This window comes from Megascapheus bottae, chromosome 1 (assembly GCF_031878675.1).
Source record: "Megascapheus bottae isolate mThoBot1 chromosome 1, mThoBot2.hap1, whole genome shotgun sequence".
NCBI classification, from domain to species: Eukaryota; Metazoa; Chordata; class Mammalia; order Rodentia; family Geomyidae; genus Megascapheus; species Megascapheus bottae.
Window position 1 is genome coordinate 3,921,550 of NC_143509.1, and position 118,702 is coordinate 4,040,251.

Genomic DNA, 118,702 nt, shown 5'->3' on the forward strand with positions numbered 1-118,702 from the left:
ATATTGAAACAAACTCCAAGATGTGGAAAGAAGAGACCCCTTTTTTTTAGTAATTTTTTTTCTTTTGGCCAGTGCTGGGGCTTGAACTCAGGGCCGAAGCATTGTCCTTGGGCTTTCTCAAGGCTAGAGCTCTACCACTTGAGCCACAGCACCACTTCCGCTCTTACTACGTATGTGGTACTGAGGAATCGAACCTGAGTCTTCGTGCATGCTAGGCAAGCACTATAGCACTAAGCCAAACTCCTGGCCCATATTTTAGTCATTTTTTGGATGGTTCTTCTTTACCTTATGTGTGGTATTCAAGTATGTATCTTCAGAAGGGTGTGCGGGGCGGGGAGGGTACAGAACTCAAGGGAAAAAAAAACATAAAGATGCAGCAGTGAGCTGGGTGCAGTGGCTCTCGCCTGTAATACTAGCTACTCAGGAGGCTGAGATGAGGATGAAGGTTCAAAGCCAGCTATGGCACAAAAGACCTGAGACTCTTTTTTTTTTTTTTTTTTTTTGCCAGTCCTGGGCTTGAGCTCAGGGCCTGAGCACTGTCCTTGGACTTTCTCAAGGCTAGAGCTCTACCACTTGAGCCTCAGCACCACTTCCAGCTTTTTTTTTCCTATATATGTGGTACCAAGGAATCGAACCTGGATCTTCATGCATGCTAGGCAAGCACTCTACCACTAGGCCAAACTCCCGGCCCCTGACCTGAGACTCTTATCTCCAATTGACCTCTAGAAAATGGGGAGTGGGGCTTGATTCAAGGGGTAGGATGGTAGCCTTGAGCTGAAGAGCTTAGGAACAGTGCCCAGGCCAAGTTCAAGCCCCATGATCTACCAAAAAAGAAAGAAAGAAAGAAAGAAAGAAAGAAAGAAAGAAAGAAAGAAAGAAAGAAAGAAAGAAAGAAAGAAAGAAAGAAAAGATGCAGCAGTAGAGCTTACTAGACACTGATGGAAGGGAACTACACAACTTATGAGTGGGGAGTGGAGGGAAAGTGGCCAAGACTTGGCCATGTTTCTGTACTGAGGATCACAAGGTCTATAGGGGGAGAGGGACTGGCAAGGAGCAATGTACTCATGGCCCGATTCTGGTGATGGTAATCCCTCTATAATAATAATAAAAAAATCCAGTTCCCAAGAAAGGAGGCAGAAGGCTGGAACTCATAGGGACACAGGGACATTTCTGCCTGGGGTTATCGCTGAACCACGATCCTCAGGTCTCAGCCTCCTGAGTAACTAGGATTATAAGCATGAGCCACTGACACCTGGCTCAGACCCATTCTTGATATAATCTATTGTTTCTTTTTTTTGCCAGTCCTGGGCTTGAGCTCAGGGCCTGAGCACTGTCCTTGGACTTTCTCAAGGCTAGAGCTCTGCCACTTGAGCCTCGGCACCACTTCTGGCTTTTTTCTATGTATGTGGTACCTAGGAATCGAACCCAGGTCTTCATGCATGCTAGGCAAGCACTTTAACCACTAGGCCAAACTCCCGATCTATCGTTTCTTGAAGCACAGACCTCAGGAGTTTATCACCTCTTAAAGGTTCTGGCTGTGATCCTAGCTACTTTGGGTCAGAGTTAGCCCAGGCCAAACAAACTTCACATGACCCAATCTCAACTAAGGGCTGGGCATGGAGGTACCGTAGGAGGATTATAGTCCAGGCTGTCTTGGATATAAAGCAAGACTCTACCTGGAATAACAAGCAAGGGAAAAAGGGCCAGGGGTGGCTCAAGTGGTGGAGCACCTGCATAACAAAGCTGGAGGGAGCCTGACTTCAATCCCCGGGACATGGTGGATGTTGCTTAGGGGTGGAAAGCTGGTCTCAATTTAGGATCCTCCAGTTTCAGCCGCCTGAATGCTGGAATTACAGGCATTCACCACCACACCTGGGTTCCTCTCAGTCTGTTGCTTTTCGGAGACCCAAAGCAACAGTCAAGAGCCCTCAACTGTGCCAGAGCAGACTGGTCTATTCCTCCCTGGCTGCTCCAGTCCACCTGAGCGCCCAGTAAGCAGCTATGTTCTGCCAGCAAAGCAGAAGCCAGCCTCCCCTCCCGAGACAACTCTCAACAAACATGACAACAGAGCACCACTTAAATCTTTATTAATGTCAATTTTTAAAAACAAGCATCCATGGCAATGGGAGAGGTGAGGTTGGGGGAGGCAGCAAGGATGGGGAGAAGTTCTTCTCTACTGGTAGTAAAGTTCCAGGTTCATTCCGTCATGGATTTCGTCTGGAATCAACTGTATTAAGGAACTTTCAAGAGTCTCCAGTCCCCACCCCTCAGCTACTCACAGTTGGATCCAGGGGGCCTGAGAATCCAACCCAGGGCAAGCAAAGCAATTCAGGAATGGGCTAATTCTTTTGAGTATGGACTCTGGGACTCAAGCTCAGTACAGAGCTTGCTTTCACTCATTGGCTGGTACTCTACAACACCTATTCTGGGCTGATTGGACATGGAGAAAATCCAAACTATTAGCCGGGTGTAGTGGGCCACGCTGGTAATCCTAGCCACTCAGGAGGCTGAGATCTGAGGATTGAGGTTCAAAGCAGCCTAGGCACTAAAGACCTGAGACTCTTATCTCCAATTAACCACTAGAAAACCTGAAGTGGCACAGTGGCTCAAGGGGTAGGGTGGTAGCCTTACGCTGAGGAGCTCAAGGACAACGCCCAGACCGGAGAGTTCAAGCCCCATGATGGGGATGGGGGTGTGAAGCCTTGGTGTCTGTCTCACCCCTATAATCCAATCCTAGATACTCTGGAGGCTGAGATCAGAGGACTGAGGTTTGAAAAGCCTGCCTGGGCAGAAATGTCTGTGTGACTCTTATCTCCAATTAACCAGCAAAAAGCCACAAATGGAAGCCCTGGTTCAAGTGGTAGAGCACCAGTCTTGAGAAAGCTAAATGACATCGCCCAAGAGTTCAAGCCCCAGGACTGACACACCCCCCAAAAATCAAGGCGATATATATACAATTTTTTTTTCCTGGTTGTGGGCCTTGAACTCGGGGGCCAGGCATTGTCCCTCCTGTATAACAGACATACACAAGTCTCAACTCCACCATGACTTGTCCTAAACCTCAGTAGTAAATACTCTGAGCTTGAAGTGTCAAAAGCTATTTCACCCTCCTTTCAGCAAAATGATCACTTGGCTCCCATTTTCTCAGTGCTCACCTGGTGCTGAGTTCTAATTTAATACTTTTAATTTCCTATAGGCTTCAGTGTACAACCAAGAGCATCTGGCTAAGCTGCTTTTGAAGAAGTCATGAGAAGGATACAATCCCCCAGAGACACATGGTCCTTGAAAATCGTGTACCTATGGGACAGAACATTCAGAGAGGGGCCTAGGGGAGGAGGAGGCAGGTGGCCCCTCCCCAGCCCCTCAGAGAGAGGATTACTGTTCCCCCCCAACCACCACCTTCAAGCCTGGTGACATCCAGGCCCACATTCACCACCCCCCCTCCCCCACAATCCTAGGCACTGTCCCTGAGCTTCTCTGTGCTCAAGGCTAGCACTCTACCACTTGAGTCACAGCGCCACTTCTGGATTTTTCTGTGTTGTGTGGTAGTGAGGAATTGAACCCAGGGCTTCATGTATGCTAGGAAGTCCTCTACTATGAAGCCACATTCCCAGTTCATGCACTCACCATTTTTTCAAGACAATCTTGTTCCAACGGGTGCCTGTTTGGGCAGCGATCAGCTTCTTAAGGTCCCCGATAGTGTCATCGGTGCTGGGCGCAGAGAAGTTAAGGCAAACAGAAGGACGACGTAGGAGGAAGATGACAAACTCGGGCTACATTTCTTACCCTGCGGTCAGGACTCGACGCGCCCTCCCTCCCGGCCTTCACCGAGACCACCCCCCAAAAATCCACCCCCAGCGCCAGCGGCATGTCGGTGGATACTTGCACTTTACACGGACTTTCTTCCCCAGGCGGTCGTTACAAACAACCTCGATCATCTTTGCGGGCAGGAGCTGTACGCAGGGCCTGGAGAAGACGTCGGAGTCAGACTTCCGGGGTGCGCCGGGTCTCCCCCCAGTCCTGAGGATCCCGTGAGGAGGGTCTTCCTTAATGCCACAACCCAGGTCCTGACGCCCCGAAATCCTACGTCCCAGGACCGAGCGGGCTCCGCCCCTGGTCCCCTGACAGTCAGGCCCCGGGGCTCTTAGCGTCCCCTGCAGCGACTCCCCGACCCTCGGCGGCTCGGTTCCCGCCGCTTCCCCCCTGTCCCCCCAACACTCCGGGCCTCTCCGAGTGACCTCTCACCTCGAACCTCCACGAGCCTTCTTCCGACGCCACAGCCTCCGCACTGGAAACGCTGAACTCTCGAGCCCGAGGAAATACTGGGAACCCGGAAGCGGAAGTGGCACCGGAAGTCCGCTCCCCTCGCGTCCGGGTCCTCCGCCCCCGGGCAGTTCTTCGAGGTTCCGGCCTGGAAGTGAGTTTGAGGGGGTCGCTCGCCTCCTCGGGGTCCTGAGGCGATCGGGGGTGGGGAGGGCTCGGCCAGTTCACGGCCAATGCCCGGCCTCGCTTGAGGCCCTTTTACTGTGGAATCCCCGGGTCCGGTTCCACGAAGCCTTTGGGGTTTTTTCCCCCCTTCTGTTTGGTGCCAGTCGTGGGGTTCGAACTCGGGGCCTGGGGCTCGAGCTCCGGGTCGGGGCGCTGACTATGAGCTTTTTTGCTCAGGACTGAGCAGTCTACCACCTGAGCCGCAGCGCCGAGGAAAGCTGGAAATTGCACCACTGCAAAAGCTTTTGCTTCTTGTACCTTCAGGAATTATTTTGTACCAAAATTCCAAGTTGTGGGCGCTGGTGGGACAGCCCCACTTCCTCCCTTTAAACAGACACCTCCTGCCGAAAGATAGGGTTGAAGATTTCAGAATTCTCCCCTAAATTGTCGGTGAGCCTAAACTGATTATTTCCGACAGAAATCTTTTTATATATATATATATTTTAAATACAGGATATTGTAGCCTGGGGGCAGGAAGATTCCTGGGACTGAGATTACAGACATGCCCCACTTTCCCTGGCTAGAACTAGGCCATGCTTCTCAGCTGTCCAAGCCACCACCTCCACCTAGGATGTGAAGTTGGTTCGGTGAAGAACATTTGAGGCTATCCCGTGGGAAAGTGTTGATTAGTGCCACAGTCTGACTGTGCCCCTCAAGGGTGTATGTATTGGAAACTTGGTCCTTAGGGTGGCCCATATTGGGAGGTAGTTTTAACGGGTGGGGCCCACTGCCGTGACTGGATCATTGGGGGTGCTGCTTCTCAGGGCTGAATACTAGACTAGAACAGTGGGTTGTTATAAAAGCCTAGCCTCTGGGCACTGGGGCTGATGCCTGTAACCTAGCTATTCAGGAGGTGGAGATCTGACCATAGGGGTTCAAAGCCAGTCTCTGCAGTAAAGTCCGGGAGGTTCTGATCTCCAATCAACCACCAGAAAACCGGAAATGGCGCTGTGTTCAAAGTGGTGGTGTGATAGCCGGCTCTGAATGCAGGCCTCATAACAACAACAACAACAAAAAAAAAAAAAAAAAAAGAGAGAGAGGAGGAGGAAGAAAAGCAAAGCATGGCTCCCTAGTTTCATGTGATTCCTTGCCCATGAACCCTTAACATTGATACCCACCTCTATGAGGTCATAGTTAGGCCATCTGGGTCCAAGTCCAATTTTTTAAGACTTTCAGCTTCCAAATCAGGGAGCTAAAACCTTAAAAACAAAAGCACCCAACCTTGTGTATTTTGTTCCAGCAATGGAATACAGACCTAGAACAAACTACAATCCTGTCTCAAGTGCTCACAACCTTAGGGGAGCTGGCCCAACAAGGCCTATAACCCATTGCTTTTAGAATTATGTATATTATGCTTCAAGACTCTGCATAGTCTCTCCCAGTGGTTTTTCAAGGAGAGGGAATCTGAATGGAAAAACTCATTGATTGGTCCAGGTGCTGGTAGCTCATGCCTGTAATCCTAGGGACTCAGGAGGCTGAGATATGAAAACACTCCTGCTCCCTGAAAACCCAGAGAAACCAAGATAAGACCTGATAGAAATAAAGCCCATGAAGCTGGGCATGGTGGCTCACACCAGTAATCCTAGCTACTCTGGAGGCTGAGATCTGAGGATCCAGGTTCAAAGCCAGCCCAGGCACAAAAGGACCCAAGACTTTTCTCCAATTAACCATTAGAAAATGGGAAGTGGGGCTTGGCTCTAGTGGTAACCTTGAGCTGAAGACCTCAGAGACAACATCCAGGCCCAGGGGTAGAGTGGTAGCCTTGAGGTGAAGAGCTCAAGGACAGTGCCCAGGCCCAGAGTTCAAGCCCCATGACCCACAAATAAAGAAAGAAAAAGAAAGAAAGAAAGAAAGAAAGAAAGAAAGAAAGAAAGAAAGAAAGAAAGAAAGCCCATGACAACCCTGTGGTTACCATCCCCCACAGGAGACAGTTGCTCCTTCCCCTTGGGGTGAGATGGATGGTGATCCAACCAGATGCCAGAGGAGCTGTGACTCCTTCGAGAGAAATATAAAAGGAATAGTCCAGGAGCCTACATTGGGCTACTGATTTTCCCCAGACCCTACTTCTCACTCCCTTGAAGTGAAAATCTATACTTTCCTGCTCCTTTTCCTTGCCAGGTAAGCAAGTGGACACAACATGGCATAAGGATACCCTCTTGGCTGGGAGTCCTTGTTAAGGATGTGTACCAAGGCCTTTCATAGCTAAGAGGCTTGTCTCAGTTTCCCTGGTGCCCCACTATCACTTTCAAATGAGCTTTGCCTCTGCTTCCACTTCTCTGGCCTCATAATTCTTTATTGGAGGGGGTGGGGGAAAGCTCTGCGGCTTCTAGACATTATCATAATACTGTTCTCTCTTTAGATTTTATGTATGTATGTATGTGTGGAGCTGGGATCAAACCCAGGCCTCCCTGGTGGCAGACTCAGGTTCAATCACTGAGCTACATCAGCAGTCCCTCTTTATTATGGAGTTGTTTTCTAAGCAAGCACTTTTTTTTTGGCCAGTCCTGGGCCTTGAACTCAGGACCTGAGCACTGTCCTTGGGCTTTCTCAAGGCTAGAACTCTGTCATTTGAGCCAAAGCACCATTTCTGGCTTTTTTCTATGTATGTGGTACGTACTGAGGAACTGAACCCAGGTCTTCGTGCATACTAGGCAAGTACTCTACTACTGCCAAACTCCCGGCCATTTTTTTCCCTTGTTTTTTCTTTTCTTTTCTTTTTTTTTTGCCAGTCTTGTGCTTGAGCTCAGGGCCTGAGCACTGTCCTTGGACTTTCTCAAGGCTAGAGCTCTACCACTTGAGCCACAGCACCACTTCCAGCTTTTTTTTTTTTTTCTATGTATGCGGTACCGAGGAATTGAACCCGGGTCTTTGTGCATGCTAGGCAAGCACTCTACCACTAGGCCAAACTCCCAGCCCCTGGTGTTGTTTTCTAAAAATCAAACATTTGAAAAAAAATGAAAAGCAGGGCTTGGAGTTTAGCCTAGTGGTAGAGTGCTTGCCTAGCATGCACGAGGACCCGGGTTCAATTCCTTGGTACCACTTACATAGAAAAAAAGCCAGAAGTGTTGCTGAGGCTCAAGTGGTAGAGTTCTAGCTTTGAGAAAGTCCAAGGACAGTGCTCAGGCCCTGAGTTCATGGCCCAGGACTGGCAAAAAAAAATGAAAAGCAAACATTCCTGGAAAAATGTTCAGAAGTCCTAGAAATGGGATTGTCGGGTAGAATAGGTACATCGATATTGAAAAACTGCCGTCAAGCAAATTCTATGGATTCTGCTCACCAAATCTTACCCTACACTGCTTGCAAGATTGTATTCCCACATACCAAGACTAATGTGAGAAAGCTTAAGTTGGTCTTTCCTAATTTGATAGAAAGCCAGTGTTTGGCCTGTTATTGATGTACGATACTAGCATACACCTTGTGTTCTTTTTGGTGGGTATCCTGGGGTTTGAGCCCAGGGCATCATGCTTGTTAGCAGACATCCTACCCTGAGTCACACCCCAGGTGTTGTCTACTAATTATTCCTATTATTATTATTATTATTATTATTATTTTGCCTTCCCTGGGGCTTGAACTCAGAGCCTGGGCACTGTCCCTGAACTGCTTTTTGCTCAAGGCTAGCACTCTACCATACAAGCCAGGGTGCTACTTCCAGCTTTTTCTGTTTACAGGGTAATAAGTATTGAACCCAGGGCTTCCTGCGTGCCAGGCAAGCACTCTACCCCTAAGCCACATTCCCAGCCTCTCTTCTTTTGCAGGGTAGCATATTGAGTTCTGTCTTGGTATACCTGGTCTGTGATCCTGCATACTGACAGCTTTCTGTAGTTGGTAAGGTGACAGCCTGTCATTTAGCTTCCCTCCATGGAATTGGATCCTCCATGGACTTTTCTGTCTAGAACTTTTCTGTCTAGAACTTTGAAACTCTCAATCTTAACTTCTCACATAGGTTGAGAGGACAGGTGCATGCGTCTGGAGCTGCATTCAGCTGTCTAGAACTTTTCTGCCTGGAACTTTGAAACTCTCAATCTTAACTTCTCACATAGGTTGAGAGGACAGGTGCATGCGTCTGGAGCTGCATTCAGCTGTGAACTGAGGGGAGAAGGGGCAAGAGAGTTTTTGCCTAGGCTGGTCTCAAACATTGATCCTCCTATTTATAAGGTTTTAATTTAGGAAGGCTGATGAAAAGAGAACACCACCCCACATTTAGGCAGGAGAGAAAACTTTATTTTCCTCAACTGCAGCTTTGCCTTGCTTGGTGGAGACTCATGGCCCAAGGCTGCCCAGAGTGGTATCTAGGTCAGGGGTGGGAGAAGGCGTGGCCAGGTGAGGGGAGGTGTGGCCACACAGGTGAGGCCATGACCTCAGAGCCTGGGGACTCTCCCTTGGTCTGCTAGGTGTGATGGGGGCCAGACCTCTAAGAAGACGACCTCCTGGTGTGCCAGTTACCTAGGTAACACAGGTACTGGGCAGGACACTTAACTGGAAGGGAAGGTGCCTTCCCAGAGGAACTTTAGACTATTATCAGCTTCCACAGTAGCTAGGATTGCAAAACCCAAGCCACCAAATTTTCTTGGTTAAAGCTTCAACATTGCCAATATCTGTAGGTGTTAAATATATATTTATTTCTATTATAATGTCTTTAGGATAGTGATTTAACCAAACTGATTCAGAATTAAGCCTCATATGCTTTTAGTCTGGTTATCCTCTACAAACAGAATGTACATATATATTTTATGGATATAGTATGTATGTACATATACGTAACTGCTTAGCTCCAATGCTGTGATTTAAAAAAAATTCTGGAAACAACCTAAATGCCTGTTGTGCTTTGAAACAGAATATTGCTCTATGTAGCCCGAGTTGGCTTCAAACTTGAAATCCTCGTGAGGACTAGTCCTCTTGAGTGTTGGGATTACAAGTGTGAGCCACCATACCTGGCTTTGAGTATGCTTTAACAAGTCTTAGAATTACTTTTTTGGAGGGCTGGTAGTGTGGCTTAGTGGTAGAGTGCTAGCCTTGAGCAAAAGAAGTTCAGTGACAGTGCCCAGGCTGAGTTCAAGCCCCAGGACTGGAAAAAATTACTAAAAAATTACTTTTTTCAGCCAGGCATGGTGGCTCACACCTGTATTCCTAGCTACTCAGGAGGCTGAGATCTGAGGATCACGGTTCAAACCCAACCCAGGCACAAAAGAACCTGATACTATTTTTTTTTTGCCTGTCCTAGGCTTGAGCTCAGGGCCTGAGCACTGTCCTTGGACTTTCTCAAGGCTAGAGTTCTACCACTTGAGCCTCAGCACCACTTCCAGCTTTTTTCTATGTGGTACCAAGGAATTGAACCTGGGTCTTTGCGTGCTAGAGACACTTGCACTAGGCCAAGGATCTGATATTCTTATCTCCAATTAACGTCTAGAAAAAGGGAACTGGGGCTTGGCTCAAGGGTAGGGTGGTAGCCTTGAGCTGAAGAGCTCAGGGAGTGCACCCAGGCTGAGTTCAAGCCACACACACACACACACACACACACACACACACACACACACACACACAAAATTACATTTTCCCCCCCTAGTAGTGGAGCTTGAACTGAGCATTGTAGCATTTTCCCCAGCTCTTTTTGCTCAAGTGGTCTCCAGGTTTGTTTGTTTGTTTGTTTTTGTCAGTTCTAGGGCTTGAACTCAGGGCCTGGGCACTGTTCTTGGACACTTTTTGATCAAGGCTAGCACTCTGCCACTTGGGCCACAGTGCCACTTCCAGTTTTCTAGTGGTTAATTGGAAATGAGTCTCACGGACTTCCGTGTCCAGGCTGGCTTTGAACCTCAATCCTCAGATCTCAGCCTCCTAAGTAGCTAGGATTAATTGGTCAATTGTGTCAATTTGTGGACAACACTTTGGCAGAACAAGACTGATGAAAAATGAGTTAAACTAAAACCACCTTTCCCAACAGTCAAATCTTAGACCTTCTCTACCTTGCTGAATCATCTCCCTTTCCCTTCCCCCTCCCCAAACATACCTTGAGGCTGTGATAGATAACCTATGAACTGTGGGCCTGAACTTTTGAAGACAAGATGCTGTAAAAACTCCTTTTTCTTGAAAGTCAAGATTCCATTTTTGTACAAAGAGTCCCTTCCTCTCTTCCCATCCTGTTCCTCCCCCTCCCAACTTTTGCCCTATCTGACTTCATCCTCCCAGAATAATAAATGAGACCATTTTTCTTCCAGCCCGGCTAAAAAACTATGGTTGCACAACACTTTTCTTCCCTCAGCTTGGTTACCCTTCCCAAGTTGAACCAAATAAAGTCTGTTGGCCTTTTGAGATAGCCTCTCTGCCCTTTTCTTTATTCATACTCCTGATACTTGAAATACTTCCTTAATATTTCCTTACATAGGCAAAATAAAAAATTCCAACTCTGGCATATAAATGTATCCTCATGCCTATACATAACTATATTGTGCCTGTACGAGGGCTTGAACTCAGGGCCTGGGCACTGGCATTGAGCTTTCTTTTTGGGGGCTATCAACTGAGCTACAGCTCCACTTCTAGCTTTTTTGGTGAATAATTGGAGATAAGAGTCTCCTAGACTTTCCTACCTTGTTTCCAACCATCATCCTCAGATTTCAGCCTCTTAAGTAGCTAGGATTACAGGCATAACTAAGTTATTTTGTCACTGGATTCAAGTGAGGGTTTATTAAGTTTCCTTCTAAAATTATAGAGACTGGATTCTTACTTCGGGTCCTTGATTTCTGACAGAATAATTATTTCTGGACAAGTCACATTGGTAAGAAAACTTGGCAGAGATTTATCAAAGCAAGCAAGCAGACTAGCAGACAACCAGAAAGGAAGGGGTATACTCTAAAAGTGTGGGTGGATGGGGAGTTTGGCTTAGTGGTAGACTGCTTACCTATCATTCATGAAGACCTTGTACCACATACATTAAAAAAAGCTGGAAATGGGCCGGGAGTTTGGCCTAGTGGTAGAGTGCTTGCCTAGCATGCATGAAGACCGAGTTCAATTCCTCGGTACCATATACATAGAAAAAAGCCGAAAGTGGTGCTGTGGCTCAAGTGGTAGAGCTCTAGCCTTGAGAAAAGTCCAAGGACAGGGTTCATGCCCTGAGCTCAAGCCCAGGACTGGCAAAAAAAAAAAAAAAAAAAAAAAAAGCTGGAAATGGTTCCGTGGCTCAAGTGGTAGAGCTATAACCTTGACAAAGCCCAAGGGACAGTGCTCAGGCCCTGAGCCTGGGACTGACAAAATAATAATAATAATAATAATAATAATAATAATAATAATAATAATAATAATAAGTGTGGGTGCTCTCCAGGAGAGGCAGAGACACACAGTTCCCTGGCAGGGCCGGGACGGGGCAGGGGGTGGGGGGGTGGGGACGCAAAATTATGCAGAGGTAGGTGTTTTGTCTTTGCTCAAACCACTTCAAGTATTACTTTCTGAGTTTCTGGATGTTTTGGACATTCTTTCCAGGTAAGAATATATCCTGCCATAAAACAGATCCTTATCCTTGAGATAAGGAAAGCCTCCCGTGGTTGCTTAAGTTGGGGTTGGAGGGGGGCATTTCTCAAGAAGGAATGTATCCTGTCGTCTCTCTTTGACGCAAAGATAGTGCTTCTGAGTTGCCTTCACCAGGCCTCATTTTCCTCACTTTATCCTGACTCACTTTCACTCTGCTACATCCTTTGCTACCGGCCACACCTGTCCCAAGTTCATTGTGTGGGGATTAAAAAAAAAAATTCCCTTGGAACCTCGACCTGTCTCAGTGCTGTCCCAGGGCCTCCACTCCATCCCGAAAACGCTTTCTAGGCGCCCTCCCGGGGTTCCTACAGTGGGAGGCATAAGCCAATCCCTCAAATTTCCCCGGAAAGTAGGACCACTTCCCCGCACGAGGCTCGGATCCAGACTCGCCCCCTGACCCGCTTTCCCAATTAGGTCCAAGGCTGAACCACGCCCCCCGACGCAGACCACGCCCCCGAGACGCCTCGCCTTCCAGGCTGGCCCTGTGCTTTCCCGCTCCTGACAGGCGGGGCCTCGCCCCGCCCACAAGCGGCGACCACGCCCCCCCTCGTTTATCCAAGGCCGCGCCCCCGGGCTCGCCGCATATCACCGGCCTGGCCTCTGGGCCTCGGCCCCTCACGGCCCCTCACGGCCCCACCGGCCAGGCGTGCTCTCGGTCTGTCACTGGCCCAGACTTCCGAGCCGGCCCCGGTCTTAGGCGGTGGGGGTCCCGGAAGCCCACCATTTCCTCAGGAAAAGTTCTAGGAAAGTGAGTTCTGTCAGTCGACTTTGGGAAGTCGCGGCCCGAACCCCTCCAGGCCGCTTCCCGCGCCGCTGCGACAGGAAGCGGAAGTGCGTGTCGGTCAGCGGAACCATGGCGTCTTTAGTGGACCTGCCGGATTTGGTGCTACTGGAGATCTTCTCTTACCTCCCGGTCCGGGACCGGATCCGCATCTCCAGGTGCCGCCCCGCTCCTCGGGGGGAAGAGCCGGGCAGGGGCGCACCCGGAGATGCCGACCGGGGGCCCTGGCGAGGCCGGGGTCGCGCTAACGGCCGGTCACCTCCCTCAGGGTCTGTCACCACTGGAAGCGGCTAGTAGACGACCGCTGGCTGTGGCGACACGTCGACCTGACGCTGTACACGGTACGCCGGGCCCGCGGGCGGGGCGGGGCCCGAGGGGCGGGGCTGAACCGGGGGCGGGGCCTGAGCTGCCCGCCGCCGCGTAGGGGTGGGGCGGCCTGGCTTTGCTCGGAGCCCATCCCTGCCCCCCCCACTTCTGTCTGGCCGGGATGTTGGGGGCTTTGGGGAGCGGGAGGATTTGTGCCCTAACTCGTACTTGGTACTTTAGCAAAATATTAGGTAGGGACTGCTCAAGGTTTCTGTTGCTTATTGTTGGCGGTGGTTAGTTGGTTTGGTTTTGCCGGTGTCACTTGAGGCACGCCTTCAGCCCGATATTTTGCTGGCCAATTGGACATGTAGTCTTATGGGTTTCTCTGCTCAAGCCGTCCTTGGATCTCGAACTTCTGGATCTCAACCTTCTGTGTTAGAATGACAGGCAGAGTGACATCAAGCCTGGCCAATACCAGTGCTTCCTTCCCCCCACCCCACCCCCCAGCTCAAGGCTACCGCCCTACCTCTTGAGCCACACAGCACCACTTCTGGTGGTTAACTGGAGATAAGAGTCTCTCTGACTTTAGTGCCTAGGCTGGCTTTGATCAGATCTCCGTCTCCTGAGTAGCTAGGATTACAGGCATGAGCCACCAGTGCCCGCCCCGGCTAATAGTTGTTTGTGTGTGTGTTGGTACTGGGTCAATGTGTCCTTGGGCACTGCACTTAGCATTTTCTCTCAAGGCTTGGCACTCTGCCACTTTACCCACAGCTACATTTCTGGCTTTTTGCTGGTAAATTGGAGAGAATAGTCTCACAGACTTTGTTGCCCAAGCTGGCTTTGAACTGTGATTTTCATTTCTCAGTCTCCTGAGTAGCTATGTTCCATTTGCCTTACCACTCTAGAAACCCAGTCTTACATTTATTTAGTCTTCCCTTGGTATGTGGGGGCGTTGATTCTAGAATCCCATCACTCCCCAAATCCCCAGATGCTGATGTCATCTATATAAAATGACATAATATCACACTGGACCTGTGTATATCACCAGTAGACTTTATTACCAAATGACTTAGATCATCTGATAGAATTCAAGCTGTGTGGAACTAGTTGTTTTTTTGTCATTTGATATTTTTAGGAAATGATGCCCTTCCAATTAAAAAAAAAGCAATGACTGTTTAATACAGATGTCTTTAAAAGAATTTTATTTTGGGGGTAATGTACAGTACAGATGTCTTTAAGTGGTTTGCCTCGCTGTTGATTGGTAAGAAGCCCCACAGTGGCCAAACTGAATCCACACTAGTTACCCCCAGGGACTTTGCAACATCTGCTTCTCATCTGGCTTGCATCTTAGTGCGTGCAACCTGAGGAGTTTCTCATCAAGCACTTTTACAGGAAAGGTTGATTTTTGCCAATTGGCTTTGTGCCTATTTTATACTTTGCTGGCCAGAGCCTCTACTCTGGGGAATAGAAGAGTCAGAAAAAGCTCAAGTTTGAAGCCAGCTTGCACTACACAGTGAGTCTGTCTCAAACAAATATGTGTTAGATTGGGGATGTAGCTCAATGGTAGGGTGTTCTCAGCATTTTTTTTTTTTTTGCCAGTCCTGGAGCTTGAACTCAGGTCCTGAGCACTGTCCTTGGGCTTTTTCAAGGCTAAAGCTCTACCACTTGAGCCACAGCACCACTTCTGGCTTTTTCTATGTATGTGGTACAGAGGAATCGAACCCAGGTCTTTTTGCATGTTAGGCAAGCACTCTACTACTAGGCCAAACTCCAGGCCCTGGGTTCAATCCCCAGCACAAACTATTGAATATTTATTTTTTGGTGCTGGTTCTGGGGCTTGAACTCAAGAGTCTGTGCACTGTCCCTGAGCTTATTTTAAGACTAGGACTCTACCACTTGAGCCACAGCTCTGCTCTCCTTGTAGGGTTTTTTTTTGGTAACTAATTGGAGATTAGACTGGAGTGTCACAGACTTTCTCACCCTGTCTGGGTCCAAACCATGATCCTCAAATCTCAGCTTCCTGAGTAGTGAGGAGCACTGGTACAGTCCACCAGCACCTGGCTGTGATTTTCTTTAAAAATAGATAAATATACGCACATAATAAATTAAAAAAAATATACACCTAATATGTTGGGGGCAGTTTTGGTCTGTACCAGTTTCTCGGAGAGGTGGCTACAAGGAAAGAGGTTTTGGATCCATGTGTGGTGCCACTAGCTGTGGAAGGATGGGGGTCTGAGGCCAGCCTGGGCTACACAAGCAGACTCTTGGTTCTAAAACCCAAAATGTAGGGGGCAGGGTTTCCAATCCCATGGCTGCCTTTGGTTTTGTTTGTGCCTAGCACCATGAGAAGCAGCTATGCACACACTAGGCCCCAGGTTCGAGTCTTTCCCACAGTCCTAGCCGTCACAATGTCAAACCATCGTCTTGCTCCCCTGCTGCAAGGAGGCCCAGAGGGACCCATGTGCCTGCCGCCAGTGGGCGGGGGAGGGGGAGTGGACTGCCGGGGACCCCCCCTTGCCTCTGATCCGTCACCCCCATCCCTGGCTCTTACAGATGCGGCCTAAAGTCATGTGGCACCTGCTTCGCCGATACATGGCGTCGCGGCTGCACTCGCTGCGGCTGGGCGGCTACCTCTTCTCGGGCTCCCAGGCCCCCCAGCTGTCCCCGGCCCTGTTGAGGGCCCTGGGCCAGAAGTGCCCCAACCTGCAGCGCCTGTGCCTGCACGTGGCTGACCTGAGCATGGTACCCATCACCAGCCTGCCCAGCACGCTGAGGACCCTGGAGCTGCACAGCTGCGAGATCTCCATGGCGTGGCTGCTGAAGGAGCAGGACCCCACGGTGCTGCCGCTGCTCGAGTGCATCGTGCTGGACCGCGTGCCCGCCTTCCGCGACGAGCACCTGCAGGGCCTCACCCGCTTCCGGGCGCTGAGATCGCTCGTTCTGGGCGGCACCTACCGCGTCACCGAGACCGGCCTGGACGCCAGCCTGCAGGAGCTCAGCTACCTGCAGCGGTTCGAGGTGCTAGGCTGCACCCTATCGGCCGACAGCACCCTGCTGGCCATCAGCCGTCACCTCCGTGACCTGCGCAAGCTCCGGCTGACCGTGGGGGGCCTCTCTGCCCCGGGCCTGGCCCAGCTGCAGGGCATGCCAGCCCTGGAGAGTCTGTGCCTTCAGGGCCCCCTCGTCACCCCGGAAATGCCTACCCCCGCTGAAATCGTCTCCTCCTGCCTGGCCATCCCCAAGCTCCGCGTGCTGGAGCTGCAGGGGCTGGGCTGGGAGGGGCTGGAGGCGGAGAAGATCCTGTGCCAGGGGCTGCCCCACTGCGTGGTCATCGTCAGGCCCTCCCCCAAGGAGTCCATGGATTGGTGGATGTGAGGGGATGCCTCTCCTGGGGCCCCAGCCGTGGTGCAGGGCCTGGCCAGGGCCTCCCAGAGGGCCAGCGCATGGGCGTGGCTATGGGCGGAGCTTCCCACAGCCTGCCCTCGTTGGGAGCTACCTCATCCAGTGCAGACTCTGCCCTGCAGTGCCTTTCCCGGGTCATCCTCAGGGTAGCGTCCTCAGGACCCAGTCCGGGTGGAGCTGGGGCCCTGGGCCCCGCCCTCCCCAGCCCAGAAGGATGGTCCCTACCTGAACTCGAACCTATGCAGACCCTTCTCTCCGCATGCGATGCATCGGATCTCAGCGCTCAAAGCCTGTCTTCGCATAGCCAAATGTTTCCAAAGGTTCTATTTTGTATTCTGCCTTTTCCGAGTGTTTTCCATGGTATATAATATTTTCTGTTAAAAAGCAATAAGCATTTTTAAAAAGTATTCGGTTTATTTTATTCCACAAATGTTTTTCAAAACCCATTATTTTTTAGGCATGCTACCGGAGCTGTAACGGAGGGGTCAGGGTCATAAGCAAGTCAGCACATAGGGTTAGTTCTAGAACTTGGAGACATTAAAAACCAGGGAACATGGGGGAGATGCTGCCACTTGGTAGAGGACAGAGATGAGAAAGCAGCCACTAGCTGTGGAGACAACTGAGGAAGAAGAGATGGAGGCTGGGATGTGGCTCAATGAAGAATGAATGCTTGCCTGGCATGTGGAAAAGGTGGGGGTGGGGAATGACCTTGGCACCTCTAAAAACAGGAGGCAGGTTGCAGTGGCAGGCCATGTCTGCAGGTGGTGGCTCGGTGCAGGGCTCCAGTAACAGCTCCTCTTCCTGCCCTTTGAGGTGGAATTCTTTGAAGATGCAGGTGTCAGCAAGCCCAGGGTTCTGGGCACCCACCCATGAGGGAAGGTGGATGAGGAGCAGGTGGTTTGGCCTCAGGTCTGTGGGAGCTGCTCAGAGCCAGAGCCAGGAGAGGGGCGCGGGGGAGGGGAGGAAGCACCGAGCAGGTTCTTCACAAAGACCCCAGATGTGGCCTTGCTTAGGGCTAACTGTCCAAATCAATGACGAGCCCTACCAACTTCAGGCCCGGACATCTGGGGACCAGGATAGAGCCAAAGTGGGGTGTGGAGAGTCAGAGATATGGGAGGGGCAGGTTAGGGAGAAAAATGAGGTATAGACTGTTACTTTGTTTGCCAGACATGGGGCTTGAACTCAGGGCTTGAGCACTGTCCTTGGGTTTTCTCAAGGCTAGTGGTCTGCCATTTGAGCCACAGCACCACTTCTGGCTTTCTTTTTTCTTTCTTTTTTTTTTTTTGTAGGTCATGGGGCTTGTACTCGACCTGGACGATGTGGTGTCCGTGAGCTCTTCAGCTCAAGGCTATAGCCCTAACCCTGGGCCTGGGTGTTGTCCCTGAGCTCTTCAGCTCAAGGCTACCACCATATCCTAGAGCCAAGCCCTACTTCCCGTTTTCTAGAGGTTAACTGGCGATAAGTATGTCAGGTCCTTTTGTGCCCAGGCTGATTTTGAACCTTGATCCTCTGATCTCAGCCTCCTGAGTAGCTAGGATTACAGGTGAGAGCCACTGCGCCGGCTTACTTCCAGCTTTTTCTATGTATGTGGCACTAAGGAATTGAACCCAGGTCTTTGTGCATGCAAGGCAAGGACTGTACCACAAGGCCACGATCCCGGCCCACAAAACATATTTAAGAAAAAATTTATTGTCAAGGTGATGTACAGAGGGGTTATAGTTACATATGTAACTATATTTTTTAAAGTTATTTTTTGCCAGTCCTGGGCTTGAGCTCAGGGCCTGGGTACTATCCTTGGACTTTCTCAAAGCTAGAGCTCTACCATTTGAGCCTCAGCACTACTTCCGGCTTTTTTCTATGCATATGGTATGGAGGAATCAAATCTGGGTCTTCGTGTGTGCTAGGCAAGCCCTCTACTACTAAGGACAAACTCCTGACACCAAAACATAATTTTTAAAGAGTTAAAAAATGTTTTTGTAACGCTGGGTGCCAGTGGCTCACACCTGTAATCCTAGCTACTCGAGTCTGAGTTCTGAGGATCTTGGTTCAAAGCCAGGAACAAAAGTCCCGTGAGACTTATCTCCAATTAACCACCAGAAAACTGGAAGTGGTGCTATCGCTCAAGTGGTGGAACGCTAGCCTTGACCTGAAGAATTCAGGAACAATGCCCAGGCTTAGAGTTCAGGGACAACACCCAGGCTCAGAGTTCAAGCCTCAGACTGGCCAATCCTCCCTCCCTCGCCAAAAAATATTTTTCTAGCTGGGCACAGTGACTCACACCTATGATCCTAGCTACTCAGGAGGCTGAGATCTAAGGATCATGGTTCTAAGCCAGTCTGGGCAGAAAAGTCTGAGAGACTCATCTCCAATTAACTACTCAGGAAAAGCCGTTAGTGGCGCTATGGCTCAAATGTGTTCTTGAGCACCAAGAGTGTCAGGGACAGTGCCCAGTCCCTGTGTTCAAGTCCTAGGACCAGCAAAAAAAAAAAAACCAAGAAAAAAAAAGTTTTCCTGACTTCAAAGTAATATATGTTTATAAAGAACTGCCTCAGCCTCAGGAGTGTCGAGATTCTAGATTCGTGAGCCAACCACCGGCCGGTTACTCTGTGGAGACACAGAGCCTAGCTAGTTAAAAGAATTCACTGATCGTGTCTGAGGAAATCAAGAGATTTCCAGGGTGGACCCAGCAGGGTCCCGGCCTCCAAACACTCCTGTCGGAACGCGTTCCCACCCGGGAGCCGGAAACGTCACAAAGACGCAGACCGCGCGTTGGCAAGGGGGCGGGGCGAGCTGTGGGGGCGGGGCCAGCTGACACGAGAAGCGCAGATGGGCGTGGCTGCGGCGGACCGGGCGGATGGATAACATCGGTGGGGCAGGGAGAGGCGATCTGAGGGGCGGGGCGACGACGGGGGGCGTGGCTTATGTGGGTGAGGCGGGTCATGGGCGTGGCACAAAGTAGAGGGGCGGGGCGAGAGGGCTCTAATCTTCCAGCCTCAGCTAAACTAGATCCAGCCAGACTGAGAAGTTCTAATACACATTCCTTCACTGGCCAGGCGGGGAAGTGAAGGCAGAGACCTCCCCCAGCCCAGTGAGGGACTGAGCCAGCAGGGTGTGGCCAGCAGGATGGACCACTGGATGCTTGGCTTTTTTTTTTTATAAAATTGTTCGGGTGGCAGTACTGGTGCTCGAATTCAGGGACTGGACGCTGGCCCTGAGCTTTTGTGCTCAAGTCTGCTGCTCTACCACTTGAGCCACAGCTTTACTTCAGGCTTTTGAGTGGTCAATTGGAGATTTTTTTGTTTTGCCATTCCTGGGCCTTGAACTCTAGCCCCACTGCACACCATGAGATCCCATTCAGAACCGGCCCTGTAGAGATGCTCCTCACACCCAAGATGTGTATGTAGCAGCTTTGCTTTCCTTTGCTGTGTGGGGTCTGCTGTGGCCTGGGCTTGCTCTTGGCTTCTCCTGGGATCTCTGTATAAGCTTATCCTTTATTATGGTTTAGTACTGAAGCAAAGTTGGATAAGGTTTGTGCTATCCTTGCAGTTCTAAAGGTTGGCAAAACTGCCATACCTCCTAGAAAATTTGCTCATGGCCAGACTGTAGGTATTGTTTATATTTCTCCTTACCCATAATAAAATATGTTCTTGCCTGGTGGTTGCTCACACAATCCTAGCTACTCAGAGGCTGAGATCTGAGGAGCACAGTTCAAAGCCAGTCCAGTCAGGAAAAGCCTATGAGACTCTTACAAGACTCTAACGAATCACGAAGAAAGCCAGATGTGAGGGTGAGGTTCAAATGACAGTGTCAGCCACGAGTAAAAAGCTCAGGGTCAGCGTCCAGGCCGAGTTCAAGTCCTAGAATCAGTGCGCGCACACACACACACACACACACACACACACACACACAGAAAAAAATGGTGGCCCATGACCAACCATGTTTCTAGCAGCCTTCCTGTCTCCACAGCATGTGGAGGATGGAATGCAGCTGGGGCTGATGCTTCATTCGTCTGTAGAGGGAGGGCAGAAGTGACAAGGGAACTCAGGACTCATGGTCCCGCCCCACACTGCTTCTGTTCTGGGAACCCCCAAACTCAGGAGTTAGGGTTCCAACTTTCCCTCTACACTCAGATCTACCCATCACTATTCACTCATCCCCTTCTTATGCCTCTTCCTGCTCCCCACCTTTACCTGAAAGGACCATGTGTGAATAAGTAACGTGGATGTTTCCCACAACACTGAAAGCTCTACTCTCAGCCCAACTTGGCTACTGCAGGAATGCGGTGTACAAAAGCACTGACGACCCAAGCAGAGACCCATGCACAGACTCTACCTAAGGTCCTTTCCACCATGTTGTCCCCTTCCCCCTTCCTTGCACTGATGTTGCTGTGGGAAGAAAGAAAGCCACATCACCCTCAGAATGGCCAGGACAGAAGGAAAAAGAATGTTCCCAATATACCAGCACCATTTAGGTGGGCTGATCTGGGGGGCCAGGTCTCACCTCCCACAGTTTTCATCATCTCTTGGCAGAATCAGCCAGAGGATTCATGCTCCGTGGAAAGGACTTCCCACCATTCCCACCATTCCTTACCTCCAGTTTTCTCCACTGAAAGCACAAGTGAAGATGGAAATATCCTGCAGAGCCACGCTCCAACCCTGTATTTACATCTCCCTCCATCACGAGGTCCCCCTGTATTTAATAACTTCCCAAGAAGCTGTGAGGGATTTCCTGTGTACACTCATGGGGAATGATGAGAATGTGGGTTCAATTCATGTTTTCAATTTCATCTAACATGACTGAGAGCCATCCCCTATTTATTATCTTTATTTCCCCTCCCTCCCCCCACCAGGCTTGAGCTTTACAGCTTCACATCTGGCTTGAGTGGTTTCTTGTTTGGAAAGAAAAGAATTTCACGGACTTTTCCAACCTGGACTGGCTTTGAACCTCCATCCTCCTATTTTAGCCTCTAGAGTAGCTGGGCTTACAGGTGTGAACCGCCAGTGCCTGGCTGGACATTCCTTCTCTTAATGGGATTTCTCTCCAGGGAAAATCCCAGGGTGATGTCTGAAGGTGAGAATTCCTAAACTGGGACTGTCAGCCTGCCTTCCATCCCCAGCTGCTGCCGCTCGTGTCAGTCAGTATGTAAGTGCTCAGTTAGTAGCTACCGGAGGTTTCTCCGCACCTCCAGCTGCAGGCTTCCCTCTGCTGTGGATCTTGCCGTGGTGGATGAGGTTGGAGGAGGAGCTGAAGGCCTTGCCACACTCCTTGCACTCGTAGGGCCGCTCGCCCGTGTGTGTCCGCACGTGTTCTGTCCGGCTGGAGGACGTGGTGAAGTGTTTCCCACAGTACTTGCACTTGTAGGGTTTCACTCCGGTGTGGATGCGGATGTGTTTGGTGAGGTAGGAGAAGTATTGAAAGCATTTCCCGCACACGTCACACGCGAACGGCTTCTGCACCAGGTGTGTCTTTACGTGGTCGTGCAGCAGGCTGGATCGGTCGTAGGACTTCCCGCACTCCTGGCAGGCGTAGGGCTTGTCCCCGGCGTGCGTGCTCTGGTGCTTCCGCAGGTAGGCGGCGTTGAGGAAGGCCTTCCCACACTGGGCGCAGAGGCAGGGCCGCTCGCGGCTGTGGGTGCGGGCGTGCCTGCGGAGGTAGGAGGAGGCGTGGAAGACCTTGCCGCACTCACCGCAGAGGTGGGGCCGCCGGGCGCTGTGCATCTTGCGCGCGTGGTTGTGCAGGTAGGCGGCGTGGAGGAAGGCCTTGCCGCACTGCGGGCAGCGGCAGGGCCGCTCGGCGCTGTGGACGCGCGCGTGCCTGCGCAGGGAGGCGCGGGCGTGGAAGGCCTTCCCGCAGTCGGCGCAGCGGTGGGGCCGCTCGCGGCTGTGGGTGCACCCCACGTGGTTGCGCAGGTAGGCGGAGGTGAGGAAGGCCCGGCCGCACTCGGGGCAGGCGTGGGGCCGCTCGGCGCTGTGCATGCGCGCGTGCTGGGCCAGGCGCGGGGCGGAGGCGAAGGCCTTGCCGCAGTGCGGGCAGCGGTGGGGCTTCTCGCCCGTGTGCGTGCGGAAGTGCTCGGCCAGGCGCGCGTGCGTGGTGAAGGCCTTCCCGCACGCCCGGCACGCATACGGCTTCCCGCCCGTGTGCGTGCGCAGGTGCCGGCCCAGGTTGGAGGAGCGCCCGAAGGCCTTGCCGCACCGCGGGCACGCGTAGGTTCAGAGGGCCTGCGCGGGGATCCGCGCCCCGGCCCCCGCCGCCGCCTCGCTCCGGGCAGGGTGAGCCTTCACGGGCGTCTTGAAGTACGAGTGCTCGCTGAGGATGTCTCCACACTGCGCGTGATGGCCTCCCGCCAGCCCACGAGGGAGGGGCCGCTGGGGATCACAGAACATTTCACACTTATCCGTGGGGGTCAGAAAGGAAGACAGAAACTGCAGGAGGAGGAGGAGGAGGGGAAGGAGGGGAGGGTTTGCCAGTTAAGATCGACAGGCCCACATTCCCTACCCTGGGCATTTCCTTTGAGTTGAATCGGGGAACACGTACACGAGAACCCCAGACCATCTTGTTCTAAGCATGGAACGATTCTTGTCTGTTTTCATGAGATTTTGGGTTTTGTTTTTTTTCCTTTTCTTTTCTGGTAGTACTGCGGTTTGAACTTAGGGCCTTGAATTTGTGGGGCAGGGGCTCTGCCACTGAGCCATGCCTGGAGCCCACCTTGAGGGGTGGAGGCATGAGAGACCAGCAGAGGAGAGTTGTTTCTGGTCTCCCATTCTATTTCTGCTGACTTCCTACAAGGCAAGTGGCAGTCTCTGCTGAGTGGGGCAAGTCAGGGTTTCCACTCATTAACCTGGGAATTCTCCAATGCTGATCCCCCCTCCCTGTTGATAATGAGTCATTTAGACGATTCTGAATTTTCACCTTTTTATGACATCTTCCTAACGGAATAATGCATTGCAAAAATAGCACCCCAATTCTGAGCCATCTGCTCTAATGTGTGTGTGTGCGCGTGCATGCTGGTCCTGGGGCTTGAATGCAGGGCCTTGGCACTGTCCCTGAGCTTTGGTGCTCAAGGCTAGTGCTTTACTGCTTGAGCCATTTCCAGCTTTTGCTGGTTCATTGTAGATATGTTTCATGGAAACATATGGCTTCAAACCATGATCCTCAGATCTCAGGCTCTTGAGTAGCTAGGAATACAGGCATGAGCCGCTGACACCTGGTCATCTGCTTTAATTTTAAAGCTGGAGTTCAGCTGTTTACAAATGGTTTGAAAAGTCCAACATTAACTTATCCTGTGGGTCTGTATACTGGGTGCAGGTACTAGAGTTTGAACTCAATGCCTCAAGGTTGCTCAGCTTGCTCACTCACGGCAGGTGCCTTACCATGTATGCCACACCTCCAACCCAGCTTTTTCCTGATTATTTCTGGAGATGGGTGTTTTGTGTACTTTTCCATCCAGGCTGACCTGGAACTCTTGGTTCTCCTATTGAAGCCTCCTGAGTGATGGAATGATAGGCACTTAGCAGCCAGACTGATTAAGTAATATGGAGAAAACTCAGAGTAGGCACTCTAACACCGAGCCTAGCTTACAGTCCCCTTGTGGGACTGCCTCAGGAACAGGTTTCATCGGAGATTTGGGACATCCCAGATTCACTGACATGAGAGTGTGTCTTGGACACAGTGCTCCCTGATGAGTGAATATTTCTTTCCTAAAATGGAACTGGAAATCTTAGCAACAACAATCTCTCGTTGCTCTTACAGTTTGTGTCCCACTGGCAGTGTGGCTCCTCAAAAAGTCCTCCTGAAATGTTGACTCTTTAGTGCTAAGCTGCACTTCCCAGTCTGCATATAAAACAGAAAAAAATTAATGTTTGGAGATAAATGGTCAATTGGTAAGACTTAAAAATGATAGAGCTCATTTGTCTAGGATTTCAAATTGCATCTGGTGGAAAGAAGGGAAAGAGTGGGGCAGGGTGGCTCACGCCTATAATCCTAATTACTTCAGGAGGCTGAGATCTGAGGAGCTTGGTTCAAAGCCAACCTGGGCACTAAAGAACATGAAACTTTATTTATTTTGCCAGTCCTGGGCTTGAGCTCAAGGCCTGAGCACTGTCCTTGGACTTTCTCAAGGCTAGAGTTCTACCACTTGAGCCTCAGCACCACCAGGTTTTTTCTATGTATGTGGTACTGAGGAATCAAACCCGGGTCTGTGTGCATGCTAGGCAAGCACTCTACCACTAGGCCAAACTCCTGGCCCAAAAATAGGAGACTCTTATCTCCAATTAATCACTAAAAAACCAGAAGTGGTGTGGTGGCTCAAGGCATAGGGTGGTAGCCTTGAGCTGAGGAGCTTAGGGACAGCACCCAGGCCAAGAGTTCAAGTCCCACGATGACAAAAAAGGGGGGGGGGAGAATGAATGCCTTTGACTTTTTGACTCTGTCAATTATTGGCTTAATGAATGGGACTCAAAAACTGTATTTGGTGGCTTGAACTCTGGGCTGGGTGTTGTCCCTGAGCTCTTCAGCTTAAGGTTGGCATCTACCACCTGAGCCACAGCACCACTTCCGCAGGCTAGTCTGGAACTTCGATCTTCAACCTCAGCTACCTCGGTAGCTGGGATTAGGGACATGAGCCACCAATACAGTTTATGACAAAAGAAAAAAAGAAAAGAAAAGAAAACAGAAGATTCCTCCCTTATATTTCTAACAGGTTTTTGTCACTCCTCGGGCTTGATCTCAGGGCCTGGCTATTTCTGAGCCTCTCTGTGTTCGAGGCTAGCACTCTATCCCTTGAGCCATAGCACCACTTCCAGCTTTTTCTGTGTATGCAGTACGGAGGAATTGAACCCAGGGTGTTAGTCAAGCACTCTACCACTAAGCCACAATCCCAGCCTAACGGTACTCTTTCCAAACACTCACCATTCTGCACAGGCCACAGATCTTCTAACCAGGAGATGAGACTGGGTTTGATGGGCTCACATCCTGTGTATGAGGAGATAAGCTTTCATGGGGAAGGTTGGAGCCAAAGCCATAAAACTTAAGGACAAATACAGGAGCTACGCTTTTTTTTTTTTTTTTTTTTTTTTTTGGTGTCTTTGCATGTGTGTGTTAGAACATGAGCTTGAACTCAGGGCCTGCATTCTTGTTTGGCATTTTCTGATTGTGGCAGGTACTCTACCACTTAGAAACCATTCCATCTTTTGCTGGTTCATTACAGATATAAGAGGTTCGTGGATTTTGCTGCTTAGGCTGGCTTCTAACTGTGCTCCTCAGATCTCAGACTCTGGGCCACAAGGATTACTGGTATGAACCATTGGTGCCTGGTGAGAAGCGATGCTTTTAATGAAGGCACAGGAATTCTTCACATAGGCTAAGCATTGCCTATCTAGTCTTTTTTATAATGAAATACTTATCAGTCCTAAAGTCCAAACATATTGAGGATGCACTAACAAGCCACTAAAAGAGAAGTTTTGTTTTGTTTTGTTTTTCCACTCAAAATTTGGAAGTGGCGCTGTGGCTCACAGTGGTAGAGCGCTAGCCTTGATTAAGAAAGAGCCCAGGGACAGCACCTAGGTCCTGAGTTCAAGTCCCACAGCCAATAAAATGAAACAAAAAGTCCAAGTTACAGTATTTTGATCAGCTTCCCTGTGTGTCATTCCTCACATATGAGGAATGACATGTGTGCAAATTTCCATGCTCTATATGCTACCTGCTCGGTCATCAACTGGCAGCTTTCTTGCCACCAAATCACCGATTGTCACACAACAGTGCCTGGGTTCAAGTAACCCTCACCCCAGTAGTGACCTTGGTGACCAGGATGCGGTAAGGAGAACTCCTAAAGCGCTTTGCTTAGGTGAAAGGTTCTAGACTCAGAGAGGAGAGGGGAAAAACAATCATCGGCCAGGCTTGCTAATATCAACTGTGGGAACTGTGGAGGAGGAAGAGGGATTTGTGCTGGAATAACCTAGGAAACTCTATGCACCGGGGTCACTCCAGGTCATGGGGGCACCCCCTGGGGGCGATGGGACAGATCTAGGGGTACTGAGTCAGAATGTATCTTCCCATTGTGTTCAGTGGTTCAGAGGTCCTGCAGTGCACCTGACACCAAGCCTTGCCTGCCCCAAGGAGGCCCTAGACAGGACGGAGTCTCACCGAGCAAGGCCAGGTTCCGGTAGGTCTCCAGCATCACCTCTCTGTACAGCTCTCTGTGAGCTCGATCCAGTAAGATCCATTCTTCCTGAGTGAAGCCCACAGCCACATCGCCAAAGCTCACCGAGTCCTGAACAGTTACACACATGCCAGCCTCAGGCACATGTAACAACAGAGCTGTCTCTACATTGCAAATGACTTCTTACTGTCAGGCCCAGGGATTGGGGCTCAGGGAGGACAGGGGCTCTGCACTCCATCCACACCCAGCTTCCTGTCCATCTGTTCCAGACATGGAGGCCTGGTGACCTTTTGTTGTTGTTATGTGTGGGGCTTGAACTCAGGGTCTGGGTACTGTCCCTAAGCTTCTTTGTGCTCAAGGCTAGTGCTTTACCCACTTGAGCCACAGTGCTCCTTCTGGCTTTTGAGTGGTTCATTGGAGATAAAGAGTCTCTGCCCGGGCTGGCTTTGAACCTTGATCTTCAGATCTCAGTCTCCTGGGTAGCTACGATTATAGGTGTGAGGTACCAACTGGACCAGAGCCCCTCTCCTGTTAATAAACTATACATTCCTGTACATGCACTAGATAAATAGAGAAAATAACAGTCAGGATGACATTGTTCATGATACATTTATTCATAAATTGCTTTGTTGAATGGTAACTCCTTTGTACAACTACTTAAAAAAATAGGGGCCAGGAGTTTGGCCTAGTGGTAGAGTGCTTGCCTAGCATGCACGAAGACCTGGGTTTGATTCCTTGGTACCACATACATAGAAAAAAAATTGGAAGTGGTGCTGAGGCTCAAGTGGTAGGGATCTAGCCTTGAGAAAGTCCAAGGACAGTGCTCAGGCCCTGAGCTCAAGCCCAGGACTGGCAAAAAAAAGAAGAAATGGACACTAGTATTTCCTAATCAGACAACACAGCAAAACAGCAAATAGGACTTGTGTTGCTGTAAGGCCTATGACTACTTCAGAATCACTGAGATCTGGCATAGTTTTCAGGCATCAGCCCACCACCAGGAGAGATGCTATTTCCTGGTACTGCTCTGGGAGCTCCGTCTTTGAGTGGGGGGCGGGGGGAGGTGTCTCTACTTGCTTTAGAAGCTCTGGAGTTGGAACTGGAGGCCTGACTCAAACATAGAGCACTAACTTGAATGAGAGAAAGCTCTGGAGCCCAGGCTATCTAGATGGTCAATGTTTTCTCAGAGGCCTTGTGGTGCTTTCTCTGCATACCTCATAACAATGTGTCAGGCAATCGGCCACCATCCTCTCCACCTTTACCTTTTCTTCAGGCCCCTAGAAAGACAACCACCTGGAAGAAAAGAGACAGGAGGCCTGAGAACCCATAGCCTACCATATTTTCTGCGCCTGCATGGCTAGAAACCATTGTTTCCTATGACACGTGTACACTGCCTATCCATGCCAGGGCAGTTGTGTCTCACTTAGAACCAGGCCAGGGGCAATGCTTCCACTAGGGAAAGTATACCAGCCTCACTTTATGGGTAAAGAAGTCTCTGGCCAGATGTAATGCTACACTGTATTCCACAGAGGTTAACATCATCAGCATACTATAGTACCTCTTTTCTTTTGCCAGTCCTGGGGCTTGAACTCTGGGCTTAGCTGCTATCGCTGAACTTTTTTTTTTTTCCTCAAGGCTGGCACTCTACTACTTGAACCACAGCTCACAGCTGGCTTTTGGTGGGTAATTGGAGATAAGAGCCAGCCTGGGCTGGCTTTCAACTGTGATCCTCAAATGTCAGCCTTCTGAGTAGCTAGGACTACAGGTGTGAGCCACCAGCGCCTGGCTCTTCTTTCTTATTTTTTGTGGTATTGAGGATTGAACTCTGTTCCCCCCCTACCTTGCTCCCTAGGCAGGCATGCTACTATTTGAGCTATACCTCCAGTGATAACACCTTTTTTTCAAAACACACATACCAGGAGTTGTCCTATACAAGGTCACATAGCAGATGGACCTGAAACATCCTTCTCATATGTAGTGAAGACTTGGTCTTCACAGGAGGGGACTCTGGAGAGGGGAGGGGGACTGGATCAAGAGGGCTTTGCCTTCCTGAGTGGCTCAATGCATGGATGGATTCATATACTAGGAGGTGGTAGAAATGTTTGGTGGGTCTCTTGGAGGAAGTAAGTCACTGGGGTGTGTCCTTGAAGGGTATAATTTCCCGACCCCTTACTTCTGCTCTCTTTCTCACCATGAGGTGAGCTTTGTCAGTCCATGAACTTCCATCATGTTAGACACAGAAGAAATAGAGCTGAGTGTTCAAGACCTAGCCCCTGAAACCCATATCTAAACTAACCCCTCCCTCACATCCTCTTCCTCTTTTGTGTACCAGATTGAGGCTTCAACTCAGAGCCACAGTTCTACCTCCGGCTTTTTTTTGGTGGCTAAATGGAGATAAGAGTCGCACAGATTTTCCTGAGAATTCCTGAAATAGTCACAAAAATATGTCTACAATGGGATACCAAACGATTCAGAATTCTACTCCTAGCTATGCAGATGACTGAGATCAGAAGATCAAGATTAGAAGCCAGCCTGGCAGGAAAGTCTGTGAGGCTCTTTATCTCCAATTAACCACCAAAAAGCTAGCAGTGGAGCTATGGCTCAGGTGGTAGAATGCTAACCTTGAGTGAGAAAGTTCAGGGACAACACCTAGGCCCAGAGTTCCATGTGTACACACACACACACACACACACACACACACACACACACGCACCTGTGATGGCCAAGGGCCACGAATACCAAATGAAATCAATAGTATTTGGTGATTCAAAGCCAGTGAGGTGTATGGCTCAAGTGGTAGTTCACCTGCTTAGCATGCCATCTGCCCTGAGTTTAAAAATCTAATACTGTGAAAGAAATAAAAGAGGGGAGGGAAATGGGTACCAAGACATGTGAAAGGGTATCAATGTATGTGAATTAATGCACCTTCTATCTGGCAAATATCATGTAACCCTTTTACTAACTACAATAAAAAAAATTAAAAAAAAAGAAATAAAAGACTGAGATGGCCTTGTAAATTTGTTCATCAAAAAAATTCTGACACCCAGGGCCTAATACTACCAGGCTACCAGCATCCTACCGCTAAGGTACGTCCCCAGCCACACAGCATTCATATATATATTTATATATAATATTATCTATGTATTCTATATGACAGATTTACAGTCTGTTGTCACAACTCTCCTGGTGTATTTCAGGTTAGTACTTCATCTTTCACGCACCTCGGTTGCAAATTCAACGTTCTCACCTGCATGTGAGTGACAGCCACGAAGCCATCAAGCCCTGCCGGGGTGTTCAGGCGCACGTTTCTGACGCACGGGTCGCCGCTGGATGACGACAGGAGCCCCGCGGGTGAAGCCCCGCGCCCAGCAGCCCGGGACACTTCCCGCCCGGCTCCCCCGAGGGCCTGACAGGGCCGCGGCCGGGCAGGGCGCAGGCCCGCGAGGGGACCTCTGTGAGGTCCGCACACCGCCCGGGCTCTCCGCGGCCCCCGGCCCATCTCTGGAACTCACCCCAATGAGGGACGCGCCCACCGTGAAGAGAGGACGCTCCGAACCCCCAACACAGCCAGCGCCCGTAGGGAATCCGCGGGCCGCTGACGTCACTTCCACTTCCGGCTCCACGCCGGAGAGGCTCCGAGTTCAAGTTGGAGCCCGGAGGCCCAGATGGACCTGTAGCCCCGCCCAGAGGTCGGGGCGGGGCCTCTCACGGCGGGGGCAATGGGCGGGGTCACGTCGCTGGAGGCGGGGCTCTATGGGGGCGGGGCCTGGGGCAAGGCGGAGTCCACGCCAAGGGGCGTGGCTGGGGTGCTGAGAGGTGGGGATTTCTCCAAGAGATGCTCAGAAAAGGTTCTTCCCTAACTCTGCCCACATTCTTAGATCTCCATAGGTCTTCCATCAGTTTCTGGGGTTTTTGTTGTTGTTGTTGTGTTGGTGTTGGTCCTCAGGCTTGAATTCAGGGGCTGGGCCCTGTCCTTGACCTTCTTTTGCTCAAGGTAGCACTCTACCACTTGAGCCACAGTACCACATCTAGTTTTTTCTGTTTATGTGTTACTGGAAGAATGGAACCCAGGGCTTCATGCATGCTAGGCAAGCACTCTACCACCAGGTCACATTCCCAGCCCTCCATGAGATTATCTCCAGGGAACTACTCAGAAAAATCCATACTGTGGCTCAAGTGGTAGAGTGCTAGCCTTGAACAAAAAGAAGCTCAAGAACAGGGCCCAGGCTGAGTTCAAGCCTCTGTCATACACACAAAAAGAAAGTAATGGGAATTGGGAGTCTGATCAAATTACATTGTATGCATACATGGAAATAGCACAATAAAACCCCTTTGTACAATTAATATCCACTAATAAAAGAAGCACATAGGACTTTCCTTCAGTTAATGAATGCATTTTAGTTAACACTAGAATCAGGGCTGGGAATATGACAGACTCAGAGGTAGAGTGCCTATCTAACATACTAGGCTCTGGGTTCTGGCCCCAGCGCACGTGCACACACACGCGCGCGCGCACACACACACGTAGACATTTTAAGGAGAGAACTTTATTCAGTGACTGATACCCATCGATTCTGGAATGAGAGAGGTCACTGGAGGACAGGATGCTCTGAACTGTCAAATATCAATCCATACATCACATTATATCCTGACTACGCTCGCAAGGTGTAGTCAGCATAGAGCAAGGAGCTGCTGCACATCTGACTAAAAGCAACGCAGCATCACTAACAGAGCAAGGTTGAGCCGTTCCTCCTGCCGGCATACCACTGAGGGAAGGAACCAACATTGCCAGCAAAACACTTACCTGGCCAGCAGGCTTGTAAGGCCTCCACCCAAGGAAGTGACCTGACACTCATTCACTGGGCTTCTCTCCAGGATGTCATCGCCAGGCCCTGACAGCCCTGTCCCCATTTACATCCCAGCAGGCGTCCACAGGGTGGCACAGTGTGGAACCCCATCAAGAACATGGCAAACAACGGGGCACCTTGGTTTGTGAGTGTAATCCTAGGTACAGAGGAAGCTGAGATTTTAGAATTGTGGTTCAAAGCCAGCCAAGGCAGGAAAGACCCTTGTCTCCAAGGAACTACCAGGAAGTGGCGCTATGACTCAAAAGTGGTAGAGCACTAGCTTTGAGCAAAAGATTTCAGGGACAAGGGGAGCGCCCAGGCCCTCAGTTCAACCCCCATGACCAACAAGACAAAAAAAGAACATGGTACATTTCACATTCCTGAAATTCCATGGAGAGGGTTATGAGGCTTCATGAGTTTGTATGTGGTTATTGTGACTTGAGGAACAGGTACACACCATGTGTGTACTTTATATGCACATGGCTTTTGGCCAGTATGGGTTCTCTGGTGCACAGAAAGGCTGGAGCAGTGGGCAAGGGCCTCGCCACACTCCTGGCATTTGTAGGGGTGCTCTCCTGTGTGGACCCTCTTATATCGGGTCAAGTCTGAAGCAGCACTGTAAGCCTTGAGCAAAAGGAGCTCAAGGACAGTACCCAGGCACTGAGTTCAAGCTCCAGCACTGGCATAAAAGAAAGAAGAAAGGAAGGAAAAGAAAGAAGAAAAGTCTCACAGACTTTTCCTGTTCAAGGCACGGTTTCGAGCCAAATGATGCTCAGATCTCAGCCTCCTGAGTGGTTTAGGATTACAAAGGCCCCAGAGCCACCCGTCCAGGGCGTTGAAATGTTAAAAGATTGCTCTTGATTGAATGGAGGAGACAGGTCATTCCACGGGGTGGGTCGATTTAGCAACGTGACAGCAGATTTCCGGGAGGCCCCTGGGAAGCGTGGGGAGAGGAGGGTAGAAAAGCTTTCGTTAGTATTTGCCACGGCCTTTCCACCTTCCCCCTGCGCCCATCCCTTTCCTCATCTCCATCCACAACTGAGCCTGGGTCCAGGCCACGCCCACTCGCCCGACCACGCCCACCAGCAAGCCCCGCCCCCGAGCCGCCCGGAGCCGCCTTCCGGGCCACGTTCTAACCTCCACCGGGGCCTCTGGGCCTCTTTCAGCCTCCAGTCCCGCTCCGACGAGCCCACCCTCAGGATGCGGTGGAGTCCATCTGCCCACTTCTTCCCTACTCTCCCCATACATACATCGGAGAAGACAGCTGGGGAAAAAAAAAAAAGTCTACGCTTGAAAAGGTCCAGCGTGGCTGGCGGCCGGGACCGGAAGCGGAAATGACATCACCGACCCGCCTCTCTCCGTTGCCTTTCTCCCCGCCCCCCTGGGTTTGGCTGTCCAGACGCTGCTCTCCTTGGTGGTCCAGGCTCCCCGTCCGGGCCTCGGTGAGCCTGGCTGGGGGGGAAAAAGGGGAAGGGGAGGCACGAGTTTGGCCCTAGATGATGGAAGGAATGTCTTGAGAGAGGCCTGACACGTCTGGATCGTGGGCCCCGGGGGCCCCCAGTGCCTGGTGTGACCACCATGAGTGAGGGGCCTCTTAGGCCGGCCACCCCCACCCCGTCCCCCACGCCCAGGTGCCGGGCGAGGGGGGGAGTGTGACCCGGCCTCGTCCTCTATGTCCTCGCGGCCACCCTTCTTCGAAAGCCTCCACTCTAACCTTGCACAAATTTTAATTCCCCCCCCCTCAAGGAATTGAATTGCCTGGGTTGGAGTCAGGTGGAACCGCGGCACTGCATCCTCCGGCTGCAAGGTGGGTCAGGAGAACCTCTCTCTCTCTTTTTCAGGGGAATGAATGTTTCATCTGAAAATTTCGCTTTCTCTGTTTAATGGGGGCACATTGCATCCTGACAGAAAAATTCTGATGGAATTGCATTTCTGATTTAAAAAAAAGTAACTTTCCTTGGAAGTCTGTAGGTTGCATGGTGCCTTTATGTAAATATAAGCATGCAGAAACATTTAAGTTCGGTTGTTTATTGCAGAAAATCAAGGATACTAAGCAATTCTGTGTGTGTGTGTGTGTGTGTGTGTGTGTGTGTATGTGTTTGTATGTTTGTGTTGGGGATGGAATCCAGGGCTGCTACTCTAACACTCAGCTATACTAGGCTCCCTGAGACTTCTGGGAGAAAGAATGGAGGCTTTGTTAGGCTACTACTGATGATATTAACTAATGAAATACATTTTCTGGTGAAGTATTTGATGAGTCAGTTGAAAATTACAGGCATGAACTGGGGCACTATCCTTCCTTCAAATGAGGCTGAGACTAAAGGAGCTTAGTTGGAGGCCAGCCTGGGGCAGAAAAGTCTGCGAGACTATCTCAGAAATAACTACCAGAAAACTGGACATAACTAGGCCATCCTCGTGGCTCACACCTGTAATCCAAGCTCCTCAAGAGGCTAAGATGTGAAGGATCCAGGTTTGAAGTCAGGTTGACCAGGAAAATCCATAAGAAATTTAATCTCCCATTAACCAGCAAAAAGCTGGAAGGGGAGCTGTGGCTCAAGAAGTTTAAAAAAGTAAATAAATAAGCTCAGGGACAACACTCAGGCCCTGATTTTAAGCCCCATGGCCAGCACCTCTCCAAAAAAATCCCAATAAAAATAAAGAATTAATTAATTCGTAGTCTTAGGAAATGTTCGTATTTATAAACTGCCAAAGCCTCTTTGAATGGCTTTCAATTCACTTTGGGGTTCTGCCTATCCAACTAGACTCCCATTTCCCTGAGGGAATGTCCGAGTCAATTCTGAAAGGTACTGGCCAGTGTGGGACTTAATAGCCACCAGCTTATGTGGGGTTGTGGAATCACACCACAGTAAATGAGAGGGTTCTGTATTTGTCTCTCTGTCCCTTTCTCTTTCTCCCTTTCTCTCTCTCTCTCCCTCCCTCCCCCCCTCCCTCCCTCCCTCCCTCCCTCCCTCTCTCTCTCTCTCTCTCTCTCTCTCTCTCTCTCTCTCTCTCTCCCTCTCCCGGCAGTACTGGAGTTAGAACTCTCAGCTTCATACCACTAGGCTAGCACTCTTATCACTTGCACTCCATCTCTTCTTGTGGCTAGTTGGTTGTTAATTGTAGATAAGAATTTTGTGGATTTGGCCGGAAGTTTGGCCTAGTGGTAGAGTGCTTGCCTAGCATGCACAAAAAGCCCAGGGTTCGATTCCAAGGTACCATATACCTAGAAAAAGCCCGAAGTGATGCTGTGGCTCAAGTGGTAGAGCTCTAGCCTTAAGAAAGCCTAAGGACAGTGCTCAGGCCCTAATTTCAAGCCCTAGGACTGTCGCCAAAAAAAGAAAAAAAAAATCTTATGGACTTTTCTGTCCCTGGCTGGCTTTGAACTTCAATCTTCAGATCTCAGCTTCCTGAGAAGCTAGAATTACAGATGTGAGCCACTGGTGTCTGGCTAGTTCTTTTTTTTTACTTTTCGGTAGTACTGAAGTTTTATTCATGGCTTCATACTTGTTGGATACTTGAAGCAAGCCCAGCAACAGTTTCATCCTTTAATGTCGTTCTAGTGTTCCCACTATGAAAAAGTGTGTGTGTGTGTGTGTGTGTGTGTGTGTATGTGTATGTGTATGTATGTGTGTGTGCTGGTTGTGGGGCTTGAACTCAGAGTTTGGGCACTGTTCCTGAGATTCATTTTGCTCAAGGCTAGAGCTCTACAACTGGAGCCACTTCCAGCTTTTACTGAGTAGTTTAATAGAACTTAGTATCTGATAGACTTTGCCGCCCAGGCTGCCCTCAAACTGCAATCCTCAGAACTCAGCCTCCTGAATAGTGAGGATTACAGCTATGAATCACTGGTGCCTGGTCCAGGTTTACTGTTAACTTTGTGATGTTGGGAAGATATCCTTGGTTCTCATGTGTGCAATGCAGACATTCTTACCAATTGACCTCTTTTCCCCCAGCCCTGCTGACAAAAATTGCCATGTACAGGGTCAAGGAGAACTATTTAAACAAACCAGTGTTTTAGGGTGTGGTGGCTCATACCTGTAATCCCAGCTTCTTGGCATTTGGAAATTAGGATGCTTGCAGTTCCAGGCCAACTCAGGCAAGAATTTTAAGTGCTGTCCCCTTTCAACAAGAAATCTGTGGGTGGGGCTGCGAGTTTGGCCTAGTGTAGAGTGCTTGACTGGCGTGCATGAAGACCCACGTTCCATTCCTCGGTCCCATAGACCTAGTAAAAGCCAGAAGTGGTGCTGTGGTAGAGCTCTAGCCTTAAGAAAGTCCAGGAACAGTGCTCAGGCCCTGAGTTCAAATAAAGTGTGAGGATATATAGTGGGCACTTGTCAGCATGTGCAAGCCTCTCGATTCAGTTGTCAACACTACCAAAAAAAAAATAATGGTATGCAGAAGCTATAATGACAGGTATTATGTTGATGCCTGGCTAATGGGAAGTTGAGTCTGGGCCCAGAGTGCATTCCCCTGAGGATTAACTGTACTTTGGTGGAGTTAGCCTGTCATCAGGACACTCCGTGGCAGGCCTGGTTGGGTTCTGCTATGAACTCTTACGTTTGGCCTCTGCTTTTAGCAGATCAAGCCCACAGCCACCACTGTAGATGGGTCTGGCTTAGAAAGAGAGATCGAGATTGCTGAACTATTAATTCCTTTCAGTTCCCAGATACGGTGGCAGGTTTCTTTAGGTCTCATGGAGTAAGTTTCCACTGAGGCTGGGGAATGAAATCTGCATCACCTAAAACTGTGTGTTAGGGTCATCACCACACCTGCCTTTGCTTCCTTCTTTCTGTCTTCTGGTCATTGCCATGCTTGAGCCATAGCTCCACTTCTGGCTTTTGGCTGGTTAATTGGAGATATGAATCTCACAGGCTTTCCTGCCCAAACTGGCTTTCTACCAGTAGTAGTATTATAGGCATGAGTCACTGGTGCCTGCTCCCCCCCACCCCCGCCATAGCATTTTTTTTTTTTTTTTGTGGGGTTTGAACTCAGGGCCTGGGCACTGTCCCTGATCTTTTTGCTCAAGGCTGGCATTCTACCATGTGAGCCACAGTACCACTTCTGATTTTTGAGTGGTTAATTGGAGATAAGAGTCTCACAGGGACTCCTCTTCCCTGTGTGGCTCTGAACCACGATCCTCAGATCTCAGCCTCCTGAGTGGCTAGGATTATAGGCATGAGTCAACCAATGCCCAGCTCCCTAACAATTGAGTTGTAGACTTGGCATCACATTTGCTCAGCTGGTGCTCTACCACTTGTTGGTTACTTTGCAGAGAGATTCTCAGGTATTTTTCTGTCCAAGATCCTCTGGATTTTTGCCTCCATAACTAGGGTGACAGGTGTAAATTCCCAGCTCAGACAGGATGTGGACATGAGATAGTCTTGCCATGTAGCCCAGGTTGACCTGGATCTCACAACCCTCCTGTCTGCACCTCCCTGTACAGACACTACAGGCTTGTACCACCACACCCTGCTCTTAATACCCTTTTTACAGATGTCTTTGTTACCAGTCTTGTTTTTCCACAACCTCGGCCATCCAGGCCAACACTAGCAAGAATTCACCAGTCGGTGCATGCAAGCGGCACTAGCCAGTAATAGGTTCTGCTTGAACCACTGGGATCATTTTGTACCATGGGGTCTCTGCACAGTGAGACTTCATGCTCTTACATGAGCAGGAGGCTGCTCATCTCACGGAAGCCAGGAAATAGGGAGAGAAAAACCCAGAGGACAGTGCCAGGCATAGGACCAACTCTTAGGAGCCACATCCCCCCCAGTGACCTACTCCTTTCAAGTAGACCCACCTTACCAGGCACCAGTAGCTCATGCCTATCATCCGAGCTACTCAGGAGACTGAGATGTGAGGATTGTGGTTTGAAGCCAGCCTGGGCAGGACAGCCCTTGAGATTCTTCTCTCTAATTAATCACCCAAAGACTGGACCTAGAGCTGTGGTTCAGGTGGTAGAGCACTAGCCATGCAGGGACAGTGCCTAGGCCCTGAGTTCAAGCCCTAGGACCAGCAAACACACACGCACACACACACAAAGTCTACTGATACAGCCCTATGGTTCATGAGTAGACAATATTAGTTTCAGAGAACAAGCACTCATGAGTGATGTTTGATGCCTGATATTCGCTGTTGCTCACCACTGATTGTGAACAGGACTCCTGAATCCGGAGGAATGGGGGATGCCACTGTCCATTGGGACTCATAAGCTGTGTCTACCTTGGCCCTGGGGAAGGGAGTGTGTGGCCTCCCTGTACCACCAGCCTCAGAGGATGGCAGCCATTGATCTCTGCAACGGTAAGTCCTCCTTGTGGTCTCCCCTGCACAGTAGTCCATAGACGGAGCCTGGGCAGCTCTGCAGCTGCTTTCTTTGCCAAGAGCTTAATGGGAGCAGAGTGGTTAGCGCTCACACCGATCATCCTAGCATCTCAGGAGGCTGAGATCTGAGGATCATGGGTTGAGGCCGGCTCAGGATGGAAAGCCCATGAGACTCTTGCCTCCACTAACTTACTCAGAAAAGCTGGAGTGGTGCTTGATTAGAGATGAGGCTCGTGCTTTCCTGCCTAGACTGGCTTCGAACCACAATCCTTAGGTCTCCATCTCCTGAGTAGTTGGGATTAGAGGCATTCATAGACTCTCACCTCCAATTACCCACCAAAAAGCCAGAAGTGGAGATGTGGCTCAAGGAGTCGAGTGCTAACCTTGAGTGCAAAGTCTCAGGGACAATGCCCAGGCCTTGAGTTCAGACTCCAGGACTGCCTCATCCCTAAAAGGAATGAATGAATGAATGAATGAATAAGTAAATAAACAAACCCCCTCAGGGTTCTGACATTCTCTGTTTCCCCCCAGGCCTTCTTTCCAGAGAGCCTGTCCAGGTATACGAAGAGGAGTCAGCGGTAGATGGGACAGTGGCTGACCGTCAGGAAAGCTGTTCACAGGTACAAGCAAGCGTGCAGTTCTACAGAGCCAAGTCTTTCCTTCCACAAGCAAGACACTTTGCCCTGGGTATACTTGTCTCCAGGGTTCTGTTACTCTCATTCTGTACTGGGGTTTGAACTTAGGTCCTCTACCGCTTGAGGCACATCCTCAGCCCTTTTTGCTTTTATTAAGTTTTGTTTGTTTTTTTTTTTTAATAAGATCTCACACATTTAGCTTGAATCAGCCTTGAACTGCGATCCTCCCACTTATGTGTCCTGTGTAGCTGGAATTGTAAATGTGTTCTGCCACAAGCTTGTTTGTTGAAATGATGGGAGGGGTGGGGGGCTTCCTAACATTTTGCCCTTTAGCTTTGAACTGCAGTCAGTGCTAGTGATTTCTGCCTCCCCTGGCCAGAACTTTTAAAAGGAAATACAGTCTCACTGGACTGAGACGCTTATTGAATGTCTCCCGGGAGCTCAGCCTAACATTGGCCTTGAAAAATCATGCCAGTAGGGATAAGCGATATTTAATGGCTGTGTTCCATGTTGATAAAGGTTGGCTAGAGATAGGGTTCCACAGAACTCTGCATACAGAGGAATGGAAAGAGGACATGTCTGTCTCAATTGTTAGTAATTCAGAATTTGTCTTGTGGCTCTGAACGCAGGTAAGCTGTATACCATTGAGAAACTTCATCAATCAATCAATCAATTTTTTTTCTCTTTGGTCAGTCATGGGTCTTGAATTCTTGGCTTGAGTATTATCCATGGCCTCTTCAGCTCAAAGCTACCGCCCTATTCCTTGAGCCACAGTGCTACTTCTGGTTTTCTGGTTTTTTAATTGGTGATAAGAGTCTCATGGACTTTAGTGTCCAGGCTAGCCTTGAGCCACAATCCTCAGATATCAGCTTCCTGAGTAGCAAGGATTACAGGTGTGAGCCAGGCTATTTATTTATTTTTGGGACAAGAGCTGGCCGTGTACACTAGCCTGAAATTGGCTTTATATCCCAGCCTAACTTTGACCTCCGAAATGCAATGCTGGAATTATAAGAATGTGTACCATTCCTGGCTCTTCCTAATTAGTCTTAAGCCTCATGTAATGATGAGTATCTTTTTTTTTTTTTTTTTGGTGCCAGTCCTGGGCTTGAGCTCAGGGCCTGAGCACTGTCCTTGGACTTTCTCAAGGCTAGAGCTCTAGCACTTGAGCCTCAGCACCACTTCCGGCTTTTTTCTATGTATGTGGTACCAAGGAATCGAACCCGGGTCTTCATGCATGCTAGGCAAGCACTTTAACCACTAGGCCAAACTCCCGGCCCCTCTTTTTTTTTTTTTTCTTGGTCCTGGTACTGGGACTTGAACTCGGGGTCTTGAGTTCTTGCTTGGCTTTTTCACTGAAGGTCAGTGCTCTTGAGCCACACTTCCACTTTTTTTGTTGTTGTTGTTTTGTTTTATTTTGGTCTGGCTGAGGGCTTGGACAGGTAAGCAATGCAGATGACAGCATCTTTGTCATCTTAAGGATTTAGTCCTTAACATTTCCCAGATACCTGAGCATGTCCAGAGTTGCTACAATAGAGAAACAGGACATGAGCTCCCAGCCTGGTTGTGCTGTTGCAAAATCATATTTAGAGATGCTTTTAGCCATGTGCTAGTGGCTCACCCTTATAAACCTAGCTACTAGGAAGGCTGAGGGCTGAGGATTGTGGTACGAAGCCAGCGCAGGTGGGGAAGTCCATAAGACTCTTATCTCCCAAGGAACCACCAGAAAATGGGAAGTGGAACTGTGGCTCAAGTGGCGGAACACAAGCCTTGAATAAAGAACACAATGGGACAGCTCCTAGGCCTTGAGTTCAAGTCCTAGTGCCAGCACAGAAGCAAAGCAAAACAACCAAAAGCTGCAATATTGTTATTGAAGGCATAAGGGTAGGAGGCCTCACTGAGTGAGCTTTAAGGAGAGCCCTTAGCCTGATAAGACTCCTGAGGAAGGATTTTGGGGAGATCTTGGAGCCATGTCTAGGCATTTGTTCTCTTCCATGAACACTTGCAGAGCTCATAGTTGGCTCAAAGCAGCGTGTGTATCTGTACGATGGTTTAGGATTGTGTGACCTTTGACGATGTGACTGTGGAATTCACGCCGGAGGAGTGGACTCTGCTAGACTCGACTCAGAGAACCCTGTACAAGGATGTGATGTTGGAGAACTACAAGAACCTGGCTACTTTGGGTAAGGCTGTGCCCTTCTTTCTACCCTGCCCCAGAACCCATTGGGGCAGGGAGCATTATCATCTGAATGCAGTGGCAAGTAACAAAGACACTGTGGAACTTAATTATCCTGCCTCCTTAGCTTCCCTCCTGCTGGGATTACAGGCATCTGCTACCATTCCCCACAAAGTAGATCCGTTTCGTCTGTATTCATCTGTCTATGTTTGTGAGGGGGGCGGAGCTCTACCACTAAGGTCACCCTCCCCTTAGCCCCTCTAATTGAAGTTTTTCTGCTTTGTAAATGTATATAGCAGATGTCAGCCTGAATTTGGCTGAGCAAGCCCCCAACCCCTGGGCTGCCCCTTGTATGCTCCTTTGCATGGAATGGGTGTCTTTGCTTTGGTTGGGCCTGCGGTTTTCTTAGTCCAGGAAGTTTACCACCAATCAGCGCTATGAACCTCTGCCATGTTTGTGTCTTTCCACCCACACAGGGAATCCATTCTTTATGCCTCGTGTGATCCTCTGGTTAGCACAAGAAGTGTTGGGGCCTGTGAAAAGTGCAGGAATTCAGGGTGAGTGTGAATTGTTGACGTTTCTCCAGATGGCCTTTGTGTCAGGAGATTGAAGGCCTTGCCTGCTCAACCCTCCGCTGGGAGCCTGTGGGCTGCTTTTCCAGATTTTTCTTCCTTTTCTTTTCTTTTTTTTTTTTTCCAGTCCTGGGCTTGAGCTCAGGGCCTGAGCACTGTCCTTGGACTTTCTCAAGGCTAGAGCTCTACCACTTGAGCCTCAGCACCACTTCCAGCTTTTTTCTATGTATGTGGTACCGAGGAATCGAACCCGGGTCTTCATGCATGCTAGGCAAGCACTTTAACCACTAGGCCAAACTCCCGGCCCCCTTCCTTTTATTTTCTAATCCTCTCCCCTTCCATTTCCATAGTTTGTGTGAACTGACATGTTGACTGCCCCTTCCTCATGACTTTAAATGTCTTCATTATTTTGCTCCCTGCATTGCTGGGAAGGGAACGCTGAGCCTTTTGCACACAGCACAGGCTCTCATCTACAGAGGCATGTACGTCATCTGGTGCTATTGCCATTTTTTTTTTTTTTTTTGGTTGGGTGAGGAGCTTGAACTCTGGGGTTGGGTGCTGTCCCTGAACCTTCAGCTTAAGGTTAGTGCTCTACCACTTGAGCCACAGAGCCACGACTGGTTTTCTAGTGGTTAATTGGAGATAAGAGTCCCACGGACTTTCCAGCCTGGGCCTGCTTTGAATTGCGGTCCTCACATCTCAGCCTCCTGAGTAGCTAGGATTACAGGTATGAGCCACCGGCACCCGGCTTCAAATTCTTTTTTTTTTTTTGGCCAGTCCTGGGGCTTGAACTCAGGGCCTGAGCCCTGTCCTTGGGCTTCCCTCAAGGCTAGAGCTTTACCACATGAGCTACAACAACACTTCTGGCTTTTTTTATGTATGTGGTACCGAGGAATTGAAGCCAGGCCTTTGTGCATGCTAGGCAAGCACTCTACCTCTAGGCCAAACTCCTGGCTCCCGGCTTCAAATTCTTAATTTTGTTGTTGTTGTTGAGCTCTTTTGCTCAAGGTTACTGCTCTACCACTTTGAGCCACAGTATCACTTCCAGTTTTCTGATGGTTCATTGCAGTTAAGACTCACAGACTTTTCCTGGTTTTAAATTTCAATCCTTGGCTCTCAGCCTCCTGAGTAGCTAGGGTTACAGGTGTGAGCCTCTGGTGCCCAGCTTACTTTAATTGTCCCTGAGCCCTTTAGCTCAAGGCTACCACCCTACCCCTTGAGCCACAGCCCCACTTCCCATTTTCTAGTGATTACTTGGAGATGAGTCTCATAGTCTTTAGTGCCTGGGCTGGCTTTGAACTGTGATTCTCAGATTTCAGCCTCCTGAACAGTTAGGATTACAGGCGTGAGCCCCTGCACCTGGCTTTATTTTTTGAATTTACTTTTGGTATGGCTACTGAACTTAGGGCCTCACGTTTTTGCTTAGCTTTTTTTTTTGCTCAAGGCTGATACTCTACCACTGGAGCCATGTTTCTACTTCTAACTTTTTCCTTGTTAAATGGAGATAAGTTTGGTGGATTTGTTTTCCCAGATTGTTTTTGATCTGTTATGGAGCTTGAAGTCAGGGCCTGGGCACTCTCCCTGAGCTTTTGCTGAAGGCTAGTACTCTACCACTTACAGCCATGGCACCATTTCGGATTTTCTTATGGTTCATTGAATATAAGTCTCAGGGATTTTTCTTCCTGGGCTGGCTGTGAACCGTGATTGTCAGATCTCAGCTTTCTGAAAAGTTAGGATTACAGGTGTGAGCCACCGGTACCAGGCTCCCAGGTTGGTTTTGAACTGTGATTCTCAGATCTCAACTTCTGGAGTATGATTGTATCTTGAACCACCGATCCCTAGCCTGCCGAGTCTTTGTATAGCAAAATGCTTAAGTATATTTGTCCTCTTCTCTTCCCATGCCCCTTCTATCAATAGAATTCATTCAGTACTTTTTTTTTTTTGCCAGTCTAAGGGCTTGAACTCAGGGACTGGGCATTGTCCTTGGACACTTTTGCTTAAGGGTAGCACTCTGCCACTTGACCCACACTGCTATTTTCTGTGTATGTGATACCGGGGAATCCAACCCAAGGCTTCAAGCATGCTAGGTGAGCACTCTACAACTAGGCTCCACTCCTGGCCTCATTCAGTGCTTCTGACTGGACTTGAACTTAATCAATCCTCCTGCTTCAGCCTCCCGAGTGGTAGGATTACAAGTATGCACCACTTCCAGCTTACTCTTTCTCTTATGTCTGATTTCTAAAGAAGAACAAATAACCCTTATCACTTTTTTCCCCCTCTTCTATGTATCTGGTACTGAGGAATCGAACCCAGAGCTTCCTGCATGCTAGGCAAGCACTCTACCACTAGGCCACACTCCCAATCCCACCCCTTATCTTTTTTTTTTTGGCCAGTCCTGGGCCTTGAACTCAAGGCTAGCACCCTACCACTTGAGGTACAGCACCACTTTTGGCTTTTATCTATGTATGTGATACTGAGGAATCAAACCTGGGTCTTCATGCATGCTTGGCAAGCATTCTATCACTAGGCCACAGTCCTGGCCCCCAACCCTTATCATTTTTAACTCCTTTGGACTGCCATTGATTTCCATTAGCCCTGATGTTTTTCTTTCCATTTAACTGCAGAATTAGAAGAACAACCTAGAACCTGTGGATCAGAACCTCAGAATTATTTTAGGATACCAGCTTCTAGTGGGTCACAAACGGTAAGGTCAACAAAGGGGAATTTCTTATTTCCTACTCCCACAAAAGAGAATACTTTTTTCTTTTTTTCTCTCCTCCTCCTCCTCCTCCTCCTCCTCTTCCTCTTCCTCCTCTTCTTCCTCCTCCTCCTCTTCCTCCATTTCCTCCTCCTTCTCCTCTTCTTCCTCCTCTTCTTCTTCTGCTTCTATTTTTTTTTTTTTTTTGGTCCATTGTGGGACTTGAACTGTGGGCCTGGGCATTGTCCCTGAGCTCTTCAGCTCAAGGCTATTGCCCTACACCTGGAGCCACAGCACCCGCTGCTGGTTTTCTGGTGGATAATTAGAGATAAGAGTCTCAAGGACTTTAGTGCCCAGGCTGGTTTAGAACTGAGATCCTCAGATCTCAGCTTCCTGAGTAGTTAGGGTGACAGGTGTGAGCCACTGTGACTGGCGATAATACTTACCTTGTAATTCCACTGTGGAAGATCCAGTAGGAGCTTTGTGAGGAGGACTGTGCACCAGTGGGACACAGCACTGCCTCTGCACCGGTGCTGATGTGCATTTGCACATGCCCTAAAACTAACGAGGCTGGGTGTCGTGGCTCATGCCTGTCATCCTTTCTGCTCAGGAGGGCGAGATCTGAGGAGCATGGGTCAAAGCTAGCCTGGACAGGAAAATCCATGAGATTTTTACCTTCAATTAATCATCACAAAGAAAAACTAGAGGGCTGGGAGTGTGGCCTAGTGGTAGAGTGCTTGCCTAGCATGCACAAAGACCCGGATTTGATTCCTGGGTACCACATACATAGAAAAGAGTTGGAAGTGGTGCTGTGGCTTAAGTAGTAGAGCTCTAGCCTTGAGAAAGTCCAAGGATAGTATTCAGGCTCTGAGTTCAAGCTCCAGGACTTGCAAAAAAGAAAAGAAAAGCGAGAGATAGAGCTGTGGCTCAAGTGGTAGAGTATCAGCTTTGAGCAAAAAAAAAGCTGAGCGAATGCCCAGGCCCTGAGTTCATACCCCAAAATTCACACACACATACACACACCCCAAAATCAAAACAAACTAGCATGAAGCCAGTGCTTCATAGTTTTGTAAATACTACTAGACACGATTGTCTTATTTTGTTTGGGTTTGTTTTTTTTTTGCCAGTTCTGGGGGTTGAATTCAGGGCCTAAGCACTGTTTTGGGGCTTTCTCAAGGCTTAGCACTCTACCACTTGAGCTACAGCACCACTTCTGTCTTTTCCTGTGCACATGGTACCATGTGCATGGCCTCATGCATGGTAGGCAAGCGCTCTTAGGACTAGGCCACGCTCCTGGCCGCTAGACACGGCAGTTTTATGAAAATTTGCACGGTCTCATAATTAGAGGCAGAATCATCGCGTTCTGGAGTAGAGCTCTGCCTTTTTTGGTAGAATTGAAGAGCTCTGGGAATGAGTGCATGGAATTGGAAGTAATCACCAGCGCGTGTCTGTGTTCAGGTGGCAAAGAGAACGTGTGTGTCTGCACAGTCCCTCACTCCCTTCCACCCTTCATCTCCAGGCAAGCAGCTCTCCAGGAGGGGAGCCCGGTGACCCTTCACCACATGGAGAAGTCTTGGGTGGACAGTTGCAACTTCACAGCCCTGTGGGAAGGGAGAATCAAGGATTCACCTCTGAGTGCAGCTGGAATGGAGGCGATGTGCTTTCTGAGCTCAGGGAAACCCATCTAAGACAGAATGAGTCTGAACTGAATCAGTGTGGGAACCTCGGGACCCTTCCCTGGAATATTACATACCAGAGAAGAGAGATGAAAGAAAAGCCCGTGGAGTACACAGATTGTGGTAATGCCTATTTTAACCAGGCCTGCCATCCGCCAGACACGAGGACCAAGGACAGAGAGCCTCACGAGTGGGAAAAATACAGGAATGGATTCCTCCACTCCAACCTGGCTATGCGACTTCCAGTTCTCAGCAGGAGAAAACCATATGAGTGCGAGGAGTATGGGAAGGACTTCCTGTATGTCACCTGCCTTCAGAACCCCATGGGACTCTGCCCGGGAGACAAAGTCTGTGAGTGCAAGCAGTGTTGGGGTGCCCTGGGTGTCTCCCCACACCTCCCCCAGTACGTGAGCCTTCATCCTCGTGCCCACGAGAAAGCCAACACGTGTCAGGAATGCGGGAAGTCCTTCGCGAATTTCTCCCGCCTCTCGGCCCACGTGAAAACCCACAGTGGAGAAAAACCCTTCGTGTGCAAGGAGTGTGGGAAATCCTTCAAAAACGTCTCGTACCTTAACGACCACGTGCGGATCCACACAGGGGTCAAGTCGTACAAGTGCGTGGAGTGTGGCAAAGCGTTCCTGCGCTGGTCGGGCCTGACCGAGCACGTCCGCGTGCACACGGGAGAGAAGCCCTACGAGTGCAAGGAGTGTGGCAAAGCGTTCTCACGATCCACGCAGCTCACTGAGCACCTGAGGACGCACACCGGCATCAAGCCTTACGAGTGCAAGGAATGTGGGAAAGCCTTCACGCAGTACTCGGGCCTGGCCACCCACGTCCGCATCCACAGCGGAGAGAAGCCCTTCGCGTGCAAGGAGTGTGGCAAGGCCTTCACCAGGACCTCAGGCCTCATCCACCACGTCAGGACCCACACCGGGGAGAAGCCCTTTGAATGCGTGCACTGCGGGAAGACCTTCATCACCTCGTCTCACCGCACGAAGCATCTGAAGATCCACAGCGGGGAGAAACCCTTCGTGTGCAACATCTGCGGGAAAGCGTTCATCTACTCCACGTCACTCAACATCCACATGCGCACGCACACGGGCGAGAAGCCCTACATCTGCAAGGAGTGCGGGAAAGCCTTCGCCGTGTACTCGCGCCTCCGGAAACACGCCAGGGTCCACGCCACAGAGAAGCCCTATGAACGTCAGGGCCTGGGTGTTGCTGTTTAGCCCACCTGCTGCCAGCTTTCAGTGCCAACAGTGCCACCAAAGAGCATCAGATTATTATTGTTGTTGTTGTTGTTGTTATTATTATTATTATTATTATCATTATCATTACTGCCAGTTCTGCGGCTTGAACTTGGGGTCCGGAGGCTGCCCCTGAGCTTTTGTGCTCAAGGCTGGTGCTCTATTACTTGAGGCACGGCGCCACTTCTGCCTTTTTTTTTTTTTTTTTTTTAATAGTTTGAGAGGAAAAGTCCCATGAGCTTTCCTGCCCAGGCTGGCTTTGAACCACCATCCTCCCATCTCAGTGTCTTGAGTAGCTAGGATGACAGGTGTGAGCCGCCAATGCCTGGCTAGGTTAATTTAACCTTCGGTCTTCACTGTCTTGTGTGGTTTGTAGCGGTAGAGTGCTCTTAGATGTCATCCTGATCAGCTGAAATAAGCTCTGTCAATTTCCCCTGGAACTCTTTTATGGCCTTTCTTCTTTGAGGCATGTGCTGGGTATAGAACCCAGGGCCTCACACATGCTAGGCAAGTCTGCTACCACTGAGCTCCGGTCTGGTCCTCCGCTTCCCTGGAAAACCCATTTGTAGTACTTTGAGTCTGAATGCTTGGGGCTTGGGGCGTTACTAAATGCTTAAGGGTAAGTGGAGCTGATCTGGTCCTGTCCCTTATTGGTTAGTGCTGCCAGCGTGGCTTGTTCATGTGTCATTCTTTAGCAGCCAAGGTGCTCTGGGACTTGGGGATTGCTGCAAGACGGCTTTCCAGGCATCTCTGACCTCATTGGTCCTACTGAGCATGTCCAGAAGGGAGCAGCTCATGTGTGCCTGTCCTCAGTGGCTACTTCATGCTCTCAGCCAGTTATCTCTACCCCCTTTTACAAGTCCGTTCGTGTGTGTGTGTGTGTGTGTGTGTGTGTGAGTCCTGGAGCTTGAACTTAGGGCCTGCACCCTGTCCTTGAACTTTCTTTGTTCAAAGCTAGCGTTTTACCACTTGAGCCACAGTTCTGGCCTTTCTTTTCTTTTCCTTCCTTCCTTCCTTTCTCTCTCTCTCTCTCTCTCTCTCTCTCTCTCTCTCTCTCTCTTCTTTCTTTTTTTGTCTGGAACTCAGGGACTGGGTGCTGTCCCTGAGCTCTTTCTGCTCAAAGCTAGCACTGCTTCTCCGGCTTTTTTCTTTCTCCTCTCTGTCTCTCTCTGTCTCTGTCTCTCTCTGTCTCTTTCTATCTCTCTGATAGTTAATTGGTAATAAGAGGCTCACAAGCTTTCTTGCCTGGGCTGACTTTGAACTGTGATCCTCAGGTTTCAGCTTTCCGAGTACGTAGGCTTACAGATGTGAGCCATCAGCTTGTGTCGCACCTTTTGGGTTCATTTGTGGTTTAAATGGCATTGTCTGATAGTGTAATCCAGTCCCCAGCCCACACTTGGTGACACTGCTGACTTATTCCAGGGATCCCACCCATGACCTTTGTCAGGGGTTTACTTAGCCCCTCTGTCAGCATTGTTCTTTTAACATGTGTCTCCGAATTTTGCAATACAGATAGGAAAGTTTTCCAGGTCTCCTTTTGCTGCCGACTCCTCCTCTTCCTCCTCCTCCTCCTCCTCCTCCACTTCTTCTTCTTCTTCTCCTCCTCCTCCTCTTTCTCCTTCTCCTTCTCCTTCTCCTTCTCCTGTTCTCCTCCTTTTTTGGTGCTGTCCTGGGGCTTGAACTCAGGACCTGGGCATTGTACTTTAGCTTTTTGCTTAAGGGTAGCACTGTACACCTTGAGACACAGCCCCACTTCTGGCTTTTAGTTGGTTAATTGGAGATGAGTCTCATGAACTTTTCTGCTTGGGCAGGCTTTGAACCTCAGTCCTCAGATCTCTGTTTCCTGAGTAGCTAGGATCACAGGTGTGAGCCTCCAGTGCCTGGCTGATTCCTTTCTGTGTTTTACTAAAAGTTGTTCCTTTAACACTATGGGTCTCAAATGTTTTGATTTTATCATTCTCAAATCCTACCTTGCACAAAATTCAAGAATATAATCCTGCCATATTCTTTTTTTTTTTTTGGCCCCCTTCTCTTTCTGGCCCCGCTCGCTCCGGCCCCGCTCGCTCCGGCCCGGCCCTGCTCCTGGCTTGCTCTGGCCCCGCTCACTCCGGCCCTGCCAGCTCTCGCTTGCTCCTGGCTCTGCTCGCTCCGGCCCCTTCTCGCTCTGGCCCGGCTCGCTCCGGCCTCGCTGGCTCTGGCTCGGCTCGCTCCCGCACGCTCCGGCCCTGCTCGCTCCGGCCCCGCTCGCTCCGGCCGCCACTCGGTTGGGCTCCGCTTGCTTGCTTTCGCTCTCTGCTGCTTGTTGCAGTCTAGTCTCTGCCACTTCCGGCTTGGTTGTGTATGTGGGATACCGAGGAATCGAACCCGGGTCTTTGTGCATGCTAGGCAAGCACTTTAACCGCTAGGCCAAACTCCCGGGCCCTCCTGCCATATTCTTTTCCACTGAATATCAATCAAGGATTGTTTTGTGTGTGTGTGTGTGTGTGTGTGCCAGTACCAGTACTAGGCTGGAACTCAGGGCTTTCTTCCTGTGGCTGGTGCTCTACCACGTGGTTCATATCTCTGACTCTGGCTTTTGCTGGTTAATTGGAGATAAGAATCTCGAGTTTGTTTGCTCCCACGGGCTTTGAACTGTGATCCTCAGATCCCAGCCTCTTGAATAGCTGAGATTACAGGTGTGAGACAACAGTGTCTGGCCTCTTTTTTATTTTCTAATAATGTGTTCTAGATTTCCAGGCGAATTCTCACAAGAGGACCCTTGACCCATTATCCAGCTTTCAAACCTTGTACATTTTAAGGCATTTTTCCTGCAATACCAAAATCTGTGGTATTTTCAGGTAAGGCTGCCAAAATAATGTACCACAGACCAACTGGCTTATAAATTCATTTTAAATTTCCCCTCCCCGCCTCTCTTTACCTTTCCTCTCCCCTCCAGTAAAATTCAAGGCTGAAGGTTTGTTGCAGTGCTTGACTAGTATTCATAAGGCTGAGTTTGGGTAAATACTGGGCTGGGTTCTAAAGTTTTTTGTTTTTGTTGTTCGTGGGACTTGAACTTTGGGCCTGGACGCTGTTCCTGAGCTCTTCAGCTCTTCAGCTCTTCAAGCCCTACCCCTTGAGCCACAGTGTCACTTCTAGTTTTCTGGGGATTAATTGGAGATAAGAGTCTCACAGACTGGCTGGCTGGCTTTGAACTGTGATCCTCAGATCTCAGCCTCCTGAGTAGCTAGGATTACAGGTGTGAGCCACATTGCCCAGCTCTAAAGTTATTTTTGCTTTTTTCTTCTTCCTCCTCCTCTTGCTCTTCCTTCTCCTTCTTCTTCTTGATTGTAGGGCTTAAACTTGAGATCTGGGTGCTGTTCCTGAGCTCTTTTAGCTGTAGTGCCATTTCCAGGTTTTCTGGGGGTTAATTGGAAATGTAAATCTCACAAACTTTCTTGCCTGGACTGGCTCTAAACTGTATCCTCAGATCTTAGCCTTTTGAGTAGCTAGGATTACAGGCATGAGCCACTAGCATCCAATTAGGAACTAGGTCTCTGTCTTTTGCTGTGTTTCTTCCTTCCTTCCTTTTTTTTTTTTTTTTTTTTGCCAGTCCTGCGCCTTAAACTCAGGCCTGAGCACTGTCCTTGGGCTTTCTCAAGGCTAGAGCTTTACCACTTGAGCCACAGCACCATTTCTGACTTTTTTCTTATGTATATGGTACCGAGGAATCAAACCCAGGTCTTCATGCATGCTAGGCAAGCACTCTACCACTAGGATAAAACTCCAGCCCCTCTTCGCTTTTTTTTTTTTTTTTTTGATGCACGTCCTGGGGCTTGAACTCAGGGCCTGGGCACTACTTTAAACTTCTTTCAAGGCTGGCACTCTGTCTGTCATGTGAGCCGCAACTCTACTTCTGTTTTTTGTTTTTGTTTTTGTTTTTTTTGTGGTGAATTGGAGATAAGAGTCTCACAGACTTTCCTGCCCTGTTTGGGTTTAAACTATGATCCTCAGACCTCATCCTCCTGAGTAGCTGAGATTACAGGTGTGAGCCACTGGTGCCAGCCTCGTTGCCTGTTTTGTTTGGGGTACTTAAAATTTTTCTTCCTCAGTCTTCGCATAATTACATTTGCTGGAACTTTATGTCCACCAGGCTCAGTTCCTCTGGGATTAGTCATCACTTTTCCAGCATCCTCTGGGGTGAATACCCATCTCCTGATAATGCTCGAGTCCTCCAAGCTAGCTAGCTGTTCCTCCATGTCTTAAGGAATACTTGAATGAATCAGTGAGTCAAAGGGCTCAAATTAAATGTGCTCATTTATTGACTACGGTTATTTATTGGCTTTGTAATATTAACCTGACATTTCTAGATACACTCTACTAGGACATACAGAATTGCTTTTAGTCTTCCTTTTTTTTTTTCTTTCCTTTTGGCAGTGCTGGGGATCAAGCTCAGGACCTCACACATCGAGACAAGTGCTCTGCTACTAAGTTTTGTCCCTAGCCTGCTGGATCCTTTTGTAAAATACTTTACTTGATTATGTTTACTAACACATTATAAAAGCTTTTTTCCATAGCTAAGTTTGAATAACGTTGGCGTTTTTGTTTGGTTGTTTGTTGTGACACTGGGTTTTGAATTCAGGGCCTAATGCTTCTAGGTAGGTGCTTTGCCGTTTGAGTCATGGCCCAGTCTGTGTAATTTTTCTTATATAATATGCAAATGCATAGTTAATTTGGACAAGGCCCTAGGTTCAATTCCCAATATCACCAAAATAAAAATGAACTGGATGGTATTTAGATGTACATTATTACAGTGTTATATACTGCTTGGAGGTCTAATCCAATTTTTTTTCTAAGTTTTTGACATGTATATTTTTCATCTAGAGTAATTGTTACTGTTTTGGGTAACCCTTTTCTATACTGGTTTTAAGCTGTATGTTTAATTGCTTTTTATAGTTAGATAACAATGAAGATTTCTAGTATTATCTTAAACAGTTTGAGTATATTTTTCTAGGCATGTTTCATGTTCACATGTATAGCAAAAGATAGTATATATTTTTTAATGTTCTTGGTTGTATAATTAAATTTTACCTTGAGTGTTGGTTTGCCTTCTGCATTTTTTTTTTTTGTTGTTTGTTGTTAGTTTTTTCTGGTCATGGGACTTGAACTCTGAGCCTGGACACTGTCCCTGCACTCTTTAGCTCAAGGCTACCAACCTACCCTTTGAGCCACAGTGCCACTTCTGGTTTTCTGGTGGTTAATTGAAGATAAGAGTCTCACAGACTTTAATGCCCAGACTGGCTTTGAACTGAGATCCTCATATCTCAGCCTCCTGAGCCACAGTGCCTGGCAGTTTTTTTTGTGTGTGTGTGTGCATTTTGTCCCAAGTGTGAATCTTGGCAGGAAGTACTTTGTTATAGTTTTGTTATTTCTTTCAGAGTATTTGTCTGGAAAGCCCAGCGTGGTGACACACTCTTGTAGTCTCAGCAGTTGTGAGATTAAGGCATTAAAGATCAGGAGGTCAAGACCAGCTTAGGCTACATGGCAAAAACAAAGGTAAATTAAAAAAACAAAAACAACAAAACAGGTATTCCAGTAGATGGAATTGGGGGCCTGGTAAGTGGTTTGGTGAGAAAAAAAATAACCTTTTGGCTTGAAATTGTTAAACTGTACAATGCGTGTGTGTGTGTGTGTGTGTGTGTGTGTGTGTTCATGTGTGTGTTTTTAATTCAATTGATTTTCTGAGCTGTCAGCTTGCTTTTATTGCTTAGCCTTTCTGTACTCTTTGTAGATGTGTCTTTACTTTTTTGGTGGGGAAATTGCTAGTTGTCAAATCTAAGACTTTGTATCTTTCTATACAAACTTTAGTTTGTGTTCAAAACCTTCTAAATACTTGAAAAACTCCCAACTAACAATTCTTTTACCTTGAAGACCTTCGTCCATTACATGTAATGTTATCCGTCATAAATTTGCATTAGGTTGTAATGTCTTTGTTTTTCCTGTATTTGTCTCATTGGGCTCCTCTCTTTGTAGTTAATATTTTTTTCCTTGAAATTTTATTCCTGATGCTTGAACTTTACAGACTCCATTATTTCTTAAGTTGCTTCTGTAAGCCATTAAATTCTTTTTAATAATGAAAGTCTTGTAAACAGTGTGTCTTTCTGTCTGAGTGCACTAGACTCTGCATAGATATCCATCAGTCTTTACTGAGTATCACACTTGCATGCTTAATGTAAGTGTATCCTCACAGAATCTACTAAACAGATCAAAGTGAAGAAAAGAAGAACATATCCCTTGACACAGACCAGCATTTTCTGTGAGAAATTACAGACACCAATTCTTGTGGTAACTTAGGTCTGAAGGAGTGTGGTATTACATGCCTGTAATCTTAGCACTTGGCAGCATAAGGCAGGAGGATTGACAATTCCAGTTCAGCCGAGGCTACAAGCGAGTCCTAATCTTTAAAAATATGATGTTGTAGTCTGTTTCCTTTCCCCTTTTATGTCAGTTGGTCTTGTGATTTGCTTTGATCAAAAGGAATGAGAACTGAGCTCTGGAAGTTCGGCCTCAAGTATCTCCTGGGAATAATTGCTGTAGCTGAACCAGTGATTGATTTTTAGGTCCCCAGGTTATAAACAAAATCCAAATGATAACACACTTTTTTTTTTTTGAGGGAGTGCCAGTCCCGAGGTTTGAACTCAGGGTCTGGGCTCCATGCCTGTATTTTTTTGCTCAAGGCTCATGCTCTACCACTTGAGCCATAGCTCCAAGCCTTTTTTTTTTTTTTGGTGGGTCATGGGGCTTGAAGTTAGCCTAGGCACTGGCCCTAAGCTCTTCAGTTCAAGGCTACTCCTGGGCCTGGCCATTGTCCCTGAGCTCTTCTGCTCAAGGCTACCCTGGAGCCTTTCTAGAGGTTAACTGGAGATAAGAGTCTCAGGTCCTTTTGTACCCAGGTTGGCTTTGAATCTTGATCCTCAGATCTCAGCTTCCTGAGTAGCTACAATTATAGGTGTTAGCTACAGAGCCCGGCTTACACTTCCAGTTTCTTGAAGGTTAATTAAAGATAAGTTTCAGCCAGGTGCTCGTGGCTCACCGTATAATCTTAGCTACTCGGGAGGCCAAGATTTCAGGATTGAAGTTTGAAGCCAGCCTGGGCAGTAAAGTCCATGAGACTCTTTTATCCTTAATTAGCCACTAAAAAGCCAGAAGTGGAGGTGTGACTCAAGTGGTAGAGTGCCAGCCTTAAGCAAAAAGCTAAGGAACAGTGTGCTGACTCTGAGTTCAAGCCCAAGGACCAATACAAATAATATACACACAAATGATCCAGTCATTCCAAACTACTGAGAGCAAGATACAATATCTGTGGAGACAGGGCTGGGAATTTGGTTTAGTGGTAGAGTGCTTACCTAGCATGAATGAAGCCCTGGGTTTAATTCCTCAATACCACATAAAGAGACAAAGCCGAAAGTAGCTCTGTCGCTTAAGTTGTAGAGTGCTGGCCGTAAGCAAAAAGAAGCTCAGGAACAGTGCCCAGGCTCTGAGTTCAAGCCCTAGGATTGGAAAAAAAAAAATCTACTCATCACTGTCCATAGTACCATCTATTTACAATACTGATCACTAATCATTTGAAATAGTTCAAGCAAGCAATTTTATTGACAGGTCTGGGTGCTATCTCTGAGCTCCTTTGTTCAAGGTTACCTCTCTGCCATTTTGAACCACAACTCCACTTCCAGTTTTCTCCTGGTTAAATGGGAGATGAGTCTCACGGACATATTCCTGTCTTGGCTGGCTTTAAACCGTCATCCTCAGTTATCAGTCTCTGGAGCAGTTAGGATTACAGGTGTGAGGCAATAGCTCCTGTTGCAATTTTATTTCTTTTGGCACTTAAAGTGCTTGTAGATCCCTTTCTATAGCGTAAAACCACTAGCCATCAAGAAAATAATTCGTGCAGTTATAAAACCCCAAGCTTCTGATACCTTTCCAGTCTTTCTGACCTGGAAACTTCCTATGAAATTGCTGAGTATCATTACAAAAACTTCCTCCCGAGTCTTTTCTCTGCTGAGTTCTGATCCCTTAGTCCTTTTTTGAGTCCTGACCTCCAAGTCAAAGCCTGTGGACTGAGATGCCAGCTCTGCAGGACTAACCTCCCCAGTTCATGGGTCAAAGCACTACACAAATAAAGCTTGTGTGCTACTGCCATCTGCTGGTCTTATCTTTACTAACCAGACAAGAAATCACTTGATGTCTCTATGGAGAGGTTTTGTTTTTCACATCTAGATCCTGGAGTCATTAAGAGTTTAATGACTGCATCATCAGGTATAGATGTATGTGTGTGTGTGCAGGTCCTGGGCTTGAACTCAGGGCCTGAGTGCTATCCCAAAGCATTTGTGCTCACGGCTAGCACTCTATCACTTGAACTACAGCTTTCTGGTGGTTAATTGGAGATAATGGTCTCACAGACTTTCTTGCCCAGGCTGGTTTTGAATTGCAGTTCTCCAATTTCAGCCTCTTGAACAGTTAGGATTACAGGTGTGAGCCACTAGTGCCTGGCATCATTTTATACACACACACACACCAACTCTTGTCTCCCAAATAAACAAATGAGTTTACTTAAAATCACTAGGGGCTGGGAGTTTGGCCTAGTGGTAGAGTGCTTGCCTAGCATGCACGAAGACCGGGGTTCGATTCCTCGGTACCACATACATAGAAAAAAGCTTGAAATAGTGCTGAGGCTCAAGTGGTAGAGCTGTAGCCTTGAGAAAGTCCAAGGACAGTGCTCAGGTCCTGAGCTCAAGCCCAGGACTGGCAAAAAAAAAATCACTAGGAATAAATTTATTAAAAGATGTGTGCAGGATTTACCTATTGATAATCACAAAATGTCAATGAAATAAAGACAACTGTTAGGCTGGGATGTGGCTCAGTTGGTAGAGCACTTGTCTACGAAGCATGAGGCCCTGAATTCCCATGCTCATATAGCCAAAATAAAAAGTAAAAAGGAGAAAAAGAAAACAATTATCAGCTGTGGAAAGGAAGTTCATGTTGCTGGATTGGCATACTTAGTAATATGATGGTGATGATCTCCATGTTGGTCTACATATTACATGTGCTCTCTACCAAAATTCCAGCAGATGAGAAGAGTGTCCCTACTTTGGTGGTTCTTTCTGGTTACCATGGCAGCCATCTGTTCTGCACTCTGGCAGACAGATCCAAAGGGTCCCTGCTAGGCCAGCAGAGGAGAAACGTTTAGTTTACTGTCCACAAACATAAAGGGTCCTCGAAGGGAAACATTACAGTGGGAGCAAACTTAGATCAAGGCTGGGAGTGTGGCATAGTGGTAGAGTGCTTGCTTAGCATGTACAAAGGCCTGGGTTCGACTCCTCTGTACCACATACACAGAAAAAGCCAGATATGGTGCTGTGACTCAAGTGGTAGAGCGCTAGCCTTGAAAAAAACTCAAGGACAGTGCCCAGCCCAGAGTTCAAGCCCCATGACCGACCCCCCCAATTTTTTTTTTGGATCCATTGCCTACACAACAATCCAAAATCATTCACATAAGAATGAAAGATCAAAATGTTTCAAATAGTAATACATTACAGCCAGGGGCTGGGGGTTGGTAGCATGCCTGTTAATCCTAGTTACACGAAAGCTGACATCTGAGGATTGAGGTTTGAAGCCAACCAGAGTAGTAAAGTCCATGAGACTTTATTATTATTATTATTGTTATTATTGGTCGGTTGTGGAAATTGAACTGGGAGCTGTCTCTGAGCTCTTCAGCTCAAGGCTGCCGCCTTACCCCTTGAGCCACAGCACCACTTCTGCTTTTCTAGTGGTTAATGGGAGATAAGAGTTTCTCGGACTTTAGTGCCTGGGCTGGCTTTGAACTGTGATCCTCAGATCTCAGTCTCCTGAATAGCTAGGATGACAGGTGTGAGCCACTGTGCCCAGCTCCATGAGACACTGAACCACCAAAAAGCCAGAAGTAGAGCTGTAACTCAAGTGGCAGAGCACCGGCCTGGAGGGAAAACACACATACACACACACATCCCTACCCCTCAAGAGAAACGCCCAGGCCCTGAACGCCGTTCTAGCTCCAGGATCAGCATTACAAAACCTGAAGTGGGGCTGGGAGTCTGGCCTAGTGGTAGAGTGCTTGCCTAGCACAAAGACCCAGGTTCGATTCCTCAGTATCACATTCATAGAAAAAAGCCGGAAGTGGTGCTGAGGCTCAAGTGGTAGAGCTCTAGCCTTGAGAAAGTCCAAGGACAGTGCTCAGGCCCTGAGCTGAAGCCCCAGGACTGGCAAAATAAATAAATAAATAAAGGCGACATGGAAATTAGGAATATTTATTAATCAAGAATAATGAACAGTCATCATAAGGCAGAGCTCTCATGGCTCAGGCCCTGAGCTCAAGCCCCAGGATCAGCATGGAAAAACCCAACAACAACGAACACCAAAAGACACGCGCTGAGGTCTGGTCCCACCTCTTCACTCCGCGCCCCGGGTTCAGAAACCCGCCCTCTCGCGCTCCGAAGCTTTGCAGTCACCCGAACCTGGTCCTGGGGGGGCCTCCATTCGGGAGAACGCTGGAAACCTCGCCTGACAGCATCCGAGGCCGCGGAGGTCCCGCCCCTCCACGGAGCACTTCCGGCCCGCAGCTCGGGGGAACGGAAGTGACGTCGCACTCGGCAACTGCCCCGTCTCTTCCGCCTGGGCTTCGCGCGGCCTCTGGGGTGGGGGAGTCGCTTGGTTTAAACGGCTCTGGTGAGTCTGGGTGCGGGGACGGCGCGGAGGTGGGGTTGGGCACCGGGTGGGGAAGGGTGTCCAGGCCGCGGAGGAGGCTCTGGAGAGGGGGCGCCTGGTCCCGTCCCGGGCTTCCGGGGCCGGGCCGCGCCATTCCGGGCCGGCGCGCGCTCGCTCCTTGGGCGCGCGGGTCCTCGGACTTGAACTCAGGGACCTGGGCGCTGTCCCTCGGCGTTGTCCACTCTTCCAGCTCGAGCCGCGGCTCCGCTTCGGGCTTTGGGGGTGGTTCGTGGGAGTTGGTCTCACGGACTTTCTTGCCCAGGCTGGCTTCGAACCGCCGACTTCCCACATCGGCCTCCGGAGGGAATCGTGGGGATTTCCAGGCGAGCGGCGCCGCGGTCGAGCCGTCGCTCTCCTCGGAAGGTGCGGCGCGGCGGTGCCCCGAGGAGGGACCACTTGTACAGGGCGTGTCCTGCGTGTGGTCACCGTGTCCGGAGCCTCTCCATACTTTTCTGTTTTTCTTCCTTTTTCTCCAATAGGAAAAGAACTGGGAGAATGGGGTTCTGACCACCCTCCCCCGCCCTCTCCTCCGCGATCCTGGCGCCTCCCCTCCGAGCCCCAACCGGGTGAGCAGGGGCGTGCATGGGTAGGGGGTGGGACTTCTTGGTTCCAGAAGATTTATCTGGTTTTCCGCTTCTTGTTATTAGGAACGTCCGTTATTATTTTTTGCATTTGACTTTGCGTCACCTATGTTGACTTTTGATATGTTTACTTGTAGGTAGAAAGGGTGGGTATACTTTCTGTTCATTTTTAAAAAAAAATTAGGAAGTGGCGTCGTGGTTCACCGTGGTAGTCTTGTGCTGAAGAGCTCAGGGACAGTGCCCAGGCCCAGAGTTCAGGTCCCAAGACAGATTAAAATATTAAAAAAAATGTTATTATAAAAGTGATGGACATACTTCTTCATGTATGTATGGAGCTGGGAGCTTGTGTAGGTCATTGATTATTAAGAAAGAAAAAGAGACCTGGTGCTGGTGGCTTACACCTGTAATCTTAGGTACTCAGGAGGCTGAGATTTCAGGATCACAGATGCCAGATCCCAAAGGAGACTCTTAAGTACTATTAACTACCAAAAAGCTGAAAGTTGAGCTGTGACTCAAATGGAAAGTGCTAATCTTGAGCAAAACAGCTCAGGGATGGTGACCAGATCCTGAGTTCAAGTTCCAGGATCATCTCAAAATAAAAAACACTGCTTCCCCACAGAGCTTCCAAACCAGACTTAGGAATCAGGGGTGGTGCCTCATTTCATTGAAGTGGTATCATATTTAATCATATAATTTGTTTTATTCAAGAAAAAATACTTAGAAACAAATTTTGTTTGTTATTTTGTTTTGGAACTGGGGCTTGAACTCAAGGCCTGAGCACTGCCTCTTAACTTCCTCTGCTCAAGGCTGGTTCTCTGCTACTTGAGCCAGAGCTCCACTTCTGGCTTTTTGCTGGTTCATTCAATGGAGATAACTAGTCTTACAGATTTATGTCTGCCCAGGCTGGCTTCAAACTGTGATCCTCAGATCTCTGCCTCCCTAGTTAGGACAGGTGTGAAGACAGTTTAGTGCCTGGCTAAAAACCTAAGACATCAGTGTATCACCAGTTGTATGAGTCAGTGGGTTTCATTACCCTCATTCTGTCCTAAACTGTTTGATAGGTACTATAATAGAAAATAGCATCTGTAAGCTGGGTACATGGGGCTCATGCTATGACTGTAGCTGCTGAGATCTGAAGATTTCAGTTTATAAGTCTCTTTCCAATTATCTGTCAAAAATCTGGAAGTAGAGCTGTGGTTCAAGTAGTCATTCACTAACCTTGAGCCAAAAATCAAAGAGACAACTGAATTTAAGTCACAGTATTGGTGATAAATGAATAAATAAATACATCTTGTAATTGAATTTTTGCAGCAATTAATGTTTTCTTTCCTCTAGAATTTCCCTTAGGGATTCTTCATTAGAAGCTTTTGATCTGATGGCTTTTCTCATTGTTCTTTTCTTTGGTGAGTAGTGGGGTATGGCTGTGGTTTTAACTTGGCCTTGAGCTTTGTAGGCATGTGGGTATAATAAGATTTAACATTCTGCTAAGCCATAACTCCAGCCCTTTTTGGTACTGGTTAATTTTAAGATGAAATCTTGCTTCCTGGACCATAGCCTACCTGTTTGTGCTTCATAAAGCTAGGATGCAGGTTGTGTGACACCATGAAGGGGTGTCTAGAACTTTCTGCTGAATAGCCTTGAACTATGTCCTTCCTTTCTCAGCCTACCAAATAGTCACAGGCATGAGCCACTGTGTCTTTTTTTTTTGTTGTTGTTGTTGTTGTTTCTTTCATCTAGTATTGTGGTGTATTTTTTTCTTTTTATTTATTTTTTCCTTATATTTTTTATTGTAATCAATAGAAGGGTTACATTATATTCACCAGATAGAAAGTGCATTACTTCACAAACATACCCTTTCTCATGTCATGGTCCCCATTTCCCTCCCTCTCTCCCTTCCTCCCTCCTTCCCCTCCCTCCCTCCTTCCCCTCCCTCTCCCCATCTTGATTTTCCCCTTTCCCTATCCAATTTCAAATAACCAATTAAGCATATATAAAAGCATATCAGATAACAAGGTGAAATATTGTAACAATATGAGATAACTAAGGGACAGCAAAAGAGATGAGAGATAACAGTACATTAAGAACAACAATCACTCATTATATGGCTTTTGTCTTTATATCCTAGAGATCTTTACATTTAGTGTCACACTGTATGGCCTTATGTATCTAGATTTTGCTCTATTGTAACTCTCTGCTAGGAGAGCCCAAGGTTTCTAATGATTATGACAAATGAGGGAAACCATTGAGCCTATGTTCCTTTGAGTCTGGCTTACTTCACAATATGATTTTTTTCTAAGTCTTTCCATTTCCTTACAAATGGGGCAATGTCGTTCTTTCTTACAGCAACATAGAATTCCATTGTGTATGAATACCACATCTTGTTGATCCACTCATCAACTGAGGGACATCTGGGTTGGTTCCATATCTTTGCTATGGTAAATAGTGCTGCAGTGAACATTGTTGTGCTAGTGGATTTAGTCTGTCCTTGTTTCTGGACGATTGGGTAAATGCCAAGTAGTGGAATTGCTGGGTCATAGGGGAGCTCTATGTTTAGTCTTGTAACTGCCATACTGCTTTCCATAGTGGTTGAATGATGTGTATTTTTTTTTTATTGTGATTATTTAAATGTTCCATTTCCTGTGCTTACTTTATAAACTTATTGGTGCCAGAATGGTGAAGGTACAGTGAATCAACTCAATGCATAATTGTTCTTAGAAAGTTTACAGATGGGTGGAAGAGATTGGCATCTATCCAGGCAAGTACATGCATTATTACAGATAAATGAGCATCTCAGCGTGGAGGAGGACATAGGTGAAGTTAAGGAGAGAGTAATGATTAAGTCAGGGCCCCAGATAGGAATTATAGGAGTTAGCCATGTTGCTAGGGAAGCAGGAGAAAGGGAGCAGGTTTTCTGAACTGGCTGATTGTATGTCTAGGTAGATGAGGGGATGACTGCTCTCAGGTATGATGCTAAGTTAATTTTGACATTTCAGAAAACAAATGGAATGAATATATTAGTCAGTATAGAAGTAACAAAAAAAACTCCAGGATATATGTTGAGTTAAAAGTGAATCAGAATGAAATAGCATGAGTGCCTTCATTTCATTAGGAGATTAATTTGAAGGCTTCAAATCAGTGATTGAACATTGAAAAAAATAAGCTTATACATCTAGGGATTTGATATAAACTCCATAGGGCTGAGTGCCTGTGGCTCTCGTTTGTAATCCTAGTTACTTAGGAGGCTGAGATCTGAGGATTGTGACTCAGAGCCACCCCAGGCAGTCCATGAGACTTTTATCTCTAGTTAACCACCAAAAAGCTGGAAGTAGAGCTATGGCTTACATGCTAGAGCACTATGCCCTGAGCAAAAACAGCTCAGGGCATAGTGCCCAGACCCTGAATGCTAGTCCTAGGATTGACCTCCAAATAATTACTTCATAGGGAAATGAGAAAAAAAATAAACCCTCTCATTTTGTTAGCTCTGAAGGGGCCAAGTGACTTGGCAGTACCCATGTTTCTTTATTAGCATGTACTAATTGTACATGAAGGGTTTCATTGTGATAGTCTATATGTACATACAATATGTATATCCTGATCAAATTCACCCCCTTGTTCTCCCTTCCCCCATCTTTTTGAAATAATTCCAACAGGTCTCTTTCTATTTTCATGCATGCAAATAAGGTACTTAACCATATTCATCCTCATTCACCCTCTCTCTTAGCCCTTCCCTCCTACTTGTGTTGATGTCTCCCATCAGATTGTTTCCTGTTTTTATGTATATGTGCCAGTCCTGGGACTTTGGGGCTTGAACTCAGGGGCTGTCCCTTAGCTAGTGCGCTACCACTGAGCCACAGCTCCACTTCTGGCTTTTTGCTGGTTTGGTTGGAGATGAAAGTCTCACAGACTTTTCTGCCTGTGATGGCTTCTAATTTTAATCCTCAGATCTCACGAGTTGCTTGTATTATAGGTGTGAGTCAGCTATACTCAGCTATGGTTCATCTCTTCAGTGATCATTTCCTTCTTTCCCATGTCTTTGGTTAGACCCTGAGCTGCTCTGGGCCTTCATTCCTCTAAGGCTTAGGCCCTGTATTTTTCCCCTAGTCTGTACTAGAAGGGCATAGAGGTTGTATAGGACTGTGGTTTTCCTTAACTGGGATAAAACACAGCTGAGCTGGGTGTGGTGGCTCAGGCCTGTAATCCTAGCCACTCAGGAGGCTGAGATCTGACGGTTCAAAGCCAGCCTGGACACTAAAGAACTAGAGATTCAAATCTCCAATTAATCACTAGAAAATGGGAAATGGGGCTGTGGCTCAGGGCGGTAGCCACCCTAATTCTGAGCCAAAGCGCTCAGGGACAGTGCCCAGGCCCAGAGTTCAAGCCCCATGACCCATAAAAATAATAATTATAATAATAAAACCCCCAAAAAACTACAGACGGCAGATTACCCCAACCCCCCCTTTCCCTTCTTGGTGTATTGCTGTATGAAGTTCCAAATGGCCAAGTGGCAATCTCATCTTCTACTGTGTTGGAACTGCTAATTGGGTGGCAGGAGGTGGGGTGGTGGAGGGGAATCTTTTCCCATTAGAGTCCAAGATCTGTGAACCTGCAGTACTTCGAGTCGCTGGAAGTGGAAACAACATGTCCATTGGTGCAGCCAGGTTCACCTTTACTGTCATTCTCAGAGAAATCAGGCTGTGCAGGCTAGAACCACGAGAGGCTGCAGGCCGTCCTGTGCAAAGAATAGACCTGGGCCTGTCCCAGAATTCTGTCCTCTCAGGGTCGTCTCCACCTGGCCCAGTGCCTGAGCTGTCCTGCTTTCATGTAGATCAGCTGCTTGGGGGAGGGGGTGGGAGGAGGGTGGTGAATGGACAGTGCTCTATCAATGCCCTTCTGCAGTGCCAAGGGCTCCTTAATGAGAATCAGCTGTGGGAGGCTGTGGGAGAGGCTTTTTCGAGGGCACAGATGGCAGTGCCTGCAGAGCTCAGCTGTGTGCAGAGCAGGCGTATGTTCCAGCTAGGACACTCAGCCTCTGGCAGTGCATGCGTCCCTGTTAGATCCTGTCCTTGCTCATTCTTTCCCCAGCCTCGTGGCTCCAGGGGGATGACAGATCCTATCCAGGGTGGACTGGCTGTTGCTACCTGGTACAGGAAAAGAAAAAGGAAAGGGAAATGGATTGAGGGGGGGATTTAAAGAGAAAAAGTGAGGTTTCTATTGCTTTCCTAGGTGTGAAGGTGTGAAGTCCGGTCCTGTGAGATTATTAAAAACCTTCCAAGGAGTGCCCTCATTGGTTTAGCCACTTAGGGGCAGCCAGTGAGCTCTAAGCATCTAGAGAGAAGAAATCAGCTACATAGAGGGAGCTTCAGCTGTTAGCCTGTTGTAAAAGGTCTTGGGTATGAGAATAAGAACAGAAGGAAGGGAGGAGGGTGACAGGAGGCACCTGGCACCTGTACACTCCCGGTTTTCCCCTTACCTGAGATAGGAACAAAGCACCTAGACATAGAGGTGGCAAAAAACAAATTCAAAAGAAAAGCTGGTGTGGTACACATCTAGGAAGGAGGATTTTGAATTTGAGGACTTGAATTTGGCTATCTAGCCAGATCCTATGGAAAGTAAAGGGTAGGGAAGGGAGGAGAGGATGATTGCCATCTTGGGTGGCATAGAGCCCAAGGGCGATAGGGAAGGAACTGTCAGCTGCTTTCTGGGCAGATGCCTGGTGGAGCAAAGATAATGGTAGCCCTAGATCAGTTAGTAATTTAATACCAACCCTCTCCATCCCAGTTGAAAAGTAGAAGTACATTAACTAGGTTATCCATATTAGAGTATTTTAGTGTAGATAATATGAAACGAATGTACAGCAAGTTATATGTAGGAAAAATAAGTAAAAGAAGTTGACTAGTTTAAGCTTATTGGAAATCCAGATTGGAAGTTGATGATGTGTGAGAGAAGATAAAAGGGCACTTTGTAAATGGGCATCTGGTCCCTGTGAGCATCGAGAGCCAGGCACTAGTGGCTGTAATCCTGGTTACTCAGGAGGCTGAGATCTGAGAGCCGTGATTCAAAGACAGCCTGAGCGAGAAAGTCCCTGTGAAACTTTTATCTCCATTAACCACTCAAGAAAACAAGTGGAGCTGTGGCTCAAGGTGATAGAGTGTTAGTCTTGAGCAAAAGAGCTCAGGGACAGGACCCAGGCCTTGAGTTCAAGCCCTATCACCGACAAAACAAAAACGAAAGCCAGGCTCAGTGGCGCACTCCTAGCTACCTAAGACGCTGATATCTGAGGATCACAGCTTGAAGCCAGCCTAAGCAAGAATGTTTGTTAACAGAGCTGTGGCTCACTCAAGTGATGGTGTGCTAGCCTTGATCACAAAAGTTCAGAGAAGGCACCCAGTCTCTGAGTTAAAGCCCCAGGACTGGCACAATGAAAAGAAAAGAAAACAAACAATAAAACTAAACTAATAATACCCAAACTAATTACAAGCTGTTGAATCTGAAAACAAATGCATAAGTAAATGGTGTTCTTATCATGAATTACTACAACCTTAATGCTGATTCCATTCATGAGGACCCCAAGTCCAGAATTCAGTGTCACTACAATTGTTGTGCAGTCAACATCTGAGAGACGTTTTGCTGACATACTCTATATTGCCTGTTTTGACAGCTCCTAGATGCAGCATGCCTCCACCATGAAAGGGATACCGCTCCCCTTCTCTGCCATAGGGACACCATCCTTACCACACACAGTTTTTGGAGCCAACGTCCTCACCATCTTCCTCCAGGACCACAGGTATGACATGATGACATGATACCAGTTACGTTCTTCATGGTGTGTATGTGTGTGTGTTGTTCATGTTTGAACTTGGAGCTTTGCACTTTGGTGGGGTGCTCTACCACTGAGCCCCTGCCCTCAGGCTCTTTTGCTTTTGGTAATTTGGGGTAAGGTCTTTAAAGTTTGCATCTCGAGCCGGGAGTTTGGCCTAGTGGTAGAGTGCCTGCCTAGCATGTACGAAGAACCCGGTTCTTGTGCTGAGGCACAAGTGGTAGAGCTCTAACCTTGAGAAACTCCGAGGACAGTGCTCAGGCCCTGAGCCCAAGCCCAGGACTGGCAAAAATAAATAAATAAATAAAGTTTGCTTCTCAAGACTCTACTCTCCAAAATAGCCAACAAAAGGCTGAACTGGTGGTGTGGCTCAAGTAGTAGAGCATTAGCTATTAGCAAGCAAGCCAAGCAAGCTGCAGCACTTGAGTGAGTTCAAGCCCTGCTACCAGCAAAAAAGAAAAGGTTTCTAGTTCCTGTCAAAGTCCTATATGAATTAAGAATTTGTTGTTTTTTCACTTTCCATAAATACCAAAAGGTTTTTTCTTTCTATTTTCATATATCCCCTGTGACTATATGTTCTTTTTTTTTTTCTTCACATTTTTAGATTTCCTTTGTCATCTGAAACTTGAAGTAGTAAAAAATGAACAAAATATAAGCAGAAATCACTGGAAAAAGAGCTCATTAGTAATAGCATGAGGTAGTTCATTGGGAAGACCAGTAAATAATTGGTGTTTGGCAAACTATTTTGGTGCACATGTTTTCTTCCTACTGTGGGCACTGTGCAGAGCTCAGAGTGCTTGGCACATCTCTACTAGGACTCTGGTGATGCCCAACTGCGGTTGATAGGCATTCTGCTATTTGTAAAACCCTGATATTCTGGTTGAAATGCCTCACTGTCAGAAGTACAATGTGAACAGTTTTAAGTAAGTAGCCATTTCCTGACTCTGATACTTGGTTAATTTTGGAGTGTGATGACAGATACAGAACATGAGATTTGAGAAACGGAGTGGATGAAATTAGACTCCTGGTTCACCACTTGCTCATTGTGACACTGGAATATAGTCAGTCGTATGGTGATATTTCTTGTGAAAGGATGATAGAGTAATTAAGTAAATAGAATAATTTTAAATATAATTTTATCCTTATTAAGGTGTTGTACAGCGGGTTACCATTTCATAAGTAAGGCAAGGAATACAATTCATTTAGGACAGTGTCACTTCTTTCACTTTCCCCTGGTTTCCTCTTCCTGTCTCTGCCCACAAGTTGCATAGTTCATGTTCCACATAGTGTCTACTGAGTACCATGACGGCATTGGTTTACCCTTTCTCCATTTCTGTGTCCCTGCTTTTACTCCCCCTAAGAAGACAAAAATAGTACCCTAAAGTAAAACAAACAACATTACCACCACTCCCACCAGCAACAAAAACCCATGTTTCCATTTCCTGTAATTTTATTGCAGTATTTAATTTTAATTTTTTTTTTTTTTGCCAGTCCTGTGGCTTGAATTCAGGGTTGGGCACTGTCCCTGAACTTCTTTTGCTCAAGGCTAGCACTCTCCTATCTGGGCCACAGCATCACTTCCAGCCTTTTCTTCATATGTGGTACCTGGGAATCAAACCCAGGGCTTTGTGCATGCTAGGCAAGCACTCTGCCACTAGGCTACACTCCTGGTACCCATTAAATAGTATTTTAACCATTCTGAGGAGTAATAATACTTTTTTTTTTTTTTTGGCCAGTCCTGGGCTTGAGCTCAGGACCTGAGCACTGTCCTTGGAATTTCTCAAGACTAGAGCTCTATCACTTGAGCCTCAGCACCACTTCTGGCTTTTTTCTATGTATGTGGTACTGAGGAATTGAACCTGGGTCTTTGTGCATGCTAGGCAGGCACTCTACCACTAGGCCAAACTCCCAGCCCGAGTAATAATACTTTTTATATAATTGTTTACATGTAAATACATATATCAAAGCTCCTGGTATAACTCGCAGTGCAGTGGCTGTGGTGTGTGTGTATTGTCAGGTGTGGCTTTCACATGCATTACAAAGCCGGGAGTCAAGGTCTGGTTTCTGACTGCAGAGTAATGCTGTGTGTTAATGGCTGATGTCAACAGGAATCCTAACTAGTCCTGCTTTAAGAGCAATGGGGATTGTCACCATCCACTTAGACCTGTGATGTGTCTTTGGAACCGTGGAGGAGAGTGGTCATGCATACTTCCCTGTAAGACGTAACGATATGGATGGTGCCAGTTCCTCTTACGGTGAGTCCTCTTGCTACTCCTTCTAGAGATCTCCTCTACACCATTTGGAACCCAGAGGTCTAGGCTGGAGCAGTTGTACTGCTAGCTAGCCCCTGTGGGGTGCTGAAGTGAGCCAAAGAGAGCTGTTGTGTTTATCAGCCCTGGGATGGTGCCTGCTTTGGGAGGAGACACTGCATAATTGCATTCCTGCTTTCTCTCACCACATGCAAATGAATGAGTCAGATTTTTCTAGCCAGCTGCCCATCGCTTACGCTTGTAATCCTAGCTGCTTAGTAGGCTGAGTTCTGAGAACTTTGATTCAAAGCCCGTCCCATCAGAAAAGTTTTTTTTTTTTTTTTCCTGTCTTACATTTTTCTTTTATGGTGAGACTCATCTCCAATTAACCACCAAAAGGCCAGAAGTAGACGTATGAGTCTAGTGCTGGGATGCTATAGCCTTGAGCAGAAAAGCTCAGGGACAGAGTCCAGGCCCTTAGTTGAAGCCCCAGGACCACCACACACAAAATAAGTGAGGTCTTCGTTTTCTTTACCACTAAAATATTACTTCTTTTTTTTTTTTTTTTTTGCCAGTCCTGGGTTTGAGCTCAGGGCCTGAGCACTGTCCTTGGATTTTCTCAAGGCTAGAGCTCTACCACTTGAGTGTCAGCACCACTTCCAGCTTTTTTCTATGTATGTGGTACTGAGGAATCGAACCCTGGTCTTCATGCATGCTAGGAAAGCACTTTAACCACTAGGCCAAACTCCCGGCCCCCAAAATATTACTTCTTTTCTTGCTGGGTAGCACAGCTTCCCATCACCTGTTCTGGCTTCATGTATGACCCAGAGCTGCTTTAGTATTGTCTGTGAGTTACATTGGATATTCATTTTGAACTAGATGGTATTAGGTTCATGTATGAGAATTCAGGCTTCTGGTCAGCTGAGGGTTGTGTGTCTTTCTTCTCTAGAAGGTCTGCTTCCTGGGGACCCAATCTGTAGTCAAGAAGAAGAGACAAAGCCTGGCAGCACAGTGGCAGACTGCTCAGGAAATCAGGTAGGAAGAACGTTTCTTCCAATAAGCCAACATCCACGCATGCACTGGGTGTGGACAGATGCCTTTCCACCTAGGAGGCCTTGTCTTAAGGCTGTGGGAGGAAAGGAAACCTCTGTGAGGACTGAGTCTCCCCTTATATTCTGCCAGGGAGGGCTGCCCCCAAAGACCATCTTGACAGTCATTATGGCATTTTAGTAATTACTAGTAAGTCTCATCCTTGTGGTGCCAAGTGAATGTCTCTTGTTTTGTTCAATGCCCTGAATGGTGGTAATAAAGATGAAATATTCTTTCTCAATTTTACCTTAAAAATTTTTTTTTTTTTTTGGTCATTCAAGGGGCTTGAACTCAGGGCCTGGGCTCTGTCCCTGAGCTCTTTTTGCTCCAGGTTAGAGCTCTACCACTCTGAGCCATAGCACTACTTCCAGTTTTCCAGTGGTTAATTGGAGATAAGAGTCTAAGAGACTTTCTTGCCTGGTCTGGTTTTGAATTGTGGTCCTCAGCTCTCAGCCTCCTGAGTAGTTAGGATTACAGGTGCGAGCTACTGGCTCCAGGCTTCCACCATTTATTTATTTATGTGCTGGTCCTTGGCCTTGACCTGGGCATTGTCCCTGAGTTTTTTTCCCCCCCCTCAAAGTTAGTGCTCTACCACTTTTTTTTTCTTCCTGTCGGTCATGGGGCTGGAACTCTGGGCCTGGGCATTGTCTCCGAGCTCTTTATCTCAGGGCTACCACCCTACTCCTTGAGCCACAGTGCCACTGCTGGTTTTCTGGTGGTTAATTAGAGATAAGAGTCTCAGGGATTTTTAGATCTCAGCCTCCTGAGTAGCTGGATTACAGGTGTGAGCCACCATGCCCAGCTGTGCTCTACCACTTGAAGCACAAGTTTCATTTCCATTTTCATTTACTAAATGTACACAATATGTCCAGGTATTTAATGAAAGAGTAAGTAAAGTGAGAAAGGGGTCCCTCGCTGTGGGCAGCAGGTTCATGTTCAGCTTTGTTGTTAAAGCCACAAGACTTAAGATGGAAAACCAGGAGGGAGAAAGTGAAGATACAGACAGGAGTTAACAGCTAGGCCCATGGAGTTCTGGATTAGACAGTGAGGAAATGGACGTGTTTAGGCATTGGGATTGACCTCCCCCACACCCCCCCAGACTCCCCTCTTATCTGGGGAATTATAATGTGGTTTGAACCAACATGTGTGTGATGCCTTAGGATTTCATGAACTCTGTGGTTATGGCTGTGGACATCACCCAGGAGGATACAGCTCAAAGAAACCTCCGAAGTGATGCGATGGCAGAGAACCACCAGAGCCTAGCCACAGTAGGTAAGATGATTGGCATTCCCTGCAGCCTGACAGGGAGCAGGGGTGTGCGTGTGTGTGTGGTGTGTTTAGTGTGTTCTGGAACCTCTGATGTCAGTGTTGAGGATGGTTAGCTATGATGGTGGGGTCCCTAATATATCGTAATCCACTTTGGTGGATTAGTTTTCGGTGGGGTTGCCTTTTGGGCAGGACCTAATGCTTGCATGCTGGGCATGTGCTTTAATATTGGCCTGCTGTGGTAGTTCTTGAGCTGTGGTCCATGGGCATCATCTAATTTTGTTGTCACAAATATCCTGTGTCTCTTTTTGTTTTTTTTCTTTTTCTTTTTTTTTTTTCCCAGTCTTGGGGCTTTAGCTCAGGGCCTGAGCACTTGTCCTTGGGCTTTTCCTCAAGGCTAGCGCTCTACCACTTGAGCTACAGCACCACTTCTGACTTTTTCTTTCCTCTTTTTTTTTTTTTTTTTTTGTGGGTCTGGTTGCTGACCCTGAGCTCTTCAGCTCAAGGCTACCTCTCTACTCTTGAACCAAACCCCACTTCCTGTTTTCTAGAGGTATATTGGAGATAAGAGTCTCAGGTCCTTTTGTGCCCTGGCTGGCTTTGAACCTTGATCCTCAGATCTCAGCCTCCTGAGTACTTAGGATTACAGGCGTGAGCCACTGTGCCGGGCTTTGGCTTTTTCTATGTATGTGGTACTGAGGAATCAAACTCGGGTCTTCGTGTATGCTAGACAAGCACTCTACCATTAAGCCAAACTCCTGGCTCTTATTTTTACTATTATTTTTTTCTTATGGCAGTACTGGAGCTTGAACTCAGGGCCTTGAACTTTATTTAGCTTGGCCTTTTGCTCATAGCTGGTTCTTCACTACTTGAGCCATTCCTCTAGTTCTGCCTTTGTGCTGTTTATTTGGAGGTAAGAGTTTCAGAGTTGTCTTGTAGATTTGTGTTTGAAACATGATCTTCAGATCTCAGCCTTCTGAGTAGTTAGGGTTACAGGTGTGAGCCATCAGCAAATGACTAAGTCACTTGTTTGACATTCTAAGTCCCAGGTCCTCTAGCTGGGGTCTACTATGTCTTAGCAGTTTCTCTGCCTGAATTGCATACACTGCAGTGTTGATGCATGGCTGCTTGACCTTACTGCCTGATACAGATCTCCTTGAATTTACTTACTTTATCTGCATTTGATTAAAATGTGGCTGTGGAAATGTGAGCACGATCATCATGTCATTTGGTTCACACAAGGAGGTTGTTTGCCTTTTCAGTTCTTGTGGAATAATCCCACTGCAGAGTCCAATCATGGGGAGATTTGTCATCTTCCCATGAGTGATTCCTTCTCTCTCTGTAGGATGCCAGATGCTTACCAAGCCCAAAGGTGTGTCCTTGAAGGGAGAGAAATTGATGGTGCAGAATGGAGTTCTGGAAGGTGAGGCACTGAGAAGGATGATCCTGCTCTGGCAGGTTCAGCATATTGGAAGCATAGCAAGGGAGCTTGTCAGAAGACCTTTAACTCCTTCCTGAGTTCTCACTTGGTGTCTTTCTTGAGAAGGATCTTTTTTCTTTGATATAACAGGGCTTTGAACCTCATGGCTTGTGCTTGTCTGGCAGTCCTCCAAATTGAACCACACTTAGCAGCCCTTTTGCTTTTATTATTTTCTAAATAGAGTGTCCCCTTTATTCCCAGACCAGCCTGCACTACAATATTCTATGTATTTATGCTTCCATATATGTGCGATGATAGACTCTCTGCCACATTCAGTTTTTTTTTTTTTTTTTTTTTTTTTTTTTTTTTTTTTTGCCAGTCCTGGGCTTTTAGCTCAGGGTCTGAGCACTGTCCTTGGGTTTTCTCAAGGTTAGAGATCTACCATTTGAGCCTCAGCACCACTTCTGGCATTTCTGTGTATGTGGTACTGAGGAATCAAACCCAGGTCTTCATGCATGCTAGGCAAGCATTCTACCACTAGGCCAAACTCCCAGCCCTCACATTCAGCTTTTATTGATTGAAATGGGGTCTGCAAACTTTTTGACTGAGCTTGCCTTGAACTGTGATTTTTTTCCTTATCTCCGCCTCCATAGTAGCCAGAATTATATCTGGGAAATACTGCACAAAGCCTAAATTTTATTATTTATTTATTGTCAGTTGTGGGGCTTGAAGTCTGGGCTTGGGAGTTGTCACTGAGCTCTTCAGTTTAATGCTAGCGCTCTACCACTTAGACACAGCACCACTTCTGGTTTTCTGATGGTTAATTGGAGATAAAAGTCTCATGGAGTGCTCGATTTGATAGCACGTATACTACAAAATTGGAACAATACAGAGAAGATTAGCATGGCCCCTGCACAAGGATGACACTCAAATTTGTGAAGTGTTCCATATTAAAAAAAAAAAAGTCTCATGAACTTTAGTGCCCAGGCTGCCCTCTAACCATAATTCTCAGGTCTCAACCTCTTGAGTAGCTAGGATTTTTTTTTTTTTTTTTTTTTTTTTGCCAGTCCTGGGCTTGAGCTCAGGGCCTGAGCACTGTCCTTGGACTTTCTCAAGACTAGAGCTCTACCACTTGAGCCTCAGCACCACTTCCAGCTTTTTTCTATATATGTGGTACCAAGGAATCGAACCCGGGTCTTCGTGCATGCTAGGCAAGCACTTTAACCACTAGGCCAAACTCCCGGCCCTAGTAGCTAGGATTATAGTGTGATCCTCCAGCCCCTGGCTCATTATGTTACTTTTAGACATAAAACTTTATTTTCCCCCACCATGCTTTCTCCTTTTTCCCTCTTCTCTCCTACTTGTTTCCCTACCTCCAAACAGTGCCCCTTTTGCAGTCATAAGGCTCCATGTAGGTATCACATTTTGTTCTTTAGACATAAATTATTTCATGTTGTGTTTTTTTTGGGGGGGGGGTTAATTTCAGAGTTGGAAACACAACTTCAAACCAAAGATTTAGCACTTCAGCCAGATTTTTTCACCGGCCATGCATGTAGAGGTACACAAAGGGTAAGTTTAGCAAAGTATATTTTCTATTTTATATATTCAGGCAAAATGAAGGACTCTGTTTAGAATATGGAGAGGTGTTTTGGAGAAACAGATTTCACTTCCAAGGAAGTGGAACAAAGTTTCCGAAAATTCATTCTATCAATGGAGAGTGTATGAATGTCCAAAGTTATCTTTCAGATGCTGTAGTGAAATCCATAGGCCAGGGACACATTTTCTTATAAGGGTCTACCTCAAGCTGATTCGAACAAAAAAAGACCCATGCCAAAGCCAAGTCTTTGTTTAAAGTTCCAGAAAATGGCACACACATCACATGGTAATGAGGGAGTGGAAAATATGTCAGTATTTTAGGAGTTAAGGGAGTCTTATGTCAGTATTTTAGGAGTATGGGAGTCTTATGTCAGTATTTTAGGAGTTATGGGAGTCTTAAATTTTTCAATGCCAATTAGATGTTCATTTTTGTGGGGGTTCAAGCAAGACGAAAAGTATCCTTTCCCACAGGGTGTGTTCATGTGTCGTCATTTCTGAAGACTTCTCAGTGTGCTCATTATAAGGGGAAATGAGGCCAAGGTTCAGTTCAGCTGTAAGAGATGCCAAAGGGTGGGAGGAGACCACAGTGAGTGTGGAAAGAGATTCCTTAGGACAACATCCCTGATAGGCACGGGTGTCATTTCCTTCTCCTTCACTAATTATTGGTGGAGACGCTATTTTGTTTAAATCGACGTGTCTGTGGTGACACAGGGCTCAATGACCTTTGAGGATGTGGCTGTGGACTTCACCCCCGAGGAGTGGACGTCCCTGGACCCGACTCAGAGAAGCCTATACAGAGACGTGATGCTGGAGAACTACCGGAACCTGGCCACCGTGGGTAGGCCTGTACCTTCCCCTGCAGCCCTGGAGAGACCAGATGTGTCCCAGCATTAGTGCAGGTGGAGATAGCGGATTCCCAGCAGTGCCACCTCCTGTGGTAGTTCTCAACCAACCACGCTCCTAGGACCAATACCATCACTTGGCCTGTGTTAGAAACGTGCACTTGGAAATTCTGTCTGCACTTTTATGGATTTTTCCATGTGGGTCTGTTTTACTTACGATCAGAGCCGGTGTTGTCATTTTTCCTTCTTTAAGATTGAAAACTTAGGCTGGTAATGTGGCTCAGTGGTGGAGTGCTTGCCTTACATTTGTGAAACAAAAAAAAATTTGATGAATTCAGTTACTACTTACTGGAAAAAAAGTACTGGTGGGTATTCGTTCTTTAAAGTAGTCTAGTATTTGTTAAATGTCTAAGGCCATGGGTGTGTTTGCTCCATTAGTAGTGGGTAAATAGGAGTTTAAGCCTTGAACATGGATTTCTTGAGTCAGAGGAAAGCAGTCTCTTTATGATACTAAAGCATGAACATTTGTATTTTGAGTTACAGAGGAATCATTCCTATCCTTCCTTAGATAACTTCTGTCTCTTCCACTAATTTAAATTTCCCTGTGCATAGGAGGTCAACTGTTCAAACCCAGCCTGATCTCTTGGTTGGAAGACAAAGTGGAGTTGACGGTAGTGGAGCAATGCATTCTCCAAGGTAAGCATTTTATGAAAGAATTGGACATTGGTGAAAATGGTGGAACTCTTTTTTAAAAAAAATTTATTGTTGGGGTGATGAACAGAGGGGTTACATTTATCAGGTAGTGGGTTCGTTACTTTTTGAACATTGTTACCCCTTCCCATGTTTTCTCCTACTTTCCTTCCTCTCTCCGTCTCAGCTTTTTTTCCCTTACCCTTACCTACCCTCTCCCCCCACCTTTTTTTGGTTGGTCATGGGTCTTGAACTCTGGGCCTGGGAGTTGTCTCTGAGCTCTTCAGCTCAAGGCTACCATCCTACCCTCTTGAGCTACAGCCCCACTTCCTGTTTTCTAGTGATTAATTGGAGATAAGAGTCTCACATTCTTTAGTGCCTGGGCTGGCTTTGAACCTCGATTCTTAGATCTTAGCCTCCTGAGTAGCTAGGATTACAGGTCTGAGCCACTGCACCTGGCTTTACCTTCCCTTTTTTCAAAGGAACAAATAAATGTATATCCAATACGATACACCAGGTCCCAAAGTCAGATACAGTAACAACATGAGATAAACATAAACCTTAAAGAGGAAGAAAAGAAAAGAAATAACTTCATGTAGTACATTGAAGAATAACAATCACAAAGACAAACCTCTTGTTTCCATATCTTAGAGTTCATTTCGCTTAGACTAGAGTTCCTAGATGGAACTCTTCTTAAAGCCCACCTTGAATCTGAAGGCTGAAGTCCTTTTACTGAATATTATGGAATATCTTTAACTCTCCATCCTCTGCTTTTCTGCTTTCCTGTGATCTCAACAGTGGTCTTTTCTTCCCCTTGGAGTTTATGGTGCAGCTGTTTATTTTGTTTCTGCTACTACTGCACTTCACTGTCATGGGAAACTTGTTAATAAACTTACTTAGATCTCATAATCTCATGGTAGCCAGTTTTATACCTAGGCAAACTATGCGAGTCTAACATTCTGTTATTGTTTAGCTTTTTTAGTGAGAACACTTGAGTGAGTTTTGTCGTTTTAACTTTTACTAAAGCTTCTGTTTTGCTCTCCAAACCCTTTGACATATTTTTGTATTTCATTACAGAATGGGAAATGCATCTTAAAACCAAAGGGACAGCAGTTGAGCGGGATATTTTTTGGTCCCATACATCAAATAGGATACTACTGGTAAGATTTACAAGGGATCTCTTCTTTATTTTTAAACTTCATGGAAGACTGGGAATTCCCTTGTACAAATAAGCATGAAAGAGAGGTCATTTGAAAAAAGTGGTCCCTTATTTCCCCCTTTGTCCCTTCCTTGCTTTATAATCCCATCTGCTTTTGCAATTGCTTAGTTGCTGTGTCGCTCAGGCTGGTGTGGAATGTTTTTCTTTGTTTTTTTTTCTGATGCTGATCTGGGCCTTGCACTTGGCTTGGCTATTCAAGGCTAGTGGTATACCACTTGGGCCTCAGCTCCACTTCCAGCTTTTTGGTGGTTAAAGGACTTGGTCTGACTTCGAACCATGATCCTCAGATCTCAGCCTCCTCAGTAGCTGACAGGAAGGAGCCACCAGCACCCTGCTGACCAGGAACTTTTAATATTACTGCCTCAGCCTCTGAGTGCCGGGATATAAGCACTGATCCAGGGGAACAGTTTAAAGGGAAGATACCCCAAACCTAGTTTGAATCACGCCCGGGACCTAGTTCTATGAGTCTGGAAAATTCTCTAACTACCATTCATCCCTTTATAAGCAGGCAGGAAGCCGCAGTGGAGGGGAGCTCTGTGACTCTAAGCAAACTGGAAAAGTCTCGGGTGAACATTCAGATCTTCAGACAAGCACGAGTAGTGCAAATACAGAGCACGCTTCAGAGTGTGATCAGTGTGGGAAAGCCTTCCCGCCGCTTGAGGAGGCGTCCACTGAAGAGAAGCATTCTCTGGTGAACCAGGGTGTAAACGGGGCTGTGCTCGCTCAGGATAAATGCTTTGAGTGCAGCAACTGTGGGGAGGCCTTTGGCAACCAGTCCCACCTTGAAGCCCATAGGAAAAATAGCTGTACATCGGAGGAATGTGGGCAAGCTTTGACTTGCCCCACAAGCCGCGGTGGGTGTGTTCAAACGCCCACCAGAAAGAAATACTATGAATGTAAGAAGTGTGACAAGTTCTTCACGCATCCCCTCTACCTGAATATCCACATGCAAAGCCACCCCGTGGAAAAGCCCTACGATTGTAAGGAGTGTGGGAAAGCCTTTCCCGAGCGCTCGGGCCTCATTGTCCACCTGCGGCAGCACACACGAGAGAAGTCCTACGAGTGCAAGGAGTGTGGCAAAGCCTTCATCCAGCCCTCGCGCCTCACCGAGCACATGAGGAGCCACACGGGGGAGAAGCCCTTTCAGTGTGAGCAGTGTGGGAATGCCTTCGCGTCCTCCTCGTACCTCACTACCCACCTGCGCACGCACACTGGGGAGAAGCCCTTCGAGTGTCATGTATGTGGGAAGGCCTTCACGCGCTCCTCCTACCTGCTGGGGCACATCCGAACTCACACCGGAGAGAAGCCGTATGAGTGTAAAGTGTGTGGTAAGGCGTTCAGTGGGCGCTCGTGGCTCACCATCCACTTGCGGAAGCACACGGGAGAGAGGCCCTACCCCTGCCCCGAGTGTGACAAAGCCTTTACCAGCTTCGCTCAGCTCACCGAACACATCAAGACTCACACGGGCGAGAAGCCCTTCCGCTGCAAGGTGTGCGCGAGGACCTTCCGCAATTCCTCCTGCCTTAAGACCCACTTCCGGATCCACACGGGGATAAAGCCCTACAAGTGCACTTACTGCGGGAAAGACTTCACAGCGCGCTCGGGCCTCACCAAGCACGTCCTCATCCACAACGGCGAGAAGCCCTACGAGTGCAAGGAGTGCGGCAAGGCCTTTGGCACGTCCTCGGGCCTCGTGGAGCACATCCGGATCCACACAGGCGAGAAGCCCTTCGAGTGCTACCAATGTGGGAAGGCCCTGGCCCACTCCTCGTCTCTGGTGGCCCACTTGCGGACCCACACTGGGGAGAAGCCCTTCGAGTGCACCCAGTGTGAGAAAACCTTCACGCGCTCGTCCTACCTGCGCATCCACATGCGCACGCACACAGGAGAGAAGCCGTACGAGTGCAAGGAGTGCGGGAAAACCTTCCCCGAGCGCTCGTGCCTTACCAAGCACATCAGGACACACACTGGTGAGAGGCCCTACGAATGTAAGGAGTGTGGGAAGGGCTTCACCAGCTTTGCCCAGCTCACCGTGCACATCAAAACCCACAGCAACGAGCGGCCCTTTCAGTGCAAGGTGTGCACCAAATCCTTCCGCAACTCCTCATCCCTTGAGACCCACTTTAGAATCCACACTGGAGTCAAACCCTACAAATGCAGCTACTGCGGGAAAGCCTTCACGGCTCGCTCTGGCCTTACCATCCACTTACGCAACCACACTGGGGAGAAGTCTTACGCGTGCCAGGAGTGTGGCAAAGCCTTCACCACGTCCTCAGGCCTCATCGCGCACATCCGAAGTCACAAGGGGGAGAAGCCCTTCGAGTGTGACCACTGCGGGAAGGCCTTTGCCTCCTCCTCCTATCTCAACGTGCATTTGAAAATCCACACTGGGGAAAAGCCCTTCCAGTGCACCGTGTGCGGGAAGACGTTCACGTGTTCCTCGTACCTGCCTGTCCACATGCGCACCCACACTGGTGAGAAGCCCTTCCAGTGCATGATCTGCGGTAAGTCTTTCCTGTGGTCCTCCTACCTGCGCGTGCACATGCGCATCCACACCGGAGAGAAGCCCTACGTGTGTCAGTACTGCGGAAAAGCCTTTACCGAGCACTCAGGCCTTAATAAGCACGTGCGCAAACATACTGGAGAGAAACCCTATGACTACAAGGACTGTGAGCCAGCCTTCCGGGATCCTGCTGAGAACGAACAGGAGAATCCCTCCTGGAGAGAAGAGGCCCTCTGAATGGAAGGCCGTCAGAAAGTCTTGTGGTTTTTCTTTTTTTTGGGTGTGTGTGTGGGGAAGCCATTCACCCTTTGTTTGCAATGGAGATGGAACTGACAGTCTCAAGAACTTTTAGGTCTATTAGCAATATATATAAAAGCATTTAGTTGCTTTTTGCTTCAAAGACATGAAAACTGTCAGTGCTCCTTGAATCTAAGGAATGTGTTTGAGTCATCCTGCTCTCACAGGAAAACATGAGCAGTGTTTGCCCTCACGGGAGTCTTTACTACATCTGGGAGGTGGCGCAAGGAGAATTACTGATGCAGGCATAAAAACCGCCATTCTCAGGGCTGGGAGTTTGGCCTAGTGGTAGAGTGCTTGCCTAGCATGCACGAAGGCCCGGGTTCAATTCCTCGGTATCACATACATAGAAAAAGCTGGAACTGGTGCTGAGGCTCAAGTGGTAGAGCTGTAGCCTTGAGAAAGTCCAAGGACAGTGCTCAGGCCCTGATCTCAATCCCAGGACTGGCAACAAAAACAAAAAACGAAAATGCCATTCTCACCCCAGTCTCATAGTGGAGAGACATGATGGGATTTGAGACTTCACTTGTCCCTTTGACTGAGTGGTGCTTCCTGCCAAACAAAGTACTTGTTCATAATACAGGCTTGGCGTCACTGTGTCTCAAAAACCTGGTATGACAGAGGACATGGCCTTCTGGGTGGTTCTACCGATAAATTTTTAAATATTGCAAGTATTTCTAGATATGAGTATTTTTATGACTTCCTTATACATTTCTAGTTTCCACTGGAGCTTTCTTTTTTCAAATCTCCCTGTTTGAGATTCTTGTAAAAACGTGTGTCTGTCTAGGGCCTACTGCCTGTGGTGGCATGTCCTTAGACGTTGTAAAGTGTCTGCGCCCACATCATTTCTTCCTTTGTGGTCTCATGGAGCACTTCCCCCTGCCCTGGTGATAACCAGATCCCCATGTTGTCATTGACACCTTAATAATCCACAGCTTTTGTCTTCGACCAGTGTCACTGGTACCTTTTCTCCCATCACTCCTCCCTCCCAGCTCCCCTTCCTTCCTTTACCCCCCAGTTCCTGGAAGATGTTTATTCTACGATGTGAATCCTACCAGGTTCTGTGGAGTGAGATCAGAGGTGAAAGTCTTGATGTATCTGGCTTATTTTAATTCACATAATGCCTTCGAGCTTGAACTGTGTTAGAGCAAATGACAGGCTTTCCTCTTCTCTGGCTATTTTGTTGAAGACCATGTATTATTCTTCATTCTTCTGTCAAGAAGCACTTAGGTGGTTTTCATACTGTGGCTGTTAGTGCAGTGGTTTTTTACCCTCAGGTAGAAACTCAGAAATGGGTTTCTTCCTGTAGGGTAGTTGCCATTTCTTTAGAGGTACTGGGGTTTGAAATTAGGTCTCCACACTTGCTATCAGGCCCAGCATATCTCAAGCCAGGCCTTCAGTGCTGGAATTTTATTTATTCAGCCTTTAGATTTTTGTTTTTCAAGAAGAACTTGAAAAACGGAGGGAGGGGAAGATGAAAGGTGATGCAGTGGTCATGTCAACAGAATGTAATGGTTGTTCATGCTTGTAATTGCAGCTACCTGGGAGACAGAGATTCGAGTTCAGACTAGCACAATCCTCAAGTTAGCAAGAACCCATTGCAACCAATAAGCCAGGCATTGTATCTTTTTCCTTTAACTCCAGTTACATGGAGGGCTAAGTAGGAGGATTGCTTGGCCAGAGACATGTGAGACCCTCTCTGAAAAATAACACAAGTGACAAAGGGCCAGGGCTCTGGCTCAAGTGGCAGAACAGATGTCTCGCAAATATATAACCCTGCAATTCAAACTCAGTAACTCCCCCCCCCCAAAAAAAATCTATTATGTGTATACATGAACCAAAATACAGACCACCCAGGTGTAGAAGGCAGATAGTAATGTATCTGTAAGGGGAAGTAACAAGAGAAGAACAAGAGTAGGAGACATTTTAGCAAGTCCAGGTAAACAATGGACTAGAACTAGACTTTAGGCCAAACTGACCCTGTAGACTTGTATAGAACCCATCCACAAGCACAGGGACACTGCGAGGTTTGTCTATAGAGGACATGGTGAAAGGTTGTTAGACCTTGGCATTTTTCTTATCCTGGCTTGCGTTATGTCTTTTAGACAGTGTTTCACTGGGGAGCTTAAGGTGGCCTGCAGCTAATGACCCTCCTGCCTCAACAATTCCCAAATTATAATCCCATTGCATTAACATGAGAATGTCAAATATGCACTAGCTTAACACACTTGATGAGATTTGTAGTTCATAATTAAATTGTGATCAACTTGAATGGACTTACTTCATGGGTGCTTTCCTTCTCAGCTTTTGCTGTGAATGGATCAGCTTTGCGTTATCTTGTCTGGAATTTGTGGTGGTGGTGGTGGTGGTGTGTGTGTGTGTGTGTTACTGGGTTTTGAATTTGTTTTTCTAGGCAGTAGTCTCTACCTTCAGACCGAGGTGCCCTCCCCCTGATACCCAGATCTTGGGATTTTTTTTTTTTCTGTTTTGGTCCATTGTGGGGCTTGAGTTCAGGGCCTGGGTGTTGTCCCTAAGCTCTTCAGCTGAAGGCTAGAGCTCTACCACTTTAAGCCATAGCACCACTTTTGTTTTCCAGTAGTTAATTGGAGATCAGAGTTTCACAGATTTTCTTTGCTAGTCATGGGTTTGGGTTCAGGGCCTGAGTACTGTCCTTGAGTTTTCTCAAGGCTAGAGCTCTACTACTTGAGCCATAGCACTACTTCTGGCTTTTTCCCCCCGTGTATGTGGTACTGAGGAATGGAATCTGGGTCTTCATACATGCTAGGCAAGCACTCTACCACTAGGCTGAACTCCAGGCCTGCATCTCACTTTTGTGCTCGGGCTGGCTTTGAACTGTGATCCTTAGGTCTCAGCCTCCTGATTAGCTAGGATTACGGGTGTGAGCAACCAGTATCCATCAGTCTTGGGAATTTATGTACTTCCTTACTCTGAAACCTTTGTTCCTAGGCTCTTAATTATCATACATACCATGGTTTGGTACCTAGATTTTTCTGTGAAAAGGTACTGTGGTGGTGGTGGTTGTTTTTGTCAGTCCTGGGGATTGAACTTAGGACCTTCTCAAGACTAGCACTCTACCCTTGAGCCACAGTAGCACTTCCAGCTTTTTCTGTGTATGTGGTGCTGAGGAATCAAAGCAGGGCATTCATACATTCTAGGCAAACACTCTATCACTAGGCCAGGCTCCTGGCCCGGTGCTGAGGTTTCAATTCAGGGTCCTGTGCTTGCTAGGCAGGTGTTTTACTACAGGAGCCACACCCCCAGCCCTTTTTGCTTAGGTTATTTTTCAGAAAAGGTCTTGTGTTTTTGCACAGGACCTGTCTCAGACTGCAATTCTATTGGTAGCATATGGAACCACAGATATGAATTACCATGCCTGGCTTATTGACTAAGATGGGGTCTCCCTAGCCATCTTGCACCAACTTGTGTCAAATGGCTGTTCTTCCCAAACTCAGACTCCCAAGTAGCTGAGACTGCAAGTATGAGTTACTGCATTTATTTTCTCTTTCCACTCACAGTTTCACATGGATGCAAGGAAGGCATTAGCTATTTGGAATCATGGGTTCGTGAAGAATGTGTTGGGGCAGTAACAGAATTGGCAATATTCAGTTCCTTTCAGGTATAGGAGTTAACAGCTGTCAGTTCAAGGCTGATTCCACCCTAGATGAAAACCTGCAGCGATGGCTTCATGACCTCTTCATTAAATGTGGAAAAGTCCCAAGCACTTGTCTAAATATCACCTAATGCTGGGTGTCTCTAATCCTACTAAGTTTGAGATTAGAGGATCGCAGTTCAAAGCCAACGAGGGCAGACAAATTCTTGGGACTTGTATCTCCAGTTAACAAGCAAAACAGTCAAGTAGAGCACCAACCTTGTGCAAAATGGCTATGTGAGAGCAAGAAGCCCTGAGTTTGAGCCCCAGTACACCTATTGTAGCTGTATTTGCATATATATATATTCACATACATAATATAGATGTGAATCCCTAGAAATCCCTTCCTTAGAAAAACTTTAGACATGCCAGGCAGTGGTGGCTTACACCTGTAATCCTAGCTACTCAGGAGGCTGAGTTCAGAGGATGGCAGTTCAGAGCCAGCCTAGGCACAAAACTCTGAGACTCTTGTTTCCAAATAACCACCAGAAAACTGGAAGTGGCACGGTGGCTCAAGTGGCAGAGAACAAGCCTTTAGCTGAAGAGTTCGGGGGACAGCTCCCTGAGTTTAAAGCCTGAGTTCAAGCCCCATGACCCCCCCCCCCAAAAAAAGCTTTATACATTCCTCATCACCTGTAAAGCTTTTGCTTACAGTGCTGACGCACTGTTGAGAGGGCAGATGATGTACAAAGAGAATGTGCCACATGTGCCACAGCTGCACTTACTGGCTTTTTTGGTGGTTAACTGGAGAGAAGAATCTCCCCAACTTTCTTGCCTGAGGTGGCTTCAAGCCACTATCCTCAGATCTTAATCTGAGTAGCTAGGAGTACTGGAATCTACTGGGGCCTAGAGAACTTTAAGCAAAGTTGAAATCAGACACAAACTCCTGTAGCTTCTTAATAATATATTTGTACATCAAAGCAAAAAAAAAAAGTATCTTGATAGTTGTGTAAAACACTTGATATCATATGAACAGTTCTTGATAAATGTGCTATTATTAAACCTGAAAAGGTTTAGTAACATGAATACTAGAAAAAAGTACCCCAAAAGGAAAGGAACAAAAAACATGAGCGTAAAAGAGGTGGTTTATAAAAATAAAAACTAGCCAGGGCGCGGTGGCTCACACCTGTAATCCCAGCTGCTCAGGAGGCTGAGATCTAAGGATCAAGGTTCAAAGCCAGCCTGGACACTAAAAGACTGTGGAACTCTTATCTCCCATTAACCACTAGAAAACTGGAAGTGGGGCTGTGGCCCAGGGGTGGGGCGGGAGCCCTGAGCTGAAGAGCTCAGGGACAGCGCCCAGGCCCAGAGTTCAAGCCCCAGAACCGACAAAACCTATCAGAGTATTGAGAAATGAAAGGAGCGAGCGTCAGGGTCCGGGAAGGAAGACGTGGGCCGGCAGGAGGCTTCCGGGGGCTCCAGGAAGCAGGGAGACAACACTGTGACTGAGTGTAGACGATAGACCATAAATCAACATCCATGACAGCCGCACGGAAAATCTCACAGCCCGAAGGGGCTGCGGAGGACGCAGGTGGAGGCGCTTTGGTTGGCATCCTGGGGGTGACCCCCCCCTCTTGCCTTTCCCTTCTTGGGTCCGTGCGCTGGGTCTGGGCTCCTCGCTCTCAGCTCACCCTGCAGGGAGCCGGGGCGCCGCGGGCAGCCCGCTCCCCTTCAGCGTCCCGTGGCGCACCCGCCCTCTCCCCGCACCAACCTCCCGCGCCGGCCCAGACGCGCTGCCCCAGAAGCCGGTGGCCGCCCGCCTCCAGCCTGCGGACGGGCGGAAGTGACGTCACCGACGCTTCCGTCTCCCCCTGCACCCCCTCTCCCGGCTCATCTGAAGTCTTTTCTTTCGCGGTGTTTATCCAGTCTGGGGCAGCTTCGGTGAGAACCTTGTGATTAAGATGGACACGGAAGGTGTGTGTGAGATCCCGGGATTCACTCAGCGAACGAGGGTTCTCAGGCTCGCCACGTTAGGCCTCCCCCCCCCCCCCATCCGTCATCCGGGTCCTTTCCGCTCCGGCGTCCTCCTCCGCCTCGGTTCCCAGCGAGGAGCCAGGGTTGGGCCGCGCCGCCGCGCGCTGTGCGCATGCGCGGAGGGCTCTGGCCGCGCGTCCCTCCTCCCGAAACCCGGTCTAAAGTAACCTTTTGTTAATTGTTTTCCTGAAGGGACGGAATACCCGCGGTGAGAGGTCGGTGCAGACGGACTCCGGGTCCTCCTGCCGCGTTCCGGTGAGCTCCGGGTTAGTGTGGTTTCTAAGGCGGTTTTCTTGGTTATTGTGTCTTGCTTCCCTAGGATTTGAACTTGGGGCCCAGCAGCCCTGCCCCTTGAGCCACGCCCCCAGGCCTTCTTTTTGGCTTTAGTCTCGGGCTGTTGGTTTTCTTTTTTGGTGGAGGGGGGGCTGGCCTCGCTTCTCCATCCTCCTGCTGGCATCCCCAGGGGTGAGCCACCTGGTCTCTCTTAAAGGGGGCTTGTCCATCCTCTGTAGCCATGTTTCATTGGACAGCTTGGCATTGTTGTTCCAAGACGTGTATTTACTTTTACAAACAAAAAGTTCAGGCACTCGGTGTGGATATTTCTCCGCGTGAATGCCAAAAGTCTTTCCATCAAGTAAATGAACATCGCTCATCTCTTCATCTGAAGCCTAGAGGCTGTGACAGAAGCCAGTGGCTCACACCTGTGACCCTAATTACTCAGTAGGCTGAGACCGAGGGTCACAGTTCAAAGCCATCCTGGGCTGAAGAGTTTGTGAGACTTTTCTAAAGAATCACCAAAAAGCTGAAAGTGAAGCTGTGGCTCAAATGGTAGAGCACCGACCTTGGGTAGGAAAAAGCTCAGGGATAACGGACAGCCCAGGCCCTGAGTTCAAGGACAAGTGCTTTTGTACTGGCACAAAAGTAAAATGGATGGAATTAGGGATCATCATATTATGTGAAAGAAGGCAACTGGGAAAGATAAATATCACATTTCTTCTCATGCAGACTCTGTCACTTGAGCCATGCCTCCAACCTCTAAAACTTTTTTAATTAAAAGAAATTTCCTTTATGAATACATCCATTTGAAGGTGATCCACTGTGATAATTCTATACATGCATATAGTGTGCTTTGGACTTCACTCCCTACACTTTGAACATGTTGTTCCCCTTCTTTTCACCCCCTTTTTCAATGGTGAGTCCTAAAACCTTTTTACTTCTTCTTTTTTGGTTGGTCATGGGGCTTGAACTCAGGGCCTGGGCTGCCTCTGAGGTCTTTTGCAAGGCGAGTGCTCTAACTGCTTTGAGCCACAGCAGCACCACTTCTGGTTTTCCGGTGGTTAATTGGAGAAAAGAGTCTCATGGACTTTCTCGTCTGGGCTGGCTTCTAACTGATTCTCAGATCTCAAGTCTCCTGAGTAGCTAGGATTACAGACATGAGACAGTGGCACCTGGCTTATTCACTTATTTTTTAATTTAATTAAAAGATGTGTAGGGCTGGGAGTTTGGCCTAGTGGTAAGAGTGCTTGCCTAGCATGCAGGAAGACCTGGGTTCAATTCCTTAGTACCAAATGCATAGAAAAAGCGAGAAGTGGTGCTGTGGCTCAAGTGGTAGAGCACTATCCTTGAGAAAGCTCAAGGACAGTTCTCAGGCCAAGTTCAAGCCCTAGGATTGGGGGAAAAAAAACAAAACAAAACCCAAAAAGATGTGTAGCTGTCCAAAGGGCTTTCAGTTTAACATGTCAGTTTATAAGTGTAGTGCATCTTTATCATTCCTTCCATCCTTCTCCCCCATCTCTCCCAACTCCATCTCCTGGTTTCATTTTCACACATATGCATTGCATATTAACACTATATTTACTCACTCTTCCTCTCTCCATTTCTCTGCCCTTCTCTCTCTGAGCTCTCATTCACCCCTAAAAAAAGTTGCAGCTTTTTTAAAAAAAAATGTTATTGTTGGGGTAATGTACAGAGGGGTTACAGTTACTTTCATCAGGTAGTAGGTGCATTGCTTCTTGCACATTGATACCCCTTCTCATGTTTTTGTCACCTTTCCTCTCCCCAACCCTGTTTCAGCTTCTTGGTATTCATTTTGTTCAAAGAAATTGCACCATTATAATCCTCCCCTTGGTATACTATACTTTAGCCAATTTCTTTGTGTACATATGCATTTGACCTAGTATATGTTTTCATATATATGTTTGTAATTTAGATATAACTTTAACATATCAGAGAAAACGTGTCCTTTGTCTCTCTGATTTTCCTCTGGTCCACACATTTCCCTGCAAATGACACAATATTATTTATTTATTTTTTTGTGGGTCATGGTGCCTGAACTCGGCCTGGGCACTGTCCCTGAGCAATTCAGCTCAAGTCTATCACCTTACCCTTGAGCCAAGCCCTACTTCCCATTTTCTAGAGCTTAATTGGAGATAAGAGTCTCAGGTCCTTTTGTGTCTGGTTGGGCTTTGAACCTCCATTCTCAGATCTCAGCCTCCTGAGTAGCTAAGATTACAGGTGTGAGCCACCACACCCAGAAAATCTCCAAATTATTTTGATTTGTATTTCCCTCATGGCCAGAGAAGCCTAGTTTTTTTTTTTTTTTTTTGCTTTTCCATGTGTTTATTGGCCAGTTTACTTCTTTGGAGATGTCTGTTTCCATCCATCCATTGCCCATTTATTAATTGGGCTATTGATTCTTTGGATGGCTGTTGTCAGAGTACCACTAGCAAAGATCTTCTCTCATCCTGTGCTTTCTTTTTCCAATAGGAACTTCCCTTTTCTGTGCAGAAACTTAACTTGATTTAATCAGGCAAAAGAAAGAAAGAAAGAGAGAAAAAAAGAGCAATACTGGAGGTGTCAGCATTCCAGATTTCAAACTTTACCACAGACCCATAGTAACACAAACAAATTGATATTAGTACAAAAACAGACTAAAAGACCCTAAAATAAACCTATATGCTCACAGCCATCTGACTTTTGACAAGTGAGCCAAACATATGTTAGAAAAGAATATAGCCTCTTCAACAAATGGTGGGGGAAAACTGTACATCCATACACAGAAGACTGAAACTGGATCCCTGTCTCTTATCCTGTGTTAATATCTATTTGAAATGGACCAAAGACCTCAGTGTTAGACCTGAAACCTTGGCAGGAATATTGGAAGGAGTTGGAGAAACATTAGAACCTATTGGCTTGTGAAGGTGTGGATCAGTTGGTAGAATACTAATTAATGAGTGAAATTATCAGGCTCTGAGTTTGAGTCCTGGTCTTGGACTAAAAATGAAAGAATAGGACTTATTGGTAGAGACAGAAATTCTGGGGGCTGAGCAAATAGGAGAGAGATTAGACAAATGGGATCGCATCAGACTAACATCTTTTTAAAAGTGGGATTCAAGGTTTCAAAAGTGGGCTCTGGTGTCTCACACCTGCAAACATCAGCTATTCAGGAGAAACAGGAGAAAGATCTGAGGATCAGGTTTGGAAGCCAGCCCAGCCAGGAATGTCTGGGAGATTGTGTGTGTGTGTGTGTGTGTGTGTGTGTGTGTGTGAATGTGAGTGAGTCCTGGGCTTGAGCTCAGGGCCTGAGCACTGTCCTTGGACTTTCTCAAGGCTAGACCTCTACCACTTGAGCCTCAGCAATACTTCTGGCTTTTTTCTATGTATGTGGTACCGAGGAATCGAACTCGGGTCTTTGTGCATGCTAGGCAAGCACTTGAACCACTAGGCCAAACTCCCGGTCCCTGGGAGATGAATCACCAAAAAACCAGAAGTGAAAACTGAAATGATAGAGCTTGAGCACAGAGCTAAGGGGTCTTTCCCAGGCTCCGACTTCAAGTCCTGGGACTGGCACAGGCAACCAACAAACAAAAAAGTGGGCTGTTTGGCTGGAGGATGCAATGTCACAGACGGTCCGTTTTCATATGGGAGTGAGGTGGTGATCGGTGCAACTGCTTGGGTAAGTAGTAGAAATCTCTCTGTCTTCCCCCCTCCTCTCCCCCGCTCCCTCGCTCTCCTTTCTCCCTCCCACCTGGGCCTTGTTCCTTTTTTTTTTTTTTGGCTGAAGACTGGCACTCCACCCACCCCTTGATACACAGACCCATTTCTGGCTTTTGGTGGTTAATGGAGGTAGAGTCTCACCCTGGACTTGACTGCCCAATCTGACTCCAACTCCGATTCCCAGCTCCCTGCCCCGCCCCCGACTGTGGACTCAGCTCTGCGCTCCGGCCCGTCCCCCCCCAACCCTGGGCGGGGCCTGGCCGCCCCCTGGCGGGCGGAAGCCGCTTTCTCCCCGAGGAGTGGTCCAGCCAGTTTGAGGCCCCGCCCCTTTTGCCCACGCGGTCTCCGGCTCGGGAGCGGAAGTGACCTCATCGGCTCTTCCGGCGCGGGCTGGGGACCGCCGGGTTCCTCTCCTCCCCACTGGTCATCCGGCTGGCCGCGGTGAGGTGGGGTCAGGGCCTTGGCCTGCGGCCGGAGGGGGAGGGGAAGAGGCCGCGCTGGGTCCGAGCCGCGCAGCCGCGTCCCGGGCGACACCCGGCGCCGCCTCCGCGTCCTCCCGGCGCCGCCGCGGCCCTCGCCGCCGCCCCACCCCCCGCCGCCCCGCCGGCCCCGTCCGCCCCGTCCGGTCCAGGACCCCGTCGATGTCGGCGGCGGCGCCCCCGGCAAACTTTCTGAAAGTTGTTCGGGAAGGACCGGCCCGCGGGGCCCGGAGGTCGGGGCGCGTCCAGGTGAGCGCCGCGCGGCCGCGCTTTCCCCGCTCAGCCTTCATTTTGAGCGCGGCGTGTCTGAGGAGAAAGGAAGGAAGGTGACTTAAATAAGTAAGATGGGAGACAGCAGCGCGGAGCCTGCCAGTCGTGGCGCCAACCCTCGGACTCGCCAGCCGCGCGGCACCCCCGGGCCCCTGTGCCAGGGGGAGAGAACCTGACCGGGGATTGTCATGTTTTCCCATGCTTTTTTTTTTTTCCTTCCCTTCTCTCTTCAGAAAAATAAAATACACTTTTGGTGAACTAGTTGAAAGGAAGTACTTTGATTGCAGGGATGCAAGTTGAGCTTTTAAGTACTTTGTGGTAGCCAAAACTTGAAAATTACTCACACTTGTAAGCAATGTGTCCCCATCAACATCCCCTCACCCCCATTGCTCTTCCTTATCCCATTCCCTTTTTTTTTTCCTTTTTTGTGCCAGTCCTGGGGCTTAAGTTCAGGACGTGGTCCCTTTGTTTTTAGGCTCCAGGCTGGGCCACAGCTGGACCACTTGAGCCACAGCTCCACTTGCTGCTTTTTGCTGGTTTATTGGAGATAAGAGTCTCAGACTTTACTGCCCCGGCTGGCATAGAACTGTGGTCCTCAGATCTTTTGTGTGTGTGTGTGTGTGTGTGTGTGTGTGTGTGTCCTGTGTGTCATGTAAACTTGGGTGCCTCGATGACTGATTAAGGCATAGTGACAAAATTCAGGTCAGATGTTCTTTTAGATGTTGAAAACTAATGGAAGAAGCTGACAGGTAGCTAAGGAAATGAATGTCATTACAAATGTATGAAGGCTTGGAAGGAAGAGGGCAGTGTGGTTTTCTGTCTCTGAGTGTAAGTGATTACATCATGATGAATCCAAGACCTAAAATAGAAGACAAAGGGGGGCTAGGGATGCAGCTCAGGGGTAGAGCACTTCGTCCATTCCCAGTGCCACAGGAAGAACAAAAGCTCAATAAAAAGGTAGACAAGTGAGTTATGCAGAAAGGGGAGGAAGTAGGTGGTGAAAGCTGTGAACTGGTGTTTCTGTAGAGATAGGAAAGTATCAGGTTACTTCTAAGTTTAATATTATAATCCTTTTCTATGTGAAAAAAGTTTTCTAGAGGTTTATTGGGGATAAGAGTCTCAGGTCCTTTTGTGTGGGCTGGCTTTGACCTTGATTCTCAGATCTCAGACTCCTGAGTAGCTAAGATTACAGGAGTGAGCCACTGTGCCCAGTTAATCTTTCTTTATACCTGATTGAAAGGAAATAAAGACCCTCATATTTTGTTCAATAACTGTATCTGACATATATTTTATTCATTGACCAGGAGATGTATTGTCCTAGGTGCTGGATGAATTGCAGTGAGCACAGCGAAGGCGCCAGTCTCACACTGCACATGCTGTAGTAGGAAGTGACAGATTATGAGCTGAATGTGTAATATATGTTAGCTGGTGAGTGTCTGGCATGTAGTGTCAGGAAGGAGGAGGTGTTTGGTGTGAGGTGGGCAGGAAAGGCTTACAGGGATGTGTGAACGGGGTTCTGAAGGAGGAAGATGGAGTGAGCCATTCAGATATCTGGGGGACAAGTGGTCCAGGTTCAAAGAAATGTAAAGTTCCTGAGGTGGCTGCTCTATTGGCAGTTACCAAATGTGTCAAGAGGACAGGCTGAGACTGGGCTGGCATTGTACAGCAGGAATTGGGGCTCCTAGTTTACAGTAAAGGCTCTGGATTTGACTCACATGTGGTCTGAACATGGGAGAGTGCTCAGTGTCTGATCCATTCAAAAGTCTCTCTTCTGCTGACAAGATAAGGACCAGTGAGGAGGCTGGCCCTGTAGTTTTGAGGACCAAGGTAGTATGGAGATGGAGGGCAATGTAGGATGCTAGATGGATTTTTTTTTTTTACAGTGTTATACCGGGGTTTGAACTCAGGGCCTAGACAGTGTTAGCTTTTTTGCTTAATTCTAGTGTTCTACCATGTGAGCTACACTTGCTCCTTCTGGCTTATTTTGAGGGGTTAAGTGGAGATAAGAGTTTCACAGATTTTCCTCCCCAGGCTGGCTTCAAAGCAGGATTCTCAGATCCCAGCCTCATGAGTAGCTAGGAGTACAGGTGTGATGTACTGAGGGATTTCCTGGTGAGGTAGAATAGGCTAGAAAAGAAAAAGTGAGCACTGTATAGGTAGGAGGGTCGTACACTAAGCCAGCTGGGGTAAGGGGGGTAGTGAAAGACCCTACCCGAAAAAAACTAAAGCCAAAAAAAAAAAAAAAAAAAAAGACCAGGGATGTGGCAGGGTGGTAAAGTATATGCAAAGCAAGTATGAGGCTCTGAGTTCAAAACCCAGTATCAAAAGAGTACAGGTTAGGTATTGTTTCTTCATAATGTAGGTTTTCACTTACTTTAGAATTTGATAAAATTCATGAATACTATTCTGGGATTCATAGTTATGACTGAGAATCTTGCTAAATTTAAACATTATTCTCCCTGTTGTCTTTAAAAATCATCTAATATAGCATGCTTTGTATTGGTAATATTTGAGGTTCTAAAATAGTCCCATTATATGCCTTTGTATAGTAAGTAGTGAATTAAGTTTTGCTCTTTTCATTCATAATTGGCTTTTTTTCTTCTTTATGTGCTAAGTATGGGGCTTGAACTTGGGCCTACGCACTGATCCTGAGCTATTGTGTTCAAGGCTAGAGCTCTACCACTTGACTACTTCTAGCTTTTGGTGGTTAGTTGGAGATAAAAGTCCCATGGACTTTACTTCCTGGACTAGCTTTGAACCACAATCCTCAGATCTCAGGATTCTAAGTAGCTGGGATTACAAGTGTGGTCCACCAGCACCTGACTATAATTGACTTCGTATATGGAGCTCCGTGGACCTAATTCTAATAGTTAATACATATACTCAAAGTAAATTAGCATAGGGTCTTCAAGGATTAAGCCTTATAAAGTGGATAGCCTGTCACCATAATCTGTTTTTTAATCTGAATCCAAATAAATGTCTCATAATGAATAGATTAAAAACCATAGTGCTTCTTTTATTCCATCCATGATGGCCTATATAATCAACACTCAATATTACTAAAATCATTGATTACAGTCTAGGACTGTAACTTCATGATAGGGTCTTTGTGTAGCATTTGCCAAGGCCCTAGATTGAATCCCTGGCACTGGTTAATATACTAAATAAAAATTACTGATTTTCTGTTCGATCAGTTTATGCTAAAAATGCTACTCTTGTCGGGTGTGCTCGTGTGCGCGCACACACACACGCACACACGGGTACAGGCGCGTATGCACAGGCATGCGCATATGCTATTCTTCGTTCTATGTTATTTAACCTGTGTTTTCTTTTTTTTATTGTAATTAATAAAAGGGTTACATTGTATTCGCCAGATAGAAAGTGCTACCTACCCCTTCTCATGTTTTTGTCCCCATATCCCTTCCCCCACCCCCTCCCCTCTAACCTGTGTTTTCATTTCCTATTTCAGCAGCTTCCCAGCCCAGTGTACCTGTACCACAGAAAGGACTTCACCTATTCCAGGGTGGTAAAGTACGTGCATAGCACGTACTTCCAGGGTACCACAGTGCTACAATAACAGTTTGCCAACAGTATCTTACTGAATCCAACCTTGTCCAGAGCTGCAGGTAGGGTAGTACATCGGTAATGGTATCCTCCAGAATGACATTCATGATTATATTTACTAATGACATAAACCCAATGTCTTTTAGTTCTTTTGGGTTCTAACAATGTCTTTTTTTTTGTACTTGGGGTTGAATTCATGGTCACATCCCCAGCCTTCTGTTCGGATTTCTTGGGAGCATATACTTCATTTACGAATAAAACTCAGCAGGGCTCACACTGGGGCTCTCAGAAATTCCTTCATTATATTTAAGCAAGTGGCACATTCTTATATTCCTAGTGCTTAGAGTGGTGTGAGGATTGTGAGTTTGTGGCTAGCCTGCGCTACCTAGCGAGATCTTGTGTCTTTACTGTAAAAGTGTTGGTAACCTTGTTTCATGCTTCCTGGACTTTGAGACCTTTGGTGGCCATAGGGATTCCGCTGGAGGAAATTACCCCTCATAGCCATGTGCCATATGTTTGGAAACAGCAATGGCTGGACTGAAAAAAGTGGGGAAAGGAAGTGGCTCATACCTACTGGGCTCTGCTGAAATGAGTGTCATAGACCCTGAGCCTTCGCCCTACCCAGCTGCCTCTGCCAGTGTGAGGGGAGGACAGACTTTTTTTTTGGCCTATTGCAAGTTTGAACCTGGGACCTCATGCTTGCCAAACAGGTAGGTACTCTACCACTTGAGCCTTGCCTCATGTATCCCTTTTCACTTTAGTTGTTTCTGGGTAGGGTCTCCAGTTCTTGCCCAGACAGGCGTGGACCATGATCCATCTATTTACACTTCCCTCGTAGCTGGGAAAAGAGTTGCCTCCCACCAGGAGATAGGAGAGGCTCTCCATAACTCTGCATGGGCTGGCCTCAGAGTGCCATCCTCTTGGTTAACCATGATCTTTCTTGGGATATTCTTTTGTTAGTTTGTGTTTTTGGAAGTACTGGAGTTGAAGGGGATTTCCTTTTTGATTTTGTTGGTCATGGGGCTTAAACTCAGGGCCTGGGTCCTGTCCTTGAAGTTTTTTTGCTCAAGGCTAGCACTCAGCCACGTTGAGCCATACTCCTACTTCTGGTTTTCTGGGGTTAACTGAAGATAAGAGCCTCATGGACTGTCCTGCTCTGGTTGACTTTGAACTGTGATCCTCAGATCTCAGCTTCCTGAGTAGCTAGCATTGCAGGTATGAGCCTCTTTTACCTGGTGGGGATTTCCTTTTTAAAAAACTGTGTTCTGGGGTCGGGAGTTTGGCCTAGTGGTAGAGTGCTTGCCTAGCATGCATGAAGACCCAGGTTAGATTCCTCAGTACCACATACATAGGAAAAAAAACAAAAACAAAAACCAGAAGTGGTGCTGAGGCTCAAGTGGTAGAGCTCTAGTCTTGAGAAAGTCCAAGGACAGTGCTCAGGCCATGAACTCACGACCAGGACTGGCAAAAAAAAAAGCCCCCCCAAAACAAAAAAAACAAAGTGTGTTCTACTGTATTACTCTGTTTTCTTTTCTTTTTTTTTTTTTTGCCAGTCCTTGTGAGCTATATCTGAAGGAATTAGGGAATGTAATTCTATTATATTCCAGGTAATTATTGGTAGGTAAAAACCTGTTAATGCCATTTTGAAGGTGTTTTTTTTCTTTTCATGGTTTCTTGTTTTTGTTTTGTGATATTTTCTCTAGTGATATTTTTTCCTGTGTATGTCCATTAGATTTTGCTTTTTGGTTCTGCAGCTTATATAAAACCATTTGAGGGGCCAAGAGTTTGGCCTAATGGTAGAGTGCTTGCCTAGCATGCATGAAGACCCGGGTTCGATTCCTCTGTACCGCATACATAGAAAAGAGCCAGAAGTGGTGCTGAGGCTCAAAGAGGTAGAGCTCTAGCCTTGAGAAAGTCCAAGGACAGTGCTCAGGCCCTGAGCTCAAGCCCAGGACTGGCAAAAAAAAAAGAAAAAAAAAAGAAAAAAGAAAAAAACAAAAACCATTTGGTGGGGGTTGGGAGTATGACCTAGTAGTAGAGTGCTTGCTAGCATGTATGATACAAAAACAATAAAACCCACAACAACAACAAAACAGAAAAGAAAAAGCTTAGAAACAGTGCCCAGGCCTTGAGTTAGCTAGCTCCTTGGCCAAAACAAAAACAAAAGGAGAAAAAAAATACTTAAGTTTTGCTTGTATAAGTTTTGGTGTGTGTGTGTGTGTGTGTGTGCCACCACTGAGGCTTGAACTCTGGGCTTTGTGCTCTCATTTGGCTGTTTTGCTGTTTTTCTCACTGATCCACTTGATCCATACTTTCAAACTGGCCTTTTGTTGTTTAATTGGAGATAAATTATTATGAACTTTTCTGCCTGGGCTGACTTCAAACCCTAATTCTCCAGTCCACTTTACAAATGGACTAGAAGTTGGGCGCAGTGGCTCATATCTATAATCTCAATTACTTGGGAGGCTGAGATGGAGGGGACTGCAGATTGACCAGACTCCCTTTCAACCAATAGGTGGAAACAGGGGTACATGTCTGTGATCCCAGCCCAGCTATACAGTCCTAAGCCAGACCAGGTAACCCGAACCCGAACCTGAACCCAAACCCAAATCTTAATCCGAACCCCAAGCTGGTCTTATAAATATGAGCCACTAACACCTGGCAAAATATGCCTTTTCTTACATTTTTTTGTCTTTGGTTTTTACAATTTTATGTCTTTATATTGTCTTATCTCCTAACCATTGTAGTTTTTAGTATTTTTTAATAGTGTGGCTTTTTAAATCTTCACAGGAAGACTACAGGTGGCTAGTATACCAACATTAAAGTATTAGAGTATTTGGAGTTTAATCTTGTACTTTTATACTTTCTTTTTCTAATCTTTTTTGATACTGGGGATTGAATGCAGGATGTTGCACTTGAAAGTGCTTTGTTACTGAACTACATCTCAGCCCTCTTATGTTTTTATGTTAGTAAGTAGCATTCATGGAACTATTGAAAAGTGATGAACTTTTTGTGCTTTATTTTTCTTGGAAAGTCTTTATGTGTCATTTACTTTGGAACACAGCTTTGCTTACTACTATACTATTTTTGAAGGAGCAGATACTAAGATTTATTTATTTATAGAAACCCCCCTCCCCCTGCCCAGCCACACACACACACTTCCCTCAGTACTTACTTTTGTTGTTGGTGGTGGTGGTGGTCGTGGGGCTTAAACTCTGGGCCAAGGCGCTGTCCCTGAGTTCTTCAGCTTAAGGCTAGTGCTCTACTACTTGAGCTACAGTGCCACTTCCATTTTTCTGATAGTTAATTGGAGATAAGAATCATATAGACTTTCATGCCTGGGGTGGCCTTGAACTGTGATCTTCAGATCTTATTGAGTAGCTAGGATTACAGGTGTGAGCCACTAGCACTTGGCTGGTACTTGGTATATATTTTCCCACTCTGTCTTGGCCTACAAGTTCCCAGGTGATAGTTCTGCTAATGGCTGTTTTTGGAAGTCCTTCATGTGATTTGCTCTCCCTCCTCCATTTATGCTACTTGCATCATGTACTTATGTGCTTTTGATTTTTTTTTTTAATTTTGTTTTTGTTGGTTGTAGGACTTGAAATCAGGGCCTGAACTCTGTCCCTAAGCACTTTGGTCAAGGTTAACACTGCCAGTTTGAACCACAGAGCCATTTCTGCTTTTCTGATGGTTATCTGGGGGTAAGAGTCTCATGGACGTTTCCTGCTCAGACTGGTTTTAAACCACACTCTCAGCCTCCTGAGTAGCTAGTATAACAGGTATGAACCACCAGTGCCTGGTTGTGCTTTTGATTTTTGATTGTTTGGTTATGAGAATGTCTTATAGCTTGTTCCCATTAGTTTTACTGGAGAATCTTGAGTGGAATAGTATTTTTTCCATATTTGAGACTTTTTCTGTTGTTCTTTGATTCTGGAGTTCAAACCCAGGGTATTGGGCATGCTAGGAAAGTACCACTTTATTTTTTTGTGGGTCATGGGGCTTGAACTTGGCCTGGGTACTGTTCCTGAGCTCTCAGTTCAAGGCTACCATCCTACCCTTGAGACAAGATCCACTTCCCATTTTCTAGAAGTTAATTGGAGATAAGAGTCTCAAGTCCTTTTGTGCCTAGACTGGCTTTGAACCGCAATCCTCAGATCTCAGCCTCCTGAGTAGCTAAAGATTATAGGTGTGAGCCATCGTGCCCTGCTCTCTTTTGATGTTCTTTATTGCATTTTTATTTATATGTAAGTTAAAGGTTCAAAGGAGGAATATATAGATACTTCTAAGTAGAACTGACTGGGAAAAGACATTGTATAGGAATGTACTTTACTATAGGGAACTAGAGCTCCCAGTCTAGCTGTGTTTACATGTAAGAGATGCCAAAAGCTGTTATGATAGGCGAACCATAGTGAATGAATGTGTAAAGAGAGATGGCCTAGAAAAATTGAATCCTGGAATAGAGTTTGGGAGCCTTTAGAATCCTATGCAGGCGTCGATGTTACATCCTCATTTTCCAGTGACCATTGGTCAGGAAGCCACTTGGCTCAAGGTAACATGTATGTGATGATTTAGGACTTGGTTACCTTGGAGGATGTGGTTGTGGACTTTACACAGGAAGAGTGGACTCTGCTACACCCAACTCAGAGATCTATTCAGAGAGATGATGCTGGAGAACTATCAGCAACTGGTAGGACTGCCATCATTCCTTGTAGTAGCCTCTTATGGAGCTGAAACATATCCCATATTAGTTTCCAGGATTGGGAAAGCCAACTCTGAATGCAATGGGAAAGAACAGAGATAATGTCCTTCCCCTAAAATGTTTAATATATTGTTGATGATTGTGATAGCATTACTATCACTCTTAGGAATGTGCAGTTTGAGATTGCACTTTGAACATGGTGAACCACCTGTCTTGTAACAATTCTTCCAGCTGAATGTGTTTTATCTAAGATTGGTAACTACTGGAGTAAGTTCCTTCAAGAAAGATGATGTTTACCTTCATTATATCCAATTTGAGGAAAAGTCTTAAATGATGTATGTGCATGTTTAAGCCTGAATGTGTTCTAGGGGATCAGAAATACCCAGAAAATGAATGCTTGTATTTTACACTATTTAAAAATAATTTTAGACTCATGCTTGTTACCCTAACTTCTCAGGATCAGGAAGTTGTGGTTTTAGGCTAGCCCAGGAGGAAAGTTAGAAAAGAGCTCATCTTAACAAGGAAAGCTGGGCATGGTAGCAATCCTTTCAGGTGTGTAGTCTCAGTAACAGGGAAGGCATAATAAGTAAGGTGATTGTGGTCCAGGGAAGTTCTGGCAAAAATAAAGACCTGATCTGAAAAGCAAATAGATCTAGGGGCATGGCTCAAGTGGTACAGTGGTTGCCTGAAAACTCAGTCCCCAGTACCACTGCCCCTAACTCCACAATTTCATTAGAAATGCAGTTCCTCTTGCATGAGAATACTTGTCATCCTATATGAGCCTTTTCCATTGATGTTCTTTTCCTGTAGATAGGAGATCAGATCTTCAAGCCCAGGCTAATATCTTGGTCATAGGAAGAAGTAAAGTTAGCAACAATGGAGCAAGGTGTTCTTCATGGTAAGTGTGAACAACATTTAAATTTCTTTTTTATTTTTATTTTCAAAACTATATTTGTGGCACATTAAAAAAAAAATCCCACCTCCTGGAAATGAGCTGAAAAAGGCTTCTTACAAGACAGTATGTTGTAAATGAACTTTACAGCTTGTGGGGAGGGGAGTAGATTGGGGGGTGGAGAAAATGAGGGAGTAACACTGTTCAAAAAAATGCACTCATTTCTTTACTTATGTAATTGTAGCCCCTGTGTACATCACCTTTACAATAAATGAATTTAAAAAAGGTAGAGCACCTGCCTTGCAAACATGAAGAAAATAAAAGCAAATTCCACTTTCCTTTTCCCTATTCCCACTTCTTCCCAAACTTCTCCAAATAAGAGAAAAAGGCAAAGAAAAAAAAAGCCCAAATAAGTAGTATATTTCTCCAGGGGAAGCAGAATGTATTTTAGAGCTGTTGGGAGCAGAACTGGAGTTCTTTCAGCTATAGAAAACTTCAAAGAAAGACTCAAGACATATACAGAAACACCTTTAAAGGAAATAAAAGAGATCAGATAATCTGGAAGGTTGTAGAGCCAGAAAAGGGCTGAAAGCCAGAAAAGGGCTGAATGGTAGACCTGGCAAGACAGGGGTATAGATGGAAGGTAACAAGAAGAACAGTTTGGTATCCCTTCAGAGCCCTGGATTAAACACAGGCCCTCCTACCACTCATGCCTACCTGTCCTCTCACAGCCCCTGAGAGGGCAAAGGAGCCTAAAACAACTTGTGTAGTTGAGATATATCCATAGTGACATATCTCTCACTTCCTAGAGTGTGTCCCTCACTAGCAGTTAGCTGGTTAAAAATTCCAGGTTGTGAATTCTCTGAAGTGGGAAGTCTTTTTAAAGCTTACCTTGAATTTGAAGGCCAAGGTCTTTGGACTGCATATTGTGGGCTGTCTTCAACTTCCCATCTTCTAGTGATCCCTCTAGGCTACCTTCCCTGTGATCTCAGCAGTGCCCTGTTCTTCTCTGCTTGGAGTTTATGGTTCTGTTTGTGCAGCTGTTTCCTGTGTTGTTTCTCTGATTCTCATTTTTTTTATCATTGCATTTCATTTGATAAATCAACATTATCATTTTTAACTCATAGAAGATCCCATGGTTGTACAAACCTTTATAAATGTTTGTATATTTCACTACAGAATGGGAAATGCGCCTTAAAACCAAAGGGACAGCAGTTGAACAGGATATATTTTGGTCAGATGCATCAAATGGGATCCAACTGGTAAGATTCACAAGGACTATTGTCTCCCCTCCCCTCCCCTCCCCTCCCCTCTCCTTTCTTCCCTTTCCTTCCCCTCCCCTCCCTTCCCTAATTTTTCCCTCTTTTCCTCCCTCCCTCTCACTGAAACTCAAGAAATCCCAATTCCACTCAGCTTACTCACTTATAGCTGTCACTACCTCTTAAGTCATGCCTCCAGTTCCAGCTTTTTGCTGGTTAGTTGGAGATTAAGAGTCTTGTGGATTTGTCTGCCCACACTGACTTTGGGGTATGATCCTCAGATCTCAGTCCTCTGAACATGTCTGTAGGCATGAGCCACATATACCCAAGCCATAAGGGATATTTTTTTAGTTTTCAAGTTCACAGAAGGTTTGAAATTTCCTGATAAAAATCAGCATCAATGAGAGCTACAAGAAAGACATACTCATGATTCACAAGGGAGAGATACTCCAACCTAGTGTGAGGCTTGGTGCTTCAGAGTTCCCATAAGTATACATTCCTCCATGAGTTTAGAAAGTTCTTTAATCTTGATTTATCCTTCTACCAACAGGCAGACAGCAACAATGGAGAGGAACTCTATGACTCCAAGGAAATCACAAAAGTCTTTATTGGACACTCAGACCTGCAGACACACATGAGTGCGCCAAATATGGAGAACACTTCTGAGTGTCATCAGTATGGAAAAGACTTCCTTCCGCTGGTCCAGGAAAGCCCCAGTGAAGAGAAATTTTCTCTATTGATTCAGCGGGAAGAAGCGTTCACCTTGGCTCCAAACCTTGATTACCAGAAAGCATGCACAGGAGACAAGTCCTTTGAATGCAGTGATTGGGGGAAAGCCTTTGTTAATCAACCACACCTTCAGGCCCAGGACACAGCTCACAATGGAGAAAAGTTCTATGAATGGGAGCATATGAGTGGGAAAACTTTTACTCAGTCCACTAGCTGTTCTGCCCTCGTTCAGTCACACACTGTAAAGGAACCCTATGAATGTGGAGATTTCTTTACGTATCCTTTGTACCTGAATAATCATATGGGAACTCACACTTGGCAGAAGCCCTACGAATGTAAGGAGTGTGGGAAAGCCTTCACTATGCACTCTGCCCTTAACGCTCATTTACGGAGTCATAATAGGAAGTCTTATGACTGTAAGGAATGTGGGAAAGTGTTCACTAAATCCTCGGGTCTTATTGAACACATGAGAAGCCACACAGGAGAGAAACCCTTCGAATGTGACCAGTGTGGGAAGGCCTTTGCCTCCTCCTCTTACCTGATAGCACATTTGAGGACTCACACTGGAGAGAGGCCCTTTGAGTGTACCATGTGTGAGAAAACATTCACACGCTCCTCATACCTTCGCATTCATATGCGAACTCACACGGGAGAGAAGCCCTATCAGTGTAAGGAGTGCGGGAGAACCTTTGCTGTGCGCTCATGCCTTAACATACACTCACGCACACATACTGGGGAGAAACCCTATAAATGTAAAGAGTGTGGCAGAGCCTTCACTAGCTTTCGGCAACTCACTGAACACATGAAAACTCACACTGGCGAGAAGCCCTTTGAATGTCATGTATGTGCAAAATGCTTTAGAAATTCCTCATGCCTTAAAAAGCACTTCCGAATACACACTGGAGTAAAACCCTATAAATGCAATTACTGTGGCAAAGCCTTTTCCGGGCATACTGGCTTTACTACACATATACTGACTCACACTGGGGAGAAGCCCTATCAGTGCAAAGAGTGTGGGAAGGCCTTCACCACGTCCTCACATCTGATTGGGCATCTGAGAAGTCACACAGGAGAGAAGCCTTTTGACTGTCACCAGTGTGGGAAGGCCTTTGCCTCTTCCTCCTATCTTACTGTGCACTTGAGGACTCACACTGGAGAGAAACCCTTTGAGTGCACAGTGTGTGGGAAAGCATTCTCACGTTCCTCCTACGTCCGTAGGCACATGAGAACTCACACTGGAGAGAAACCCTACGAGTGTAAGGACTGTGGCAAAGCCTTCAGCGAGCGCTCAGGCCTCACTAAACACCTGAGAACACACACTGGGGAGAAGCCCTATCAGTGTCAGCAGTGCGAGAAAGCATTCATTAGCTTTTCGCAGCGCACCGAACACATGAAAACACATACTGGTGAGAAGCCCTTTGAATGTCAAGTATGTGCAAAGACCTTTAGGAATTCCGCATGCCTTAAGACTCATTTTCGAATTCACACTGGAATAAAACCGTACAAGTGTAAGGACTGTGGCAAATCCTTTACTGGGCGGACCAGTTTTACTACGCACGCCCTGGCGCATACGGGGAAGAAGCCATATGATTGTAAAGAATGTGGCAAAGCCTTCAGTACTTCCTCTTATCTGATCCAACATCTCCGAAGCCACACGGGAGAGAAACCCTTTGAATGTAAGCACTGTGGGAAGACATTTGTCTCTTCCTCATCCCTTCATCTCCACTTAAGGACTCACTCTGGAGAGAAGCCCTTTGAGTGTTCAGTGTGTGAGAAAGCTTTTACTTGTTCCTCCTACCTTCGCAGGCATGTGCGCACACACACTGGAGAGAAACCCTATATGTGTAAGGAGTGTGGGAAATCTTTTACCGAGTGTTCAGGCCTCTCTAAACATGTAAGAACTCACACTGGGAGGAAGCCTTACGAATGTAATGAATGCGGAAAAGCCTTCACTGCCTCCACCCACTTAAATACCCATTTAAAAATCCATGCCAGACATAAACTCTCTAAATGGAAGGAATGTGGGAAGGCCTTCGCTAGCTCCTCTGATCTTAATGAACACAAGTCATCCATGAAAAAGAACACTTTGAATGTCAGGAATGAGGAAAGTCTGTAACGTGCTTGGTTGGGAGTCATCACATTTGAATGTGATAAGGTATACAAGCATTTGGTTGTCTTGGTTCACTTTGAAGACATGAGAGACCTGACTCTTGACTATGCTTTATGAATATAAGGAACATGGGAGAGCTGTCAGAATCTCCCCCCACTCCAGCATGGATGGAAGGAACTCAGCTTTGAAGCTCTGTGATATACAGAACATGTGGGAGTGAAATCCTATGGATGTAAGATAACACATCTGAAAGTTGTAGTTGTTCAACTGGCTGATCTCACAGTGACTTCACAAGAGTTAGAAAGCCTTTTTTCACATATTCCTCTTTGAGTCGATGTGATGCACACTGAAGAGACACTGCGCAAGTGGAGTTTGGGCAGTGCTTCCATGTGTCCCTAAGTCTTATGTGCTGACAGACTTGGGTTTCTAGGTGGTTCTATAGATGAATTTTAGTGTGTTGGATATTTTATATATTTCATTATGAGTATGTGTTCTTAACTTTGGTTATAGTTTCCACTACCGCTTTAATTTCTTCCTTGTTTTTAAGCATCTCTACTGAGATGTCATTGTATTAGGTGCACAATCTGATGTGTATTATACGTAAACGTTGTGAAACGATAAACCCACTCAAGCTAGTTAGCATACCCATCTCCTTACATGCCTACCACCTTCCCTACCAGATAGATTTGTGTGTGTGTGGAGGGTGGGGGTGGGGCAGATATGATCGCTGTGGCTCCAATCCAGGGCCTTTGTTAGGCAGGCATTTAACCACAAAACTCTACCCCAGTTCCCATACTTTCATATGTTATGCCAGAAAAGTACTTTCTTAGTCCCGTATATATATAGCACATTGTTACTATTGATAGCATAATGTCTAGTACTTATGCATCCTGTAGTAAAAGTTTGTACCTTTTATCTCTCCCTCCCTTTTCCTCCCAACTCCAGCTTCTTGTAGTCATTGTTCCATCCATTTCTGTGAGTTTCACACTTTTAGGTGTGGTTTTAGAGTTTTTGGTTTTCAGTTTTGTTTTGTATTTTTGAGGTCGATACTGAGGTCCTGATCCTCCTGTCTCCTCCTTGGTGCTGGGATTACAGGAATGTGCCACCACGCTGAAACTTTTAGTTTTTTTTTTTTTTTTTTAATCTGCCTATTTCAGTTAAAATTAACACAGTGTCCTACTGGATCCCTGATGTTATTACAAATGGCAGAGTTTCTTTTTCCTAAGACAATATATACATACCACACTTTGTCCATTCCTGTGTTGAGGGCCATAGGTGTTTCCAAACCTTGGCTCCTTAGAGTTACTGGTGCTGAGACATGCATGGTGGCATGTGCCTGTAATCCCATCTACTCTGGAGGGCGAGGTGGGAGCGTGGATTGCTTGTGGGCCACGTGGTGAGCTCCCACCACACGAGAAGTATTTCTGTAATGACCATGGGCATTGTTCTTGGGCAGGATCTTATTTATTTCTTTACATATTAGAGATCAGTTTGTTGGTAGCTCCCCTCACCAAGTCCCTTGGTGTCAGTTCTGGGGCTTGAACTTGGGCCTGGGCACTGTCCCTCAGCCTTTTTGTTCAAGGCTAGTGCTCTTCGAGTCACAGCTCCACTTCTGGCTTTTTTTTTTGGCTAGTACTCAGGGCCTGAGCATTGTCCTTGGGTTTTTCCTCAAGGTTAGTACTCTACCACTTAAGCCACTTCTGGCTTTTTCTATGTATGTGGTAGTGAGGAATGGAACCTGGGTCTTCCTGAATGCTAGGCAAGCACTCAACCACTAGTCCAAACTCCTGGCTCTCCTTCTGGCTTTTTGATGATTGGAGGTAAGAGTTTCATGGGATTTCCTGCCTAGGCTGGCTTCGAGCCGCAATCCTTAGATTTTAGCCTTCTGAGTAGCTAGGATTACTGGTGTGAGACATCAAGGCTTGACTGTAGCTTTACTCTTAATACAAAGAGCCTTCATACCCCTTTTCTACAATGACTATGCCCACTGTTACTTGCACCAGCAATATACTGAGTTTTTTATTTTTAAAGAATCATTTTGATCAACATGAATTACTGTTGACTTAAAACATTTGTTACAGCCACTTTAATGTGTTGAGGTGATACCTCATTGTTATTTGTATATCCCTGGTGACCACTGACTCAACACCTTCTTACACTTGTATAACCATCTGTGTGTCCTTGTTAAATACCCTGGTCTTTTGCCTATTTTTAAGTTGGATTATTTGGGACTTTTGCTATTGAGTTATATGTGTTTCTTACATATTTTGGGTATTAATCTACCTATTACCAGAGACATGGTTTACAAATATTGTCCCATTCCACTCTTTGCCTCATCATTCATTTGTTTCCTTTGCATCACAAAGGATGTAGTCTACCTTTTTCAGTTTTTTTTTTGCCTGCAGTTTGGGTGGGAACTTTTAAAAAATTGCCAGGAAATGTTTTCTTTCAGGAGTTTGTTTTTAGGAAGGGAATGGGGTCTTTATAGCCTGAAGTTTGAGTCTTTAACCTATTTAGTGTAGACTCTTAGACATATCCAGTTTTCACTGTTTCATTTATATGAGACTGTAGTGTTTCCATTTCTGTATTGGTGCTTTAGTTGGAATTTACTTGACTGTATATGCATGCTTTTATTTCTGTTATATTCCATTGTTCTTATTTTTATGCCAGTTCAGTAGTTTTTTGTTTTGTTTTTTTGGATGGGTTACTGAGTATTGAGCCTAGGACCTCACATATGTAAAGTATTGTTTGGATTATTGTAGTTTTATTATAATATGATTTGAAATCAGGCACTACAATGCCTCAAGTTTTCTTCTTACTCAGTTCCTTTGGCTTTTCAGTCTTACTTGGTGCTATATAAATTAAAAAAAATTTAAAATAGTCTTATGAAAATATGACATTGAAATATTGGAAGAGATGACATTTTAAATCTGTAGATTCCTTTGGGGAATGTGGATATCTCAGTATTCTTTCAGTCTATAAGCATGGGTATGGTTTTCATTTATTTGTGTCTAAGTTCTTTCATTATTGTTTTATAGTTTTTACTGTGCTGGTTTCATTTCATTCTTCCCTAAATATTATTACATTGTTTTTGCTATTTATTGGAAATAGAATTCTTCCATAATTTCCATAATCAGAAGCATAGAAATTTTTTTTTTTTTTTTTTATGTGTGTGGTGGTCTTGGAGGCTGAACTCCAGGTTCCCTAATACGAAGCCACATCTCTAGCCCCCATGATTGATTTATGTTTGACTTGAGCCCTTTAGCTTTTGTGAATTTGTATTAGTTCAAGTAGTTATCTCATATATGACTGTTTTCTATGTCTATGAAGACCGATTTGGATGCCTGTCTCCTGTACAGTTGTGTGGTTTGGACTTTCAGCGTTAGGTGTGGCAACTGTGGGCTTTTTTATTTTATTTTATTTTTTGCCTTGTTCTTAATCTTACAGGAAATGCTGAGCTTGTCACCATTTGTGATGATAGTTTTGGGTTTGTCATATGATTTAATTAGTTGAGGTGCCTTTTAGAATACCATATTTGTTAAGAATTGTCATAGGAAGCTGTTCTATATTGTAAAATAATTTTTCTACATTTTCTTGCATTGGTAATGTGATTTTTTTTCTCCCTTTCTTTTGTTAGTGTGACATATCACTTTTGTGTAGTTCAACCAACTTTCCATCTATCAGGGATAAATCTCACTTGATCATAGTGTGTGGTTCTTAACACTTAAATGAGAATGAACTAAGTTTGGCCATCAAAAGACTACATCAAGAAATGAGATATATTTACCTTTATGCTGGCTTCACCTAAAGGAAACAAGTTGACTGACAGTGGAAGGATATAAAAGAATCTTTGCAGATGGAAATCAAAAGGAGGCATGGAAAAAGCTCAGGCCACAGCTTACCATGGTTCTAAATTCCATCGCAGAAAAGCAACAAACACTAATTTTATGGAAACAGTGCAGTTCTGTAATAATTGACAAGTTTTATTTTACTGAGATCATCTCATTTTTTCCCCTTTTTCTTTGAATGGATCACCCTTTTCTCATTGAGCTTTCTTCTCCATGTCTATGTTCTTTGTCACCAAGTATTCAGTTTTGAACAGTAAATGTTATGTAGCTGGCTGGACACGGTGGAAAAATCATTATAGATTCTAAATAGAGAGTTAATGAGAATGCATTTACTTCTGTTGGGGTAATATTCTGGAGAAATAATTTCAAAAACTTAGCAGTATATATTAAAGCTGCCATTTGTGTGGTCTATGACTCTGATAATCCTACATTTTTATGTATCAAGATCAAAATCAGTTTCTTATCCTTTATTCATTTCCTTTTTCTGTCTTCCTATTTTATTTTATTTTTATTTTTTTGCCAGTCGTGGGGCTTAAACTCAGGGCCTGAGCACTGACCTTGAACTTTCTCTCAAGGCTAGAGCTCTACCACTTGAGCCTGCAGCACTACTTCGTGCATACTAGGTAAGCACTCTACCACTAGGCCAAACTCATGGCCCCTTATTTTTATTTTTTAAATGCTGAACCTGGGGCTTGAACTCGGGCTATTACTTGAACTGTTCTGAGTTTTTTTGTTCAGGGCTAGTGCTCTACCATTTGAGCCAAAGCTCCACTTCTGGCTTTTTGGTTGTTAATTATAGATCAGTGTCTTAACAGAGTTTCCTGCCTGGGCTGGCTTTGAACTGCCATCTTCAGACTCGGCCTCCTGAGTGGGATTATAGGCATGGGCCACCAGGCGGCTGCTTTTATTTACTGTTTTTCCTTTCCCCTACCTTTTCTCTTGCCATGTTTTTTTCCCTTTTGACAATGTCTTGCTGTGTAACTCAAACGGGCCTTGGAATCACATTACTCCTGCCTCAGACCTCAGGGTACTGAGATTTCAGTTGTGTGCCACCATACGTGGCTCACACCACTACTGCCCTAATCCCAAATTGAGAACAAAATGTGAATCAACAGAAGAATGGGTAAATAAATCAAAGGTAGATGAAAGAAATGAACTTCACTGGCAAATTTTTTTTTTTGTTGTCATTCAACTTACATGCTCCCAGCCCTCTAATTTTGAGTGAAAAGGCCAGAGAAAAAGAAACTGCCTGTTTTAACTCAAAGATTCCAGTTTCATTAGGGAATATGTGTATTTTTTCCCCTCCATACATTGACTGCTGTCTCAGTAAGCTTAGGTGCTTAGAAAGCATAGGTCTTGAAGATATTTGTGGTGAGAATTCCAGGTACAGCTTTTGGGTATTTTCTGCCCAGATTGTACCTATCTGCCATAGAGACTTGTTAGATTTACTAGTCAATTTTTCATTGCTGTAACCAAGTACCCGAGGCTAGATGGCTTTAATAAAGTGTGTAGCTTACTGCCTTGGCAGCTGGAAATATAAGCTGTCATACCCCCTTTTCTTTAGCCTTTTGAGAGGCCCTCCCACCCCCCTTGACTGGATCTCGTCTCAACGTGACAGAAAAGCAGAAAGGGAAATGTGTGTGTGTGCTAGGTAGTGGGCATGTTTTAAAACATCCTATCAATGTATACCTTCAATTAAAAAAAAAAATTCAGGCTGCCAGTGACTCATGGGTATAATTCTAGGTACTCAGGAGAGAGATCTGACCATCTCAGCTTTGACTCCAGACGTGGCAAACCAATCCAGGAGACTGATCTCCAATTAAACAGCAAAAAGGCTAGAACTAGAGGCATGGCTGAAGGAGAAGAGCACCAGCCAGGGGTGAAAAACCCTACTGAGAGCACAAGGCCTTGGCATCCAAGCCCCATTATTGGCACAAAAAGAGAAAATGTTTTTGCCCGAACCCAGGTCCTTGCACATGCTAGGCAAGTTCTCTCTATGCCAAGCTCACAGCCCCTGGCAGCGTCGGATGGGCTCAGACCGCTTCCATCTGCCTTCAGCACCCGAGCCATTCGTCCTCTGCCTTAGGAACTGTCTGTGTACACATCTTGGCCCAGAAACTCTTAAATGCTCACCGCTGTAGGTCCAAAGTCCCATTAGAAGTAGAGGCAAACCGTCCGCATCGTGATTATACGGGTGGGGGTCTGAAACCAGCGCCGGCGCCGGACCAGCCAGGCTTCTACAAGCCTGGTCCTCCGCGGTTCACGATCAAGTCTCGCGAGAGCCGGGCCGTTGGTCGGTAAGAAGTGACGTCACAACGGCGCCGACAACTTCCGGCGCAGTCCGCGCGCCGCTAGGTGGGCTTTGCCCTTAGTTGTGGTTGTAGGGGAGCCGCGCGGCGGGACGGTTTGCTGGTGTCCGCTGTCAGTTCTGGGCTCCGCGGGAAGTCAGCCATCGCCCCTTCGGAATCCGTCTCCCCGCCAGCCCGGGAAGGAAGGACGTCTTCCCCTGCTGCAGCTCCGAGGGCTCCGGCGCGGCCGCGTCCTTCCTCCCGGAGCCCGGCCGGGCCTGCCGGGCTCGGTGGGGCTCGGCGGGGAGGTCGTCCCCACCACGCCCGCGACTGTTGCTCCACCGAGTCGGGTCCTGCTTGTGCATCCGGTAATTATTATTGTTGTCGTTATTATTATTTTGTGCTATTCCTGGAGTTTGAACTCAAGGCCTGGGTGCTGTCCCTTAGCTTTCCTGTTCAAGGAAGGCCCTCCACCACTTGAGCCACAGCTCGGCTTCCCACTTTTTGCTGGTTCATTGGAGATGGTCTCTTGGACCTGCAGATCCTCGAATCTCAGCCTGCGGAGTAGCTAGGATTACAGGTGTGAGGCACTGGCACCCCGCTGAGTATATTAAACACACTCACATATACTTTATATATAAAAACTCCCAGTGGAACTATTTGTATTAGAGTGATCATTTCTAGTAGCTCTTCATGTAGATCCTCGAGAGAGCTAGCTCTGGTGTTGATAACTGGTAAGCAGTGCTGCTTACTGAATGGTGAATGTTTGCAGGAATTCAAATGACCCTGAAGAGAGGAGCAGATTGCCAAAGCCTGCCCGGATGCATAGGCTGCCCGGAGGGCCTTGGAGCCACCGGAGAGAGAGCATCCAGACGCATTTGTGCATCAGCCTTCCAGCATGGAATCCCTTCTTGCGTCCCCTGGTAAGTGCTATTCTGATCCCCACACAGAATGGATGATAGCTAGTTTTCTGAGCAGAGCAGCTTTGCCTTTGTGTTCTTCCGAGGTGCTAAAATTGGGCCAGAGAGGGCTGTGTTGCCACCCAGGCCTGCACTTTGAGGTGCAGTAACCACCCAGTCATTGTTTTGTTTTGTTTTGAAATCACAGTGGACAAATAGAGTCATGTTTCTTCTCAGGGTTTTTACTTTTTCTCCTGTACAAGAGAGTGTAAGCATAGCTTTCCAAGGCTTTTCTGTCTATAGACAAGGCTGACTGCTAGGGGATGGGTGGGGAGGTTTTTCCTGAGTATGCTGGACAGTTTCTAGTTAGGATGGAATGATGTCCATACATATGAATGTGTGGATTATGTTTTTGCTCTGGGGTTTCATTCCACCTTTTTGTTTTCCCTCCATCCTAGATCTATTTTTTAGAAGTCCAATCTACTTTCATGAAGAGGCTGAAAGGGCAGATTCTGATCAGCTGACAAATTGTTACCAGGTATGAAGGACTGAATGAATGCTATCCTTCTTCAGAATGGCATGCTTTCCTCTACCAGGAAGTCACATTTCCACCTAGCCCCTTGTCTCCAGAGCTTCCAGGAGGAAATAAATCCATACTTAAGGTCTGAGTCCTCAGGTGAATTTCTCCAGCTAGTGGAGCATCTTGTACTGGTGAAACCTTACTTTGAAAATTGTCCTGGCATTTCAGTAATTCCTTGTGAATCTCCATTCCTACAGCCTGGACAGTACATCTCTGATTTGCTGGGTGTTCTGATAGGTGAATGTTCCCTTTATTGGAAAGGCTTCATTCCCTCACCACCTTCATCAAGTGTGTGCAGTGTGCTCTGGAGTGTATTTAGAGACATAAAGGAAGGAAAGGCGTCTGGTTATGGGTGCTAAGCTCTCATGTTCAAGTTGTTCATTAGAGTAGTGAGTGGAGAAGATGAAGTAATGAATGTGGGTACAAAGTTATCCTGAGGGTTAGTGAACCTTGAGTTGGGAGAGTGGGGTGTAAGCTCTGTGTAGGCATTGGAATCCTTGTGTTAATTTGCTAGCGAACCTGTGTGTGTGTGTGTGTGTGTGTGTGTGTGTGTGTGTTGGATATGGGTTTGAACTTGGGGCCTTGGTGCTGTCCCTGAACATTTTTACTTAAGACTCTCGCTCGCTCTACCATTTCAGCCACAGTTCTACTTCCAGCATTGGACTTTCCTGCCTTGCAGGTACTGCGATTCTCAGATCTCTCCTGAGTAGTGAGGATTACAGGTGCGTAGACAGCTGCTGCTTGGCTGTCTGTGAACTTTGATGGAGGTGTTACTTGGCTCAAACCAGTGTGTGTGATGGTTTAGGACCTGGTGACCTTTGAGGATGTGGTTGTGGACTTCACCCAGGATGAGTGGATGCTGCTGGACTCATCTCAGAGAAGCCTGTACCGGGAGGTGATGCTGGAGAACTATGGGCACCTGGCCACAGTGGGTAAGGCTGCCAGCATTCCTTGTGGCCTTGTAGAAAGCAAAAAATACTTCACCTATTTTCTGTGTTACTGGATTGGTGGGGTCGGCGCTGAGGACAGCAGAGTATAGGAGGCCTAGGCTCTGCCCTTGCTCTTGGTTCTCATGGTGTGGTCCAGGGGCTAACAGGATCCCTGATATCTCTCATTCTCCTGTGACAGACTGAAGCAGACTCTTCAGTTGGGTCCTGTCATCTGGATCTTTTTCAGTGCTGCAACTGGGACTTGAATTTCTGGTCCTCAGGTTCTAGCCTGGCTTTCCCCTTCATGGTTGACGCTCTGTCATTTGAGCTACACTACCACTTCTGTTTTCTTTCCTGTTTCATTGAAGCTAAAATTTTAGCTTTGTCTGCTCTGTCTGGTTTTGAAGTATGATCCTCAGATCTCAGCCTCTTGAGTAACTAGGATTATAGATATGAGCCATAGGAGCCTTGCTTCATATGAACTCTATTTTTTTTTTTTTTGCCAATCCCAGGATTTGAGCTCAGGGCCTGAGTACTGTCCTTGGGCTTTCTCAAGGCTAGAGCTCTACCACTTGAGCCACAGTACCACTTCAGGCATTTTCCTATGTATATGGTACGAGGGAATTGAACCCAGGTCTTCATGCATGCTAGGCAAGCACTCTACCACTAGGCCAAACTCCTGGCCCTCATCTGTGTTTTGTGTTTTGTGTGTTGAATCTAATGGGCCTACTGTATTTAATGATTACCAAGACAGAGTGATTATGAGTTTCAGTCCATCCTGTGCTACATAGTGAGTGTATCCCACATTGGGTGTGTACATAAGTATGTACATATGTGCATACTATATATTTTATGCTTCTGAGTATAAGGTGTGAGCAAGCAAGGCATGTGTTCTACAGCTGAGGGAATATAACATTTGAGTTAAATAGATGAGGCTGTTGGGCTCAGAAGTTGTGGAATGTCATCAACACTTCAACACTGTACTTTTGTCTCTGTCCAGAATTTTCTTAGTCTCAACAAGGCCTCACTCTTGAATTTATAGTTTACATATATGTTGGTTGCCCTAATTATTTTCCCTAAAAATAGTTTCTGTTCACTATGACATTTGGTCTTAGGAAATACAAGGCATCATCTAAATTTCTAGATTTTTGACTGTGTCCTTAAGATTGTGACATTATTATTATTATTATTATTATTCTGGAGATTGAACTCAGGGCGTTGGACATGCTCACACAGAGGTACATCCCCAGCCTCTAAAATTTGAAGACTTAAAACTAGACTATTCAGCTGTCATCATTTTTTTTTGTAATTGATTTATTTCTTATTAATTGATTTAATAGCAGAACGAGTACATATGAGTCTGTCACTTCTAACTTTTCTAACCTCTTTCCTTCTGTGAACATTGTATGTTTCTTTGACTTCAGAATGGGCATTGAGACTTAACTCCAAAGGGACGGCACTCAGGCGGGATACTTTCTGGTTGAAAACGTCAGCGGAGACACAACTGGTAAGACTTACATGGCTTGTTCCTTGTTCTCAAATTCAGGGTTGTTTGGGTCTTCAGGATGGAAGTCAGTGCAGGAGAGACCCTGGAGGGCGTGGGCAGGGGTGTCTGGAGAGATGGCCACATCTGCAGGGGAGACTTTGCCTTCTTCAAGGAGACCTTCCCACCTGCAAAACGGGACAGCCTCTGGGCTCTTTTTGCTCAAGGCTTTACCGCTTTGAGCCACAGTACCACTTCCCGCTTTTTTTTTTTTGAGTACTTTATTGGAGATGAGAGCCTCATGGAGTTTCCTGTCTGGGCTGGCCCTGAACCGTGATCCTCAGATCTCAGCCTCCTGAGTAGCTAGGATGACAGGCCTGAACCACTGTGCCCCGCAGATTTTTTTTTCTTATTAGCATATGCTAATGACAGGGGGTTTCACTCTGACATTTCCATACATGTATATGATGATCTCTGATCAACCCCAACCCCCAGTTACTCCCTCTCATCTCCTCCCCCTTCTTAAAGCAATTTTAACAGGCTCTGCAGTTCCATTTTTATACATTCAAACCTTTGCCCTTTTCCCTCATCCACCGTCCCCATAAGCTATTCCACTGTCCCTGGATAGGTAAAGACTCCATAGTCTTCCTCCACTTTCCCTGCTCAGCAGCTACTCTCATGTACACTAACTAATGTATGTATACATAGACATGAGGACTTTCAAATTGTCCCTTGAAAATCTACAGCACTCGTTTAAAGATTAGGGCAGATGAGTGGAAGGTTCCTGCGTTGGTATTGATACTGAACACGGTCGGGGCAGAAACTCTGCTTGTAAATGAAATAGGGAGAATTGCCATTGTCACCATCATCACTGTCATGTTTTACTCAACTGTGCCTTTTTTTACGGACAGGCAAGTGGCCAGGAAGGAAAGCAGCTGTGTGACTTTCAGCCTCCTGAGGAGCTCTTCAGAGAGCCCTTGGGTCTCCTGACCCAGGTGGGTCCTCAGCACGGAGGGGTCACTGATGACTCTGGTCAGCGTGGTCAAGACCTTCCTATCCCACGCCAGGAGCCTGGTACAATCAGCCAGAGCCAGAAGGAGCCGAGGCTCCCTCCAGGTGATGCTTACCTGGCACCGTGTGTGCCAGCCGGCTCCTTCGGGCCTGCTGGCTTCGGGCAAGCCTCTGCCGGTCGGTCATACCTCCGGTGGGGAGGGCAAGCTGACGCCTCCGCCCTGCCCGTGAGCCACCCTGTGCATGCTCAGACACACGCCGGGAAGAAAGGCTACGTCTGTCAGGAGTGCGGGAAAAGTTTTAAGTACGCTGCCAACCTGAACATCCACATGCGAACCCACACCGGGGAGAGGCCTTACCAGTGCACGGAGTGTGGGAAGGCGTTTGCGCGGTGCTACCCGCTCACTCAGCACTTAAAAACCCACACGGAAGAGAAGCCCTTCGAGTGTGCCGCCTGCGGGAAGTGCTTCCGGAGTTCCTCCTGTCTGCACGATCACCTGCGCGTCCACACCGGAGCAAAGCCCTACAAGTGCAAGGACTGCGGCAAGGCCTTCACGGGGCGCTCCGGCCTGAGCAAACACCTACCCACCCACACTGGGGAGAGGCCGTATGCGTGTGCCGAGTGCGGGAAGGCCTTCCCGTCCACCTCGGGCCTCATCAAGCACATGAAAAGCCACACAGGAGAGCGGCCCTTCGAGTGCGACCACTGTGGGAAGGCCTTCGCCGCCTCCTCCACCCTCCTCACCCACCTGCGCTCCCACACGGGAGAGAAGCCCTTCGAGTGCAAAGTGTGCGGGAAAGCCTTCACATGCTCCTCCTACCTGCGCATCCACACACGCACACACACCGGGGAGAAGCCCTACGCGTGCAAGGAGTGCGGCAGGGCCTTCACAGAGCGCACGAGCCTCACGAAGCACTTACGTACCCACACCGGGGAGAGCCCCTTTGAGTGCCACGTGTGTGGGAAAGTGTTTGCCTGTGCCTCCTACCTACACAACCACGTCCGGACTCACACCGGGGAGAAACCTTACGTGTGCAAAGAATGCGGGAAAGCCTTCACAGTCTCTGCACACTTAAGCAAGCACGTGAGAATTCACACGGGAGAGAAGCCTCATAAGTGTGAGCAGTGTGGAAAGGCCTTCACAGTGCGCTCAGGCCTCACAAAACACACACGGACTCACACGGGGGAGAAGCCCTACACGTGTCAGGAGTGTGGCAAGGCCTTCACCACCTCCTCGGGTCTCATGGAACACATCAGAAGCCACACAGGAGAGAAGCCATACGAGTGTGACCAGTGCGGGAAGGCCTTCACCTCCTCCTCCTACCTGATTGCACACCTGAGGATCCACACGGGGGAGAAGCCCTTCGAGTGCAGCACGTGTGGGAAAGCCTTCACGTGCTCCCCGTACCTGCACATCCACATGCGCACACACACAGGGGAGAAGCCCTACACGTGCAAGGACTGTGGCAGGGCCTTCACTGTCTACTCTCACCTCAGTAAACACGTGCGAACTCACAGTGTGGTGAAACACCAGCCAGGTGAGGATTCTGGGCCAGCCTGGGTGCCACGTCCCCTCCTGCGGGACATGTAGCTGAGGGAGCCCTTTGTGTGGGGAGAATGAGGACATGGCTTTGGGGGGAGTTCTCCTGTCCTAAGGATGCACTCAGATTCCCAAGCCAGAGAGCTTGTCCATGTAAGTCCTTCTACATGTCCTCAGGTCCCAGTCACCGCAGTGCAGCGCCCCCCTCCCCCCCCCAGACGGACTGAAGGAGCAAGGAAAGGCTGAGTGTGGTTGCAGGCTGGAGACAGGCACTCCTCTTTCAGCTGTGCAGTGTCAGGAATGGAAAGCCCTCACTGTTTCTTGGGAGCTCTCGAAATACATGGCATCCTCCGGTAAAGAGAAAGCTGCCGATGGAGCATGGCCCAGTAATAATTCTGTGCAGTTCTTTGATGGTCAACAGAGAAAGTCCTCATGAAAGGAAGAAATGTGGGGAAGTGACTTTTTAAAAAAATTGTTTTGAGAAAGTGTTGATGTATGCAGCATGAGAAATCCTAAGTCCTTCAACCTCACAGAGACATGGCTTCATTGATGGCTTTATAAATGTATTTTGATCATCAGCAGTCCAATATTTGAAATGTTTTGAACACATATATATATGGCCAGTTTTAAAAATGTAATTTATTTCTCTTTTTAGCTTCTCCTTCACCTTTACTAAAGTGTGACAATCTGATAATATATAACATATATATTCCTATGTATAATGAAATTATTACCAGTCAGGATAATTATCCAAGATAATTTAACTGAAATTATCTGATGTGAAATAATATATATGTACAGACACACAGTATGTATATACATCATGAAATGATTGCAGTGTCTTGCGTGTGTTGCTAGTTTTGGGGCTGTGAAACACTTTCTACCCTCAGCAGATACAGCAGATACAGGACGTTGGTATCGACTGATCCCCTCCCTTGTCCCCTGTGACCCCAATTATATTATTCATTTGGTGCGATCGACTTTTTATTTATTTTTGGCTAGTACTGGGGCTTTGAACTCACAGCCTAGGTGCTGCCCCTTAGCTTTTTTGCTCATGGCGTCACTCTACCACTTGAGCCACAATTGGAGATGGATCTCAGACTTTCCACTCAGACTGGCTTGGAATGATGGTCCTGCCTCCTCAGTACCTAGATTCAAGCAGTCATGTAGTATAAGATTTTTGTGTGTGTGTCTGGCTTGTCTCACATAGCATCATGTCCTCCAGGTTCATCTCTGCTGTTCCCAATGGCAGAATTTCCTTCTCTTTTAAGGATAAATATTCCATATTTATATAATTCATATATGTGAATGTTAGCCCATAATTGGTTGTGTGGCTTACCAATATTTTCTTCCATTCCACATGTTGCCCTTTGTTGTGACAAATGTTTACAGTTTTGTTTTTTATCAGTCATGGGGCCTGAACTCAGTCTGGGCATTGTCCCTGAGCTCTTTTTGCTCAAGGCTGGCACTTTACCAATTTGAGCCACAGTACCACTTCCTGCTTGTTTTTTTTGAGTACTTTATTGGAGATAAAAGCCTCATGGACTGGGCTGGCTTTGGACCATGATCCTCAGATCTCAGCCTCCTGAGTAGTTAGGATTACAGGCATGAGCCACCAGTGCCTGGCTATCCGTTTTCTTACATATTTTTGCTTCTGTTGACTCTCCTTTAGGTAAACTCCCCAAAACTTTCCACAATCTATATCATGACACTTTTCCCCTGTGTTCTCTAATCTTTGATGGTTTCATTGCCTCATGGCAATAGTGGTCCAATTGTATTTTTCTGTACATGGATTTCTAGCTTTATCATTACCATTTATTAAACAAGGGATCTTTTCTGCAGTTTTAGTGTTAGGCTGTTTGTCAAAAATGGTTGGTGAGCTGCTTTCTGAGTTTTCTATTTTATTGATCAAATATCTGGCTTTATGTCAGTCTTTCACTGTTAGGATTACTGTATCTTTGTGATGTAATTTGAATTTGGAATGCTTTCATGTAGATCTTACTTAGACTTTTGTCTTCTTTTGCTTTTTGGGTCTTGTGGTTTTGCTTGCTTTTTAGGATTAAAAAAATGCCATTGGAATGGAAAGGAGGGCATTGCATACCTAAGTCAATTTGGGGCACAGAGACATTTTTATAACATTTTCAGTTCACGAACATGGGATATCCTTCTGTTTTGAGTCTTCTTTTTCTTCAATGTTTTGTTGGTCTTATTTGTAAGTTAATGTCTAAAATATGTAAATATATTAAATATATGACAAATACATTTTTATTTTTGAGTCAGCATGTATACTAGTAATACAAGGGGTTTGTATTGTGATAATTCCATACATCTGTACAGTATACTTTGAACACGTGCATTATATTACCATTCCACCCCTAACTCCTCCTTTCCCCCTTTTTGTCGGGTTGGTTTCATGGTGCTGTGTATTCCATGTGTACGTATGTGTGTATAACATCTTTTGATCCCCTTCACCTCTCCATCAGTTGACATTTTGGCTGAATTTGAACGTTTTCAAAAAATGCATGACCATCAAGTCAGCTGTCAAAGATAGAAGCTACAATCGGAATATCTGTAGGTGGAGACCCCCTTCTCCTACCCCCCACCCCCAGCCACAGTTAAACAACAACAAATGAATTATGTTAACTTAATGGCATAGTTTTGTACAAAGACAAGCAATAATTTGCCAAACATGTACAGCTCAGGGCCTGAGCACTGTCCTTGGATTTTTCTCAAGGCTAGAGCTCTACCACTTGAACCTTAGCACCACTCCGGCTTTTTCTAAGTATGTGGTACCGAGGACTTGAATCCGGGTCTTCGTGCATGCTAGGCAAGCACTCTACCACTAGGCCAAACTCCCAGCCCCCAGTTATGCCTTTTAAGTACTGGCTGCTTGGGATTGGAGGCAGAACAGTTGTGAATTTGAGGCCAGTCCAGCCCAGTCACAATTAGCAAGACCAAATTTGATAAACGCAAAGGGACTGGGGATGTAGCTCTGCTGCAAGTGGTAGGAGGCTTGCCTAGCAAGCACGAGGTCCTGGGTTCAATCCCCAGTTACATTTATAGACACACATATGCATAGGTATATATTGTAATATAGCTTTCTGAATTAAGAGAACATGGTTATTATCTCCTAGTTTCTGTTGGACATAGAGGTATGGCTTGTTCTGATTTCTGCAACCTGTAGCACGTTGAGTGCAGGTAAGCTCTGGCTGTCAAGTCCTGGACAGAGAGATCAGATACTAAGACAGACAAGATCAGGAACATCAGATTGCTATCAAGAACCAATGGGAAGCCACAGCTGAGGAGTGAGGGGGAGGGGCGCAGTGCACCTGCCACCCTTGTGTATGTTTTGTGAAAACCGAGATTAATGAACAGCTGCCTGACTTGGTCTCTAGCCAAGTGGCTATGGTCTGAAACACTTGGATGGAAATGGTGGGTGGATAAGGAGAAACATCACTTGTGCAAGTTATGCCAGACCCTCAGCTGGTGCTTGCCAGCTGGGGCTTTGACAGCTAGGGCAGCGGCAGACTCTGATGACAGCTGCATGAGGAGGTGTTAGAGCTGTCACTCGGGGGTTGGTAGTTTGTCTAGTCTGGGGGAGAGAGAGAGGGAGAGAGAGAGAGAGAGAGAGAGAGAGAGAGGGAGGGAGGGAGGGAGGGAGGGAGGGAGGGAGGGGAGAGAGAGAGAGAGAGAGAGAGAGAGAGAGAGAGAGAGAGAGAGAGAGAGAGAGAGAGAGAGAGAGAGAGAGAGAGAGAGAGAGTGTGAGCGCAGCTCAAAGGGCAGTGATCATTTTGTCCAGTGGCAGTTGGGATAATGATGTCTACTATAAAGCATCCTTGTAAAATTAGCCCATAATACAGAGAGCTCAACTTCTGACAGCTCCTCAGTAAGTGGCAATCGGTGCCCTGAATACTCGTGTAAGTTTTCAGAGGCTTCCCCCCACCCCCAGCCTGTGTGTACTGCTTGGCTAATTCTTGTTTAATGAGAGACTGCTAATCCTTGTATGAAGACAAATGGCAAACGACCCTTTACACGGAACTCCCTAAGTGTCCTGGAAGGGAGTGTTTAGGCATATTTTGCCATTTTCCTTGCAGCCTTTTTTCTTTCTCTGGGCTGGGGATGAAATGCAGAGCCTCACACATGCTTAGGCACATGTAGCAATGTGTGTCCTGGGGTGAAATCTTGTACTTAGTGGATTTCCTTCTACTTAGCATTGTCTTTGGGGGCCTTTTCTCTCTTTTCTCCTGAGATGGAGTCTCAGTAATTTTGTCCAGGCTGGCCCTAAGGGTTCAAGTGATGGTCAGGTCTCAGCCTCC

General features: G+C 46.9%; 7 protein-coding genes, 2 long non-coding RNA genes and 1 other non-coding gene across 13 annotated transcripts; 7 read left to right on the forward strand and 3 right to left on the reverse strand.

The window, feature by feature from the left end:
- Positions 1–2,070: 2,070 nt before the first annotated feature.
- On the reverse strand, positions 2,071–4,395 carry Ubl5 (ubiquitin like 5). The gene is made up of 5 exons (XM_090337712.1): positions 4,246–4,395; positions 3,883–4,020; positions 3,628–3,711; positions 3,260–3,297; positions 2,071–2,217 (listed from the first exon to the last, which is right to left on the reverse strand). Exons 2-5 carry the CDS (start codon positions 3,936–3,938, stop codon positions 2,174–2,176), a joined length of 222 nt encoding a protein of 73 aa, XP_090193838.1. The 5' UTR covers positions 3,939–4,020; positions 4,246–4,395; the 3' UTR covers positions 2,071–2,173.
- An 8,186-nt stretch (positions 4,396–12,581) lies between these two features.
- Positions 12,582–16,484, forward strand: Fbxl12 (F-box and leucine rich repeat protein 12). The gene is made up of 3 exons (XM_090337529.1): positions 12,582–12,945; positions 13,056–13,128; positions 15,647–16,484. Exons 1-3 carry the CDS (start codon positions 12,860–12,862, stop codon positions 16,466–16,468), a joined length of 981 nt encoding a protein of 326 aa, XP_090193655.1. The 5' UTR covers positions 12,582–12,859; the 3' UTR covers positions 16,469–16,484.
- A 4,584-nt stretch (positions 16,485–21,068) lies between these two features.
- LOC150068034 (uncharacterized) lies at positions 21,069–30,288 on the reverse strand. The gene is given in 6 exon segments (XM_090335955.1): positions 21,069–22,952; positions 24,221–24,325; positions 25,403–25,465; positions 26,636–26,762; positions 27,863–27,941; positions 29,896–30,288. Coding segments are annotated over 5 exon segments (1,635 nt in total). The 5' UTR covers positions 27,896–27,941; positions 29,896–30,288; the 3' UTR covers positions 21,069–21,645.
- Positions 30,289–32,866: 2,578 nt separating this feature from the next.
- LOC150068035 (uncharacterized) lies at positions 32,867–47,843 on the forward strand. Its single transcript, XM_090336859.1, has 8 exons — positions 32,867–32,937; positions 33,242–33,302; positions 37,655–37,795; positions 38,348–38,436; positions 40,505–40,631; positions 41,101–41,181; positions 43,821–43,900; positions 45,414–47,843. The coding sequence occupies exons 3-8, from the start codon at positions 37,681–37,683 to the stop codon at positions 46,797–46,799; spliced, it is 1,878 nt and encodes a 625-aa protein (XP_090192985.1). The 5' UTR covers positions 32,867–32,937; positions 33,242–33,302; positions 37,655–37,680; the 3' UTR covers positions 46,800–47,843.
- A 10,242-nt stretch (positions 47,844–58,085) lies between these two features.
- Positions 58,086–78,836, forward strand: LOC150068036 (uncharacterized). Of its 3 annotated transcripts, XM_090336515.1 has the most exons (11): positions 58,086–58,159; positions 59,510–59,577; positions 64,833–64,958; positions 67,100–67,246; positions 68,190–68,275; positions 69,490–69,601; positions 72,502–72,584; positions 73,323–73,449; positions 74,066–74,149; positions 75,221–75,303; positions 75,868–78,836. In XM_090336515.1, the coding sequence occupies exons 4-11, from the start codon at positions 67,222–67,224 to the stop codon at positions 78,100–78,102; spliced, it is 2,835 nt and encodes a 944-aa protein (XP_090192641.1). In that variant the 5' UTR covers positions 58,086–58,159; positions 59,510–59,577; positions 64,833–64,958; positions 67,100–67,221; the 3' UTR covers positions 78,103–78,836. The 3 variants fall into 3 exon arrangements, with proteins under 3 accessions (XP_090192641.1, XP_090192624.1, XP_090192634.1); XM_090336498.1 differs by lacking the exons at positions 58,086–58,159; positions 59,510–59,577; positions 64,833–64,958; ... (1 more) ...; positions 68,190–68,275; positions 69,490–69,601 and adding an exon at positions 70,840–71,018; XM_090336508.1 differs by lacking the exons at positions 58,086–58,159; positions 59,510–59,577; positions 64,833–64,958; ... (1 more) ...; positions 68,190–68,275; positions 69,490–69,601 and adding an exon at positions 70,841–71,018 and having other exon boundaries at positions 75,871–78,836.
- On the forward strand, positions 71,862–71,970 carry LOC150068037 (U6 spliceosomal RNA). Its single transcript, XR_016538397.1, has one exon. It is a non-coding gene; the product is annotated as a U6 spliceosomal RNA (small nuclear RNA).
- Positions 78,837–83,659: 4,823 nt separating the features above from the next.
- LOC150068038 (uncharacterized) lies at positions 83,660–87,752 on the forward strand. Of its 2 annotated transcripts, none has more exons than XR_016536444.1 (3): positions 83,660–83,746; positions 83,999–84,061; positions 87,628–87,752. It is a non-coding gene; the product is annotated as an uncharacterized LOC150068038 (long non-coding RNA). The 2 variants fall into 2 exon arrangements; XR_016536443.1 differs by lacking the exon at positions 87,628–87,752 and adding an exon at positions 86,573–87,474.
- A 691-nt stretch (positions 87,753–88,443) lies between these two features.
- LOC150068039 (uncharacterized) lies at positions 88,444–102,931 on the forward strand. The gene is made up of 5 exons (XM_090336631.1): positions 88,444–88,530; positions 92,021–92,177; positions 97,628–97,715; positions 98,889–98,971; positions 99,519–102,931. Exons 3-5 carry the CDS (start codon positions 97,694–97,696, stop codon positions 101,811–101,813), a joined length of 2,400 nt encoding a protein of 799 aa, XP_090192757.1. The 5' UTR covers positions 88,444–88,530; positions 92,021–92,177; positions 97,628–97,693; the 3' UTR covers positions 101,814–102,931.
- On the reverse strand, positions 102,925–107,884 carry LOC150068040 (uncharacterized). The gene is made up of 2 exons (XR_016536440.1): positions 107,789–107,884; positions 102,925–105,957 (listed from the first exon to the last, which is right to left on the reverse strand). It is a non-coding gene; the product is annotated as an uncharacterized LOC150068040 (long non-coding RNA).
- A 122-nt stretch (positions 107,885–108,006) lies between these two features.
- Positions 108,007–115,465, forward strand: LOC150068041 (uncharacterized). Its single transcript, XM_090336764.1, has 7 exons — positions 108,007–108,311; positions 108,716–108,866; positions 109,301–109,380; positions 110,228–110,354; positions 111,776–111,858; positions 112,746–114,384; positions 114,671–115,465. Exons 2-7 carry the CDS (start codon positions 108,842–108,844, stop codon positions 114,820–114,822), a joined length of 2,106 nt encoding a protein of 701 aa, XP_090192890.1. The 5' UTR covers positions 108,007–108,311; positions 108,716–108,841; the 3' UTR covers positions 114,823–115,465.
- Positions 115,466–118,702: the final 3,237 nt, after the last annotated feature.

What these genes read in the sequence shown, in the direction of transcription:
- LOC150068035 (XM_090336859.1), top strand. Translation starts at nt 37,681, where the DNA reads ATGCCACTGTCCATTGGGACTCATAAGCTGTGTCTACCTTGGCCCTGG. An exon ending in GAAAAGTGCAGGAATTCAGG is followed by an intron (nt 41,182 to 43,820) that starts GTGAGTGTGAAT and finishes ATTTAACTGCAG; the next exon opens with AATTAGAAGAACAACCTAGA. An exon ending in CTTCTAGTGGGTCACAAACG is followed by an intron (nt 43,901 to 45,413) that starts GTAAGGTCAACA and finishes CTTCATCTCCAG; the next exon opens with GCAAGCAGCTCTCCAGGAGG.
- Ubl5 (XM_090337712.1), bottom strand. Translation starts at nt 3,938, where the DNA reads ATGATCGAGGTTGTTTGTAACGACCGCCTGGGGAAGAAAGTCCGTGTA. An exon ending in AAAGTCCGTGTAAAGTGCAA is followed by an intron (nt 3,712 to 3,882) that starts GTATCCACCGAC and finishes CTCTGCGCCCAG; the next exon opens with CACCGATGACACTATCGGGG. An exon ending in CCATGTGTCTCTGGGGGATT is followed by an intron (nt 2,218 to 3,259) that starts GTATCCTTCTCA and finishes AGTTGATTCCAG; the next exon opens with ACGAAATCCATGACGGAATG.
- LOC150068041 (XM_090336764.1), top strand. Translation starts at nt 108,842, where the DNA reads ATGGAATCCCTTCTTGCGTCCCCTG. An exon ending in TGGGCACCTGGCCACAGTGG is followed by an intron (nt 110,355 to 111,775) that starts GTAAGGCTGCCA and finishes CTTTGACTTCAG; the next exon opens with AATGGGCATTGAGACTTAAC. An exon ending in TGTGGTGAAACACCAGCCAG is followed by an intron (nt 114,385 to 114,670) that starts GTGAGGATTCTG and finishes CTCCTCTTTCAG; the next exon opens with CTGTGCAGTGTCAGGAATGG.
- LOC150068036 (XM_090336515.1), top strand. Translation starts at nt 67,222, where the DNA reads ATGGATGGTGCCAGTTCCTCTTACG. An exon ending in CATGTAGAGGTACACAAAGG is followed by an intron (nt 72,585 to 73,322) that starts GTAAGTTTAGCA and finishes GTGGTGACACAG; the next exon opens with GGCTCAATGACCTTTGAGGA. An exon ending in CCGGAACCTGGCCACCGTGG is followed by an intron (nt 73,450 to 74,065) that starts GTAGGCCTGTAC and finishes CCCTGTGCATAG; the next exon opens with GAGGTCAACTGTTCAAACCC.
- LOC150068039 (XM_090336631.1), top strand. Translation starts at nt 97,694, where the DNA reads ATGGAGCAAGGTGTTCTTCATG. An exon ending in GGAGCAAGGTGTTCTTCATG is followed by an intron (nt 97,716 to 98,888) that starts GTAAGTGTGAAC and finishes ATTTCACTACAG; the next exon opens with AATGGGAAATGCGCCTTAAA. An exon ending in CATCAAATGGGATCCAACTG is followed by an intron (nt 98,972 to 99,518) that starts GTAAGATTCACA and finishes TTCTACCAACAG; the next exon opens with GCAGACAGCAACAATGGAGA.
- Fbxl12 (XM_090337529.1), top strand. Translation starts at nt 12,860, where the DNA reads ATGGCGTCTTTAGTGGACCTGCCGGATTTGGTGCTACTGGAGATCTTC. An exon ending in GACCGGATCCGCATCTCCAG is followed by an intron (nt 12,946 to 13,055) that starts GTGCCGCCCCGC and finishes CACCTCCCTCAG; the next exon opens with GGTCTGTCACCACTGGAAGC. An exon ending in TCGACCTGACGCTGTACACG is followed by an intron (nt 13,129 to 15,646) that starts GTACGCCGGGCC and finishes TGGCTCTTACAG; the next exon opens with ATGCGGCCTAAAGTCATGTG.